Below are 144,179 nucleotides of genomic sequence, written 5' to 3'. Positions count from 1 at the left end.
TACGGGTTTTCATTTATATCTAAAAATTTTCACTCTTCTTATTGTGCGTTTTCAGCAATGCTGCTAATCAAGCCTGCCTTCAAGGTATTCGATGCCTTCATTGCAGAAGTATAGAACGCCCTAGAAAAGAAAATTCCAGAAAGTAAAGTGATGAGCTCACCTGGTAACGACTGGCTACTCCCAAAGGCGGTTGGTAAACTGCGTAATCGCCAAACTCAGCTCCCTGCAGCTCGGTTTAGCGGGAATCCACGTTGGTAACTTGCACCCGCAGTGCACGTACGAGTGAAATCTACACGACGGCTAGCAAAACTTTACCAGAATGAACTCAAACATTTCAGCGTAACAATATCGAGAAAGACACGTCCAACACATATTGTTCCGTGTTGACTTGTTTGGTTTACTGGGTTTTAACGTCCCAAAGCGACTCAGGCTATGAAAGACGCTGTAGTAAAGGGCTCCGGAAATTTCGAATTCCTGGGGTTCTTTAAATGTGCACTGGCATCGCACAGTACACAGGCCTCTAGAATTTCGCCTTCATCGAAATTCAGCCGCCGCAGCCTGGGATCGAACCAGCGTCTTTCGGGTCAGTAGCCGAGCGCCGTAACCACTGAGCCACCGCGGCGGGGCTGACTTGTTTGGTTTCATAACTTCAGAATTAAGATTCGCTGTAAAGAAGGCTTCATGGCAGTTTGATAATGCGCATGGCTTTATTGCCTGCTTATTTCATGTCTAATTTACGTATTTCGCACGTTTGTTTTACTAACCAGTCACTCTTGGTTCGTGTAGCTAGGCAATTATTCACTTATTAAGTATAGGCGTTCACAGTGCGTGAATATTCGCCAGTATCACATGGCTATTGCTTGTGTACATTGATATGGATTTCAAAACTGTGCTTTAATAAGGGCACTAATGCCTTGCAACTTAATGGCAAATATAACTGCTGTGGAGTGGTGACTAGGGGGTAGAGATATTTCAGTGCCATAAGATGGAAATATCATTTTTAACAATAATTAATATTGCGCCTGTGTTATGAACAATACAATGCATAATTATTTGTTTTCTCAGGTGTTTTCGTGAGGACATGTTTAAGACCCAGTTGTATTGTACCTCCTGCCGAATATAAAAGAGGGCCAATTATTGTGTTTTGGCTCGAGTGTTGGAAATGAAAACCATTGCTAAATTTTTTGTGCTTTAAATAGAAATAAAATGTGTATTGTACCCATATGAGTACGCTTAATTGTAGAAAAATATGAAAGTCATTCTCAGGACAAGCTCAATAAAACGATTCTTTAGTTGTGGCTAGAAAACATGGTGTAAATATCCCAATTTGAAAGATAATCTTTCTTGAAACATCGCAAAGAAGACAGGGATGCAGCGAAGAGACGTACACACGAGAACTGACACACGACGAAAGAATGATCTGCCTCCCAAGCTTTTGCGTTCGCAGTAGGTAATTTTAATGTACATTTCAAATCGACGTGAAGGCATGTGGGTAAAGGACTCCTAAAGTGACGGTGCAAAGACTATGTGCTTGCATAGTTGCCCTGCGGGTGCTTTAATGGTCTCCGCTAAGGACAACGGTGGCGCTGGTGACCATTCTCAAGGGCAGGCTGCACGCAAGAAAAATACTCCCGAAAGCACATCAGTGCAAAGCCGCCGCCGTAGCCAAGTTGGAAGATCACTTCACGTGAAATTTGAAAGTTTTGGGTTAGGATCCCACAGGTAGCATGCAGCTCTTTTGTTTCGGATTTTCAATCAATTTATTTCAAGAAATCAAATAGTTACACTATTGTTCAGCTTATGATCATCACCTACAATTTTTAAAAAATTGGAAAAATGCCAACATGTTCCTTCGTTTCGTTCACTGCGGGTTTCGTTGATTACGCCCCAAGATGTATGTTCTAAATGAATACCGATTTGGGCCTGTCAAATTGCCGTCTGCAAAAAATAACCATTTTGTAGATACTTGCACCGTCATGCTAAAAGAAGTTATAAGACCGCAAACTTGCAGAATGCAAGTTTTGTAAAGTTTATAGATTTGAAAATGTTATTGGCCTTTTCGCGTTTTGTGTTGATCTTGGTATTTAAGCCTTCTATCAGAAACACAGGTTTTTTTGCAAATAGATTGATTGTGCTCTGTGAATTAATAGCCCAGTGCTAGTGAGTGGTTGTCCCATATTTCGTTCGAGGTGTCTGTTGTTTGCTATACCTGTTTTTAGCGTCAGAGGGAGCTTGTATTTAATTGAAGGACGAATTTCCCCATCATGCTTATTAGTCGTCCACATGCTTTTATCAATCTTGAAAACACGAATTCCCTCTCAGTGCTCAGTACTTTATAAGCAAGAACCAGGGTCCTTTTCGCGTTCCATTTTAGCACAGACTCGCTTGCCGACTCTCTTTTTAAGGCGGAAGCCTTTAATGCCTCATCGCTGTAAGGAAAAGTTGTCGACAAAAATGTCACTCTTTTCAATTGGTCGACATGGCCGGGACGTCACAGTGCGCGAATTTCAAACGAGGCCAATTGTACTTTGGCTGCAACCATGCAACCAATTAAAGGGATGGTATAGCGGTGCTCCAAGTAAATGAGTCTCAGTTTAGTTAATTGGTTAATTAACTACTTAGCCTGATTAACCTTTCTTGTCAGACCAGATAAATAAATAAAATCCAGTAGGAAATTGGTGGAGGTGGGGAATCGAACCTGTGTCTCCAGAGTGAAAGGCGAGCACGTTACCACTCCGCCATGCAAGCTCGATGGTTCGGAATGAACAAAGGCGCGTCTAGTGAATACGGTGTCTTCTTTCACTGCCATCTTCCTCCCTTTTCTTACGGCGAGGTTCAGGTGTCCAACAATAAATGCGAGGCAGATGAATTTCCTTCCCTCAAAAAACAGTTTACCGACGAGCAACGTGTACAGCCGAACGGGCGATGGCGTTCTGTGGACTCCCTGACAGCGTTGCAAGACGCGGTCGCGTTCCACTCACTGGCGAAGCTTAACATCTTAACCACACATCAGTGACACAAGCGGCAATCCCGCGCCTAAGGCTTCCGCCTCACCGCACTTTAGGTCAACAAAGTGCTCCCTGAATTTTTCTATGCAGCTTATTAGAGCCGTCCCAGTTCAGCTGTTCTAAGACGCGCATCTCTAGAGAATGAATGTGCCTTCCCGTTGCTTTTCCGTCTCTCGTAGGTGAAATCGGTCGTGGCAGGAGCGGCCATCCTTTAGCCACCATTGTGGAGCGATAGCATTAGTCATCGCAGTACAGGTTCCCATTTCGATGTGAATGAGACCATGACCTTCAGTGCCTCACAAAGTCAAAAAGAACTTAACTGCATGGTGATAGGTCCCAAGAAATGGTAGTATGACCACGTGATCATATGACTGTGAACACTGGATACCTCACCTTAACCCTTGACCGACACACTTGATTTTAGACTATGGGCACCACTCGACAATGACCTTAAGTGCCTCACCAGGTAAAGCAGAATTTAACTGCCTGGTGGTATGGCCAACGCTATGTTAGTATGACCACGCGGTGATATGACTATATAGACTTTGGGTACCTGAGCTTGATGTTTTACCTTGAGCTTTAATTTGAGACAGTGCAGACCATCCTTAACATGCTTTCGCTCGTGTGACTAGGTTGTGTCGCTGTGTCATAATTATTATGAAATTAATTTCTTTTTATTTTTATCTTTCAGTGCCCTACACATACACACTTCCCGCAGGTGTGTGCAACGTTCACTGAAATTGTGGTGTTTCATACCTTTCAAGTTATTGATGCCGATAATTGACCATGCTTTATGGCAGCTTGCCGGCTGCGACCGGAATCTCTAATGCCAAACTGCTCGTGTGCCAGTGCTCCTAGTGGCAGCAACTAGTCTCCTATGCTCGATGAGTGCTTCCTTTTGACCAATGCTAAAATAAATCGATGTTCATGAATGCCTACTATTAAGGAACAATTGGTCTGGTTTGTTTGTGCCTTTTTAATTGACTGCCAATTTGCGTCAAATAAACTTTATTTCTATGCACGTACTTTACATCTAGTTGTTTTGAAAGTACAGAGGGCAAAACGCTTGTCAACAACACGTTCTGGGCATGTTTCAGGCTAAACACGCGACATCTAGCCATACCATTTGGTTAAAGATGGTCTGGATGCAATCATGCGCAGTTAAACTCATAAGATGTAATCGTCATTTTTTGCCTTCCTGCTCGCAGCGGCTTTGGTAGCTACGGAACACACAGCTAGGTTGTTCTAGCCATGAGTTTTGCCCTCTGTACACCACCAAGTTTCCACCAAGTTTTCACCAAGTTTCCACTTTTCCTAATATTTATCAATGATTTACCGTATTCCATTTCTTCCCATATCAGACTTTTTGCTGATGATTGTGTAATTTATCGCAAAATTTATTCTAACACCTATTGCCAATCCCTTCAATCTGACCTGGATTCAGTAACAGCATGGTGCTCAACCTGGCTTATGCAACTTAATCATTCAAAAACTAAATTGTTGTCTTTTACTAACCGAATGTCTCGAATTCAAACACCATACTCCTTAAATAATAGCTCACTCGAGCTAGTCACCACGTATAAGTACTGAGGACTTCACCTTCATTCAGACTTAGCATGGAACCACCATATTAACCTTATGCTTGCATCTGCTAATCGGTCATTAGGTCTCTTAAAACATAACCTAAAGCATGCTCCTCCTCACCTCCGTGCTCATGCCTATACCACTCTAATTCGACCTAAAATTGAATATGCCTCGGCTATTTGGGACCCTTACCAATCTTACCTAATAAATAACATTGAATCATTGCAGAACCGCGCCGTTCGTTTTATTTACTCCGATTATTCACGTAACACCAGCATCACAGCCTTAAACAAACGCGCAGGTCTCCAGGATTTATGTCTCCGCCGTAAAATTGCGCGACTATCACTTTTTCATAAACTTTATCATCATCCATCACTTCATAATGACTTTTTTTCTTTGCCTCCTTCGATTTTTGACCGCCGCGTTCATCCCTTTAAAGTTAGACGTTTCACGTGCGGAACATTTAACTATGCGCAATCATTCTTACCACGCACAATATCTGACTGGAACACTCTGCCTTCACATATCGCAACCACCACTGATCCTGATAAATATTTTAAACTTATAGCTTCAATAACTACTGCTTAACTCTTCGCATACATTGTTATTTTATTTGTTCATGGCTTCCTTTTTGGCAGGGTTTGTTACTAAAAAGATTCATTGTATTAGTGTTCTGTTTGCATAATTTTAATACTGCAGTAATCTTCGCTCTTTGCCGCGCTGCCATTCTTTTGATTCTTTTTGCTTACTTATGTCATGCAAAGTGTCTTATTTGTGCTTTTGATTGATTCTCTTGCTTACTTATGTTATCCAAAGTGTCTTATTTGTGCTTTTGTTGTTTGTTTTATATTTGTGGTTTTGTTTTATTCTGTTCAATTGCCTGTGCCCCCCCCCCCCCTATGTAATACCCTCTCGAGGGCCTTTAGGGGTATTCTGTATAAATGAATAAATAAATAAATAAAAGGGACTTCCCAATAACGATCGTCTTTACGTCTTCTGTGCTGTTTTTCTAAATTACTTGCTGGCGTGACGCAAACACTTTGTCCATACGTTTAACTTTTACTTATGCACTGAACAGTCGGAAGTACGCTATAAAGCCAGTCCATGACCCGCCTGAATAGGGCGACGAAACGCAAGCTGCTGTCATGGTAAGCATGATGGCTGTTGCGCTGAGTATAACGTAATATGCCTCCAGTGCATTGCTATTGACTTCGACACCCAAAACAGGTTTATTTTTCAGTCAAGTGAATATGCTCAGTGTCAGATGATTTCAAATAACCGAACTCAAAAATGCTCGCCTATCTGTCACTGAAAATGCTTCCCTACGGATCCGAACACAGGCGCAAAGCATAGAAGAAAAAGCTGAGTTCGGAAAAATTTTAAATGCATGTGAGAGCTTGGTCTGAGTTTTATTGTCTAAGGCTGTCTTGTTTGTGGAAAAAAATGGCCAACTCTACGCAGGGTCCAGAAGCAGGCGGTGCAAAAATTCAGGGGGCACTTTGTTGACCTACAGTGAGGTGAGGCAAAAGCTGTAAGCCCGGTGTTGCTGCTTGTGTCACTGCTGCGTTGTTAAGAGGTTAGGCTTCACCTCTAAGAGTGAAACGCGACAGCGTCTTGCAACGCTGCCAGGCAGTCCATAGAACGCCATCGTCCGTTCGGTTCTACGCCTTGCTCGCCGGTAAATTGTTTTTTGAGGAAAGGAAATGTATATGTCTCGCATATCTCGGTGGACACCTGAACCTCGCCTTAAGGGTAGGCAGGAAGGTGGGAGTGAACGAAGACATCGTATTTACTAGGCGCGCCTTTGCTCATTCCAAACCATCGAGCTGGCATGGCGGAGTGGTTGCGTGCTCGTCTCGCACTCCGGAGACCGGGGTTCGATTCCTGAACTCGACCAATTTGCTACTCATTTTTGTTTAGTTATCTGGTCTGACTAGAAAGGTTAATTAGGCTACTTCATCAATAAATAAATTAATCAACCTCAGTCCCACTTACTTGAAGCATCACTATGCCATGCCTTTATTTGGTCGCATGGTTACTAGCCCCAGTACAGTTGGCCCGTTTGAAATTCGCCCACTGTGACGTCACGACCGTTTCGACCTATTGAAAAACATGACATTTCTGTCGACTTCTGCTTACAACGATGAGGCATTAAAGGCTTCCGCTTTAAAAGCAGCCACCTTCCCTTCAAGTTCTTTCGAGAGCGAAGTGTAAGAAGCCAATTCCTTGAGAGGTTGGGACTGCGTTGGTGCTATAACAACGGCGTCTCCTCGGACGAATGCAAAAAATTAAAGCGCTAAACGAAGTAGGAGAGGCGTGCCGTAGAGAGAGAAAGAAAATTACCAATGCTTAGGCGTTCGTGATCACGGTCTTGAAGCATGACAGCGCCCACCGTTCGGTTGAACTACCCCTTCGTTCACGGCGCGGTTGAAGTAATAGTGGCAATAATACCAATAATTGGTTATTGAGGACAAAAACGGCGCAGTATCTGTCTCACATCTCTTGAACCGCGCCGTAAGGGTAGGGAGGAAGGTGGGAGTGAAAGAGGTGCCATAATGAATGCCTCCGGAATAATTTAGACCACCTGAAGATCTTTAACGTGCTGACATCGCACAGCACACGGGGGGTGGGTGAGTGCGCGACGGGAGCAGACGTGTGTGTTTCGGCTCTGCCGGTTTTCGGCTGGGGCCGTGACTCAAATCATCCCACCCCGGCAAGCAGGCATCTATTCATTCGGAACTTCGAGCTCAACAACTGGATACCACATTCGTCCAGGAGGACCTATTTTCTTCAAATTTACGGCGGATTTTCGACAGACCACGTCGGTACCGTCGTTAAGCCTACCGACAACGCCGACCCTCGGCCGGTAGGTCTCGGCCCTCCGAGTAAAAATGGAGAAATCCGCTCTTCAATTACGCGGCTACGACCCTGAGGCGATGGCGTGGACCTCGGTCCCCACTGTCGGCGACACAAATTTGACGGTTTCTCCCAAAATTCGGAGTGAAGCTTTGCTTCAAGCGGCTGCACGCCACTCCCAGGACAGAGCCCGGATGGTGGTGGTGATGGTGGTGAAAACATTTATTAACAAGGGACAGGAGGTATGTTTAGATCAGCCCGTAAAGGAATGATCCTTACAAGTACTAGGTGGAGGTCCCTGGTATGGGACCCCAGTGGCGGTGGCCGCCGCCCGGGCGCTCCCGACTAAGGCTTGTTGGGCGTGTAAGTCGTGGCAGCCGAGCAGGGACGCCTCCCTGTCCTCCCGGGCTGGGTTGGGGATGGGGGGAACAGCGGGGTTGGAGGGGCCGGCCCACACCATGTGATAGACGTCAGAAGACACGGCACTACATTGTGGGCAGCTGCCGCTAAAGGAGGGGTCAAAATGTTTTAGTGCTGCCGGGCACAGCAATGTATTGGTGAGAAGACGGACAAGGAGCCGCTCATCCGCCTTCTTCATGCCTTTGCATTTGCTAGCGTAAAGGCGATGACTATTTTTATAGTAGGTTGTAATATCTTTGAATGTATACACCGGATTAAAATCGGGTTCCTTATCGGGTGGGAAGGAGAAAACAGCCCGGTGAGACAGCGCGCGGGCGGCTGCGTCTGCTGCCTCGTTTCCTGGCAACCCCTCATGAGGAGAGGCAGGCCCATATAAGGTAACAGTGTCATCATCATCATCAGCCGGACTACACCCACTGCAGGGCAAAGGCCTCTCCCATGTCTCTCCAATTAACCCTGTCCTTTGTCAGTGGCCGCCACTGTATCCCCGACAACTTCTTAATCTCATCGGCCCACCTAACTTTCTGCCGTCCCCTGCTACGTTTGCTTTCTCTTGGAATCCACTCCTTTACCCTTAAGGACCAGCGGTAACCTGCCTTCGCATTATATGCCCTGCCCAAGCCCATTTCTTCATCTTGATTTCAACTAAGATGTCATTAACCCGCGTTTGTTTCCTCACCCACTCCGCCCTCTTCCGATCTCTTAACGTTACACCTATCATTTTCCTTTCCATAGCTCGCTGCGTTGTTCTTAACTTAAGCTGAACCGTCTTTGTTAGCCTCCACCTTTCTGCCCCATAGGTGAGTACCGGTAGGATACAGCTGTTGTATGCATTTCTCTTGAGGGATATTGGTAAGCTGCCATTCATGATCTGAGAGAGCCTGCCATACGCGCTCCACCCCATTCTTATTCTTCTAGTTAATTCCCTCTCATGATCCGGATCTGCGGTCAGTACCTGCCCTAAGTAGACATATTCTTTTACTACTTCCAGCACCTCGCTACCAATTGCGAACTACTGTTCCCTTGCTAGGCTGTTGAACATTACTTTGGTTTTCTGCATGTTAATTCTTAGCCCCACCGTTCTGCTTTGCCTGTCTAACTGATTGATCATGCTTTGCAGTTCTTGTCCTGAGTGGCTTAGCAAGGCAATGTCATCAGCGAATCGCAAATTACTCAAGTATTCTCCATTAACTCTTATCCCCAACTGTTCCCATTCCAGCCCCCGGAATACCTCCTGTAAGCAGGCAGTGAAGAGCATTGGCGAGATCGTGTCTCCCTGCCTGACACCTTTCCGTATTGGAATTTTATTTCTGACTTTATGGAGAACTATAGTAGCTGTGCAATCGTTGTAAATATCTTCCAATATTTTCACATAACTCTTCCACACCCTGATTCCGCAATGCCTGCATGGCAGGTGAGGTTTCCACTGAGTCACATGCTTTCTCCTAATCAATGAACGTTATACGAGGTCTGTTAGAAAGCATCGGACTATTTTTTTTACGAACACCTGATGCATTTCAACCAAGCACGCTTGCACCAGGCTACCTTGAGCTTTCGTGCGCTGCACAAATTTTTTCTCGTCTGCCGATAGCGTCACTCACTGGCACGCAGCGTTTGAGTGAGGCAGTGCGCAGTGCTCTCGTCGGTTTTTTATTGCAAGGAAAATGGCGGAGCGACAGCAGCAGCGCTACTGCATCAAATGTTGCCAGAAACTAGGCCACAGCCAAGTAGAAACCATTCAGAATATTCAGACAGCTTTCTGTGAGAATGGTATGAGCAGCACTCAGGTTAAGCAGTGGTACAATTCGTTTAAAAACGGCGGCACATCGATGCAGAGAGAGCCACGTTCCGGTCAGCCATCAACATGCCGAAATGACCAGGTCATTGCCAAAGTGAACGCTTTGGTGACGCGGGACCATCGTGTGACTATCCGAGAAATTTTGGAAGAGGTGGACATCACCAATTTTTCCGCACATTCCATTATCACCGAAAATTTGGCCATGGAGAAAGATGCGGCGAAATTCGCGCCGAAGCTGCCCACGGTGGAGCAAAAGCAGCTTCGTGTTGAAGTCTCACAGGATATGCTGGATTCCACAAACAGTGACCCCGACTTCATCAACACCATAATCGCTGGTGACGAGTCTTGAGTGTACAGGTACGACCCGGAAACCAAATCCCAGTCGTCACAATGGCAGCATTCCACGTCACCAAGACCAAAGAAGGCCCGCCAAGTGCGCAGCAATGTCAGAGTGATGCTGACTGCTTTCTTTGACTGCCTCTGTGTGGCACACCGCGGGTACGCACCCCACAAAGTAAACATTGACCAAAAGAATACTACAGGGATGTCCTCCGTCGCCTGCGTGGTGCTGTGCGGCGCAAGAGGCCGAAGTTGAGGTCAACAGGAAATTGGCGCATCCATCATGACAATGCTCCTGCACATTCCTCGCACGAAAATCACACTTTTTTCGCGAAAAACCAGACTGCTGTAGTTCAACAGACTCCTTACTCTCCTGATATGGCCTCCTGTGACTTCTGGCTGTTTCCAAAAACCAAGAGGCCATTGAAAGGAGCGCGATTTGAGACAAGAGAGCACATTATCGCTGCAACAACAGCTGAGCTAAACTCCATTCCGAAAGGGGCCTTTTCGGAATACTTCCAACAATGGCAGCACCACTGGGAGAAGTATGTGGAGTCCCAAGAAGACTACTTTGAAGGTGATTAGGTTTCCAACGCTCCAGTTATCCCAGTTTTTTTTCTTCGGCACAAGGTCGGATACTTTTCTAACAGACCTCGTATATAGGGGTTGGTTATATTCTGCGCATTTCTCTATCACCTGATTGATAGTGTGAATGTGGTCTATTCTCGAGTATCCTTTACGGAAGCCTGCCTGATCATTTGGTTCACTGAAGTCCAAGGTTGTCCGGACTCTATTAGCGATTACCTTAGTAAATACCTTAGTAAGGTAACAGTGTGCGGGGTCCGTATCCTGTATGCAATTTCGGTAGATTCGATAGGCTAGAAAGGGAATGCAGCCTTGTTCGACGTTCCGACAGGCGCCTCGCGAGTCGGTGATTATGTATTTTGAATCGGAATGTGAGGCCGCGAGAGCAATCGCGACCTCTTCTGCTCGTGTTGCACTGCTAGCTCTGAAGGTGGGGCCGTTAACTGTGTTGCTGTTGTGAACCACCGCGACCGTGTACCATCCCCCGAGGTGTGGATCGGAGGCGTCCACGTAGTATACACCTGTTTGGTTGCCATAATGTCGGGCTAGCGCTTCCGCTCGTGCCAGGCGCCGACCATTATGGTCTTCGTGTGATATGTTTGCTGGAAGAGGCCGCACGTGGAGGGCACGTCTGCACAGTTCTGGAGAAACCTGCCTTCCATTGGAGGGGTGTGTTGGATGTGGAATCGAGCAAGAAGGAGGCGACCCGATTCCGTTAGCGACAAGCGCGTGTACTGGTTTGTAAGGTGCTCCTCCCGGAGCTCCCGGAAAGTGTTCACCTCCCCAAGAGTCATAAGCCGACTGTTTGAAGTTCTGATGGGAAGGTCAAGGGCACGCTTAATAATTTTGTGAAGCATGACCTCTAGGGCATCCTGATCTTGTTTCCGTAGGTGGAGATAAGGAGCCGAATATAGAATTCGACTGGTTACAAAGGCGTTTGCCAGCCGCAAGACATCCTTGCTTCGTAACCCCCCGCGTTTGTTGGAAACCCGGAGGACCATGCGGCCCACCTGGTCCCCCACCTTACGGAGTTTGGCCAATGTAGTGTCTGGCCGTCTGTGTTTGTGGATTTATAGTCCTAGTACCCGTATCTCGTCACTTTCCCGTATGGGACCACTCTCAATAGAAAGAGAGATTTTAGTTGTGCTCTTCTCTGACGGGCGGAGGTGCACAAATTCTGGTTTTTTAGGGGAATATTGAAGACCGCAGCGGTGGGCGAGCGGTCTACTATCGTCGCCGCTGTTTGCAGGCTGGTTTCAATGTCCCCTGTGCTGCCCTCGTGGCCCACAGAGTGATGTCATCTGAGTACAGGGCGTGCTGCACGCCGGCAACACCATCCACCTGTGCTGGCAGGTGCATCATAGCCAGATTGAAGAGCAGCGGGGAAAGTACCGCCCCTTGGGGTTTCCCCGCGTGCCTAGTAGGTAAGGACCATGCTCTCTATCTTGGATGTGGATGTAGGATTGACGATTCATTAAAAATTGGCAAATGTATCGGAATGCGTTGATCCACAGTCGGTCTGACGCAGGTTAGTGAGTATGATCTCGTGTGTTACATCGCACGGCGCACGGTGTCTTTGCACCGTAACCCCTTGCGTTTATTGGAAATCCGCCGTACCATCCGGCCAACCTGGCCCCCCACCTACCGCAGTTTGGCTAGTGTTGTATCATCCCGTCGATGTTTCGGACAGAGACCATTTTCTGTAACCTCATTGTTTTCGGGTATCGTACCGCTGTCCAGAGATAGTTTCCTTTTGGTTGTGCAAATAGGCAGCAGGCGAATGTGCACAAATTCGGATTTGACGGGGAGCATCGAAAGCCACAGCGTCGAGCGTAAGCGTCCACGATATGCGCCGCTTTTTGCAGGTTGGCTTCAATGTCTCCAACCGATCCGTGTTTGGCCCAGATTGTTATGTCGTCAGGATACAGGGCATGCTGGACGTCTTCGACCTGTGCCAGCTGAGCCGGGAGTTTCATCATGAGCAGATTGAAAAGCAACGGCGAGAGGACCGCGCCCTGTGGGGTTCCTATCGCTTCCAGTTGATAGAGGGTGTGTTATTCGTATTGAATTGAGATGTGAGATTGTCGATCCGAGAGAAATTGCTTGATATACCGAAAGGTGTTATGTCCACAGTTGGTCTGGTAGAGATGTTGCCGAATAATTTCGTCTGTGACGTTGCCGAATGCCCTCTTCGAATTTAGGGCGAGTAGTGCCTCATCGTTGAGGGGATATTCGACAGAGTTCAGTATTTTTCGGCCGAGTTGAAACATAACATCCTCCGCAGGACGATGCAGGAGGAAAGCGAATATGGTGTCTGCGAATGGATTTTGGTTTTCCAGAAACCCAGACAGCCTGTCCCGCACCATAGTCTCCATCAGCTTTCCCACACAAGACGTGAGCGAAATGGGGCGGATGTTGTCTTTGTTTGTGGCTTTTCCGGTTTTCGGAATGAAAGTCACCAGGGCGGTCTTCCAATGCATTGGAAGTTGCGCCTCAACGAGCCTGATTGAGTTCATTAAATCTATGACGGTTTGGTAGGCCGGGTCGGGAAGATTGCAAGCAGTTTCAAAGTTATCTTGTCCCGGCCCAGTGCCGTTCCTCATTTCATTTTACCGAGGGCCGCCGTCAGGTCCTGCAGCAGGAACGGCTGATCCAGTTCCTTGTTCTCTGAACCTGCATACGAGTACGCGGGCTCTCGAGGGTCCTGTTGAGTGCACAGATACTGGTCGCGAAGTTTGCACTGTAGTTTTGAGGTATTTCCACCGAAGCTATGAATAGCTCGTTGCAGATGTTTTTATGTCTCGGCGAGAGTTTGAGTCGGGTCAGTTTGGGCGCAGAAGAGGCATCACGTGCACCGACTAGACATTTGTCTAGCCCCGTTCGACTCAGTCTAGACCCGTTTCGAGTCGGCGAGTTGGGCCGCGTAGTCTGCCGCTCGCTGGGTGAGGTCGGCGATAAGAATCTAAAGCCTTCTGTTATGTTTTTGGTGGCGCCATCTGCGGAAGAGGCTGTGCCTCACCTCCCAGAGGCGTTGCTTCCGAGAGTCGAATTTGAGTTTCTATTCAACGAAGGTCTGTAACCAATCCTTGTGTCTACGCGTGCTATCTTTGTTCGTGGATAGAGGCTGAACTGATGTAGCTTTGCCGGAACTTATTCTAGTCGGGGAGCTCATGTTGTGCATGGGGCCTTACCAATAGTTTAACCCTTCCGGTGGTATTGATATGACAGTGGTCACTACCGAGGGTTTCCTCCATCTTTGCCCACTCTGCGGGAGTAATGTTTTTGGTAAAGGTAAGATCCAGACACGTATCCCGGGTCATGGAGTTACCCACCCGCGTTGGATATGCAGGCTCGGTGTGGAGAGTCAAGCCCAACGTGGACGCAAGTGACGCTAGCTTGCGTACCCGCTTTTCCTCACGCACGTAACCCCAAACGTACTGCGGGCGTTGAAATCGCCTACAATTACAAGGGGGTCCCTGCCCGCAGCCTTTAAAGCGCGGCTAACGAGTGCTGCGAACGCTACAGTTTTGAGCCTGGGGGAACAGCAGGTGTTGGGTGTGTGGAGTGGTGCATCACGTTTCTTCAGCGGACGGAGTGCCACCATCACGTACGAATATTCAGTGTGAAGTTGCAAGTCGACTAGATTTGCCGTATAATTTGTATGCACACAGACACAACAAGAGAGGCCCTGCTGGAAGGTGATGTAATTTGTAGAGCTTGCGCCGCTCCCTGGCTACTGGAGGGCAACCGCCGCCGGAAGCGAGTCGAGGGCTGAAAGGAAAAGACGGAGATCCGACCGCTTTGCGCGGGAGCGGAAGCCTCGACAGTTCCACTGGACAATTTCGACGGGGGTGGCCGAATTGGTTCTTGGGGAACGCCTGATATTAAGGCTACTCGCCATAGCCATTTAGGTTAAGGACGGGTTGTAGTGACGCTGCCCCGAAGCCAGCAGTCGCGGGGAGGGAGGCGTCCTCCATACCGGATAGCGAGCAGCTGTCATCGTTGTCAACCTCAGGGTAGAGTTCCTGTATATGCTCCCGCAGGGAGCAGAGTTGCACGAAGGTCCGCCATCGTGTTCCAAGCTGGGCGGGAAAGCCACTTCTGGTACGTACAGGGGCTGCGTAGATCGCTGTGTAGGGCGCTTGGGCTGTTTTTTTCTCCTTTAAATAGATTGACTAGATGGCAAGTTTCTAAACGTAACGGTGAAAACTAATCTGTGATTTGCCGAGGGTGTGCATACAGCACGAAAAAAAAATCGCCAAAGGTTAACAGCAACTCGTAATCATGACAAACTGACGAAAAAAGACTGGAAACGGCCTGCGAGTTTTTTTTTTTTTCTGGAACCAGTAATTTCAGAAAAACAAGCAGTTTCGTTCCAGATGAGACAGCGTCTGTCCCATCCTGTCTTCCTGCGTGCACGTCTTAAGAACAAAAAGAGTATAGCGATGAATTGTTTTTTTCACAACTAGCACCGCCGAGTGTTCTGTACGAGTTATGCGCGGAAAATACGAACACGCATCTGTCTAGAACCACATTAAAAAAATTGTGCAGCTTGTTGTAGGCAAGCAGACTAAAGCGACGCCAATGCATCGAACGAGGCGAGTCTGACATAACGAAAAAATTATTACTCAATTGCTTGCCCAACACATTTCACAAAATGTACCCCGGTGCTAAATGCAGTGATAGGACGGATCTTTAAAGGACCTTAAAAGTACTCTTACAAGTAGATATTATTTAACTTTCCTCATTTTTTATCAAAAAGCACTATCGTTTCACCGTAGTTATTAAATTACAAAAGTTGTTGTTGATTACTGTGGTAGGTTTTCCTGCCTGCTTGATCCTTATTGTTCGGAAAAACTAATTTAATGTTCCGCTTTGCATTTTCGTACTCATTCGTAGATTCCGGGTAGGTCCCAATATCAAAACATTTCGCGACTCCTGGATTTTTTAAGGCCGAGGTTATAGGCTGATTTGCTGTCTTCTAGCTGAAATTATTCGCGGCATCAAGATTTGCGACACTTGTTTACATGCGATTTTTGCCTATCCTGTCTGGCACTGCGTAAAACGCTTTGCCGTTTCCCGTGTGGTGGCTGCAGTTTTGCGCACTGCACCCAGTCATAACTGACGACCGCGTCCGTCACTACCACTGCAGACTACCAAACCTGACGCCACAGGTGTGCACAAAAAATGTATAAAATGTAGCCGACAGCGCGGGCTCACATGAGGCGTCGAGCTGACAAGGGTTCGCTTGGCGCTGCACCTGTGAAGTCAGCTTCTCCGAAAAGTATTGAGCACACGACGTCACGAAAATCATGTGATCGCCTCTCGGCGAATGGCGTTCGGAGCGGCGAGGGAAAACAGACGCGCAACTGTGCTACCTTTGGTAACATATACAGTAACTCTACCTCAGGGGAGCGCCTCGGCGGTTTTAGACGGCGTCCGGATACGTCCTGGTAGGGACCGCCGGGCCTGCGCGAGGGCCGCGAGGAATGCGCAATTTGTTGGGCGATCATTGCCGGGATTGTCTCTTGAAATTTGGAAATGGCGTTGACCACCACTGAGATTTGGTTTTCTATGGCGGCGAATCGGTCGTCTATTGCCCCGAAGCGGCCCTCGAAATGGGCTTGCAATGCGGTCTCAGCACTTGGTGCCGCCTTCGTCGCCACGAGCTCACTCTCCCTTTCAGCCGCGGCAGTATAAGGGGGAGAAGGTGGCTGGGGCATTTTAGATTCCAATTCTCGAATTTTTTTTAGCAGTATCTCGTTTTAGGGGCCTAGGTGCTGCTATATGATTTTTATTTATTTTTTTATTTTATTTGAACATACTGTTAGTCCCTTCTTGGGACTGTTACAGGAGTGGATTTATAAATAACAAGATGCAAGTTAACAACACAATAAAACAAAAGCCAGCAATCAGGTTTAAAAGACAAGAAATCAGCATTCATATGCGGAATCACATCAAATGAAAAACAGAAAACGGAAGAAAGCCAACTCTGGCCTTCAAAACATGTGTTCAAACACGTATCAAAGTATTCATTAATACAATCATACATTTGGTACATAATCGAGTGAGCAAAAAAAAAAAAGCAACATAAAACCAATACAGACTATGGATGGTCATCAATTCTGGCTTGATGACAAAACTGATGAGACTGCAAGCTCCATGAATTTTTCTAAGGAATGCTGCGCAGTTATAGATTTATCTAGGGCGTTCCATTCCCTTACTGCTCGGGGAAAGAAAGAAAAATAATATGTGTTGTTAGCACAGAAGTATTCATTAATCGTAAAATCATGCTTGTGACGTGTGCCTCTAGAACGGTTAAAACTAATGTAAGTAGCAGGATCCATGTTGAATGCATTATGAGTTAATTGATATAAAAACTTGAGTCTATGAAGTGTTACGCGACTTGATAATGTGTCGAGGCCTGCGCGGGAAAGCAGCTCCGTGGGAGAGTCAGTCCGCCGGTATCTGTGGTAGATAAAGCGAACCGCTTTTCGTTGAACTGATTCGAGCATGTGTACATCTTTTTGCATATACGGAAACCAGACGACGTTTGCATATTCTAAGATTGGGCGGATAAGGACCTTATACGCGAGTAACTTCGTATCTGATGTTGCAAAGCGCAAGGCGCGTTTAAGGAAGTATAAACTACTCATGGCTTTTTTGGTAATATTTTGTACTTGGGCTTTGGAGCTGAGATCGTCAGAAATAATCACACCAAGGTATTTCTTTTCAGTTACTGTTTTAAGAACTTCGTTGCCTGCGCCATAAGGGAAGCTAAGTTTTGTTTTCTTATTTGTGACTGACATCACTACAGTCTTTTCCATGTTGATCACCATTTGCCATGTATTACACCACTGTACGACGTTGCTTAGAGCTGTGTTTAACTTTTCTTGGTCTGCTTGACTGTTTATTTTTTGATATAGCACGCAATCATCAGCAAAGAGACGCACCTTTACATCCACGTGATATGTTATGTCATTTATGTATAGAATAAATAAAAATGGTGCAAGCACAGAGCCCTGCGGCACACCAGAAATAACCGGAACAATGTCAGAGGCATGGTCATTGTATTGCACGTATTGTTGGCGTTCCGATAAGTAGCTGGCTATCCACCTCGTAACGGGACCGTCGCCAAGTATCTTATTTAACTTGAAGTTCAGTTTGGTATGCGTTACACGATCAAAAGCTTTCGAGTAATCAAGGAATATTATGTAGGTTTGGCTTTGGTCGTTGATTCCCTGCGCGAGGTCATGAAAAATTTCTGTGAGCTGGGTAACAGTGGACAAGCCTGCTCTGAAGCCATGCTGGTTATGATGAATGATGTTCTTGGTCTCGGTGTGTTCTTTAAGAAATTTTAATAAAATATGCTCAAGTATTTTGCAACAGGTACATGTGAGGGATATAGGCCGATAATTAGACGGGGACGTTACGTCTCCTGATTTGTGAATGGGAACTACTTTTGCTATCTTCCATTCAGCTGGCAGACAGCTGTCCTCGAGTGACTTGGAAAATATTAGATAGAGGTATTGGCTAATAGGTTCAGCATAACGCCTAAGAAAGCAGTTCGGAATTTTATCAGGACCGCAACTCTTTTTTTCATTAAGGTTCAATAACAAAGAAAGAATCCCATGTACACTTATGACTGGAGCGCCTGAAAGTTGTGTTGACTCATTGCTATGACACGCGAATGTTCCTAAGACATTATTGTCGGCAGTGAAAGTGGATTGGAAGTAACTGTTAAATGAGTCAGCTTGCTGTTTTCCGTGTGTAGGTGAAGAAGCAGTCACATTTTTTCTATTTATATACCTCCAGAACTTTTCCGGAGAATTTTTGATGAATTTTTGATTTTTATCGGCGCTGCGGGGCCCAGGGAGGGGAGTGAGAAGGGGGGAGGAAGCAGCACCACCCGAATCACTCACCAGGTGTCCTGTTCTGACCATATTAGCCCAGGTTGACGGTCGCCTGCCAGCACCTCCGGGAGGTGGCGCCAGCTTCACGGTGTTAGAGGTTGGAGGCCCAAGAGGGCGGCTTTTCTTCTTGGGTGCCGATTTCTTTTTCTTTCCCATATGGCTGGTCATTTTGGGTGTCGGAAATTTTGCCACACAGTCGAGTGAGTTGATGGCATGGGTGGCACCGCACACAATACACCGGGGTGCACAGTTGTGAGGGACCCGCACTACCTCAACTAGCGGAGCTTGGAGTCCGCAGAGTCCACACGTGTCCGGCTGCAGGTTCGGACATGCATCCGCGCGATGCTCGACGGCCCAACACTGGCCGCAGGCCGGGATAGTTTTGTAATAATTTTGCCCAGACCCGACCATGTTGTCATAATGCATGTAATGGGGCGAAGATGATGCGTGCTTTGTTGGATGTTCCAAATTTCTACGATGGTGCCGGCGCGCCAGCACACTCGTTGTTTCCGGGGTGTCCGTGTTATGGTCCACGGTCACTCCGTGACATGTGTTGCCGCCGTCTTGTCTTAGGTAACCTTGAAGCTTGACCGATTCCTTCACAGTATTAACTGCAAAGTCCCCGATGATCCGGTCGACCGCGTCGATGTCCAGGGTATGCACGATGATGATGTTTTCGTCTCGCGAGGGCAGAACTTAGATGGCGTGTGCCCGTTTCGGCCCTAAGTACGCCGAAATAGCGGTAGCGTAGCCGCTTTGCGTGAACGCCGCGTGAAGGGAAACACTTTCTCGGGGCTTTATGACTATAATGTAGTCTTCAAGAGCGGGTTTGGGCACTGGACGCGGTTTCCACTTCGTGAACGCCTTGCCCTTGCTTCCCGTGGCGCGCGTCGCGGGCGCTTTCATGTTTCTGACCGACGCGACAGCGGCCGAGGCGGCGCCGCATGCCGCCATCCGGCAGCTTTATGATCTACGGGCGGCTCTTGCCAAAATGAAACGGGGCACTGCGCCAGGAAGGGACAAGGTCACCGTCAAGCTTTTGACGAACCTGCCCGACTTGGCATACCAGTCCCTCCTCGACTACATCCCTGCAATTTGGCGCGGGGACACCCCCCTGCCAATAGACTGGAAAACAGCTGTTGTCACATTTATTCCTAAACCAGACAAACCATATGGCACAGATAACCTTCGCCCCATCTCTCTCACCTCTTGTGTGGGCAATCTAATGGAGACGATGGTGCGGGATCGGTTATCTGCATATCTTGAACACAAACATGCCTTTTCGAGCACCATGTTCGGATTCCGCCCACACAGATCCGCACAGGATGTCCTCCTGCAACTTAAACGGGAAATCCTTGACTCCCTCGAATGCCCCCGCAATGACCAGGTAGTACTCACCTTGGATCTTAAAGGGGCATTTGACAATGTAACACACGAGATCATACTCACTAACCTAAGCCTGACCGACTGTGGCTCAACACATGTTTGGTGCCTAGTCGAGTACTGTACTCGAATCCTTACCTTCACAGATTTTGACGAGAGAGCCCTCGAGGTGATTCTCAGAAAGATCTACAAGGGTACCGTCGATCTCCCGGCGAACATGTCAAACTAACGCCTCTTGCGCCTGGGCATGGGAAGCACTTTTGCGGAGCTGCGGGAGGCACATTGATCAATCGATAGACAAGACTTTCAAAGACGCCGTCGGGAAGCCGCCTGTTAGCCCAATAAAATGCCGCACTAACGTGTTCAAACACTCTTTCTTCCCGCACGCCATCAATGAATGGAATAAGCTGCCTCATAGCATTGTTCAATACCAGTCCGAAGAAAAGTTCCGAGCACTGTTGTCGGAACTGTGATGTACCCCCATGTTCATCTGCTGTTTTCGTGCTTTTCCTCTTCTTGTTCTTTCCCGACCAATTGACTGATGTGAATGCTCTGTTGACGACCTTTTTCATCCTCTGACATCCATTCTTTCCTATCCTGTACAAACAGTTGGCACATGCTGTACGATTGATTGTTGATGTATGTATTCCCCTCTGCAATTATGCCTTCATGGCGCTGCAGAAATGTAAATAAATAAAAATAAATAAAATACAGATCCACCACACAACACTGAGTAAAGAGAGTGTACGCATCCCCGAAGTCTGGAGATACGCCCTGCACGTGCGTCCTCTTCCGGCCAACATGACACGTGACGACCACAGTGGCAGGCGCCTTGGGCACGTGGAGGCACTAACCCGCCACTATGGGAACAAACGCGGACTTTTCTACGTGGACGCCTCCGCCCCTCACCATGGGGGGTGGTACACGGCCGCCGTCGTCCACCGATACGTCATGGTGAACGGCCTAACGCTCCGAGAGGGGCTGCAGAAATATTCAACAGCGATACAATTCTTTCTTTGAGTGTCGCATCCTTCGAAATAGCGACTACCTCGAGCTCCATATGAGCTCCTGCTCATATGGACCGCAAAGGCAATGAAACGGCACATGCCGCCACCCGCGCGATTACTCTCTGGGCAACGCCTTGACACCCTTGCGAAACGAATCCTGAACCCAATCCGGCCCTCACTTTTCGAAAAATTACTGAATTATACCAGTCCGGCCACGCAATTTATCCTAAGCCCTATAAGGGCCTTACAAAGGCAGAGGAAGGCACAAGCTTCAGTGTTTACACAAAAACGCTGCTGGACCCGGCAATTTTAAAGCACTTGCACCCTGCATGTACACGAAAGTGCACGTACTGTGCGGAGAAGTCTTCAAACATCTTGCACATGGTATGAGCATGGTAGAGAGAGGGTGTGGTAGATGGTCCTTGGCGATCAGAAAATGAACAAGGAAGGGGAAAACCTCAGGTTGCTTAAGCCAACGTTTCGACAAGAGGACTTGTCTTCGTCTATGTCAGTCAAACCCAACCCTTGCCCCAAAACCCAACCCCACCCTGGATGACTGGGAGGCAGCCTTGCTGGGCTGCTCCGACCTGGTGAGCCCTGGTCGAGCGAGCCCGAGCCGCGGCGTTCGCCAATGGGCTACTGTACTTAGGAGCACACGTAGTGATTGTGAGAGGTGGCCCCTTCCGGGACATCTCAAACTTCCTTCCTCTTATGTAAGAGGAATAGTTTTTCAGACAGACAGAGAAGGCCTATGAAGCGTTACAGAGGGTGTTAGGGGGGTGAGTTGGTACAAAGGATAGACGAAAACAAAATTCGCTCCTTCAAAATTCCTTATAGACACAAATTCGCTCAGAAAACTGTTTGATTTTCACTAAATATGGGTGCTTGCGCACTTCATTACCGGCATTGTTATTTTGGCAGACCGTTGTTTCATTTTCTGGGTCACTGCTGACCAGAAGGTGTCAGCGTGCCTTCCGCTCCGGCCAAAATATGACAGCTGTCTTCGTTCATTCGATCACCATAGTTGCAGCTAAATGCCGACCCATATTATTTGTACGTCGTTAAGGCAAATTTGCCCCTGCAACTAAAATATTGCGTTTGATAACATGATCAATATATGGTCGAAACTTTTTCAGCTGGTTTTGAAGGCACGCAGAGAGAATTCCGACGAATTTTGCTAGTACGTGAACATCGGTTGTTTTACTTTTTGTGGATACGTAATGTTTCTTGTGCACTCATAGACTCATTTGCTCCTAAAAAAGAAATTTGATTAAAATACACTGTTTTTTTCCGTCTACGCGCGTCAGACTCCTGACGTCGGGACCAAAAACGAGTCCCTAATCAGCGTCTTGGAAGTGAATGTCTGTGGTTTTTACCCATAAAGAAGATCCGGGTAAAAGCTCCCTTGACGTCACCGCAGCTCGCTTCCTTAACGAGCTGGTAGCGGCGATACCGGCATTTCGATATCTAGAGCCATCTAGTTAATAAAAGATCTCTTTAGAGTGAAATTTCGCTCATTGTCATCACAAAGTCTTGATCTATCGTGGAACACCCACTTGAGTTAGACCTTAGCGTGCTTTTAAGCCATTAACATGATCTTGATGAATAATGACTTCAAGGTGGGGCCAGAAGTTGTAAAAAAAGCACTCTAAATTGAAATATCTCCTACACTTTGGAGAAAACATAACCCTCAGTTCAACGAATAAGGGAATAACCGGCTGAATTTTTCAAGTTCAAGTTAATACCTCATAGTACAACGCCCCTATAAGGCAAACATGACTTCTGCACAGTTTTCTGAAACGTACACATCACCTTACTATAATAAAGCCATTATGGCGAAAAAAAAAGCGCCAGTTCAAATGTAACATTTTTCGTTGATCCAACACGAAATACAATTATGAACTCTTCTCTCTTTGTACTTAACTTCGAGCCAAGTGATGAGAATAATATTTTTTCTGCAGTGCACAGTTACATATACGAACTAAACATATAGGCACTTGTACACTACAGTACTAAGGATTTTATGTGTTGCACTTCACAGTTTTCAAAATATGTCATGTGAAATAGTTTCCCAAATAAAATTTATTGACTGGAAGGGCGATAATGATTTGCAGCAACAGAATTTCGAGGCATCATTACGTGTCTGAATGTGCCTCGCTTCAAGAAAAACGTTAAATTATATGTAATATTTATATGTTTCAACCGTTGGTAGAACAAATGAATGCAGGATTTTGTATGCATGTTTGAATTCCAGCTGGCACTTAATGGCACGATGTACTACACTGGGGACTGTTCTCAAGGGCTGATGGTTGTGAAAGAAAACTGGCATCACGAAGTGAGTTCATATGCGGCAAAAGCCTCAGAGATTTGCATTAGTTGAAGGTGCACTGAAGAAGAATCTAAACTCGTCTTTTTTACTGCTGGAACTCGATCTACACGTTCTGGGCATTCTTATAAACTTCAAACAGTCCTGTGGGGCCGATTTCCCTAATTTAAATCGGATTAACGTCCGGCTCCTGCCTTTTGTTGAAGTTCCCCGCAGACGGTGGTAGGAGTCGACCAACGCATGGAGTGCCTTTCAGGCAGTCGTGTGGCGGCTTTGCTATCGGTTTTATTTTGTTTGTAGGTTTCCGTGAATAAATAGATCTAGTCAGAGACTACATAGCTGAATATTATGCCCACGGATATAAAAATATGAGTGGACTCCTTATTTTCGCCGATCACTACGTATCACTACACCGATGGCAGAGCGGCAAGCCGCCACGGGACTGGGTGAAAGGTTGGCTGACTCCTCCCACCGTCTGCGGGGACATAAGAGAAAAAGGCGGCAGCCGGGACGTTTAATCGGATTTAAGTTAGGGCAATCGACCTCACAGGAGAAAAATACGAACTTTCTAAGAACGTTCGGAACGTGTAGATCGAGTTCCGGCGGTAAAAAAGGAGTTCTGATTCCTCTTCAGTGCACCTTTAAATCTGTACTTCTTTAAGCCTGTCTCCTGCATCTTTGAAACTGTCCGTAAAAGTGTTGAAAAAACCGCTTCTTATATATTTACTCTAGCAGCTAGTCGCGCTGTTTCTGTGTTTCATCGCAATAAAGCTTGTATGTCGCACCAAGGATGCCCGTTATAGTAGCATAAAAATAGCCTTATAATAGCCAATGTAGTCGTTATAATGGCTCTGCGTGTACAAGACAGCTGATGTGTTTCATCAGCTGGCACGTGGCACCTCGGCCACGTGCCAGCTGATGAAACACATGGGTCTACAGCGATTCCACGAGCAGACTGCGGCTGCGGAGTTGTGATAAGCGTCATATTGGTTTTCAACAGATACACTGCAAGATTAATCAAGGGCGTTGCCTGCGCACTCGACCACACCGTGGCGGCGCGATGGGTAACCCTGCTACTGTAGTTGCTAGGTTTCGAGCGTGCTTAACAACATCCGCCATGAAGCCATCTTCGCAACACTAAAATGTGAACAGGTGACAAGGCGTCTCTTGCCTTTTTGGAGGACTATCTTAGCGGGCGCAGCATACGCGTGCGTGGAAATGGGGACAGAGGTCTCTTTGCGACTCGACTGGCAGACTTTACTGTCCAGCAGGAAACGGTGTTATCCCCATTTCCATTAAATGCTGCACTGCCAACGGTGCCGAGCAGCCTTCCCACGGAACACCGGCTCATTAAGTACAGCAAGGCCGAAAGAAATGCAAACAGCGCCTGTAAAGAAGACAAAATATTTTACCTGTGTACTTTCAGCTGCAGTGTACAAATAACCTGATTCATGTTTCTGGGTGAGGGGTCAGCTGATGAACACGTTCATACAATGGTAAAAGAATATCTCGCTGAAAAGTCCACAAGCGCCTCATACGAGGTCTGTTAGAAAAGTATCCGACCTTTGGCCGAAGAAAAAAAAATGGCATAACTGGAGCGTTGGAAACCTAATTACCTTCAAAGTAGTCTCCTTGGGACTCCACACACTTCTCCCAGATGCGCTGCCACTGTTGGAAGTATTCCGAAAAGGCATTTTTCGGAATGGAGTTTAGCTCAGCTGTCGTTGCAGCCATAATGTCCTCTCTTGTCTGATATCGCGCTCCTTTCAATGACCTCTTGATTTTCGGAAACAACCAGAAGTCGCAGGGGGCCATATCAAGAGAGTAAGGAGTGTGCGGAACTAAAGAAGTCTGTCTTTTTTTAAACAAATCTGAATCAAATGAGAGGAATGTGCAGGAGCATTGTCATGATGGATACACCAATTTCCTGTTGACCTCAACTCCGGTCTCTTGCGCCGCACAGCATCGCGTAGGCGACGGAGGACACCTCTGTAATACGCTTTGATCATTGTTTGACCCTGGGGTGTGCGTACTCGTGGTCTGCCACACAGCGAGAGTCCAAGAAAGCAGTCAGCATCACATTGACGTTGCTGAGCATTTGGCAGGCCTTCTTTGGTCGTGGGGATGTGGAATGCTTCTACTGTGACGACTAGGATGTGGTTTCCGGGTCGTACCCGCATACCCAAGACTCGTCACCAGTGATTATGGTGTTGATGAAGTCGCTGTCACTGTTTGTGGAATCCAGCGTGTCCTGTGAGACTTCAACACGAAGCTGCTTTTGCTCCACCGTGAGCAGCTTCGGCGCGAATTTCGCCACAACTCTCTTCATGGCCAAATCTTCGGTGATAATGAAATGTGCAGAAAAACTACTGATGTTCACCTCTTCCGCAATTTCTCGGATAGTCACACGACGGTCCCGCATCACTAGAGCGTTCACTTCAGCAATGACCTGGCCATTTCGGCATGTTGATGGCCGACTGGAGCGTGGCTCGCTCTCCACCGATGTGCGGCCATCTTTAGACCAGTTGTACTATTGCTTAATTTGTGTGCTGCTCTAAGCATCATCACCGAAAACCGTCTGAATATTCCGAATGGTTTCCACTTGGCTGTTGCCCCGTTTCTGGCAAAATTTGATGCATTAGCGCTGCTCCTGCCACACCGCCATTTTGCTTGCACTAAAAAACCGACGAGAGCACTGCGCACTACCTCACTCAAACGCTGCCTCCCAGCGACTGACGCTATTGGCAGGCGGGAAAAAATTCGTGCATGCGCACGACGGTTCAAGGTCTGCTTGTGCAAGCGCGCTTGTTTCATATCCGTCAGGTGTTCGCAAAAAAAAAATAAGGTCGGATACTTTTCTAACAGACCTCGTATCTGTGTTCGCGTTTCATTCCGCCATAAGTTATATCATAATATACGTGGATGACATCGTCCTGTGGTCTGTAAGTCCGGTAGGAGAGGCAGCTCGCGTGAGAGGGTCCACCCAGGAGGTCCTCGGCGCAGTTGTCAGCCGTTTTGTGCGGCCTGGGCTCGCAGCTGCGTGGCACGAAGTCCCCTATATAGCCTACAGAACGCGCTGCGCACCAACCTGGCGTCGCGCATGCTTGCCAAAATCTTTTGTGCTGTTTTAAGGTAAGGAAATAGCACAGTACCTGTCTGAAATCTCTGGGGACACCTGAACCGCACCGTGAGGAAAGGGAGGTATGCGGGAGTGAAAGAGTAAAAAAAATTCGCTGTGGCTTAGCTCGGTTAAGCCGGGTAATTGCGAAAGCAATATCCGTACCTACGCCATGGTTCAGCTGGTAGTGTAGCTGGTGGTGGTGCTTGTGGTTAGACTTGTGGCGATGCATCTGTTATACAACCCAATCCAATCGAATCCAATGCAATGCAATTCAATCCAATGTAATCTAATCTATTCTAAACCATTCCAATCCCATCCAGTCCAGTCAGGCCGCCGTTCATGTACACCGCCGTCGCACACGGACGGCGCGAGATCGCGAACCAATGTTAAGCCGCTGGTGGTTGGCACAGCTACTGCTTTCTAGCGACGTGAGTCGAGCCTAATCTATTCAGCGTAACGCCACAATCGCGCTCCTAGGGGAGAGCGCAGCAGTCAGGTGCCGGTGGTGGCACCGCAGCGGCTTGCGACGGCGCGAGTCGGTCGCCCTTCTCTTCGGCGTGATATCACACATGACGTCACAAAGAGATCAACTAAAGGTCAATGGTGGCACCGCCGCGCCACAGCAAAGGCTGAAAGTGCAAGCAGTAAAGCTTTCGCTTTAAAATAGAGAAAGAGGTGCCTCCCGTGATGACGCTCTCTGCGTTAACTGGGCTTCGCTGTCGACCATCGCCGCGGTCAACAGGCGCGCCTGCACATGATGAGGACTACCTCCAGTTTGCACAATCTGACCCCGCGAGGCCAAGCCGTTCATAGCAAGGCCCTCTGAGGGACCTTGAACTCCGCAGTGCTGGGGGCATCACCCTACGTGTTGCCGCTCGTCAAGGTGCGCCAGCCGCAGTGGAAGGCGCTACTACTGCAGCATCGGAAACCAGTGCGCACCAACTTCCGCTTGCATAACAGTACGCAGTGCTCCGAACCAATGGCCAAGGCAAGGCGCGCAGTCTCTCCAATCGCATGTGACGCACCGGACCCCCCACCAGCGACGACTACGTTCTCTATATTCTTCCTTTTATACGGCTGTGACCCATATTGAACCCTTGACATGATTTTAGCCCACCGCCCTGATCGTTTTGAGTACACAGCTGTCAAACACGTCGCCAAGAAAGCTGAGGAGTGTCCTCAGCTGTTCCGCACCTTTACTTCCGACACCCAAGGCTATCGCAAAGACCTGCAAAATAATGCCAAGCCAGTTTAAAAGTTCTCTGCCCACTCGCTTGTTTGGCTGTGGGTTCCTGCCGAAAACAAAATTTCGACCAAGTACCATGGCACTTATCGAGTCACTCAACACACGTCTCCTGTCATCTACCTCACTGAGTCAGTTACGCCTTCCTCCGACCACCACCGTCGTGGTCGTGAGGTTGTCCAGGTTAGTCGCCTCACGCCGTACTATAACCCTCTGGTCATCTCTTCGCCCTAAATTGCCAGTACGGCTACTGCTTCACGTAAGGGCCATTTTAGGATGATGATGATGTCCTCAGGCTTAGTGGCACATACCATTTTAAAATTAGGACGACTCAGCAATGCCGCACTTCGTCGTCATCGCTGGTGGCTAGAGCGAGAGTCTCTGTCTGAAGCTGCTGCGTCCGGCTGGCTGTCCTGTCCTTCTACAACCTGACTGCTGCCTGCGTCGGCCGCCTTGATCCATTAATGAATTAACATTTCAGGTGATGTTTTCAATTTCTTACACTGTGCCTTCTGCGCGAGAGCCTGCAATTTGTGTTCTTTGCACACACTGCTGTGTTCTGTGATTCAGGCTTATTTTCCATCCCGTTCTGTAATATATACTAATTAGCACAACTGGAACTGATCGTCAGATATGGGCTAGCGCACTTTCATCATCAGCCTGACTATGCCCACTGCAACACAAATGTCGTTTTCGATTACTTGCTATCTACATTGTATGGGACAACCTTTCAGTTCATGGTCAGCAACCTCTGTAGCGTACACTCCTTGTTGTGTTCCATGTCTCAGGCTTATTTTCCATCCTGCTCTGAAATGTATGCTGCCTAGCGCACATGCTAATGATCCTAAAGTATTGGGCTTCTATCTACATTCTATGGGACAAACTTTCAGTTCTTAGTCAGCAACCTCTGTAGCGTACACTCCTTGTTTTGTTCTATGTCTCAGGCTTGTTTTCCATCTTGCTCTAAAATGTATGCTAACTAGCCCACATGCTAATGATCCTAAAGTATTGGGCTTGCGTACTTGCATCAAGAGCCTCACTATGCCCACTGAAATATAAATGGTGACGTTTTCAATTTCTTACACTCTGACTTCTGCGAGGCAAGCGTTCATTTGTTAGACTGGAACCTGTGTTGCTTACAACCTTTGCGTTCAATGTCTAAGGCTTATTTTCCATCCTGTTCTGTAATGAACACTAACTAGCCGAAATGCAAATGATCGTAATCTATTGTGGACGCCCTCTTTAACATCCTTCCAAATTCAAGCTCCTGCGCCTAGAAAACCTTCGGCTGGTGGAAATTAAAGAATGAACCATAAAAAGAACGTTTGCTTTTCTTTAGGCTGGCTGTCGAAAATGAATTACCGCGTCTTGGATTGCTTAGGATTGATGACGATGGGCTCACACTGCAGTGGCCGTTGCTTCTGAAACGTAAATATCCTTAAGCTTCGAATCCTCGTCGCTTTATTTCAACATTCATCTCTGGGCTAAAGATCTAAAATAGGCGCTTGTGTAAAGCGCGACCTTAGCATTAATCATTCGCGAAATGAGTTTACCGCTCAGTTCTCCAGACATCGCAGCTTCAAGAACCAGAGGCTAGAGCAAACAAATGGGATACTTTGAAGCATCATCGCTCTTTCTGCCTTTTTCTCTTTCCGTGTCAATTCTAAAAAAAATAGACAAATATTTTCTTCAAAATATTTACGCTGACAGGTTGCTTTCTGTGAAAATAGACAGGTCCGCATACATTAGAAATATAACATGTCGAATATGTTAAAAATATATTGATAATATGCTTAAGCAAGTGTCATGATAAAATTAACAGTCTCCCCGACCGCCAAGTTATATCTTTTTTGCCAAAAAAATTAAACAGAGTAGAATAACGTTTACATCTAGAAATATGCCTTTTTCAACTAATTAGCCGTACCTGTCACTTTCTGCACTGATTTCTGTATCCCGCTTGCGGGATCACTCCATTTAAGAAAGATCAAAGGACGAATGGGAACGCAGTAGGATTTGTAGGTGCAGTTACCAAAGAACGCATGCTATGTTCTTATAAAAAGGACATTGTTTAAAATGTAAAGCTTAGCGAATATTAGACAAAATATTGCTTTTTTATTATTCTTCGCACCGCTTGATACTCGCATTGAGTTCTGAGTGTGTCTGCGCTCAGTGAGCAACAAAGGAGATTGCTTGATTGTTTAAATGATCGGCATATCTCTGACTGAGATATTATTCACTAATCAAGGTACGCGGGGACGGGTCAATAGCGAAATCGGTTTTGACTGAAGAGGCCCCGAAACAAGTATATGGCTCCGCAGGCTGACACAACAGTCAACCTCTGAGTACAACGCATACAATCTTTAAAAAGTGAAAAACTCAAGCAGAACCACTGAGATGGTCATTTTGGCTGATGCTTGGACAGGAGAGATACAGAACGTAGTCAACGAACTGCCAAATGAGGTGCTGGAAAGTGTGTTTATTTAGTGTATCCTGACATATGCGCTCAGAGGCTGTTATGGTGATCGTGGCAATATATTGGCATCAAAGGACTGGGGAAAGCAGTTTGGCTCAAGCAAGCAGTTTTCGTTTCCAGGGCAGTGGAGGAAATTCTTAGAGAGCTTAAAAATGGGGTTCAGCACAAAGAAGGCAAAAATAATGAAAGGCCGTCTGTGGTCCCATATGCACTCTGCTTGTCACATGGGCTGAAAAAAGCTGCTTATAGGCACGACATTGATGTCGTCTTTTCTGCGCCTAAAAACTTAGAACAATGTGAAAACAGATCAGTTCGAGGCAAGACGGCAAGACGGATGCTTGTCAGGTGCGTCATGTGTCGCCGTCTGTACCCTGCGAGGTGGGGGTAGTATATAAGGTCCCATTCTCATGCGGTGCCATGTAAATTGACCAAACTAGTAAGTGTGTCAGCGAAAGTGTAATGAAGCATGAGAACACAAGAAAAAATGATCCCTATTCCCACACAGACGCTCACTGCAGCAAATTCCAATGCAAGCATGAGAAAGATTACGCAGAAGGGAGAGCAAAAGGGGGCCCTCTTTCCCAGTCTACTTTTCGATGCAAGGGACGCAAATGCGCTCCTGATTACAAGAACACGCGCATCCTGTTCTGACACAGGGATAAATTAACACGCGAGGCAATAGACCCCTTCCATATTCACCACAAAGGTACGATGTGTATCAGCAACCTTTTCATTGCAATATCCGAGAAGGAATTGAGTCATCTGACCTCCCACGTACCTTCCGGACAACTTCTGTTGTCTTGACAAGTCTTTCAATGTCTCTATATGTACGCCTTTCGTTCTTCAGTAAAAAAAAAAAGAACAGTTGACAGTCAGTGCTTGTTTGCGTTAACCTTTCATCTCGTGTAACGTTCTTGTTGTGCTGTGAGGAAAATGATCAACAGTTTATGACAACTTGAGGGAGATGGTGGAGGGGCTGCTCTCCCATTCTGCCGAAGGAAAAAATCAGCGAAAATCATCGCTTTTGCCTGAAGCAACAAAAGCTAATGGAGCAGTATCAAGAATGGCGCGGCCGCACCTAATGTGCAAGTGATGAATATGAGTTGGGGCAGATATCTTCATGCTGCTTACACCGACGACAAAGGCAACAACAGCATGCTGCAGTGCTGAAAGGCTCACACCGACACGTTGCCGTAATTTTCTGTTCTTGCAAAAAACTATTTTACATGCCAGCTACAAGTGCAAGCAGTTAGAGGAGCTTAAGTTGTGCTCGTTATATAATTCAGAAGCACAGGCGCTTCTTGATGTCAGAATCTTTAGATAAAATTTTGTTTTCGCCTAAAACCATGTAGCTTTTTCACTTTTGATTGCATTATCATGCGATAGCAGACGCGTTTTCATTGCTTGTATCCAGGCATATGCGGGATACCGCATGTAAGAAGTTGCATGCACACTTTATGCCCTCACAAATGCACGTAATTCTATAACTGTACGCGAGAGGAAGTCTCTCTGCTAACCAACGTTTCGACAGAGAAAAAGAAGCTAGTAGAAGTCAAGTTATCTAGTCTAAATGTCGGTCAGAAACTTTGTTCAGGCAATGCCTAGCGTCTTAGAATTTGTGCTGTGATTAAAAGATTCTATCTTACGATGATACTGTCACTAGAGAACCGTATATTACTAACGTGTTCCCCACTAACTTTTAACCTCACTTCTGCCAAATCTAAGCTTCTTAATACTCTTAAAAAATCGCTGCGATAGCACTAGAAAGACTGAGCCTCCTTGCTTGACAACTATGATGATTGGTTTTTATATCAAAGAGCTGGAAATGTTCTGTAAATAAATTCAGCGTAGACATTTTTTATACTCCCTGTGTGTTTGGAGTTTGCTATACGTAGCCCCTCATCCGGCGGTCATACTTTTCCTTGTCCTGACATTGTCATAACCTGTCCCCCTCCACTCCTGTACTTCGGGACCTTTGTTGTATAATTTATTCAACTAAATTTTGTAACATATTTTCACAAATGAATGAAATGAAACAAACCAACATATGGTGCAAGTCTAGCACGGGCTCTCCACACGTGCTAACGCCCAGTAAAGACGGTGTTAATAGCGGGGAAAGCACTAACTGTGTTAAATTTGACTTGCGAGTCTGGACTGGGCAGTTTGAGCGAAACATAGATGTTGCAGAAATTGACACGTCTAGGACATAAGATACCAAAATTATAAAGATGTCGCTTCATCTTGTCTTTGCTGGGCAGGATAGGTGTCACAGCATCGTGATGATAGGAGTAGGCTCCGGATGTTAGAACCAAAGACAGCACTGTAACCTAAGTTATAACCCTTGTCAGTAACCGATTCGCGGATAGCTTACATGATCTCTTGCGCTTTCGTGGCGAACCGACTACCAAGCCACAAGTTGCTTGCTCGCGGCGATCAAAACTAATATACTGAAACTGAAATAGGCAGTACTACAATAATTTCGGCAAACTGGGTCGTGATTATGTATTATTGAACGCAATGGGATCTCTTTCGAAAAACTAATGCAAGCAGAAAGCAGAATCCCGAGAATTTAGTGAATTAACGTTGTGACGAGTTTTTTTTCTTTGCTGCGATTCGTGTTGTAATGAGCCTTTGGGGTTACTGACGCCTCAGTTATTTCCGGGCCAGAGCAGGACCAGGGTGTTTTGGGGCCGTGCTGGGCAGGGTAGGCCCGGTTTATTGGGGCTCGGGTCCCTAGATTGAAAAACCGGCCCGGGTAAATAACTACAGTGCTCTAATCTGGTGTGAGGATAGCAGGACCACTTTTATTAAAGCCCTCAGGTGTGGTTTCAGTAACATTGGTGCGTTGTCCTGACATGAGAATACACAAATGCCTGGCTTCCGCGGTTCCGCGGTTGAGAGCTGAGGCTTCAGAGTGGGTTGTATGGTGAGCGGGATATGTTGTCGTTCTAGGGCACGTGGTCGTATCCGCGTTACCAAAAAGTGTTTCTAGCAGCATGGCTCTGTCTGCCCAGCACAGCGGGTGATTTATGAGGCACATTTTGGGCGGAACATCGCTGTGTCGTTTTCTTCGGCACAAGTACTGAACTGTAATATTGTTCATTTTGTGACAGCACAATGTAGCACCGTGTAATTTTAATAGTGTTATGTGCATTTGTAACGTATAGTATTCTTACTTTCACAAACTGTAGGAAGAGAAGAGAAACGTGTTGCTACTAACAGGACAAGTGTAGTTCCCTGTGGGCGTAAGTTCCACCAGGAGTTGCAGGAATTTGTTACGTCAAGTCAAGTGACATTTGCGAGCATGAAACTCGCTGCATATGAGCGCAGCAGCTGGCTGTGCAAGGCGGTTTAGCATTCGTTCAAAGCTATACTTCAACGGCTTTTGATGTGTTTACAGCCATGCGTATATTCCCTTCTTGTGGGCTGGTCCTAAAGCGCAGCTTTCAAAGGGCAAAAATTATCGTTATTGTTGCAAATATTTGGCATCCACGTGTTCGTCTCATCCTTGCATCATTCTAGATTCCTTGATCTCCTTTCAATTGTTGTTTTCCAGGCTGTCTCGCAAACATGTTTTGCTTTTTAAGAAGCGGATTGCTTTTATGCTTATGTGAACTATTTAGAAGGCTTATCCTTAGTGTAGGCTCTGTACATATATTATGGCCTACTTTTTCGCAAGACTGATGGAGGCAACCAGAAGCATCCGTAGCGTCAATAGTTATCAACTTTACGCATGTTGCCTCGTAAGGAGTTCTGGCAATAACAACATCATCACCAATTCTATTTCGTCCATGGCAAGCATAACTGGTCTGCCCGCTACCGGCGAGAGTTTCACTGGCACATACTGAGCATGCTAGACTCATAATCAGGCAGACCTGTCCATTAATCATTCAAAACTTTCTCTCTCTCTCTCTACGCAGCAGACGCTACGCCATGCAAAGTCTCCATGGTGGTCCCAGGAACAATGCGCCTTTCCGTGGTCAACTTTTTTTCATTTAAACCTTAATTCTAGAGACAGAACTGAAAGAGCTGTGCGGCCTCAATACTTGGCTATATGTGCTATACTTAAAGTATGTAAACTAAGGGCGGCTAGGTAAGAACCATCCTGAGGTGCGAAGTCATCTGAGCAAATGACTTGCTACTTCACTTGGGCTAACGGGCCAAGGTGTTTCCCTCTAGCAAATGCCTAGCTTTTCACTTCCTGACTCTTAATCATAACTTGTTCAACAGCCGTTACATTGTGAAACTTCTCGCTTTATCAAAACAAGGCCTTAATGAAATGAACCAACTCGCCCTTCAGGCCATTCTTCTGAAGGCCTTATTAATTTGTTTTTAAAAAAGTCCAAAGATAAATCAATTCTGTTGCCTCCAAATATTTTCTTAATTGAGCTGGAAGTCAGTAAGATGAAGCAGCACTCTTCAGAGGAGCCCTTTAAGGAACAAAGAAAGAACTAATTAAAAGATTACTTGAACATCTGGAGACAGGTACAAGCGCAAAAAAACACGGACAGAGAAAGAGACTTGGACAATTTTTCACGAGCCCTTACTTCCAATTGAAGATTTATTCACACACAAGCACAATTATATAGACCTTGCTGCATGACTGATAGCCCGGCCGACATCACGTGGCCACTCCCAAAAACATTATTTCCTTCTTACTCAGTGTGACAGATCGTGTGCTGACGCAGGATGGACCGGCTTTTCTAATCAAATCTGCTTCTATTATATCTCTAACATCCTGACAACAATGTTTGGCCACAATCTTGCATGGGCTGTAGACAGGTTTACATGGTTTGTTGTTCTTTTCAGCACAATCATGAAAATGCTCAGAAAGATTACCGTCTCTATATTTGCCTACCTTCCTCCTGTGTTCCAGTAATCTTTCATTAAGACATCGGCCAGTTTGACCGATGTGTGTCTGTGCTTTTTTTTTGTGCTTGTACGTGTATGCTAGGAACCAACTAGCCCAAAGGTCTGTGCACCTTAACATCTGGGCTAGGCAGGACTGTAGTAACCATTCTATGCAGCCAAAAATTATGTCGTTTATGCTGACTTTGTGTTGAAGCTGTTTGAATCAAATTGCTGATTGAGGTTAAAGAACGGAACATGCCGCTGGAACTGGGCGCTGCAAAAATTAGTTCTTTTTTGTCCAATGATAAGACGTGGAAGCGCAGGCGCACGTGTTTTTTGTGTTTATTTTTGCGCAAAAAGGGAAGGAACATCATCACGCATATGTTGCAGTGAGACATTGTGCAGTCCAGTGGGCTCATTAGGCAAAAATATTTTATTCGTTAAAAATAACTATTTCCTCTCCAGTTGTCGGTTGAGAGTCCTCAAAATAAAGTGTCGCGCACCCATTTTATGCCGAAGAGGCTTATCGCTGCATCCTCTGTGAAGACCTTGTTCTTCCTTGCACAGTTCTGCAGCGCCAAACATTTCTTGTCATTCCATACAAAAAAGCTGTGAAATACTTTCTCAGTAAGCACTAAAGTGTAAACTCTGAATAATTTCACCTGCGATGGCCCCTTGCGTCTCTTACCAAAATTCTTAATACCGATAGTAACCCCGCTACCCGCATAGGTAGAAATCAGAAGTATGGCACAATGCGCCCACATGAGTCGGAGAAAGCGTGCAGGGCCTGACGCCAGTGGTCTGCGTGGAATTTACAGCGGTTTAATTCCATGTGTCCAAAGCTCCAAACTGAATTTTAAAACCACGAATTTAGAGGAAGACTATGAAAATAACTGCTGTTTTAGTACATTTTCTTGATTTCTGTCTCTGGTAGCTGCAGGTTCTTTCTTCGCGTCGCATGTTCTGGGAAGATAGGTAAAGGACACAAAGCCAAGAGATGAAATTCAATGAACTGGGAATACGATCGGAATCAAGTGAGGAATATTACCACCTATTTTCTAATTAATCAGTTTTTTCAGTTACGGGTTATTAAATTTTGAAATTGCACAGCTTAAGAGCGCGTTATAAAGTACGTTTAGTTGGAATAGAATGAAACGGAATATTTGCTCGAATTATCCGCAGTTTTAATTGGCCTGCATTGAGTGTACCAGATTATCAACCAAGACATGAGTCAATTAACGTAGAATGGAATTTAGATTTAAACACTTTCAAAGCAACGATATTCCTCTGATGTTCATTAATGTGCGCTCAACACCGAATTTATGAAAACACTGCCAGCAGCCGGCAATGAATTTTAGATTGGACACCGTACCTGGCATTCGGCACGCAAAAATCTCCATGCTGTTAAATTATTTTAAAAAACACCCAGTGAACTCTATATCAGCTGTTTTCAGGAATACTACTACGTCCAGTAGATTAGCTCTTAAGTCGTGATCATTTTACAAATAAAATTAATCAGCGGAATGCCGAGTCAGCTCTATGAATTTATTTCGTGCTCTTTTTTGTGAATTTCTTTGATCACCGGTTCACCTCATTCTGCTCGTGTGCATATATGGCTCCTTTAAGTTCAGACATGGACGCAACGCTAGGAAGAGAGCCTATAGTCACACTAGAGATCTCCATTGGCTGAGCAGATATATCATTTAGAGGAGGAAACTTTTCCTCCAAGTTTTTTCTTCTCAGGTTAATTGCGAGATATTCTCTGTAGAGTCCTTCATTTCTTGAATTAACCCCTTGCTCTTCGATAAGTAGATAAGGAAGATTAAGGTGATCCTTTACAGGCGTAAGCAAAAGTATAGTGATCATCAAAACGGAGCTGTTTGGACTTTTACGGTCTGAAAAGCCGAGCCTGACTCAAGTACGTGGGCGAGTGCTGAAGAGGAATAGAGAGGGCAGTTTGTGCGTAAGTTTCTACGCTATCAGGCAGCGCTGGTATGCAGTTCCAACAATATGCGTGGGCTCTGCACTTTTGCTCTTGCTTTACTTTATCTGGAATCTAAAGCAGAGTTAGTGTACAGAGGGCGTTTGACATGAGACGCGGTCAATTTTTCAACATGAGTGCAGTTTATACAGAGCACTCGAACAAAATGAGTGATTAATATGACTCTAAAGATGATGCACTGTGACAGCTGTGATTGGACGTTGCCTAATACTAAGATGCTATTAAATGTCGCACATTGCTACGGTTAGCACTTACCACTCCATCGTAGTACAAACCTGCTGGGTTTTCAATGTTCTTACCATCCACCCAGTCCTTAAAAAGAGAAATTTCAACATATAGTCTTGCCTTCCGGACGTAAGCTATATTTTGTGAATAAAATGATGACACAAATATTGTAGACGAGGTAGACAGTTCGTCGGAGCTTCCTGGCAATGTGCAGGATTTTGCCTCTAAGTTGCAAGGTGCCGCTGATTCGGCAGTTAATAAATTTTGTATAGTGTTTTTTTGCACTGAAACCAGAGTGCAGCCAGATTTCGCTAACTTACAGAAGTGGCTGATTTTGCCGATCTGTACAGATCTGGCAAAGCAGATGTTTGCGTTCCTGTCCCAGAGACGTGGGATGCTGCAGCCGCTCGAAAAAAGTGCGGATCGCCGAAACGGAGGACAACTAATATATCCTCTCGTACTAAACGACAAATATGCTATACAACGAGGGGAGAATCTTACCAACAAATGAACTTTATTCGTGTATCTTCACTGACGCTATTCAGAAAAGAAAAATGTTTTAGTACAGTTGTAAAGCCTTCTTTTATCACTGTGGTGTCATTATCTCATTTCAGGCCCAACGCTCAAGCCCGTCTCTTCTGAGTTTTAATCGATAGATAAGACCAGAATTCTTCGTAACCGTAAAATTAAAAATGTCGAGGATTCGCTCCGGATTATCCGTGTGACGCATACTACGAATGAGAAAGACTGGAACGAACGACCGCGGTTTTGTTTTCTTTCTTATATCTCAAGTGTCGCTACGATAAGACGATAATCGCCATTTCTTGGTCAACTGATAGTCTCGATCCTTAGCACTACTTTGTTTTTTTCCTTGAGATCCACTTAAAACGTCAGTATGCTACGTCATATTTACACGGTGTCTCTCATAGCCTTAGTCGCTTTGGGACGGTAAACCCGATAAAACTAAACTAAACTATATTTACACGGTACGCCCTCTCGTACTCTACACGAATAAGGAAAAAGAAAAGACAATGTGGTCAAGAACGTCTTACTGCTTCCTTGCTGAAATACTAATAAAAAGATGCCGCCAAGAAAATGTAATTATCTTTGTTCTGTGAAGAAGACTTTCCCTCCAGACATTTCGGCCTCACAGTACAGAAAGAGAGTTAACTGGGGTTAGAAATTAGGCGTCACCCACGCTTTTTAGGTTTTTTCACCCGTCGGGAACACGCAGGCCGACTAAGCGGTATGTGAAGAGAACCACCCTTGCATTCTAATAAGTCGGCAGCCTCGCCTAGATTCTTTTCTCGAATTTCAATGGCAGTTGCATGGAAAAACAATCTTTCGCGCAAAAGCAATCAGGCAATCGCTGCTGGCGGCGAAATTCTTGCGAGGTGCTGATAACAGAATGGGAGATAAGCTTCGCTGGATGTCTTTCGCTTTTAAGTACTTCCTTGGCTTACCCAAACTCAAGTCTCGGTGCAGCTGGTAGATACGCTATATCGCCGCAAGTAGCCTGAGCTCGTAGTATCGCTAGAAAAGTAGTACGTTCCTAGTGTCCAGTCGTACGCACGATTGCTAGAATGCACATACACAGTAACAGGATCTTTTCAGGGGGAGGGTGACAATAAATTTCTACTTTTTGAAGAGGAAAAGTCTTAGATAAATATGTGCTTTATTAGCATGGTTTAGCGTAATTAATTAATTCATTCATTCATTATTTATTTATTTCTTGCATATCTTGCGAAATACAAACAACCTTTGATGGACCTATAGCCAATGGCTAGTAACGAGTCGATAATCAGCATAGGATACAAAATAAATGCAGCATGCGAACAAATGACACAAGAAATACAATCCATAACACAACAACTCATAGCATGCACAGTTTATACACGAAATGAATATAAAGTCACTTATCATTAACAATATTTCTGACAAAAAGAACCTCTTTAAAGCAGGAGTAAAATTAAGTGTTTGTTTTGTGTTTAGTGGTAAAGAATTCTAAATAACAGCGCCGTTAAATTCTACGAGCCTTTTTCCATACAGGTTCTGACATGGAGGTAGACTGAAATTTTGGTTTGTAGCAGCTCTTGTCTTTAGTAACGGAATTTTAAACAAAATGACAGGAAGTGGAACATTACTTATTATGATTCTGTGAACGATCTGAGCAATTAGGTGGGTACTTTATATAGATTTCGAACTTTTTATGAAAGCCTGCACAAGAAGGTTTCTTTACGTCTATGCATTTGACATAATGAACACTGAAGTTGGAACAATTAGCTTCCCCTTTTTCTCATCTGCCTACAACCATTATGGGCTCCGATAACATCCTGTTTGGCAGCCTTGAGATGGATGCTACGAACAATTGGCGCTTTTTTTTGACCACTAATGAAGAGTTCGTGCTCCTATTTCAAATCTGAAAATTATTTCTGACGTCCCAAAGCATTGTACTTACCGGATTGAGGCGAACAGTTAAAAGCGAAGCCATTTTGGCGATACAATCGTGTACAGTTTCACGGTATGCATCTGCACCCTGCAGGTGAAATATGTTTGAGGGTGGTAAATGCGAAGCGAAAAGCATTCTCAAGAAAGTCTCTCGCAAAGGCATACACGCGCAGGATTTTCCCAAGTTGCATAGAAAACCATCCTCAAGAAAATTGCTGGTATGACGACAACCTTCAACTGACCATTTTCCTAAAAAAATCACACATTCCATTTTTCTTTATTTTTATTGCCTCTTAACACTTTTTCACCTTTTGCGAAAATATCTTTCGATATATATGTAGTGGCGCTCGAAAGCTACAGAATAAATTGTTCCCAACGCATAGCTTAGCGAAACTGAAACCAAAAGCACAAAGAAAAGACGACTTGCTATACGTGCAAAAAAAAAAAGACCACGGAAAAGCTCAAGGAGAACCTTCTTACAAGTGCATAGCATTTTAGTACTCTAGGACCTAGCTTTCTTGATTATATACATAAACTTGTGGATGATTATTAAGTAATTTTCGATTTTCAGTTTAACAAAGGAAAAATGCTTTTTTTTTGTTATGCTAATGTGGATATGTAATACTCAGTGAAACATTCTTTTTTAAACTTTGAACGTTCATTTCTTATGAATCTGGCTTTGCAAAGAACGTGGGTGATCGATATCAGCTCAAATAGTTTATTTTCTGGCGTCTTATCGAATATTCATGCTTTTAGATAAGCACTTGTTGCTTACGGTATAAGTTTCTTGCTTTAATTGGCTGCGAACTCATCACAGACTCTTTGTTCTAATTCATCGCGCAGATGATAGGCAGACATGCATATGTACTAAAGCGTTTTGATCTGAATTGGTTTTGTGGGTTATAAGTGTTGATGTTAGAGGAAAAGTTGTAAGCACTTTGAAAGAAAGGCGTTGTTTCCAAAATTCGAGATATTTTTCGAATCTTTACACCCACTACCGACATTAACATAGTCAGTCTGACAATTCAAAGCAGTGGAATAAAATTTATTCCATCAGATATCCTGTGTCTCTTCAAGACTGGCTTCATACTTTAAGAAGGCTTTCATTCAACCAGAGGTCGATGCTTCGTAGTAGCATGGTTCAAGTGAATTAGCCAGGAGCTGGGCAGACTCCCGAAATATTAATCCTTATAAAGTAATTATTGGTTGATTTTCAATAATGCGCAACTTTTATATTCGCGCTATCTTTAAGCAGGGCAAGGAAGTTGAGGCATCAACTTCATGGCTAACTTTTCGACCTCTTGTAATAGCGGCAAGTAAATATGAGGAGCGAGGACTGAAAGGGAAAAGAGATGGCGTGAAATGCTTTCACCTGACAGTAGCACGTCACGGACTATATTATCTGCTCGCTCGACTAGAGGACACTAGGAACGCCTCGATAACAATGCACTCAATGGAGTCACGTGATTGTCCGCATGTGTGCTGCGGCGATGCCGCTCGCTGCAACATCCGAGGCTAACCGTTGAACAGCACTCGTTCGCTGATCGTCCCTTGTCAGTTCATCGATATGCTGGAATTCTTGTATGTCCTGACGCGTGCCATTTCCGGAAGTCTTGTTCCATTGAAATACTCCCGATTTTAAAGCAAACTAATCAAAACTACTAAAAAATTGAAAGTTGAACACGCACTTTGTTTTGTTCATTAAATTTTTAAATTCCCTTCTACCGGGAAAGGTTTCAAAAGTCATACGACCAAATATTTATTCGAAAATACTGTGCGCCTACCTTGGATTTCTTGAGTGGCACGTACTTGTGGAAACAGAAGCGGAAGACGACGCAAAATTTAAATGCCCCCTGTGTAAAAACAGAAAACGCGGAATAACCATGTTGGTATATTGATTAGAGGACGGAGGTCTGTTGGTTACTTTTATGTAGACAAATGCATTTTGTTAATCATCCTTCACCTTCGGACGCTATAGACAGTACAGTGGTCGCAATCGCTCTGAGAAGGGCTGGCCATGCAAACTAATATGCCAAATTGTTATAAGTATAGAAGGTATTTTTTTATCATAACGCAACTTTAATGAGTTCTGGACTAAGACGGTACTATTGTCGTAATTAGAAAAGTTTTTCCTGGGGTGCTTAACTACCCCACCCCTTAACTAGCCCTGAAACAATCGCAGTTTCTATTGGAGCTCATCAGAAAGGAAACAATGGGTACAGTGCGTCTAGTCATCGTACTGAAAGACTTTGATTCCTTGTAGTGTGTAGGGCATAATGTTCCGAGCTACAAATGACCTCTGATTGACGCCGTAGTATTACGTTCCGGGTTAATGCAAAGCATGTTGGATGCACAAAATGGACTTAGCACAGCACAAGGACGATTTCATTTTTTTTTGTGTTTCGTCTTTCATGTTTCGCGTCAGCGCCCAAGCCACTGAGCCAGTGCGGCTGGTCATGGTATTTGATTGGGCAGAGCCTTTTTTTGTAAGAAGCACCCTCTAATGAACTGTGCTTTTTTTTCAACCTAGAACACAGAGTATAGTAATTCGAGTTTGTTTTGGCTAAGTCTGAAACTAAAAGATGCTGCAGATATGAAATGTGTGGTGCGCATTGACTGTTTGAACAGAACTTGATCATTTTCTGAGTCTTCATATATTCTGCAGCCCAACAAATTATTTAACCAATATCAAGAATCTTTGGTACATCCACAGTTTGTAGTGATTTTCGTGAATGTGGCCATTTCGCAGTTACAAAAATGCTTTCAATGTATTGGAAAACATTGTAAAGCGCAGCATCTCCAATGATTTTATTAAGGAAAGAATTTGAGCTGAAACGCTCCTCGGTAATAATTATGCCTGCATTTCAGGCGTCAGTGATTCTAACAGCGGTGCTTTTTTTACTATACACCATCTATTACTCTCTGTTACGTATAGTGATTGCCGGCGGGCGGTGCTTTAGCGTCGTAAACCAAATTATCCACAGACCAAAAAAACATAATTAAGGTAGCCGGCAGCAGTATGAGGGACAAAACATAGCAGACATGATACAGCGAGTGGTTTATGTTCAGCCTTTAATTCTTTACCTGCGCTTTGCTCTTTTATCGCGGAAGCTTACGGCGTTATCGCTCTAGGCGTACTTTATCGGGCGGCCGGTGTTCCAGCGACGCTGCTATATTGTTCGTCTGCCGTAATTAGAGGCGCACTCTTGTAATGCTGAAAGCATTCGTCAGCATAAGGCTGATAAGTATACGCTCTGTCTCGTCTTTCTTTCTTCTCCTGTGTGTGTGTGTGCGTATGGTTTGGCGCCTTTGAATTTAATTATGAATAACTACCAACTAGCCCAACAACAAGTTCTTCTATTATAAGTATACAATGTGTTTTTTCACTGAGCAGCGAAATATTTCTAGCCTTAGTCGCTTTGAGACGTTAAACCCCATAAACCAAACCAAACCAAACCAGTTCTTGAAAGATAACGGCAGACTTCAAACGGTGAAACTAAATCCCAATATTTTGTATACAAGCAGCTTTGCGTTATTCGTGTAGTGGCTCAGGAAATACAAAAGAAGCGCTCGATACCTACCCTTTGGATCATCTTCGAAGTGAACTTGTACTTGCTAGCGACAGGCAGGAAGCATTTGTCCATCAGCTTGGCGCCAAGCTGCGTTGCTTTCGCCTTCTGGACGATCCCTGTAAGAAATCGAACAGTGATAAAAAGTCACATTGCGGTAGTTTGTGAACGTACGGTTAGGCATAAATATTCGGCTGAGGTAGGAAAACGTTTAAACTGAGTCGTAATTTTGGTTAATTGCGCACGCTCCCTAAATCGAAATCATGTCATCAAACCAAGATCAGAGTGTATAGCTTTCAACAGAATGAAAAAAGGGCGTAAGGAAGCAGTTCCTCAGAATGGCAAAAAAAAAAGGAAGCGCCTTCTATGCGGAAACCTAATTTCGGCTTTCGCCTAACCTGTTTTTTCCTCGCAAACGTCAAAGTTGTCTGCTCCGTAGACACTCACTGAACGAGAAAGAATCACTGGACTAAAGAGTAACAACCGCATGAACTCCATGCCTCTTGCTCACAGAACTCAAGTGTTCTGACCAGGCAGAAAGAGGCCGGCTTTTATTGCCGCCGATTCAGAGACATTGTAAAGTAAAAATTTTGGAATACAACTCAATCCACTAAAAGCGGTCAGCCGTAAACGGTGTGTGTTATCTTTTTTACCTTTCCGTCAATTCTGCTTCCCCCTGTCATTAATTCCCTCGAAATCCTGCCTTAAAACTTCAGTGATCCATTAAAGAAATGAACACAGCCCTTGAAGGCCCCGTTCATTTTTATATTGTAAATATTCCAAAGGTAAACAGCCTGAATAGCGCGCTTGTGCTCTAAAGTGCCAAATGATAAACGGTGCACAGTGAGGATTTTTCATCCCAAAATCTGCTGCGTATTTTTTTTTGTGAAGAATGGGCTTTTAATGACGGTTTTGAAAACAAGCAACGAGCTCGAAAAAGAAATGTTCGATTTTAGGGAGAATATCATCAAATAACATTCCTTCTCTGACACACTCTGGTGCCTTCCTTTGGCTTAAATTTACACCTATTTTATTTTCTATACCTTTTCGTGCTCTCCTCAATTTACATTCGGTTAATTTCGTTAGCCTCCAAGTTTGCACCCGGCAGGCGAGCACCAGCCCAGAAGTAGACTACTCCTAAGCGATTCCTCCTTCTCGTTACTCTGCCATGGCTCCAAGGCACAGTCCTAGCGCAATTGCATGTTTGCGTTACTGTCGCTGTTCGCCTTTCTTGATCCCGCTTTCCTGTAACGGCCTTTATTGACAGTTGTGAAGGCCGGTTAGAGCGGGCAAGGACAGGTTCAGTTCCAGAACTGTTGACGCTCTCGTCTCGCGCCTCGCGTCGGTTCTGCTGCTCAGACTGCTGATCATCTTTCTCTTTACACTGGACGCAATTTTTCTTCATTGGTGCTTCTTCATATCTTGAATATGCGTTTCTATAAGATGAAAATACTAACTTCCTATTCGTTCACTTGCTGCTTGCTATTTTTCCACATAAAATGACTTTTGTGGTTCTCCATAATTATGTAGCTAAACGTTGAGACTTTTTTTTTTACTGCATTTTACATGTTCGTATAAGAGTCAGTCGGGAATCGCAGGGTCGCAGTGAAGTGCCAGAATTGAACTGACTCAGCAGGCTACTGTAACGGAACTACCAGTGACGTAGAGGGCAAAACGCATGTCTAGAACACGTTCTGAGAGTGTTTCGGGCTTCACACGCGATAACTAGCAGTAAGATTTGGTTAAAAATGGTCTGGATGTAAACATGTGGAGTTAAACTCACAGAATTCGATCGTCATTTTTTGTCTTCTTGGTCGCAGCGGCTTTTGGAGCTCCGGAACACACAGTTTGGTTGTTCTAGGCATGTGTTTTGCCCTCTGTACTAGAGCACACAGCACGCGCCAGTCCTCTCTATTTTTGAGCGATATTTGTACTCTTCGGGGCATAGCTGCCGCTTTCAATGCGTATGAGACAATGACCTTCAACGCCTCCCAAGATGAAACCAAACTTAACTGCGTTGTTGAACGGCGAAGCTATCGTAATATGTCCACGTGAGCAAATGCCTATGGCCGTTGGGCGCCTAACCTTGAACTTTGACCTTGACATGTTATTTGAGACAGTGCAGGCCATTCTGAACCGAGTTTTCGCTCGTGCAACTAGGTTCAAGCCACGTTGCACCTCAGCCATTTTTGAAGCGAGACCTTCACTACGATAGTTAAAGCCACTTACGCGGTCGCCCCAAGTATCACTTTATAAGGACCTTGAGCTTCGAAAGTGAAGAAAAGGCGCTTAACTCGCCTCCTCAGACTGTGGACACCTCAGTCGCGCTTTAAGCTACGAAACCAATAAAGAGCCACTGCCGCGAGCGCCACTGGCCGCCATATACTCTCCTCCTTTCGCATCAACATATCCCCTAACCAGCCAAACCCTATAGCCATCCCTCGACACATCCATGCCCCTCTAGTTGTGAAACCCTTTCCTCTAAACGTCCATCCCAAGTATCATATCCTCTCCGTATAGCTCGCGCTAATGCCCTTCGTACGTATTACGGGTTAGACCACAATTCCATTGCGGTAGGCACCGCATGTACAGCGCATGAAGCGCTAGCATTGGCTACAACCCAACCCTACCCCGCCCCCTAACTCAACGTCCTCCCTCGGACTCTACGCCTGAGGACCCAGAGGAGGCAGCCCTCGCCCTAGCGCTTTTGGCTGCTCAGTACATCTTTAGCATCTCCAAAACGGCTCTGTTCAACTTTGCCAGAGGCAGCATTCACACCCCTGCCTGGCACTTGTTGAACACCCCTGCCTAACATTTACCAGGCAAGGTAGAGCTCCAATGGGGGCCGGCTTACTTTGGGAACTCTGGAAACGGCGGCTGGCGATAAATTGGTCTGAGGTTTGATTTTCTGGCATCAGGACACTCTCGATCCGGGATTCTCGCGGGAGCGGGCGGACACCTGTGCAGAGCTCATGAAAATACCTGTTTTGGACCGTTGGACATACCCCTCTCCTTATCCCTCTCTTACGCACTCCGAACAGGTCATCTTCAGGCGCCTCCAGACTCGCTCTCTGTGATCCCCCGAACTGCTATCCCACTGTTGTGGCACGTCCCCTGCATGCTCCCTATGCGGTGACCCTCACGCCACACTCTCCCACATCCTTTTCGACGGCCCTGATGGTCCTGCCCCGCAGGGACAGCACGCCATCTTGAGCTGGGAGGACTGGGAGGTCCTGCTCACATCTTCAGACCCGACATCGCAGCTTGCTGCGGTGACTCGGGCAGCCAACGCCATGTCCCGATGATTAATCAAGTGCAGTGAGAGACCGCGCAGGGACCCAGGGACACAACGGGGTGTCAAACTCACTTGCAGCCTGTCCAATGCAAAGGAAAAACGCATAACTGGCCCCCTGGGACAAGGAACATCCTAGTCACGCTTTAAGCAACGAAGAACATGGAGCGGCAGCTCCGAAAGCAAAAAAAAGGCGCCTAACTGCCGCCTTGGAACAGAGGACACCTCAGTCGTGCTCTAAGCAACGTGGCGATAGAGACAGACGAGCGCTGCATGCGTTGACATTGACAACGTTGTGGCAGGAATGAGGCGGTGAAGCCATAGGCCGTCGTCTTTCAATGCGTTCACTGTGGTTGGCGTTGACAACGTTTTAGACACAGGTTATCTTAAGGAAAAAAGTGCGCATAACTGCTTTCGTGGGTCAGTGGTGCCTGAATCACGCTTTAAGAAACTACATGGGGTGGTGAGAGATGGTGGATGCATGCGTAAGCGTTGACAACGTAGTGGGAGACATGCGGCACTGCAGCAGTTGGGCCCCGGAATAAGGGCTTCTCTAAGTGTTGAAAGGGGAAAGGGCAAATAAGACCCTAAACCAATTAGGCCTACATCTTAATGCTTTTCACCACCATAGGAACTCCAGCAAAAGTTCCGCGCTGCTAACAGAGACGAGGAAACTGGTGCTTTGGGAACAGTTCTTGCGTTCGAACAAAAAATGCAGCATTATTCTGCTGAGTTCGATGACCCTGATAGTCTACATTAAAGCTATGAAGGAACACTGATAAGAGCGCCCTTTTTCAGTGCAGCCAGTGACAGGGGAACGCACTATTCCGTCCGAACATTCTGATTCCCGTGTAGTTAGAGTGCAATAGGTATAATGCATTTCCAGCTCAGCCGCCGCAGTGGCTCAGTGGTTATGGCGCTCGGCTGCTGACCCGAGTGTAAAGGCCTGAAAAAGGCGGATAAGCGGCTCCTTCTCCGCCTTCTCACCAATACAATGCTGTGTGCGGCAGCACTAAAACTTTCTGACACCTCCTTTAACGGCAGCTGCCCGCACTGTAGAGGGGTGTCTTCGGACACCTACCACATGGTGTGGGCCTGCCCCTCCAACCCGGCTATTCCCCACATCCCCAAACGAACCCGGGAAGACTTGGAGGCAATTCTGCTCGGCTGCCACGACTTACAGGTCCAACAAGCCTTAGTCGGGCGCCCGCGGGGGCTGCGGCCACCGCAACTGGGGTCCCAAACTAGAGACTTTCAGCTAGTGCTTGTAAGGATCGATCCCTTCCGGGCAGATCCAAGCATACCTTCTGTACCTTCCTAAGAAATGTTTTCCCCACCACCACCAACCGAAACGCGCGGGTTCGATCTCGGCTGCTCCGGTCGAGTTGCGATGCCGGCCAAATTCTAGAAGCCCGTGCACTGTGACAGGTCAGTGCACGTTAAAGAGCTCCAAGTGGTCAAAACTTCCGGAGCCCTTCACTACGGCGTCCCCCATAGCCTGAGTCACTTTGGGACGTTAAACCACCATAAAAAAAAATTCTAGTTCAGACGCATTATTTCATCCGCCATGAAACCGCATAAAAATCTCGTCACGCGCGTAGCGCGCTCTTCGCGGCCGGCGCATGAGACCAAACATGCCGCTGAGGAGGGGAAACGGCGGCGCAGGATGTTACAAAGGTTGTCCCCACCATGAAAGCGGAGGTGAGCGCACACCAAGGCATCCTACTACTAATACAAAAGCAGCGCCATGAAACTAAAAGATTTTGCACTAATATGTCAATTTACAGCCACCTATGCTATATCTGGTATATTTACTCGTTATATAAGCTAATAAATTTGCTAAACCTGCACATCACAAGAAGACGAATCGTTTCACATCATCCGAAACCTCTAGCTACAGATGGTTCGGCCGGAATCGTCATTTGTTGGTCCTCAGAATGCATGGTTGGGGCGCGCAAAAGTCGTCGTTGCGAATACCAACACTTGTCGGGCTTCATCTCAATTACTAATTTTATCCTCAAGAACATGCGAAGTTATTTCAAACCACTTGGAACAATTTCGTCAAAAGGTGGCCCACAGAACTTATGCAAATGATCGTCCCAGCGCCTCCCATTTGGACGGGCGCCATACTGGCACATATGCAAGGTGTTTCACCTAAAAGTTTCGTTTAAAAAAAAAGACCTTTTTATGTTAGAATACCGCTTTTTTCGGTATAGCATTGTTAGTGGTGTAGTACATATGAATACAGCTAAGATGTGCTAACTAGCAGGCTGCTTAACTAATATTAAATAATCAACTTTTTAGCCATTACTCTTAGCATGACTGAAAAAGCGCGAAGAAAACACAAGGACGAGAAATGGAAAAACAAGGAGGAGCGCTAACTCGCAATAAAGATTTAATGGAGAACGGAACGCGAAAGAAAATATAAGATGCAAACACGCACACAAGGCCGCAATCTTCGCATGACTGATCTGGCAAAAAACCAACGCATGAGTAGGTTATCTCTGAAACCTAAGAGATGAAAAAAGTTTAACTCTCTATCGGACAAGGATACCGATGTCTGACTGATGCAGTTAGCCAGTTCTCGATTAGTTCTCGATTAGGCAGGCCTCGATTAGTCCACAAACTAATGCCTGAAAAGAATTTTTGCCCTGCCGAACAATAGTCTGCACTGTACTTTTCTCTTTTGTATTTTGCCGCACGTGCGGCAATGCTTCGGCAGGTTGTCAAGGGAGTCCTCCCCCTAGTAAACGTTTATGCTCCCCTAACCTTTAAGTGATACAACAGTCCGGTTTTGCCTATGTATAAGGAACCGCAGGACAAAGGCAGCCTGTAAACAACCCCTACGCTGCACGGAACGAACGGGGCTGTACGACCATGATGCACACCTTTTTGTTTCCTTTTCTTCTTTCATCGTCCTCTTTATGGTCGCGTACCTGAGAACAGATCGCAGACAACTTTCGCGGAGCAGAAAAGACCACAGGGATGTTGTATCGGCCAGCTATATTTTTGAGCCCATGTGGCATTTTGTGAACGTATGATATCAGGGCGGGTCTTTGGTTGGCCGTTTCTTGAGGTTTTGGCCTTGATCCAGCCTTGACGCACTTTGACAACCTGCAGCAGGCCTGTATGATCACATCCTTCGAATAGCCACTTGGTATTATACTGACACCTGTTAATTGACACGTTCTGTTATTTTATGCCAACGCAATTTTGAGATAGCGGTTTTTATACGTGAAGAAACGATTCCATTCTTAATTACTTTGGAATGACCGAACGTGTAATGCAGAAGTGCTTTATTGGACCTAGGATGGTAGGACCAGCAAGCATGACGGGGCCCCAAGAACAATAACAAGTGGAGAAACTGGAGCCTTCCATATTCTGGGATCACCATCGTGAAACTGTGGCCATTCCTGCTTTCCCTGAAGACTTTTAGGACGTCTACTACACTGCAATGCAGTGTAGTATGTTGTTATGAAGGTATGTAGATGACTACCTTGTGTGTTCCTGTCCATCTAATGCACAGCTCAGTGTAGCAGACGTCCTAAAAGTATTCAGCGAAAGCAGCAATGGCCTTACTTTCACGGTCGAGATCCCAAGAATGGAATTCTCGATTAGTTATTGGATTTAGGGCCCCGTCATGTTTGTTAGTCATGCCATCCTAGGGCCAATAAAGCACATCTGCATTATACGCCGAGTCATTCCAAAGTAATTAATAATGGAATCATTTCGTGTACAAAAGCAGGTATCTCAAAATCGTGCTGGCATTCATTAAAAAAAAAGTGTCAATTCACAGATGCCCAGGTGAATTTCAAGTGGCTATCCGAATCATGTGCTCCAGTTTTCTCGCACCCTCGGCCGCATTAAAGACAAGCATTACTCGCCCCTATTAGCTGCCGATGACGCACCTTATGTAAAACCCTGCCAAGATTTTAGGCTGCGAAATACCTCTCCCACCCGACCAGCAAGATATCTGAATCCCATTGAACCCCCCTCAAGGCTCTTTCAGCAGATCGGCATGAGCTTGCTTGGCCCTTTACCGAAATCAACATCTGGAAATAAGTGGATCGATATAGGGACCGACTACCTGACCCGCTACGCCAAAGCAATAGCCCTATCGAACTAAACAGCAACACAAGTCGTCAAATTTTTCGTGGAGTGCATTCTTCTGCGACACGGTGCTCCCGATGCGCCAATCACGGATAGAGGAACAGCATTGACGGCGGAACTGACGTAAGCCATCCTGCGTTACAGCCAAACCAGCCACCGGAGGACAGCTGCATACCACCAGCAGACAAACGGAGTCACCGAGCGCCTGACCAAAACCATCGCCGATGTGCTCACGATCTATGCCGATGCCGAACACGAGACCTGGGACGTCGCCTTGCCTTACATCGTCTCCTTACAGGACGATGGTGGCCTCGGTGCTGGGTGGTATCCTTGTGGTCTCCTGGAAGGAGACCACCCAGATGACGCCTTTTAGGCTCGTCCATGGCAGGGAGGCCACGACCACGCTAGACGCTATGCTGCACAACGCTACCGAGGAAGATAACGTCGACGTCGCCGCCTACCTTCTATGCGCAGAAGAGGCCCGAAGACATGCCCAATTACGAATCAAAGCCCGGCAGCGGACCGGCGCCATACGCTAGAAGCCATGAAGACGCAACGCGGAAAACAATCCAGGAGACCGAGTCTGGGTTTGGACACCCATTCGCTGCCGTGAATTGAGTAAAAAGCTTTTGCGCCGCTATTTCGGCCCGTGAAAAATTCTTCGTCGGATAGGTGATCTGGACTATGAAGTCGTCCTTGTCGAAATGACTGCATTCCAGCGACGCCGCATGCGACCAGAAGTTTTCCATGTCGCCCGTCTGAAGCCCTATTATGCGCGCTGAAGGACGCTATGTTTCAGCACTCGGTGTTTGGTTTTGGCAGAATCCGTATTATTTTGTAGTCTGTTATGTTTTAAAGCATCCGGTCGATGCTTCTTTGATAGGGGAGTAATGTTGTGAATCTGCATAGTGTTTGTTTGTTCATTCTTAAGAACTGCCGGCACGCCGCTCTATCGCCTTGTTTGTGATGCAAGACGCGACCAGGTTTACCTCGACTGACCATATACAGGCGGAGCCGGTTCTACCTTGTTCCAGAATTCCCTAGTAAGGTTGCACGCTTTAGCTCGAAGGTTCGCTATCAGCTATAAATTGAGCACTGCCGAGAGCGGTCCGAATTCGGTTCGACGACCACCGCGCACGCCTGTGTCTATGCCGCCGCTGAGGCATTCAGTTATTTGCGGGCGCAAGTCACCCCAAATAAAGAGTTTCGTTTAGGAACCGCTCTCGCTGTCTTTCTACTCACCAGATTGCAGTCACGCACTCCATGACAATATTGCTATGACCATTAGTTACCTGACCATGACCTGTGACCTTGACATTTGATTTGATACCGTGGGAATCACATCGACAATGATCTTCAACTCCGAAGGTCAAACCAAATTTAACTACGTGGACGCGTTATGGCCCAAGCTCTGGTAGTGTGACCACGCAACCATATGACTATAACCACTGCATACCTTAACTTCACCTTTGACCTTGTCATGGCGCATTTTAGAAAAGACAAAGCAAAATTCAGGGAAAAAAAACCGCGCCGCGCGGAAGCGATCTCGCCAGTGCGTGGCGTTAAAATCGGAGAGAAGGTAACCACGTAGAGCGACTAGCCTTATTTGTGTAGCTACCCTCTCCACCTTTGCTCGCTGGCGCGGCGCCAAGGAATTGGGTCAGCCCATGTCGTCGATTCTTCTAGAATGTCGGAGTAACTTCTACTCGATGCTGACGGAGAGGGCGTAGCCTTGAGTGTGCTAAGTGATGCCTGCTCCCTCTTCACTCGCGCGTCGGTGGCGGCGCCACACAAGAAACACCTCGAAGCACCTCGAAGCCAGTCTCAGCGTCTGACAAATGGGGACGCGCGCCTGGCGCAGGAAAGAGAAGGAAAAGGCGCAGCTGATACTGTGTGTGCGCGACAGCGTTGGCGCGCAGAACGAACACACGAGGAGGGCACCTGTTTATGAAGGGCGTCGACCGCTGTCTGTCATCCCGAGCTGCCGTTTAAGCTAGAGAGACGCGCGCACGCTCGACTCCCAGGGCATTACTACTCCTCTAGCCACGCTCCACCGAGGCAGCGCGCGCCACTCTGGGGGGCGGCACTGTCGTCCAGTTTGTTTGCCTCTCTTTTTTGTTAGCGCACTCTAGGTACAATAATTCGTTTGTGCTCGAGTGTAACTGTGCACTACTTGCATTGCTTTGCTAATCACTCTGTATGTGTCCGTACAAGCGATTGTGAAATCCTCTGTATCGTCTGTTTGCTGTAAAAAAACATTGTTTTGTTTGTGAACCTTTGGCTCCAACCAATTCTCTGTCTTGGGGGCAGGGAAGCTGGGCACAAAACGACAAACTCCCTTGTCACTTCGTAGCTGGTCTCTGCTGAGCTTGCCACCCGGAGTCGAGGGCATCTCCTTTGTGTCCGAGAACGCTACCCCCACACGCTCTAAGGGCGTCTGGGAACGCACGCTAAAGTGCGGGAAGTGGGGACAGGCCTTTACCCTTGACGTTGACATTTGATTCGAGACAGTCGAGACTATGCTTAACAAACCTTTCGCTCGAGTAAATAGGTTCAAGCCACGCTGAACCCGAGCCATTTTTTTCTTGAAGTGTATAATGAATTGGCCCAATATTCTGCAGTGCTCAATTTTCATGTAATAAAACACAAAATATAATACAAATAAACAGTTCTTCCTCTATAAAGTTTGGTCCACTGTGTGCAAAGTACAAGACGTACGAGCAGCGAAACCACGGCGCAAAATGTACCTCTCTACTTCGAGCATTATTGCAGAGAAATATCTGTCGATTTTATTTTCGCGTCTTTGTATTTTCTTTCCTTTGTTTCTTGCTTACTTTCAAACAAGGTATTCTTGCTGCGTGGGCACCGCTAGCCTTATTTAATGCATTTTATTCTTAAAGCGAGTAGGCACCGCGGGGGCTCAGTTGTTACGGCGCTCAGCTGCTGAGCCGAAAAGCGTGGGTGCCACCCGGCCGCGGCCATCGCATTTGGATGGAAGAGATATAGTAGATATCCCTGCACTGTAATGTGCGATGTCAGTGCATGTTAAGAAACACCAGCTTGCCAAAATTCCCGTAGCCCTTCACTACGGCGTCCCTCATAGACTGAGTCGCTTTGGGACGCAAAACCCAGATAAGCCCATGAACAATACTCAAGCGAAAATAGAATTATTCTAAGTGTGATGTGAGACAAAATTGTATAGAAAGGTGTCGCTTGTTTCCTATCTGTTCCTTAATATGAAGTTACTTTATGCCAAGAATTTTTCATTGCTGTCTCTATGTTTCATTGTGATTTTGGCTCAAAACCTGCGGAGCGGCCGTTCTTAAAAGCCGTTTTTTCGAGGCATTGCAAACGTTTCTTTTGACAGCCCACTCTGTTGAAGCCTCGGTAGAGAGCAAAATTTTTAATGCGTTACCGCAGGAAGCGTCTGTGCAAGGGGAAATGGCGGCCATCATTTGTCAGTAGCCAGTGGCAGAGGGACCACTTGCCCACACGGGCAGGTGGTAATTTCCCTGCCGGGCTACCAACTACTATCCTGTACCTATACGAATTGAGTATACCACCTCGCATACAAGAAACCTTAGTGTGTCACATCGGATATAACGAACTTTAGCTCGTCGTCCTCGGATATCACGAACGTTATGCCACCTAGGATATAACGCACTTTGGTCTCTGAACTTCAGTTGGAAAGAAAGTTCGGCTGCTAACACATTCAAAGGATACACCGATGCTTGCGCGTAGGTCTGCTTTACGCCAAAAGCTGTTACAAGAAGTCCAGCCGTAAAGAAGCCAAATATCGCCCCCTTGTTCCCCGCGTAGTCAAGTGAAATTAGCTGATCAGTTCACCGTCACCTCGCCACCAGCATACTCAACTGGTGTACCTAAGTGTAGAACAGAGACGAGGGTTATCCAAGTTTCTATGAATTGTTGAAATGTCGACAGTGCAGAGCTGCCTTCCCTCGGGCAGTCGAAACAGGGGCAGATCACATTATGCGCGGATGACGCCGCCTTGTGCAGTCCGAGTTCGCCTGGCGAGGTTTCTCCCTCGAAGAATTAATCTAGTCGTTGCTCGGCAAAATTCACGCCCGTTTTGCGCGGCCCAAGCCAGGCGCTCTGTTCCAAGAAATCCGCGTTCCTGGACTGCGGCGCGCTCATGTGCCTACCTGGCGCCTCGTGCAGTCGCCGGGACGTCGCTGTCTTTTTTTTCCCGCCCTGCTGTCTGCCGCTAGTTTCTTTTATTGTTTTGATGTAAAATTATTATTTTCCATGAGTCTCATATGTATTTTCATATTACGTACATTCAGTACTATCCTTTTGCGCTCCACTTTCTTATATGTAACCCCCTCCCCTCTGTAATGCCCTCGAGTCTTAATGAAATAAATAAATGATTATGCTGATGACTGCATCCTTTATTCTGATATCTATTGAATTCATAATCAAGATATTTTCAATGTTCTGTGGCTGGTGTAAAAAACTGCAGATGTCAATTAATTTCACGAAAGCAGTTGTCATGACGATAACAAAAAAAAGTACCATTTCTCTTGAGATTACTGTTCATTTTTAAGCGTTATTTGAGAGTACTGTGTACGCCTAACCTGAAATGGCCTTTTGTTTTTTATTAGTTTCTTCTGCTTTCTACTCAGTAGTCATTAAAATAATTACCTTACTAACCTTCGATTGTTGAATGCAAAAAAATATATATAACCCAAGCAGCACACCAACAATGGACCGACGCTGGCATAATGCTGGTCAAAACTGGCTCGAAAGTCGTACCGACGTCGGCATTGGGGCAAAAAGTTACTTTTTCCAACCTTGGCCTGATGTTCGGACCAACACTGAACCGACATTCATGCCACTATCAGACCACTGTTCAGCCGCTCACCAACACTGAACCGACATTCATGCCACTCTCAGACCACTGTTCAGCCGCTCTACCAACACTGAACCGACATTCATGCCACTATCAGACCACTGTTCAGCCGCTCTACCAACACTGAACCGACATTCATGCCACTCTCAGACCACTGTTCAGCCGCTCTACCAACACTGAACCGACATTCACGCCGCTATTGTACCCACTTTCAGCCGCTCTACCAACACTGAACCGACATTCATGCCGCTATTGTACCCACTTTCAGCTGCTCTACCAACACCGGCTTGACATACCACAATTAGGCCACTGTTCAGCCTTTCTGCTAACGCTTGCCCGAAGTTTATGCCATTGCATTTCCAGTTCAGCGAATATTCACATTCCAGTTAATGTTCGCATTGGGAAAGCCATGGGTTTTGGCATTGCAAAGCTGCAATCATCTCTTCTATACACATGCACAACAAAATGAGGCAACGAAAGAATCCAACTGAGAAACAATTTATTAAATAATTAGGCACCGTGGCTGGGGACGCGCAGGAGGCGGGACCTTGGGAAGGAGCCAGGGCCGCGCGGGAGGAGGATTTCTGGGAGGTGGGGGCCGCTTGGGGAAGGGAGGGCACTGTGCTGGGGGCTGAAGCACAGGGGCTCGCATTGGTTGCCAGGCCGGCAGCGGTACTTGGCAGAAACGCTTCGGCAAAACGCCTTTTGCGTCCGCCGCCACGGTCCACCGAACCTGGCAACCTCTTCCTAATAAACCCCTGCGCTTCCACCACATCCGCCCCCGTCTTCTCACAGATGGCATCTGCATAAGATAAGCGTTCATTTTAGGCCAGCAGAAAAAGTTTGCTCGTTAACAGAAATCAAGATTATTTCAGCAACAGAGAAAACAGAAAAGGCCACAAGTACATGTTAACTCAAAGTGCGTGCCAAAATGAAAGGACTACAGTATCCAAATACAACTTGAGGAGAAAATCCACCTGAAAGCTCTTCTAACCAACTGTATAAAGCTGCTGCGACATCACGGTCGACCACTTTGCACTACTAACATATGGGAGCACAAATGGCTGGCAGATACAAGGCACGACTACGATCCATGACAAGAGATGGATGTGACTGATGGGAGGGCTTTCTTTGAAAGGCATCTGCTGACTCATATATCTTCAGATGCACATGGAAGAAAACTGCAGATGACTACCCCCATAAAAACAGTAACAAAATATTCACCTGTAATGAAAAAGAAAACTGGTAAAGTATCAACTGAAAAGAAGAAAAGAAAACAAAGTGCAGCAGAACCTGATGCATGTTCTTCCACTCATCTTTTAAAATTCATTTAAAAGCTACTGCAACAACATACCTGTTGCCACCTTGCAAAACTTCAGGGCAATAAATGACCACTTGCCCTTGCGGCCATGGAGGCTGTACATCCTCTGTACAGCCACCCCCATGATGGCGGTCATTATGTTGGAGCCCACCTCCCTCAGGCCCTTGCCCCCCAGGCGGACCAGCTGCTTTCGCTGAAAAGAAACACCACAGGTGCACAAGCTATTAGGCACAAACATCAATTATAATTTCATTTAGTTTAGCAGAATCGAATAGCTAAGACAATTGTGTGACTACCTGTCAACAGCCCATGCGAGTACCTACAATCATAATGCATAATTTCTGTATGATACAATAGCTTGACTAGTTGCTACCAGCAGAAAGCACCACCACCAATATGGACATTCTTTTTTTTCCCAGTTTACTAAGAGCAGGGAAACTTTAGCGATTAAGCAAAGGTGGCCAACTCCTACCCATTATGCTTTGCATCTTGGACATTATTATATTATAACTATAATGCTTTTTGCAGATATCTATGTGCTGGATGTGTTTTCTCTGCACAGCCGTTACGCTAAAATTGATTTGGTTTGTAGAACTTAAAGTTCCAAAGTGACTCAGGCTATGATGAGGGACACCATAGTGGAGGGCTCCGGAAGTTTCGACCACGTGGGGTCTTTAACATGCGCCACTGACATCACACTGCACACGGGCGCCTTGCTTTTCGCCTCCATGGAAAACTGGCCATCACGGCTGGGTTTGAACCTGAGTCTTTGGGTTCAGCAGTCGAGTGCCCTAACCACTGAGCCACCATGGCGGGGCTCACTACCCTGAAATTGAGCAGACTTAATGCTATACAAAGGGCGCTTATTTAAATCCCCAAGCACCTGAGTAAAGCTGCGTGCTTAGCAACCACATTTAATTAAACGATGTTGCTTGTTTTTGGCAGCAGATTAAGTAATGAAATGTGCATAATGTGAGCAAAAGACAGGGAAGAGGTGGGTTAAAGCTGCCCCATTATTTGGGAAACCTAGCCGAAATTAAAGACGCGCTGAGAGAGGACCAACTTCCAGCTGTGTTCACAGCAGTTCATGCAACAGTATATTAACCGAAAGCTCAGCTTCCTGTAAAACAGACCTTACAACATCCTTAATGTTAGCTACAAAGTCCACTGCTGAACTAAATTAAAACAGCACAACAATAAATGACAAATGTAAGGAAAATGAGGGGCTCGTTATGAGACACATACGAAGAAAGGCAGCCACAGGCAACAAAAGCATAGGGGATTTTTTTTTGCTGTTGATCGATGTAAAACAATAATGTAATCACAGAAATATTTGACTGAGAAAAAAAATTTGTTGGAACCAAGTCTGTTATGCAACGACCGGCCACCGGCAGAGCTCTGGAAAACTACATCGAATGACATTGAGTGACACCATCTGAGAGCAACTGCCCCAAAAAAGCCTGTGACTGCACCGCCAAATACCAAGCTACTACAAGATGTGACAGGTGCAATGCTTCGCACAGAACCAGCATCAGTAGCTTGGTTTGCTGTTTAGCGCTCCTTCTCGCCTAAACGCTCTGATGCGACAGCAGTCTCGCAGGTGGCATTTTCTTTGCATTGCGTGGCTGAAACATGATGTGACAACTGACACTTGCCGTAAGCAATATTGCGAGCGCCACATGTTCAGCACTGCTACTGAGCCCAACAAATTGATAGGAGCCAAAGAGCAGATAAAGAGGGTCCCCTAACAGCTGTCCCAACACGTGATGCAGTTTTTGCAAGCTCTGCTACCGGCTGGGCATTGCGTACCACTTTTGCTTCCAACAGTAAATCTCAGCACACAAGGAATCGACAGGGCGTTCCAGTGAACACTCTCAAAAATTCCTAAAGAAGCGCAAGTTCGATATGGGAAAACAATTTTTTTTTTTGGAGGAACGATCTCTCAGCAGTGGTGGACATAATTTACTGCATAACTGTGCGTGTGTACCTGCAAATATTTCTTCTATTTTGAACTCCCTATTCTTAGGAATTCCTGAAAATGTTCACTGAAACAGCCAGTGTGTATATCAGCAAGCAACTTTCATGAACAAGACATTTACATTAACAAAACACACTGTGACAGCACACTCCAGCACAACAGTAGGAATTATATCTATGAAGAGCATGTTATTCACAGAGCACGGCATGCAAATACTCTTGGAGCTCAAGATTTCTTCACAAACCTCGGAATTACATTATTCATGCAATTCGTTAGCAGGCATTCATTTTTTCCAGACACGAATTATCAGAAACATTAAATCACCAGTCCAGCAGCCACGCTGTCGTCCTGGACGGCAGCTTCCACAGTGTCCAACTCCTCGGGGGAGAATGCGGGCAGTGCAAGGGTGGGAGGCGGTGGCGAGGGGGACACTGGCCGAGTCCTCTGCTCCAGCTGCCGGTCCGACCGCAGCAGCACGTGATCCTCCAGCCTTTGTAACCGCTGCATTAAGTCGCGATGCTGCTGTCGGACCTCCAGCACCAGGCACATCAGCTTCAGCAGGGTAGCTGAAACTGAAGCAATCAACAATTTCAGTGAGAGCAGGGTTAACCTGGGCGCAATAATATCATTTGCGCACTGAGGTACAATAAAGAACAGTATGAGGCTAACAGTAGGCACCAACACACTCTGTACTATGCTCCTAAACTTCCCCCAGTTTTTATCCTCCAGGACACTTCTAATTCATGTTCTATTCCTTGCTAGCCTAATTTAAATGCCATAAATGTCACCATGCACTGACAAACACCTAGGTGAAATGGAGCTGCTCTATGTGTGATAGCTAGCACAGAACCTGCAGCCTTGTTGTGTAAAGGACTTCTCAGTCTATGAGCTTCGCCAATTTTTACATTGCTTCATGGGCATTTCCACTGCTATTGCACCATGGCAGAGATGGCAGCAGTTAGTCGCAAATGGATTCTTCCAGTGTCATGAGAAGCATGTGCTAATAGAAGCGAGAAAGCAGAGCAGGCCTGTGCCCTTAATATAGCATTGCACCATTTGGAAAGTATTGCTCACGGCAAAACCCACATTGGCCAAAATGCTGGAGGTAGACATCTGTTCTAACTGCAAGTGCTGGCAGGGATCAATGCATTAAAACTGCAACAAAGATAGCCCTTATGGAATTACAGCCCTTAGCTGAAAAGCGAAATGCAACAAAGAGGTGGACCAAATGTTTCTTGCTAGGCACAGGAGGTCCCAAACTGTTGAGAAATAAAACAAGGTCACATTTATCTCTTACCACGCATCCATTTTGCTGCAGGCAAGACAAGACTAGGAGCCAGCTGATGTGCTCCACAAGGCAGTTAGGCTGTTCAGTTCTTTCCTAAGCAAGAGGTCCTCCTTCAGAGCATGCCATTATTGGCTGCTTATCTTCTTCAGCACCCTTTATGGGAGCTTTGTGATAGCGCAATTAATTTTTTTTCAGCACATTTCGCTGCATCCAAGGCACTGCATTGACTTCCAACCAGTAAACTTTTAAAATACTTTGAAAGACAATGAAAAATTACAATATGGGCCTTGCTGACCAACTGCGACCAAGCGACCAAATTATGCTGGTAAGGAAACAAATGCACAGAACATGGGACTACTGTGTAGAGTGCAATTCGTAGGAGTGGCTTCCTGGTGGTGATGTAGGCCGAGAGAGGCAACAGAAATGCCAGGATCCAAAAGAACCCAACAAAAGCACAACATACAGCTCTTGGGAAGGGCACACAACCACTCCACTATGAATCACAAGAGGAGAAAGCAATGGAAGTACTAGGTTGTAAATTCCAGTACCACTTCAGTTCAATACAATCGTTTTTGAGAAATACATGTGATGATTTTTAGAGTGACCCCTTTTAAAGCACATAGTTTGAAACTAGAAATGTGCTCCTAGCACCGTTTCAAGAGCCACTGAGGAGAACTCCGTGCAAATATCTTCCTGAATAAGTATATTCTCTAGGTCTTTCTGGGCCTGTTGACTGCTGCTCGGCAGCAGCAGGTACAATGAGAAATTTAAAATTTGCTCTGTTTTTCTTTAAGGCAAAGAAGATCTAGCTTCTATATTTTGTTGTGTCACTTGATACTAGACAAAATAGGAGTGTAATTAAAAGAAAGGAACACAGTGAAAAGACGGGACAAGCAGCATTTGTTCTGTCCTCTCACTGTGTCCCCATGTTTGGCTTGCATTTCTCTTTTTGCACAAAAGTAAACAAAGTGAAAATCTCACCATCAACAGTCCCAGCTGTCGACCCCTCCAGCTTGCTGGGTGGCGCACTGTTTTCGTTCACGCTCTCCCCAGCGTGATTCAGTGGGGCTGGAGATGAACATGCGTCATTGATGGCAATCCAGGAAGTACAGAACACACTACTGTGTACAACCACAATGTCACATTTCTATCCTAATTGAATGCAGAAATGCTACTTCAGGATATTTTTGTAGAAGGGACAGAACAGTTGCATGGCCAGGCTGTTTTTCATACAGGTGATCTTTTTAAAACACAATAGACACAAAATTACGAAGTTCAGAAACAAATTCCTGGTTATACAGAGATGCCCCCCAGGCAATAGTAACACTTCCTTTGGCCGAAAAGATATTTTAATTTGGTTTCAATCACAGGCTGTACAAAGACTTCATAATTCAAAACCCATCAAAACCGACACCTCCATGACAAGTAGGTGACGTGACAAACAATGTCACATCATGCAGATACCTATGACACATAAAAGAACGTTGTGATCCGACTGCGGCGGCGCGTTTCGATGGAGGCGAAACGCAAAAGGTGCCCGTGTGCTGTGCGATGTCAGTGCACGTTAAAGATCCCCAGTCGGCTGAAATTATCCCAGGGCGCTACGGCACCTCCTTCTTCCTTTCTTCTCACACTCCCTCCTTTATCCCTTCTCTTATGAATGTCCACCGAAATGTGAGAGAATTACTGCACCACTTTCTTTCCTGAAAAATCAGTTTTCAATTTTTTAAATATGTGTCTATAGTACTTCAATAATTACATTTCTCATGCACCAGCATGGTGCATTGGTACCGTATTTTCCGGTGTATAAGACGCGGCTTTTTTCAAAAATCTTGCTGTTGCGTCCTATACAAGGGTGCGTCTTATATGCGAATTTTTCGTTTTTTTTTTTAGAGAGTTCAGAAATTACTCAGGTTCATGTTCAAGCCTTTTTTACCGAAAAAATATCACTAGCAATGAAGCGGTTGTAACACGGTTAATACTTCAATACGGGGACCACCGTGCGCAACTTTTTTTAGGTGAACTTTATCATGAAACGACGGGGATGACGACTTCCGGGATCACAAACACACCACCGTTTCGGAGGCCCCAAGCAAAAGTAATGTGAAATGCCAAAAGATGACGACAATCACGCTTCTCGCCATTGTCAAGACAAGCCAGGACAAGCCGGCGTTCTTTTTTCAGCCACCCTTTGCCACTTTGTTTGCTCCATGTACGTAGTGCGAAGAGAATATTTCAGTCGCGTTGCCACCAGAAATGGGCGAACTTTTTGATAGCGCATCCGAAGGTGAAGACTTCCAAGGTTTTAAGTAGAAATAAAATGTTCTTATGGACATGTGGGAGAGTTTTTTCGTTTTTCTTTCTTTTTTTCCAAAACGTGGGCAGGAATGGCGTGAGTGTTGCCTTTTTCGACCACTTAGCGTTGCTTAAGAATTTCTCACAAGTACGGTGAATTTCGTGATGGTCGCGCAAGCGTGTTTAATTGATCCTCACTAGCCCAACTGGGAAAACTGGGGTGCGTCTTATATAGCAACTTTTTCAATTACAGCCTGCATATATGGCGGGTGCGTCTTATACACTGGAAAATACGGTACATTTAAGGACACAAAAGAAACTGTCATGGCGAAACCAAACACAGAGAGCGGAATATATGTCATGTGAATAGAAACCTGTTCGCAGTACTGTTAACGTGGGTAAGAGAGTTTGCCACGAAATGGTTACTGGCAGATTCACTGCTGATCTGAGAGCATGGCAAATGTAAAAAGCTGATGCCAAGTCTGAGCACGCTCCATTTCTCTGCAAGTGCAATTAGCTACGGTGGAGTTTTTTTTCCAGATTTTGCAAGCATACTACCATAAATCCCCAATCAAAACTAACACAATGTCGACCTTACATTAAATAGAAATGAGAAATGGTGTTTTAGTTTTAAGGCGGTTAACATCCAAAGGCGACTCAGGCTATGAGGGACGCCGTAGTGAAGGGCTCCGGAAATTTCGACCACCTGGGGTTCTTCAACGTGCACTGACATCGCACAGCACACGGGCCTCTAGAATTTCGCCTCCATCAAAATTCGACCGCCTTGGCCGGGATCGAACCCGCGTCTTTGGGGTCAGCAGCCGAGCGCCGTAACCACTGAGCCACCGCGGCGGCTTAACAAATGAGAATTCATGTCTTACGTGGTGACGGCAGCTGTACAACATCGTTGTGGCCCTCATTTCCTAAAAAAGAATTGCACATGAACGTCTTGTTGAGTATGCAAAATAATTTCTCATCAATAAAGAAATATGAGAATTTCAATTACCAGAAACTGCCGAGCTTTCTAGGGCTGAAGTGAACTCGTAGCGCCGCACCTTTTTTTCGGCGCTCTTCTAGGATCCTGCAAACATTCTCAATATCTCGACAAAAACCATGTCATCTCCAAGCAACAGTACGGATTTCAAAAAAACAAAACAACTGAGGCCGCCTTACTGGTAATCAAAGAAAAGCTAATTGAAAACATAGAAAATAAACTGCTAACAGCTGGCATATTCCTTGATATGAGGAAAGCGTTTGACTCGGTTAACCATAAGATATTGCTTGAAAAAATGCATTGTTATGGAATACACGGCGTTCCTTTAACCTTATTTGCTAGCTACCTTGACAACCGATCTCAAACAACTATCATTAACGGTATTTCATCTGGGATCGGTCAGATTGTGTCTGGTGTGCCACAGGGCTCCGTTCTAGGACCAACGTTGTTCTTATTATATATTAATGGTATCGTCAACCTTCATCCAGCAGACAACATTATAATCTATGCAGACGATACTAAGGTATTTTTTTCAGGGCAAGATAGTAATATTTTGCAAGCAGCCTCCAATAGTTGGTTATCCCAATTGTCTGTTTGGTTAAAATCAAATAGGTTAGAACTTAATGTCAGGAAAACAAAGTACATACTGTTTAGAGCCAAAAATAAGGAAGTTCCGAACAACTTCCAAATTTACTTCGAGCAAGCTCCTATAACTCGTGTCAGCTCTACAATGTTCCTTGGAGTCATTTTTGAAGAACATTTACTCTGGACAGATCGTGTAAACTACGTTTGCACTAAAATGGCTCGCTTTGTTGGTATCCTAAATAAATTTCGCACAATACTGCCTCGAAAATTCAAACTACAAATTTATTTCTCTCTAGTCTTTTCGCATGTACAATATTGTTTGTTGATCTGGGGAACGATACCTCAACCAATTTTGTGAAAGTACTTACTTTACAAAAAAGAGCTGTACGAGCGATTGATAACTTACATTACAGTGAGAGCACGGGTCCTTCCTTCCTCAACCATAGACTGCTAACCATCACGGCCGCTTACCACAAGAAGCTTGCTGTTTATATCAGAAACCTTATGAAAGGAAACTGGCAGACTTTCGAGAGAACATATTTAATTGCCCAAACAGCATACAGTCTTAGGCACCCTCAATACCATGCACCAAAATCTCGTACAAACTATGGGTTCCAAAAACTAACTCACATAATTCCTCATAATTAAACACGTATCCATACTTAACAGAATTGTCACTACAAAATATGTCCGAGGGCTGCTTTGCTGACTTGATGCCCGTTCAGCTGCCTGTATAACAACACTCAGGCCAACAGACTATCAGTTTGAAAGCCTGTGAAACACTCATGTGGCAGAAGCATTGTTTTATTTACAATTAAAAGTGTGATTCTGGTTCCTAGGATTTAACTGCTTTAAGCTATGAAGAATGACGTAGCGGAAGACTCCAGATTAATTTAGACCACATGGGGTTGTTTAACATGCACTGATATTACAGAGCACAAGCGCATTCTGCACTGCTCCATTTCACCACAGACAGGATGTAACCTGGGCCCTCGGCTCAGCAGCATGGACCACTCAGCCACTGCGACAGGCTAACAATTCAAACTGAACTAAATGTAAACAGCTGGATGAGTTGGTTCTGAATTTGCATTATGAAACACTGTCTCAGTGCACAACAAACATGGATGAGGAAAGAGCACACAACGCAAAGCATCAATTGATGTCTGGCATTTGTATTGTGTGCTCTTTCCTTGTCTGTGCTTTTTGTGTGCCAAAAAATGTTTCATAATGCAAAAAAAAAAAATTACCATACTAAACCTTTCTGTACTAAATATTATTAAGCATACTGAGTGCAGCACTAATTCTGGGAACTACAGGTCTTCAAAAACAAGGCACTAATGAGTTTCAGAAGTAGTTCATCAGCTTACAAGTGCAATAGCTAACAGTTCATTCTGCTCCTCTTTTTGACAGCTGGCTAAGCGGTGGCTATCAACATGACTTCTTAGTCGTAATTTAGCCATGCAGAGGTGCAGACTCACAGAATCTAGCAAAGAGGCCTTTACAATCGCTGATGAAGCTACCATCAATATGTCTGCAATAAGACTACTTATGGCAAGTGGTAACGACGACCACTGGGCAACGCATCCACTCCCCTCCGAGAGCTGGCTCGGCCTCAGCTTTTGCGAGCCGCGTCACCTCCGAGCTCCTGGCCACAGGCCAGTAGCACTCTTCTTTTGTCTCTGTGAGCCATCCGACAGGAATGACTGCAAGGCAGTCGTCCTCAAGAGGAAACTTCACCACAGCGAATGGTTTTGACATGCTGCACAGAGGAAACACAACAAAAGATTAATGGGGAAACAAGGATTTTTACCAGACACTGTCTGTGCCATACTCTACTGGCACTTGCCTGTTTGGGTGCCGAAAACTTCACACTACCATGACAACTGACAGGTACTCTTACAACCATCTCGTTCTACTTCGCAACGCACTTCTGAACTTTCATGAGTTGAGAGTTACAAGTGTCATGAGCGCCTGCAATTTGGGACTTATTTAAAGGGATACTGAGGAGAGCACTATTAATATTTTTTTTATAGTAAAATCCGATAGTTCGGCATGTCATGGCTTTGTTGCCACTTGGCCGGCAGCGAAAGATGCATTTATTTCTAAGAAATTTGGATTCGAAGTTGAAAAAGTTTTTCCCGCCGCTCTGATTCAAACTTGGGATTCGTCTATGACGACAGAGGACTAAGAGACGTGAAACATGACGTGCACATGACGTAACGCAGACTCCGTGATTTCTGGCTGCCAGCAGTGCGGCCTAGCAGCAGCCGAAAAGAAAGCTACCGCCGGCCGCACGTTGAAGGCATCTATCGGCTATTGCGGCCGTCGCTACAGTCGCTTCGATTACGTTTGCACTGGCGTTTTGCCAGCGTTACGATGGATCTCGTTCTCGAAGTCGTCAACGAAGTTCTCGCAAATAGACACCTTTAGCATACCGTGTACCTTGTTACCGCTAGCGGAATACCGGGAGCCCGCCTACCGCCGGAAAACAGGCGCTGATTTGTCCCGATGCTTCAGGAGCGCGCGTAGCAGCCGGGCACGTGTCGCCATCTGGCGACGTCAAGGAGATTTGCGCATGCATTGGCTGCGCCTCAGTGATGCATGGTTTCTCGGTTCCTGGTGTTGCTAGAACCATTCGTTCTAGCAACACTGTTTTGTTCTATGATCTCATTACGCTTGTACTTGCGAGTTTGGCCTGTGGCGGCGATACCTGTATTTTGGTTCTTGCTCTTTTCTACGTTACAAGAGCTTTGTTGTCAGTATGAGTGGCGTTTTTGTAATCAGGAGCTGGTATTCTGTCGATACAAGCCAACTTCAATTTCTCCTCAGTGTCCCTTTAAACAATATTTCTGTGCCTGCTGTCATGTGAACCAAATAACAGCCAGCAATAGTGGCGTGCAACTTCACTGCATTGAACATCAAACTGAGTGCAGTCTACCAGGAGCATAGTGATGAAAAAAGAAACCAGTAAAACGCAAGATTGACCAAATGAGGAAGAGAGAAAACAAGCGCGTTCAATTAGCGAGCTCGAAACTAGCACTCGCTATATGTAGAGTCCCACTGATCTAGACTTTGTAATACAAGGCTCTGAGTAGCGGGAAGGGACACACATAAATAAAAAGTACTCTAAATTTTTTTTCTGTAACCGATCACTGGCAGGAGCAGCATTACTTCTGGCAGTACAGAAGAATTGTGTTCATTCATCCTGTTCTTGTCACATTTCTCTCATCGCTCGGAGACTCGCAACGCAACAATGTCAACACTGCCATGGAAGCATTTGTCAATCAAGCACAAGGCATTCAGGCTGCGACTCTATGACGTCTGACATGCATGCCTGAACCAAGCGATTAGCCTCACAAAAGCAAAAATTGGCGATGAAAAACACTCAACTGCATCGCACTTGGCAACTGGTTGGTCATGGGGGGCGCCGCAGAGAACGGCTCCGGAAATTTCGACCACCTGGGGTTCTTTAGAGTGCACCGATATCGTGCACAATACACGGGCCTCTAAAATTTCGCCTCCATCGAAATTCGACCGCCGCAGCCGGGATCGAACCCGCGTATTTCGAGTCAGCAGCCGAGCGCCGTAACCACGTGATGACTGTCATTGCGATCATGATCATAATATCTATACACGTACATAAATGTACGATGTGCCGTGAGAAACAAACCCTCTCAGAAGCAATGCGCCAACAAGATTTGCCGGGATAGTGCGTTCACCCTGATGAAGGAACACACAAACACACACGACATTTAGAAGCGCTTCCCTTCGTGTACGTGTGTGTTACTTCATATTACCCCAACCCTTACACGCAGTTACACCTTGCAATGCGCCGCTGAGTTAATCAAAAGACAACTGCTGACAGATGCCTACAGACAAGTTAGATAAAGGGGCGACACACGAGGCGTGCTCATTGTCCTCACTCTTGACAAGTTCACAAGTAAATATTAGCTGACAACTAACATGAAAGGGAAAAAGGACAGAATGTATACTTACGCAAGCAGTGCCTCCTGGTTCCCCTCGGTGACTCACGCGTGCCGCCACCAAACTTCAAAAAGCTTGAAGAAATAAAAATTCACAAGCGCGCGCTTTGCTGCCAAACGTCCAAACGAAAAATGACCACAAGCTATGGATTGGGATTGGCTTGGAACGCACGTGGGAGCGAGAGCGGATGCCTACGTTTATGCGTAAAGCGGTGGATAAATACACGTTTAGTTTCGAAAAATTTCTTTGAAGCTTAGTGTTGACAACACCGCCAAGAATAATTTTTATCAATTTTTTTACACTTCAATTTATTAATGAGCAAAACTTCTTATTTTACGCGACAGCTAAGATGGAATGGCATGGCTACTTTTGACTACTTTCAGCTCAAGTTTTGGCTCCTTTTAAAATGTTCCCAACGGCAACCCTTCCCGCGAGTCATGCCGCGAGTGCTCGCGCTTGTTTTTCTTTTGTGGTGTGGAGGTGTTGGTCGTACTGCCTGTCTGCTGTCCCTTTGTGCGGCTGTTGCGGTCCTCGTCTTTCACCGCAAAGCTTCTGCATTTCGCCATGAATGCAAAGCAACGCAAGTACCGTATCGTTGAAAAAGAATACCGTGAGATCTTGCAAGATCTCGGTATTTCACAACGGCCGGTCGCATCTACGTCTTCAAGCTTGGATCAAGGCGGCAGGAAACGATCGCACTCCGAAACATCAGTCGACGTACGCACCCCCCAACTCTTGCTACCGTCCGAAGCAACCACGCGACGCAGAAGCGAAGTGCGCGCTGAAGACGCGTGATTGAAATCTATGACCGTAATCAATATGAAGACGATTAACCGATAGCGATTAATACGTCCCTATCGAAAAATCTCGTATATATGTGTCATATGTGTCTGGTCCATACGAGATTATGGAATATCTCGTATGATTATGGAATATCTCGTATGTGTCATATGATATGTGTCATATGTGTCTGGTTTACAATTTTTGGGAAAGGAAAGGGAAGGGCTGGGGTGGAATTATAAGGCAATTAACAATAAAATAGCTTCCATTGAAGTTAGTAAACTAAAGAAAGTAGAAAAAAAATTCGGACGCGAAAAAAAAACTACGCGCCGTTCCGGATTCGAACCACCGACCTAGAGATCTACAGCTCACTACACTACCCACTACACCACTGCCGGCATGGCAAAAACTGCTTTACATTTCGATGACAAGACTTATGCTATGCTTCCCACTACTTTAGAATTCGACGGTTAGGTGCGAGGACAAATGTTTATTTTTAAGGTATAAGGAGCTGAACTACAGCCGATTGCACTTCCACTGATATTGTGGATCTTGATGTGCTCTGTGATAAACACTGAAAGATCTGATATTTGTATGTATTTTAATTTTCACAGCGCCTGCACCATTGATCGTAGTACTCTCATTGCGCACATATTGTTAACTACAGTCGGAGCTCTTGCATGAAAATACCTGGCGTTATTAGCTCAACTAAGCCCAGAAGGCAACGTTTGCCTTCTGGCTGAACGTTTGTCCAAGCACATTGGAAACACCTAACGTCATACTGTTTGGATAGGCGCGGTTTACAACAGGAGGGCACAAGCAGAGAACCAAGGAGAAAAATATTTGAAACAGGCCAAGAGTTTTTGTTATGCGTTGGTTGGGCACTTGTTAATCGCTTGTTCATCCCTTCTTTTCCGCGTGTTTCAAACAGCAAGGCCCACTCTATGAGAGGCACTCATCAGCGGCTATGTGTTTCGCACGAGATTGATGTAAGCTGATACGGTGCATATCGGAGCTCTTGTGTACGCACGAGTGTCGCGTGTCAGTTAAGGTATGCCACATATGTAATCCATACAAGTCACCTTTCCGTAGCGCGTGAACTACTATATATGCAGCAGATGTGTTCATCTGTGACATTTGTGACGCGTATGAGCTCGTACGCAGCCTATACGCGTTCATACGAGACACATTAATTTGTGACACACATGAACTCGTATGAAGGCGCATTTGCCGACACATGGTTCATATGGTGCCCATATGAGTCAAACGAGGCACATATGAACTCGTATGAAGCCTATATGTGTTCATATGAGGCACATATACTGACACATATAACTCATATGGGCTGCATACGAGGCAAAGGGAGAGAACGAGTACCGTGGAGGCGCAATGCCTTCGCATTCTTCCAATTCGAGTTCCCGCAGACGATGTAACGTTATCTCTTATATAAGCGCATGGTCAGCACTGTCCTATCATGGAGCAAACGCACGTTACTGTTTACCCATTCCTGCTTTAATGGAGTGCCCGACACGTTGCGCCATGCATATATGTTTTGGCGCTGTTCTGCAGGTATATCGCATTAACTGCGACGCCCAAGCACATCAAGGTACAGCGTATTTAACGTTAGAGTCGAGAAGTTATTTTTATAAAATGCTATTTATAGTTTTTGAAATTCAGGCCTGAAAATCGGTGCTGCATGTATGTTTCTCCGACTCGCATTCTTTCATTGCACGACTGGACTTTTTACATTTACACAGAACGAAGACCACAACCTTAAAGGGGGAAATAATCGCATGCATGCATGCAACTTTGCATATTTTAGTTTAAAAAACTGAGATTTAAAAAATCTCGCAGGAGGTTATGCGGGTTTTTACGAAGATATCATTATCTACGCCCCGGACTATATATATGCTTATAAATAATTAACTATGTGCGAGCTATATATATATATATATCGCGCCTATCGCCGCAATTGAGAAAACTAAGAAGTCACAATAGCAACTGCATGATGCTCCATAGCAGTCGGCACTTCAAAGTTGCGTTGCCTATTGCAGGAATTGGCCAGCTTCTAAATATGGCAAAGTCAATGCAGGGGAAACATTCGAGAAAGTGGTCCAATACTGCCAACTTCTAAAAATGGCTGAGCCAAGGCGGGTGAAACGTCCGAGAAATTGGTCCAATACTACCAACTTCTAAAAATGGCTGAGCCAAGGCGGGGAAAACGTCTGAGAAACTGGACCAATACTGCCAACTTCTAAAAATGGCTGAGCCAAGGCTGGGAGAACGTCTGAGAAAGTGGTCCAATGCTGCCAACTTCTAAAAATGGCTGAGCCAAGGCTGGGAGAACAGAGGCAACGCGGGGCCTTCACAGGGCTGTCGTTTGCCAACTCAGATCCTACATTGGACCGATGTCATGTGCTGCTTGGGAAAACATTGTCTATACACTTCGTTTCAGTAACTGTAGGCTACCGTCGTGTAGTCACAACGACCCCGTTTTTTCCCCTTCCCTTGGGTGCTGAATAGCTAAAGAGGGCCTTAATCATGGCAGTCTCGATGCCATAGGCAGCATAACAGGGCTCTCGCAAAGCTTCCCCCCTGACAGTTCGACCATGTTTCAATGTGGCACTCGTGGTTATACAGGACATACTATGCCCGCCGCTATGAATGAAGGTGGCGCTCGTGACACTCTCAATGTTTGGTTTCTCTACACACAGATACGCCCGAAAGCAGAATATTGGTGAACGCCCGCCGTACCTCAGTTGGTGGAACAACGGACGCAATATTCAGAGGTCGTGAGTTCGGATCCTACCGGTGGCATGTGCTTCTTCTTTCTTCTGTTATCTAATAAATTGTGTTTAAAATAGTTGCCCTATTAATCCCCTCTTGATGAAAGCCACTAATTATATATAAAAAGAACTTTCCTTACGCTCCTTGGTTTCGGTGACTCTTGGCTTCCGTCATGAAGTGGCATATGCATGACTTAACTTGCACCAAAGCTAAGCGCAATTGAAAATTGTCCCAAAGGAGTGGATTCTTAACTGTTATTTATTTATTTATACTGTTAGCCAATTTCGGGCCAATACAGCGTGACACTTAAATGCCTTTTGCTTTCCGCGTTTCATCATTAGAACAAGAACATAGGTGCGCAGTACACAGCAGACCCCCAAGCAGCGCGCAAACAGAAGTACACTCCCGAGAAACAGCCTTTTACGACGAACCCTCTGCACCACAACTCAACTCAAGACGAAAAAAAGAAAAAAAAAACAAGCGCATCATAACGCTGCCAACTCCACGGCATGCGCTATAATCACTCTTTTCCCACAGAAATGCTTTATTAAGCCTAGTCTGTTCATAGCATCATGTGCGCGAAGTAAAACAAAATTGCGTTTTAAAAAGCAGAGTTGTGTGTATTTATATGGCCGCTATCACCACAAAATCTCTCCTACTACTCATGCTGCCCTTTTACCTTTTCCTTCTCTCCGACAGACTGATGCAAGACCCCATCATCCTTTACCACACAACTCTCCATGACAACATATCCATACAAGCACCAGTTAAATTACACAACACTTCTGCACTACGCACAAGAAGCAGTAGCCAATTGAGTTAAGTTGCCTCAAGACACCAATATATTCCTATAAACATTCTTTTTCCCCGCACCACTTAACTCTCGATTCCACTGGAAGGTTAACTCCTCGCCCGCTGAGCCGCGCGATGTATTTCTCAATCGATTGCTGAGTCATATGTGTTCATTTTTTTCCCTAATTTATGTTTTCTGCCCATTTTATCCTGTAACTTTTTTTTTTCTCTATGTACCCATAGCTGTTAGGTCTTGGAACACGAGACAATGGTATATGTGAATAAAAATATTTTTACTCCACACTTCCCCCTCCTCTATAATCTGTTCGTCACCTTATCGCCGTTTCCTGTACAAGATCGTGTGGTGACTGGGTGCAAATTAACGGCACAGTTTTCGGACATCCCACTCTGCTAATCTTCAGTCTTCAAGTTGTTATCGTTGTCAAAAGATGGTCTACCAACAGTGTGATGAGCGTTAGCAGAATTCGAATATATACCCTAGAAGAAACCCTCTCAATAACTCTCTGTTCGACCTTTTCGGCCCACTACGAGCATGCGGCCGGCTCCACAACACATTTCACTTTAAAGGGACAGTGAGGAGAGGTCTATTAATATTTTTGTTTAAAGCAAAATTAGATAGTTTGGCATGTCATGGCTTTGTTGCCACTCGGCCGGCAGCGAAAGATGCATTTATTTCTAAGAAATTTGGATTCGAAGTTGAAAAAGTTTTTCCCGCTGCTCTGATTCAAACTTTAAATTCTCCTATGACGACACAGGACTAAGTGACGTGAAATATGACGTACACATGACGTAACACAGACTCCGTGATTTCTGGCGGCCAGCAGTGCGGCCTAGCAGCAGCCGAAAAGAAAGCTGCCGCCGGCCGCACGTTGAAGGCATCTATCGGCTATTGCTGCCGTCGCTACCGTCGCTTCATTCGCGTTTTCACCGGCGTTTTGCCGGCGTTACGATGGATCCCGCTCTCGAAGTGGTCAAAGAAGTTCTCGCAAATAGACACCTTTAGCATACCGTGTACCTTGTTACCGTTAGCGTAATACCGGGAGCCCGCCTACCGCCGGTCCGCCGGTCAGCAGGCGCTGATTGGTCCAGATGCCGCAGGCGCGCTCGTAGCTGCCGTGTACGTGGCGCCATCTGGCGATGTCAAGGAGATTTGCGCATGCATTGGTTGCGCCTCAGTGACTCGTGTAGTCTAGTGTCCTAGTGTTGCTAGAACCATTGGTTCTAGCTACACTGTTTTGTCCTATGACGTCACCACACTTGTACTTGCGAGTTTGGCCTTTGGCGGCGATACCTGTATTTTGGTTCTTGCTCTTTTCTACGTTACAAGAGCTTTTTTGTCAGTATGAGTGGCGTTTTTGTAATCAGGAGCTGGCATTCTGTCGATACAAGCCAACTTCAATTTCTCCTCAGTGTCCCTTTAATCACGCATAATTCTTCCACCTGGCATACCGTATAATGTTCGCACTGCTTCACCACCGCTTCTTCAGCAGTGTGTTTTAGAATTTTCCCATACGCAAAGGTAAACACCCTCAGCAAATGAAATGAATAATGTTCTGTCATTCGTTTGTGCTGCAGGATCTTTTTGCTACATACGTGATCCAGATATCCTTCATCCAACCTGCAGTTGCTTCTAAGAAAGCTGTCTCATTTCTCACTACAAGATATAGTCAATGTTTTATAGTCCATCTTGTGTGGTCATGAAAGCAATAATACATCGCTGATCACTTCTTTCGCCCAAGAAATTGTGAACAGCCGTGTTTCGAGTATGTAATTATAGCGAGGATATTTTAGCAGCACCGTAATGCTCGTTGAGGATGTTCTGCGAGCAGCTTTGGTGATCACAAATTGTTTAATAACGAAGTCCATTCCTTTCACGTTCTTATAGTCATAAATCTCTCTTTATATTCATTTCTCTTTGATTACACTCTCTCTTAATACACCGCCATTGCTATATTTTTACTGCGAAAAGAACTCGAAGTGCAACGCAAATTAAGAAAAACTTTTTAACTTTTTCATATATCACATCTCGGAAGCATTTATGCTCTCCCGCCAATCATTCCGGGTACGCGGTAGTAGCATCGTAGGAAGGCGGATACAACCGCGAAATTATATCTGCAACAGGGCAACCATGCGCGCTAGTTGGTGTGGATCAAGCATAATGGAACCAGCAAGAAAAACGAGAACACAAGGGAGAGAAGTACAGGCAACAGCAGTGGGCTAAAACTGATGTTTTATTCAAAAGATTGCCAACCGGGGTAACCAGGAAAAACACGCGTGTCAGGCGGCCAAAACACCCAGAGGAACGTAACTAAAAACGCGCTGAACCATCAGACCGCTTAATGCATAGACAAAATTTTTCTGTCATTCATACTTACGAACACCTTTTTTTGGTAGCTTAAATTGTTTATTCTTAAGTGACAGAAACAGCGCACTTATGCATGTGTCACTTCTTTGCTGTCTAATGTGAAAGACGTCTGCTTCGTAGCGGTTTTTTTTTTCTAGCGTCGAAATATTGTCAAAAGCCGAGACGCTCATTCTAGGTAGTCTACAGTGACACGGAAGGTCATTCGTATCGGACTAATTTGTAATGCGAAGCATTACTACTCCCATTACGAGAAAAGCCGGTGGCGTGTGTGTTTCTACTCACAGATGGTAGAGAAAATCCCAGCCATGGCAAGCAAAATAGGGTGACATCGTCAAGCTTCCGTATGACACACACAGCAAGCCAAGCACCGCCCCTTCCAGCAACCGTATACATGTATTTTTTTTATACATAATCGCCACTGGCCGACGTTCATGTGGCGCCAGTTTTCCCGATACATTCGTAACCGATGTGGTCAGCAACCCTTTGCCGCACACTGTTCCTGGTGGTGTCATACGATTTCTCGTTGCGTATAGCTTACATGCGCTGAACAAGTTTGGGCTAGCTTCATAGGCATCGTATCAAAATTGTGATGCAGTCATCCGTCGTACACCGTTCCCGGTGGTCTCATACAGGCATGTCTGTGGGGGGCGGGGGAGGGTATCTTGCTTGGAAAAAGATAGACTTATCGCCCGGAATAAAGTGTTGCACACCGCAATCAAACGTCTCCGTCTTGCGTCTTCAACGCCCTTTCTGATTCCGACACGTAAACTGTGTTAAGTGTCTCTGGCTCAGTTTTTCAGTAGATTTCATGGTTGCGCGCCGGATCATTCATGCGACTCTCGTTCTGACCCGTATGCACCTGTCACAGCAGAGGGCGGAGAGGGAAGGCAAGTGTCTAAAGGTTGCGCTGTCAAGCATGCTAACAATTTTGCTGGATGTGCCACATGTGTCGTCTTCAACATACTTCTCTCCTGTGGCAGAGTTGATACGGATCAGACCGATAGATGCATGAATGACCGGGCATGAGAACATGCGTGTTCAAGGTGCGTTCACACGTATCCAAAAATTCGGCGAGGGAAGTGGATTCGGTCGCTTTTGACGCCGACAGGGGCTGAAAGCGGCGCGGCGAGGTCGATCGGTACACGCGCGGCGACAAACATGGCGGCGCCCTTCGGAGCTGGAGCCCTCCCTTCGGACTGAATTCTCGTTGTTGCTGCCTTTCTCAGTGCGTTCACTGGCCGTAAATGGAGCACCAGTCTTTCGCTTCGTCTCACCTTGCCTATAAGGAAACGTATAAGTGATAAATGTGCTTTATTTGTTTTTATTTAGAGTGACAATTCTCTCACTTCTGGGCTTAATAGGAGAGTCGGTTTGTTTACAGTAATGGTTCCTGTCCTGAGAACCCGATGGCGCCACTGTAGGTTGAGTTTATTTTTACGTCTCTGTTAGCATACGCTGAACTAAAAGTGGGAATGCGCCCTGTGTTTAGCGTACGTAAGCATGCGTACGCTTATGGTACGTAGACAGCGTGAATTTGTTTTTTTTTTTCACTGTATCTGTGTACGCCGCAAGCGGAAATGTGGCGTAGAAAATCGATAAACAGCTGCGGCGCGGCGGTTCCGCCCCGCTCGGACGTCGACAGAGGAGAAGAGGTACTAGTTTTTGCGGCGAACGAATCCGCTGCACTCGCCGGATTTTACTCTGCCTACTCTAGCCTACGGTCTGATAAATAAAGAAAATTGATAAAATTGAAGCAAATTTAAATAATAATTTTTTTTCCTTTGCCGCCATCAAATAGACAATGGCTTTAGAGTAACTTTAAAAATCTTTCTTTGTTGCAGTTAACTAAGATTAAGGCCATGCCGTTGTTAGCAGCAAGGAAATCAAGATGGCTGCGGTCTGGCGGCAGTCGCCTGTTTTTCGCCGTACGGGGTGCAGCACGGCGACAGCGCGTAGGCGTTCCGCCGCGCCGCATGAAATTCGCGGCGTCTGTTCGCTCCATGTGGGTCGGCCTTTACTGGAAGGGAGCCAGCGCGTGTAGGAACGAAAGCCACAGAATTTGTGTACGCATTGGCTGAAGGTTGAGCGTGTTTTAGGTTACGTGTCAAGTCGGTGGTTGCTGCGCCTGATACGCATGTGTTGTTTTGTTACCTGGGTAGGCTGTTGTTCAACGGAATATCAGTTGTTAGTCGAGCACTGTTCTGTGTACTCCTTCTTGTGTTCCTGTTTTTATTGCAGGTTACATTTTGTTTTAAATTATGTATCTCTCCCCCGCCAAACGATACTTCGAAGAAAACACACTTCACTCTTTTACTCAGCCCTTCAAACATTCCCCCTGCGCTCATGATCAATTCCATCAGATTTGAGGGATGTCTTCAGGTCATTCCAGGCTTTTTCTTGAGTATAATCAGGTGTCAAGGGCTGTGCGCTCGTCTTCGTCGCCTTGGTGATACTTCGAATTTTTAATGCTGTTCTTCATTTTAAGTTCTTCTATCTGCGTGAAGAGAAGAAAATGAATTTTTATTTTTATTTTTTATCTATTTATTCATTTCTTTATTATTCTATTCATTTTTTAAAGGTGTGCTTCACAGAACACGAAACACCTAATTTCCTCCAGCCAGACAGCATATTGAGAGCCAAATGCGTCTCTTACTTCAGGGGTCTTTACCACGCTCGGCCGCGATAGAAACTGTGGAGCATATCTTGCTTGAGTGCCCTGCATATGCTAACGAGCGTGCGTACTATGAACATTGCATGCAGAAGCTCTGCTCAGTGCCCCTTACAATGGACAAAGTTTTAGGTCCCTTAGCCTGCCTTAGGCAACAGAGACTTGCAATGACTTTTCTATTCACATATTTAAAAGACATTGGACATCTCGATAAGCTTTAAATTCACTTGCACGTCACCTTCATGCATTCTTCATGCAGTGAACTTCGTCAGCCCATTTGACGGACTATGCACTCCATCACTCCATAGGTTACATCAATACTCGCCATTGCATCCTTAGAACCCATTTCGTGGCCGCATTTTATCTTCGTTTTTTTTCTACCTCTTCCACTCTGCTCTCCTTCTGTCTTTTTCTCCCAAATTCCCCTTCCTACGCAGAGTAGCATGCCAGCGATTTTTAAACGCCGGCTAAATTCTCTGCTCTTCATTAAAGAGTCTCTCTCTCTCTCTCTCGGCTGTGCGGACGGATCATCCGCATTGACCGCTTGATCAGCTGACTGTATGCGTGACAGCTTCCGCGCTTCCCGCGAGAAGCTTGTGCGCGGCCTTCGCACGCACCTCGCTATCTAGCCTTCGCCGTGCGTCTTTCGTTGCGGCAGGCACAGCAGTTTCGTACTGAGCGTCGCCGCACAGCACATTCAAACCTAACACTAGTCGCTGTCCCTCGGACGGACGAAGTGACACACGGGTCAATGGATAAGCGGGTGGATGGAACCTAGAAGCGCCCCTTTTGAAACGAGATGGTGACAGTTGCCGCCAAGCCCGGCTTTTAATCTTTAGTTTCTGGTGCTAAACAATGGGCCTCTAAATTAGCAATTTTCTTTAAATGCAATTTTTAATCCCACGCTTATAACCTTACATCACATCCTCCTCTTCGACCATCTGTCTACCAATCGCTTTTGCTAACTTCTACCATAGATTCATTCGCATGAACATTTAAATCTTAGACCCTAGGGCTTCATGGTGATTGACTGTGGCTGCCTCGACATCCGAATGCATACCGCCATGTTTAGTATTCGATGTTCAACTGCATATACTGATTTACCACACTGTACACTTGTGTAATCTGTTGGCTAAGTTTCCTTTTGTAGATTCCACTACATTCTTCACTGGCGGCTCCCCTCCCCCCTCCCCGCGACCGGAGCAACGGTGATAGAGGAGAGCCGCCACTGCCGACGAGCTACACCCGGCCAAATCTTTAGCTGACTCAGGCGTTATATGGCTAAATGCACACTGTAAAAGGTTCTTTTCGGCTACACCGCTGGCATATTCATGCTGTAATTTGACACGTGAGACGGCATTTAGCGGTCCTTTTTTGTTTATTTAATATTTTTGAGAGGAATACTTGCGTGCTTAGATCAAGGTTATCAGAAATAGTCATCGTCTGCCACTACGGACAGCCGAAACAAGCGGAATGCGCAACAGTGGTTCTGATGGCGCATTTGCGCTTACTCTGAGTAAACCACTTGTCCGCCATGAAAGGAGTGGTAGTTTACCCAGAGGAGGAGGCCATATGAACCAGAACCATTGCTGTGTATTCCGCTTGTTTCGGCTCTTCGTAGTGGCAGACGATGAATATTTCTGATAACTTTGATCTAAACACGCAAGTACTCCACTTAAACATTATGTGACCAAAAAGGAACCGCGAAATGCCATTTCAAGCGTCAAATTACAGCATGAATATGCCAGTGGTGTAGCCGAAAAGAACCTATTACAAGGTGCATTTAGCGATGCAACTCCCGAGCCAGCTAAAGATTTGGCCGGCTGTACGGTCTGGCGAGCACTCAAATATAGTGCCACTAGCACTCGCAGTCTCGAAAAGCTGAATACTCCTTTGCTGCACGTGGATAATTTGTGCGCTCCTACACATGCACGCACGGATGATTGTACTTCGGGCGTTTGCTCGCCACGGCGCTGATGATGTCGCCGACCACAATCCTGATTGCAGGATGTCGCTTTCGCTTCTCGCTTGGAGGAAAGGGACGTGATTGTGCATGCTGTCGGAGTAGACTAATTTTATTCTTGACACTGCGGCTACACGTGGCGCTTCAATAGTCGTACCCTATAATTGTGAAATTCTTTTCGAAAGAACCATCATTCCTTGACATGTGTGTTCGTTGTGAGATGAAAAGTACGCAATCAGTGACGCGTAACCACTTCGCTGAACAGGGGAATTCGTTGTACTATTCATTGTAGCAACGTTGTAGTGGTATGCACGCACAGTGTAACATGTTCATCTCTTTGTACTAGACTCGGTGCTTCTTAGTCCGCAATACCCCCTCCCGGCCTGTAATAAGAAAGTTGCTCACCAAGAACTTTTGTCGATATTTTCTTTGCCAATTCCCAGCTTAAAAGTTTTTTACGTTCCCAGTGCCAATTTCGTCTGCATCTCTCTTTTCCACAGACCACACTCTGTTTCTTGCTGATGTTTCCAGTTTAACCCCCTACAACCCCCCCCCCCCCCCCCCCCGCCATGCTATAGAAATATTTGCTTTGCAGTTTTCTAGCCCGATTCCTGCATTTTGTGTCGGCTTTCGTAGCGGACAAGAAACTGAAAATGTTCCTAGTTAGTCCACTGCTTTTTCTATTTCTCTTAATCGCTCCTCATACTCTATCTTACTGCTAGTTTTCTACTCTCGAACGACACTGGCCCAACAATTCCCAACAATGCTGTGCCCAATTAGTCCAACAATCGTCCCTTTTTCAGTTAATTTCTCGAACGACGCCCATCCCTCTACCTCCTGATTTGGTGTGCTGTCATGTGCTCCCAAAGATATCCTAGCCACGTCCGGTCGCCTTATTTCTAACCTTCATTGCACATCTGGTGTCATGAACAGGACCGCATTTCCAAAACTCCGACTAGGAACCATCACTACTTTCCAGATCCCTCTTACTACTTCGTACCTACTGTAATTCCACAATGCCCCATTTTTCATGATAACTGCAGTTCTTCGAAATTTAGTTACACTTTTTTCAAGGTCCGCTATACACTCAGCACTATTATTTATCCAAACCCCAAGATACTAATCTGCTACATCTAACGTGACATCCTGCTCGCTGTCCTCATCATTAAAAATAAGGACTGACAGTTTTCCTTAACTAACCTTCAGACCTAATCTACCTCCCTCTGTACAGCAGGTGTCCATCAATCTCTGTAAATCTTATATGTTATCAGTCATTCGCACTATATCATATCGTCCGCGTATATCAATACTGGTAATCACTGTTCAATCAAATCTACTTGCTTGTGTCTTACACGAGTGTCGCAAGGCGTCAGTTACTTATGAGCGCAGAGATTTTTTATCACCCCAGCTATGGGCGCTGCGTCCTGCTCTTGAATGACGTTATCGCTGAAATGAGTGCCGCCACATGTTGATTGCCCTCGCCCCTTGATAGCTCGTTCCTAGCTTTCTGCTATCTCTTCATCGCTTAGCCGAGGTGCTGGAGGCTTCACTGCACCCTAACAGCGGATCCCCGTGGGGGTTAAGGAGCATTACTTTCGCACTAAAAATTTGGGAACGGAAAGTAAATATTTCCTGGCAACTTTCCCAAATTAAGCTTCAGTAAACTTTCTGAAATACAGGGTGCTGTTGTTTTGGATGCGAATCAAAGCCGTGTTGCAACAAATGTAATTTTCACCATGTCTTCAAAATCAAACAAGCTGTCATAATAGCTATCTGTAAGCCAAATATCCGAATGTAAACTTTATCCCTAACGACGCTTAATGATTCAGGCAGAGTAAGTTTGTTCTCATAGCAGCGAGGAGTGGGGGGTAGGGGGAGGGATTTGTTAACCCGTGTGTGTTGTTTTGAACTCGAGCAGAATTTCCGTGCTCACCTCAAATTTGTGACGCAGAAATCTGAATCGTCTCCAGAAATTCACAAACAGGGGACTCGTGAAACGTAAATTTCGTTTTGTGTCTTCGCCACCACCTGAAAGAAAAAGAGTAGTGTCAAAAGCGCAGGCGCATAAATGCAGTTTTGATTTTGCAGACTGTGCGCGTGTTGGAAGGACAACATGCTTGTACAACGCGCTCAGTTCTCTGCAGTATTGAAAATATTCGCAACATTGAGATGGAGGAAAATGAACTGGATGTGTCATGTCAAGACTACTAAAAATAATCCAAGTCCAACATGACGCTTCCATTCTCTCGATAGTTGCCCTCAAAAAGACAACAGAGTCCCGCGCTGGAAACGTTTTAGTTGCCGATTTCCTCCATATCGCGGAAACACTGTTACATATCGGTTGTGCAAGGTACAAGCTAGCAACCAATATTTTTAAATATACGGAGCGTCCAAGGCGCTCAAACCAATTGAGTGCTGCTAAGAGTCGCATGGCCTAGTCAGAAGTATTTCTTTTCGTTTTAGAGACTTAACCATTACTAATAGAAAACTAACAACTATGATTACTAGTTTTAGGAAAGGAGAGTTGATGAGGATTTGCAGATCGCCTGAAAAAGCCGGCTAAAATTTTTTAGCCAAGGAACAATATATGTAGCTTTCTTTATCGATCTTAAAAAAGACGCCGACGCATAAAAAAGCTACCACGTGACAGTAGTGCCACGTAGCCTCCCGCGACGCGTCCGGGAGAATAAAATCTGATTTTTTCTTGAAGAGCTCTCTCTGACGGGGCATTGCATGTGCGCTCGCGAACGAGATATGTACCAAGCTGTCGCTTTGCCAATTTGTACTTCTAGTACTTCAGTTTAAGGCCGTAAAAAGAGCTGTGAAAACGGTACCTGTCTGAATATAATGCAAAGAGCAGTTCTTTATAGGTAGTCTATGACTTCTGAACTGGTACTTTTATTATTCCTGAGGCAGTTTAGAAACTCCCCTGATTGTTCTTCAGTAATTATTTAAATTTGGTGATATAAATATACGGCAGGAGAACAAACAAGATAGTAACGTGACTTGATCTGAGTTTAGATACTTGACTTTGTATAAGTTTGGATAACTTTAGAAGGTACCTCTGTCATGCGATCAACACCACTTTAGTATATCGTATCCCACTGGACTGATGTCAAGCTAATATGCGATCTCTCGTGGTGGAACTTTCCGCCCTACTCGCTGCATGTGCAGCGCTATTTTCAAGTCTTTTTAGCGAAGTTACTTCAACTGCGCAACTACAACATATATGGACTGCTCACCTGTCGCGAGACTTAGGGCGGTTCCCAAAACCATGGTCAGCACCAAGCCGATCAAGGATATCCAGTAGTACGAGATCTTGTACAGTGGAAACACGTCCGAGCTGCGAATCAGCAGAATGTGATATTCCAACAGATATTCCTGTTATCAAAAACGGAAGAATACTTGCCTGCCCAATGCGAAACACTATTATCTCTAAACATTTAAATAGCAAATAGATAATATCGCGATCAAAATATTACGGGGGGCGCATTCTCGCAAAGAAGTTTCTTGCAACTCAAATTACAATCATGTCTTATGAAATTGTTACCAGCGAATAGAGGCACTTCACCACATACATTGTCAAATTTCACGATATTGTTTTATTTGGTTTGGTTTATTGGGGTTTTGACATCCCAAAGCGACTCAGGCTAGGAGGGACGCCATGGTGAAGGGCTCTGGAAATTTCGGCCACCTGGGGTTCTTTAACGTGCACCGACATCGCACAGTACACGGGCCTCTAGAATTTCGCCTCCATCGAAATTCAGCCGCCGCAGCCGGGATCGAACCCGCGTCTTTCGGGTCAGCAGCCGAGCGCTGTAGCCACTGACCCACCGAGGCGGGTTTTCACGATATTGTATTACGTGACTGGGCCTAAGAGCATTTCTACGGGCACTGGCGCCCCGTAAACTTTTGGTTGCAATAGTAAACAAATAAATCCTTAAATTTACATTTGTTATCATATCTAATAACAGAGAAATTACTCATTCCCCTCCACCCAAGCGCAGAAACCTCGTAGTTAAAGAAAAATTCATCCTGGTGCAGGTTTCTTACCGGGATCGACCACATCACTGGAACAGTCGCCCTATCATCTAAGCTAACCGGGAAGGCTAGCATATGGCAGGACGAAAGGGAATCTATCAATTATTCGAAGCGGGAAACGGTGTTGGTTCAATGTTCACGTGAATGCTCCAAAGTAGAGAAGATTTATAATGAAGGAGAAATCACTCACCGGCGTCCACCCAAGCGCAGTCATACGGCTACAAAGCAAAGATATAGAGCTACTCTCCCCCATACGGGTCAAGTGTTTTATTGTTCATGGGGGTTTAACGTCCAATAGCAACTCAGGCTAAGAGGGACGCCGTAGTTCTGAAGGGCTCCAGAAATTTCCACCACCTTCGGTTCTTTAATGTGCACGGACATCGCACAGTACACGGGCTTCTAGAAATTCGACTTCATCGATATTCGACCGCCGCAGCCGCGATCGAACCTGCGTCTTTCCGGTCAGGAGCCGAGAGCCATAACCACTAAGCTACCACGGCATTGGCGGTTCCAGAGAGTGGTTTTAGGGGGGGGGGAGGGGGGGCAGGGGGGGAGGGGGGCAGACTTCCGTATACCAAGAAAGAAAAAGAACAATGTTTTTATTTATTTTATTTACACAAAAATTTCTGTGCGCTTTGTTGTTGAAAAATAAATGGCGAACGACCTATATGTTGTACCATTCCTTACTCATTCTTTGAATGTTAACGTTTACGCGAGCAATATTCATTTCGATACCAGGAGAAACAAGTCGACGGCTGAGATATCCCGCCCCGGCATGTCCACGAAGGTCAAAGCGCCTGCCCGGACATTTCACCAGTGGGATTAGCGGCCTTCATTACTCAGTTCTGGGAAGTGACTTTGTTCCGCCCTCGGTGCCCTCCTTCAGGGAGGCTTGTCGGCGCTCCTTTTGTCAAGCCAACAGAAGGGATGATCCTCTCGCTGGCGTCGGTGTGTCCCATGGTGGGATGAAGACATGAATGGGTGGCTCCTTTCCGCCTCGACGAGGTTGCTAGCCACCACAACCGCAGGTGAATGGCACCGCTGTCACCGTGGTCGCTGACAACGCCACCACGCCATTTACATGATCCAGTGTAGCCACCAGTAAGCTATTCTTACGTCGACGTGACGACTGGACAGCAATAAGGCGTCCGACTTGAACAATCACTTTGTGAAGAATATCTAGTCTTCAGTTTACAGGACGAACCTGTTTTAACAAAGGAAGCTGGGTAGCTCTGTGGTACCAGTTCTAAGATCTGCGCGTTCAAACTCCTGCAGCATAACATGTGCGAATGTACGTGAACGCCGCCAAACACGCACCGGACTGACAATTTTGCGATCGCTTCGTTATAATTGTGTCATGCCAAAAGGCATGATTTTCAATGCATCTGGAAACTGAATAGGCTATACCCCGCAGCACTTTCAACGTGTCAGGGAACGTCGCAAAACAGGTCGGACGTCAGCGTGGTCTTAGCAAAACCTATTCCTCTCTTCCTCCATGGTGAGCACAATGACATGCTCCCGCGCTGGCAGTAGTGAACAACACTGACAGAGCGAAATAACAGAGACCATAACAATCTTGTGACATTGGGCGGCAAGATTTTCTACCAGTGACCCACACAACCAGCGCTAAGAAGTTTTGCATCATGCGAAGAGCAATAATCAGTTAAGTAAAAAGATGGTGATCCTTCACTATTATCCGCTGCTTTACAACGCCGATTTAATTTCGGCCCCTCATTTCTAGGAGCATTATGTGCGTCGTGGAGTATCGCACATTATGACGCCCACCTTTTCCCCAACGTCTTCTCCATAAGAGTCGCAGTGTGAACACTCACGACAGTGTGCATTGCGCTCTAATGTTACGCAGGAGGTGGTTGGGCTGTGTGGTATGGACACTGTTGCCAAGACATTGCTCAGATACTCAAAATACGGGCTTTCTATTTTACATAGAACTTTAGACTTCGTATTCCTTAACACGTTTGTTACATAGGGCAGTCATCACACTTAATTCTTGTGCCGACCGCAGAACAATGAAAGATCTTGCTCTCCGTCTGACATATCAATGGCAGCGACATTATGCAATGACAGTATGTCTCACCTGCGATCATGGGATTAGGAAATTTCATGCGATTTACACATTTATAGAGCGAAAATATGGCACAACTGCGAGTGCGACAATGCAAAAAAATACCCACTGTTTTGGCGAGAAGTCTCCGACCATAGTAATATTTTCTCCATATGCATCAGTAGCGTTGGACAAAGGAGGGCAGCGGTCAAGACTTTTGGGAAGCAAGGGAACTGGTGCAATATTCGACAGGCTTCTTCCCACCGCATGCCACAACTGAAGCCCGCAAACCAGTAGGGTCGCCCATGCCACGCCCTGAAAAAGAACCCCTCCGGCATTGTAGATACGGTTCACTTACAGCCTATTCTCCAGACAATTCGAGAAACTGAAAGGCATTCACGATATTTTTACAATTTAGCCGTTTATAATTCTCTAAAGGTGCTATAAATGAACAATGCTTCTAGATATTTTAAACAGTTTAAATCCGCATTGTATGCTTTCTGTTCTGACCGCTTTCTTTTTGTGTCAGTTAAGTCCTAAAATAAAAGTATAATGGTGTTTCTTTAGCATAAACTGTGTGATAACTACTCAACTTCCACTGTGGCGAAACATCGATAACGTGGAAAACGCATATGAATGACTCCACTAAAATGGCAACCTTGTTTCAGTTAAATTGAATATTGCTCTCTTCGACAAGGTCTCAAAAAGCCACAACAATATAGCATACCCAACAATAAGGCACAAGAGCATTTATGAGCAGGAACCAGTTTTTAGATGCATTTTTTTTTCATATATTGTAAGAGTTAACTGTACCAATATATATACCTGGAGATCTCCTGTCGGCGTGCTTCGATATTTTTTGCTATTAACATTTCACCTGTCGTCAAATTAGTTCCCAATTGGTGTTCTATGGAAGCCTTAACTGCTCTGTGCAAGTCAAGGAAACATTCTAAAAAAACGAATGACTTTGCTGCCTATCAGAAGAATGGGCCATTACCTTCAATATTTCCGCAAGCATAACTTATAATATTTCCATATTAAAAATTTTTCTCCATGAATATTGGAAATCTCTTAGGATTTTAATTTTTAGCTGTTCACATTCCCATTTACATTCTATGTGAAAATCGATATCATGGTTTCTTTAGCGCATTTTGGTGTTTCTCTGGAAGCAAAATAGGCATTTTGTGCGAAGAAAATTGAAGATGAAAAATTTCCCCGCTCGTCGATTTAAACCAGCGGCCTTTTAAACCCTATAGGACTCTGTGTTCAGCGTTCTGGAACGCATGGAGCGTAGACTGGCCTCTGGAGTCAGTGACGGGAATGTTTACTTGTCAAATGCTTCACTGATTGCCACACATCTATTTAATTTCTGGCCTTTTCCAGCTTCTTAGGGTCCATTTTCTGTACAATCATGCTATTTTCGTTAAAGTGCCATCATCTGCCCATACAGGCCACTTTTATTTTGTCTTGAGTGTTCCTTTGAAGAATCTTTGGGCGCAGCCACGAGACATCGCACTTTTGAGGATTTATTCATGTTTTTTTCTGCCTCTCAGCTCTTTCAATTGACATATGCATCATAAAATTATTTTCGGTGTCATATGCTAATGCACCTGACAGGGAACAGCTACCTTTGAGTTGGTCCACGGTGAAGATATGGCGAGAAGGATGAGTCCAGTGAATGGCCCCGCTGCAGACGTGTAGAATGACATGAAAAGCTATAGGAATAAATATGAAGTTGAAATGCAACCATCCATATCTCGGCGAGAAAGCAACACAGATAAAGGTTAATATGATGAAATGATTATACGTACACTCGCTGCTGTACCCATATAAGGCACTGCTATTGCACACAGGGTCATTATAGTGCCGCTTGCGAAAGCTGAAAAGAGAATTTTGGTTTTGCTCTGTCATAAGTTATACGAATAATCAAGGCGTACTTTAATAGAGCGGGAGCTCTGTTGATGATGGCGGTAAGACCACGAAGGGGTAAATGTTTTTGTCTGCAGCAATTCATTCCTGCAAATCCAGCCTTCCGCTTCTTGTGAATCTTCTGGACGTCGTCATGTATTCAGAGCCAAAGCGTTAATGCATTTTGTTCAGTATCTATCTAATTTTCATTTGTTTAGACATAGTGTTCAGAATTTTAGAGCCAACGGCGAAATTATAACATCCCCCGCAGTAAAAGCTGGAGGCAGACAAAGATTCCCTAAGCAACAGTGCACTTGTTGCCTTCATAAGCAGTGTTATCCATGATATATACACAAAGAAAAAAGTACCAATTAATTTGAGCCTATGCATTAATGAACAAAAAATTTTAGCTAAAAATACCAGCTCAACTGAAGACCTCTACGGCCATCTAGCAAGATGCACGCACGTTTCTTCAGTAAAAAATTATTTTGCCTGATCAATAGACGGACAGAACTCAAAACATTGTACTTTTGCCATATGTGGCGTTCTGGACAGATCCAGTAAGGCAATGAATAAAGAATAAAGTAAGAGATTATGATAACGTGACGGGCTAAGCATTTTACACATCCCAATAGTGCCATATTTTTCCTCGGCTCTTGTTCTCGAGTTTCTAAATTGTCGGGAGGAAGCGAGGAGAGTTTTTCACGCCGTACGCGACTAGCGTACAGACCACTTAGAATCAGCAGGTGCAAAGCAGGGGAAAAGTATTTTAAGGAGACGATGTCTGCTATTAGGCCACTGTGCGCCAGAAGAGACAAGTTGGGTAAAACTGGAGCGAAGGCAAGCCAATTAAACGCAAGGCACAGACACGAAATAAGTGCCGCATTATCCCAACCGAGGCAAAGAAAAAGAGAAAGTTAGTAAGGGATTTTATTTATTGATTTATTGGGGATTTAACGTCTCAAAGCGACTGAGGCTATGAGGGACGCCGTAGTGAAGGGCTCCGGAAATTTCGACCACCTGGGGTTCTTTAACGTGCACTGACATCGCACAGTACACGGGCCTCTAGAGTGTCGCCTCCATCATAATTCAGCCTCCGCGGCCAGGGTCCAACCCGCGTCTTTCGGGTCAGCAGCCGAGAGCCGTAACCGCTGAGCCACAGCGGCGGGTAAGTTTGTACACGAGGGTAGCTATGTGCATAGTAGTAATTCTAACAAGGCACTGCTATTTTGCGCCGTGTACAAAAGATTACTATATGATAAATAATATTAACAATATTTACCCAGTAAACGCATCACGAAAACGGCTCTTCGATCACTTGTTCTGAAGTAGGGCATGACAATGTCGACGTAAAATATCGCAGCATGGGAGTTTACTACTGACGATACCGTGCTGCGGAAGAAAAGAAAATAAACCTTTAGGCGTGTCTCCGATGCCTGGCTCTATAGTGTATAGCAAAACTTCGATGTGGTAATTAGTATAATGAGAGCAATTTCCACATATACTATAGCCACTGATGTAAGATTGGGTGTGAAAGAGACTTGGCTTCTTTTTTTTTTTTTGCTGAACAGACTAACACAAAGGACCTCTAATGTTTCCAAACCAACCTGTGCGTACAATATTTCCTCAGCATCTCAAGGAGTGAGCTGGTGCACTTATGCACATATTCCAGAATGAGCCATGATTAGTTTGAAGTTGGCACGTAAAAAAAATGAACAAATTTTTCAGCGCTTTCCTCCCATGCAAGAGCCATTATTTGGTGCGTTTTTTAAGATGAGTTCTGATTGATGCCCGCATATGATGCCGCCATGTTCTTTACTCTCGCATAATAGTAGAAGGAATGACTCAACAATCTGTGCAGAATGGACAGCGCTGAAAGAGTAACGCACTACTATTTAATGATATCAAGCTAATAGCAGGAATTGAAAACGTCTGTTCTTATGGATTCTTATTCTCACATTTTATTGTTATGGCGCTGTCGCCACGTCAGGCTAATTCTTTCGCTCTGGCCGAATTAAACCTGGATTGCCTAACCCTCGACGGCAGCAGTTCTTCCAGAGTAACTACTCTGCAGCTGATACCCTACTAACGCGACAGAGTTAAAGGTATCCTTCGGCGTAAAACCCCGCGTAGGCGTCACCATGATTGAAAAATCCTGATCTGTTGAGAGGATGGACATGTAGAAAAACTCTTCGATTAAAAAAAAAGCGTTTAGCCGGGCACACCACTTCTGCACCAATGAGGAACATGCGTTCAGTCGGAGAAATGAAAGCCTTCGGCGCCAACGCACAGTATGCGAATTATATTGCAGGAACACTCAGTTAGTTACGATAACTCGTTAGCCTGCCCAAATAATGTCGGCTATGATGTCTAATACAGTGCTATGCGGTGGCCATAAGCCTGTAGTTGTCTGCGAAAGGGTGCGCGAGAGGAGCCCAAAGCTACCATAGGACCCTTTAATCCTATCGAGGCATACTCCTAAGATAAAATTAAGTGTGCCTTAAGCTTTCTTGCTCCTTCTAGTACAGCACTTTGATCACAAAGAAGAGGTATTTAGAACATCAGCGGTAGAGCAAATACTGCTTTTATCATCATCAGCCTGACTACGCCCACTGCAGGCAAAAGACTCTCCTATGTCTTTCCAATTAACCCTCTCTTTTGCCATCTACGGCCACCACCTCCCCGCAAACTTCTCACTCTCATCCATCCACGTAACTTTCTGCCACCCCCTGCTACGTTTGCATTCCCCTGGAATCCACTCAGTTACTCCTAAAGACGAGCGCCCACCTTGCCTTCGCATCATATGTTCTGCCCAAGCCCATTTCTTCCTCTTGATTTCGACCAGGATGTTATTAACACGCGTTTCATCTCTCAATCGCTCTGGGCGCTTTCACTCTCTTAACGCTACCCACTTATTTTTTTCTTTCCGTAGCTCACGGCCTTGTTCTCAAGCTCAACCCTTTTCTTTAGCCTCCACGTTTCTGCCCCTTCGGTGAGTGCCGCCAACATACAACTGTTGTGTACTTTTCTCTTGAGGCATATTGGTAAACTGCGATTCATGATTTGAGAGAACCTGCCATATGCGCTCCACCCCATTCTTATTCTTCTACTTATTTTCCTCTCATGATCCGGAGCATCGGCGACTATCTACCGACAACAATTAAATCCAAAATGGAATGCTTCCGACAGGCTCACCTATACATAGTCTTTCTTTAGACGATTTATTATGTACAACCATACAACGTTTTGTATGCTATCACCGATGGTTCAAAGCAGCAGAATTAGCAAAAATATCTAGGGGGCCTGAATATCATATCTGATGCAGAACTGTCTGACCTTATCTGTGGGCAAACCTTTCTCAGCCGTCTGTTATGTGCCGCCGCTGTTCAATCGCAGTAGAAACCGGTGGCTACGTAAAACAACTGAAATCTTCTAGGTTCCGACGTAGAAGCATTTGCCAATAGCGGCCCTCTCCACAAAAGTAAAACTTGCAACACATGCGTCATAAGAAACTGAGAAAAAGTCACGATGCCGACAGCCACCTTCCTGTAGTGAGAAACACTCCACCTGCCGGTTCATGCAACATCTCATTGAAGACGATGCATTCGTTTCAATTAGTCTACTATTATTTGGCTCAGCTATGACATTCTTCACGCCTTTATTCGTTTGTGTTTTGAATTTTTTCTAGGGATTCAAGGAATTTCTTTGCATTGCGGCTGTGGCTTGAAAGTAGTTTCGTTTAAACCTGCCATTACTTGAACGATATGAAAACTGCTAATTTATTTTTTAATCCTCTAAAAGATTTGGTGCAAGTTTGTGAGAAGTGCGCAATGCGAATAACAATAAAAACTATGATTACAAGCGGTTTTACCCAGGTAATGCATACAGACGCTACTCACCTTGTCGAGGCGCCGACTAGTCCAGCCAAGAAAATACCTCTGAGCACAGGAACGTCAGAGAGGCTGGTCGTCAAGTAGTATGGAACCACCTGGTACAGAGGGAACGGGATGATCAGAGGCCGTTAATAACGTGTTCCTATGTGAGATCCTCAGTATATTGAGCAAAGACAATAATGCGCTAAATTACTTCCTATGATTCCACGATGCAATGCCTGTGATAACGCTATCGAACAAAGTCAGTAGATTCTGACAGCTGTTCAATACTGTTCCTTCTATATAAACTAGCCATTACGTGTAATAAGAGACAAGTTCACTGAAACATTACTGATCAATTTTGTCATCTATTATGCCTTGTCTTCACATCTTCATTACAAATTTTGTCCTGCGCCCTTTTACCGTGCAAAGCGTAAAGAGATGCCAAGATCCATGTGCTAGCCAAGAAACTAAGAGCTGTATTCGCTACACCAAAGCAGCGAGAAGAATTTCTTGACTCTCAGGCACTTTTGGCACTGAGTTTTCTGAGTGCGGCTTGGAAACTTTTAACGAAGTCGCCCATGCTGCAAGCTTCGGGGGCTGAATAACAACTAAGTAGATTAAAAAAAAAGAATATTTATCTCTGCTCCTTTTGCGGACCGTTCTCTCCTTTAAGTAACCACTGGCTCTCTCTGGTTCTTGACAGGCAGCCATTTTACCTCCGAGCTATATAGAATGAGTTGGAGAGGAGATTACAGATTTCACTATTGGCAGCCCAGTCTCCAAAAGTAAAGAACGTAGGAACTTTAATCGCCCGGATACCTGTCCATGTTATAAAGTTTCCCTTTGGCGTATTCACCAGTGTTCTACAAGAAGGCGCCCTACAAGCTTCCTACAACAAGGACAAGCAGGTGCACTATTGGGTCACTAGTGGACCGTGCAGTTCTCTCCGGATCACTGTTCGTGAATTTTTCACGACATGTATTGTTATATGAGCGCAAACAATAGTTCAGCGTGCATTAGCATACTGAATGCGATCGTCGAATCAGCCGTTTGTTGTCGATACATTATCTGATATGTGGTTATATCCTAGACCGGGAGACTGCCTAATATATTACTGCACATGCCTCAGTGTGCAACTGGACGTAATACTGTGGACACAGAAGGTGTTGGCACCGAGCCTCTTTGAGGTGAATTCCTCTCCTGAGTCTTTAGTCGGAGCTTTGCTATCTACGAATTTTCTATGTACTCATAGAGGAAAGTCACCTGATCGTAACTCGTTATGCTTCCACTCAGTACAGGATCGCAGTCTCTGAACCAGTATATGATGGCTATGCCGGTGCAGTCTCCAAGGAAGAAGAAAACAAACACGAATAGAGGACCGGCGATGGCTATTCTGAAAAGAATTTCGCAAAAAGAAATTCTGGTCATAAATATTGTTATAGAATAACACCATTTCTTAAAGTCAGCGGTTTCAGGTACTACACGCACCCTTTCGCTTCCTTCAGTGTTCTGGCAGCCATGAACCTCTGCACTGCCATCTGATCGAAGCCCGTACGGACAAAGCTGAAAGCTAGGGCTCCTGCCATTCCACTCCAGAAGTTCTCGTCATTCGTCGCGTCGAAGCCGGTCCTGCACGTTAGCATGGGTGAATTTAACAAATATACATTGCCTGATATGCATAGGGCAGTCCTAAGCGCCTACATCCAGTCATCATGACCGGACAGTCGAAAGCTTCTTTGAAGACAAGGAATCGACAATTAGTCAAGTAAAAATATAGTACACTCTAGCGATGCGTGACTTCAAAACCAAAGAAGGCAAGCCGCAGAGAAAAGGCCAGACTGTGGTCAACAGCGGCTAAAGTTGGTATGCTATATGCGGTTTAACGTCCCAAAGCGACTCAAGCTATGAGATGCGCCGTAGTCAAGGGCTCCGGAAGTTTGGACCACCTGGGGTTCTTTAACGTGCACTTAAACGCACAATGACTAAAGTCTCTAGGAAAAGCAGTGTGGTGTTATTAGTAGAGTGCAGAGAAATATACATAGTGTATGGCTCATGAATATCCTCCGCAGACTGGAGAACCGTAAATTCTCTTGTTACAGTCCTATAGGCAGGACTGAAAAAAAAACAGATTTTGTATAGTGCTCTCACCCTGGTATCGTGAAAGAAATCAAGGCGCTCGGTGCGGTGAGACTAATTCATGACAGGATGGCAATACCTCAGATTAGCTTTGACTTACAGAACTAGCCTTGATTGGCACGGGAAGGTTTGACCCGAGAGAAAGGGGGCGGCTTATCATAGGTGATGCAACTATCAAGCCGACGTAAGCCACACCCTTGTTCTGGGACCAGTTTGCTGTCCCACCGAAGGCGTCAGTGCGAGAACAGCTTCAAATGTTCCTCAGGTGTCTCGGCAAGCCTCGACCTGCGTAAGAGCTAGCTCTATTTCGGAAGGTCTTCTTGGGGTTAACCGTTGCGAAACTAAAATTGATTACTAAATAGCCACTAACAACAATGTTGCAGCGAGACAGCCTTATTTTAGGCATAAAAGCTTAACTGAAACGGCTGTAAAAATTTTCTGAAATAGCAAAACGAGTCATTGACCACTGCCAATCATTTTTACATACGCGCTCTTTCGCAAAACGTAGCTTCTTTAAAGGGGCCCGACGCATTTCGACTATAAAGCGCCACCTGTCAAATATGTATTGATAACAGAGGCTTTCAGGCAGCTTCATGTGTAAAAGAGTTCTGGGCATATGCTCAGCACGTCGCGAGCCCGCGTAACCCGGCGGGAAGTGGCTAAGAATTGAGCTGTGTTGCTTACCGAAACCAGAATTCAGTGAGCTTGGCGTCGGTCATTGGTCTTAACGGAGGACTCACGTAGTTCGAGTCATAGATGACCTTAGCAATGATCACCAGGGGCGACAGGACCATGACGAAAGCTTGAGCGCAGTCAGCCCACACGACTCCGCGCAGACCACCCTTCGTGGAAACGACGAGCACGGTTGAATGGAGTAGAACTATGTGTGCTTAATGAGCAACAGCTTTGCTTGGTGTATTATGCCGGCTATGCATTAAATATCCTAGTGCCGAAATTACAGCACTAATATACGCAGCATACAGCTCCAAAAATGATGTCGACAACAAGCGCATTTATCCATCAATTCGAGAATTAATGAATAAGCGGACGTGGAATGCCTCAGTCATTATGATGCATATCGGGGATTAAAAATATAGTATAAGTGACCGATGATGGGAGCAGTAGAAAAAGGAAAACAGTGGGATAAATAAAAATGAACAGAAAGGCAGATAGGCTAATCAAGCGACGCCCAGAAAGCTAGCCTGCAATTGGGAAGGGGTACGGAGGGAGGGATATACAGGAGAGAGAGTAAATACAGATCACTTAAACAGGCAAAAGTTTCAAACAAAACATTCCAAGTCGTTATGGTTGCCCAGCCCACTGAATCACCTATTAGAGTAGGGTTTGAAACCGGGCAGAACTGTATCTATCCGCGTTAAAGCCACTGGTTGCCATACCACGGCTTCAGTGATCGCTCACTTGTGCAAAATTTTTTTGTCGCCTCTGTAAATAGGAGCAGAACATTTGCACAAGCCGTATTTTCTTTATTTTATTTTATTTTAATCGGAACATTCTTTCAGACGCAGTTGGTCTGGGATAACAGGGCTAAATGCGGATGCTCTCTGCCTGACCAGGGTCCTGTCACCAAGACACTGGTCGGCAAGTGAAAGTGATGGATTAAATTGTTATACAAATGGGAGCCATTAAACAGTTTAAAAAAACACCAACAACACAAAACGTAAGTTATGAACAATTATACATTTTGGGCATGAAAAAACACAAAAAATACTCGTGATATTAAATAAGACACCTTGCAAGTTTTTAAGGCTTTTTTAAAGTTCCCCGGCGATCTAAAGTGCTGTATGACATCTAGAAAACATAGATGGGTGTTCAGAAACTTAGAGATGAAGTACATCATTGTTTGGTTGTAATCACATAACCACCCAGAAAAGATGAGCAAGGAGGCTTCTATCGTTACTTCAATGCGAGGCAGTAATAAAGCCAAGCACTCGAACCTGTTCTGAGATAGAAAATGAACTAGAAGTGTTATGCCCAATATTCCCTACCATTACCTGTTGAGCCCACTATGATCCACAATGCATCCGCTTAGGTTCTTGTTTAACTCGGTTCTTCGGAAGACTTCGTTCTAGATTTTACTTTATTTTTTAAAGCGGTCTTCTACGTTCTAGCAAAGAAGATATTTCGAGTTCACTCCTTCAACCAAATTGTTTGCTGCGATTAGTAGTTTCATTGGCTGCACTGAGTCGCGGCTGCCAGAGTTTGGCAGCCTTTGTGAAACAAACATCCAGGACGTGCCACATCAAATGGAGTAGGAGATCCTCACCAGAGCCGTGTAAATAGTGCCTGCAAGTCCAATTCCTATGTCAGAGTACACCAGCGGCACTGGAAACACTGGAAAACAAGGAAAGCTTTAAAGACGGTGAGGACACATTACATTTCGGCAAAATGCAATTGTTATTGTCATCTCTTCATACATCAGGGCTGCCTAAATCACCATATCCAGCTAAAATAAAGAAACCTACAATGGAGCCTTGCATCATATAGGTGTGAATATGAACGGAGGGCGTAGCTAGTAACAAACACTTCCGTTTCTCGATGCCTATCAAGCCATATAAAATGCTTGTTAAATATTGGTTGTACTTAAGCGCTGTGCACAGATGACGGCTTCGCGCAAGCAGAATGCGTGCTTTTCGTTCTTTCAGCTCCTCATATATATGCGAAATAGTGAGGCGTCTCTCCTTGTATTTCCAGCCCAATCATCAAAAGTCATGTCTAGTCACAAGACTCAGAAAGTACTGTAGTAGAATGGGAAGTTGGGCGAGTTGGTATACGTTCATTTTGGGTGGAAAAACAGCGCGGAGGGACGGAAGACAAAGATGAAGGAAACCACACGGACGAGCATCTTTGTCTTCTGTCCGTTCGCGCTGTTTTTCCACATAAAACAATACTGAGAAGCATTTTTGAGGCGTAGCAAACTGATTTACCGCCAGAAGGAAACAATGAATCATGCTACGCAGTTTCGCTAATAGTTCAACAATGGTGTGCTAAATTATACACAGTCCCCCGAAAAAGCTTAAAGAACGCTTTTCAGTAAAAGAAATTTATTTGATCGACCCCTTAGGTGAATCGCCTTCGTGTCTGCGCCGAGAAATATGTTTTTCCGCGCTCCTTAATCTCACAAACGTTTATTGATGGCATATGTGTTTATTTTTCCCTAGAGCTTCGGCAAAATCGGCGTCAAATGTGCGACAGAAACAACGGTTTTAAATGCCGAATTCGACTACCCAATTCTGATAAGGAGAGAAACAACCCGGATTTCAAAGTGGGGTTAGATTCAACGCTGATTCAAATGGAGTTGCTTCGTTTTCTCACGTCTCAAGCTATTCCACCATTGCTGTAGCAGCCAGCGCTGTGCGCTCTACCCGATGTACGCGGTTTGGCAGAATTTCTTTAATTGTGCCAGCACTGTGGTTTACCTCTAGAACACTTCCTGTTTGATGAATTTTGATGGGAGCGTTTTTGGAAAGGTGGCACTTACCTGCACCGCCGCCTTATTAAACACTGCGCAGAATTAAACACTGCGGAGAACATCCCCCCTAAAATCAAAAATTAAAACGTTTATTACTCAATTTTTGTTCATTAACGGTATATTCATAGAGTTCCTTGAGGTTCATAATGTAAGCGTTGCTGTACAACCTACCTCCGCAGACAGCACCAACGCATCCCTCAAAGCTAGAAAGGAGAAATCTCCCAAAGTTACAAGAATCACCTGATGTTATCAGGGATTTCGTTATTTCGAGCCAGGGGTCATTTCTGCGATGACAACTTTTTTGCTTAACAGACACGAATAAAGTTTTTCCACATCGTTGCTCAATGAGGCCCTATTTGCAGTTTCGACTTTTGGGCCTCCTGATGTATATATACCCCATAACCATGTACTGTAGTGTAACTATGAAATAAACTTCATTTGATTTGAAAAAAAAACAAAGATTCAAGCCGATGACTTACTCGTTGACAATGCAATGGCAGAACTGAAGATTCCCACAGCACCTACACTTTGCTGCAAGAGGCCACATTTCATGAACGTTATTATAAAGAGTCGTAATGTTTGTTGTATCCCAAAAGCATTTACGTGAAAAGGAATATTATTTGAATAACGTATTAATATATTATAAACCGCCGCGCTATCTGTCTAGGGAGAGTGGGTCAAAACCGTGACTAGATTTTTTTTAGAAATAATAACATCATTATAAACATTTACAGTCCCACCCCACGGACATTTATCTTCTATTTTGGGGAGCCACTAAAGCAGATTTTTTTTTCTTTCCGTTTGATTCGAGATTTCGCTTTCCTAGTATCTTCCTTTATGACATATTGTGTTCTTGGTCTCCATCAGGAATCATTATTGAAATATTAGAATATTTACAAAACTTTTAAATGGTGCTACCTCGGGCCCAATCGTTTTATGCTTTAAAAGTGCTTAGGTAAAGTTGGCATGAGCACAGAAAAAAAAATAAAACCCTGAGCTACCAAATCTTGCTTCGCATCGCATCTGTTTCTGCATAGCTTGCAATTTCAATTCATTTCTGTAATTAATTATTAGCTCTATTTAACGCCATCTGAAGTCACATCTTGCATGGATCACCATTTGAAAGTTGGTATGCCATCGTCTTCGTTAGTGACTGCGACATTGCAACTAGCGTGGCAAGTACAAGGACAGCGACAAAAGGAACCGACGGGACAGCACGCTACACTTCAACTGACGTTTTAATGCACACATAACAGATTTTACACTTGTATTTGGCGCATGCTCAGGAGACTGTACCCCCACCCCATTCTCCTTATCACGAAGCAGGTTGTCATAACCAAAAGTAAACGTTTAAACCAAATTGACGCGCAAGTTTTTCGACAGATAAATTATATCTTTTTTCGTGAGGGCTACTGAGGGTGTGCTCACGCACTTGTCCCCTGCCTTATCAATGCAAAATGCTTCAAATATCTCCCTGCTTCATAGGCAGGGTGATAGGGAGATATTTGAAGCATTTTGCATTGATATGGCAGGGTACAAGTGCGTGAGCACACCCTCAGTAGCCCTCACGAAAAAAGAGATAATCTATCTGTCGAAAAACTTGCGCGTAAATTCGGTTTAAATGTTCACTCTTTGTTGTGACAACATGCTTCGTGATAAAGAGAAGGGGGCGGGGGTACAGTCTCCTGAGCATGCGCCGAATACAACTGTAAAAATCTGTTATGTGTTCATTAAAACGTCAGTTGAAGTCTAGCGTGCTGTCCCGTCGGTTCCTTTTGTCGCTGCCCTTGTACTTGCCACGCTAGTTGCAATGTCGCAGTCACTAACGAATACACACCAACTAGCCCAACTGTCTTCCATGGCCATAGTGTTGTACGGATAGTTACATGTGATCGCTAATTGCAAGCACTTTAAATCTCTGACTTTACTGAATTCAAATAATCTTTAAATTCTTTTTCTCTCTTCCCCCGTGCCTCTCTGTGATGGCTGTAAATAAATTGCATGCAACAGTGACACATACTACAGTGGCACGTAATGAATATGGCACTTATGGTATGCTCTTCTACTTCTTTGCCTGCCTATTAATAATGATATTCATCTTCAGTTCCTTCCGCTGAGAGTGCTGAAATTGTTTTTCTTTTCAAGTTATTTCTATTATAAAGCTTCTTCCTGCACCATTCCGTACGCACCTCATTCTCTCCCTGCCACTGAAAGCGGCTATGAGCTGCTGTTTCAGTGGCCTCAGAGTTTCCCGAATACCTCAGTGCAGGCTAATCCGAAAGATGTTCTCTCAATAATACCCCGTTACGATTGCTGTACATAATGCCATGCGTGAGGTCCACGCTCCTGAGTTTTTCCGTCGTTTCTCATAAATATGCAGCCCTCTTGTCAGTAGCATGGCTTCCGCACTTGCTTCGCAGTTTCCTCACGTATGTGCCAAATGCAGCGGTAATCGCCGCTTGAGACCCACCATATTTCGATGCCATGGTTTTTATTAACGTGTCAGAACTGTTCAGGAAGCGTGAGCCCCGTTGCGAAAGCTACGGTGATCCGCAGACATGGCCACGCACTCCCGCGACCCTTAAGACACGGTCTAATTGAGTCAAATAAGCTTAAGAAAACAGCTGTATTTTATGCCGTACCGATACTAATAAAGAACGCCAACAGCCAACGAAACCAGGGTCAGCATAGGAGAATGTCTTCTGCTTTTTAATTGCTGTGTTTATCAATAGCAAAAGAATAGTTCAATTAGTAACTCTAAAAGTACTGATTAGAAAGTAGAAGAAAACCAATCGCATGGCTGTGGTGCTGTTCGAACCACCGCCGATATGGACGAAGGTGACGCTAGTTAAAACTCTCAACATTAGGTTGGTCGGTTGATGAGGTTTAACCTCCTGAATCGCCTCAGGCTACGAAGGACACCATTAGGTAACACGCAACATAAATATACCTGAAATCAGAAAACTGACAAGCCGCCGCTGCAGCTAGGTTGGTAGATCAGCGTACGTAAAACTCGAAGGTACAAGGTTCGCATCCCACCTAAGGTACAATAAAAAACGTGAAGGAAAACGTTCGCCTATCCCTTCCTTTGGTTGCGGTGGCTGTTGGCGGCATTTCATCTCATGTACAGCCACGCTAATTCCTGTAAAATTTTCAAAACGCTGAATAGAAAACTGTACTCTACAAATGATAAAGTTGTGTAGTGGCACACACGCCATAAGCACTCTCATACTTTAAACGAGTACACTTTCCGGACTGACTGCTTTAAACATTCATTCTTCCCACTAACCATACGCGAATGGAATACCCTTGACCCAATTATCACAAGCTGCTCATCATTAAACACCTTTGTAGCCCTCGTCGAACACCAACTGGGCACGGAATAAATACTTTACGTACTCTTGCGTATGTACCCGCCTTCCAGTCAGGCACCGATCGCGTTCATTGTGTGCGCATTTCTACATGTTCTTCCGTTGCATTACCTTCCATTTTTGCCTATTATTTTTTTAAATATTGATTCATTGGCTTCCAGTGTCTGTTCTTTGTTCCATGATTAGTGTTCTCTGTTCCGTTCATTTGAAAGTTTATACCCCTTTACTTCTATTCTTGAGTTCTTGTTAAACGCCTTGCCCTCACAACGCTGAGTGTTTACCTTTGTGTTATGCTTCCTTCACTTATTGTGCTTACTTATTTAGACTGTTCAACTTATGCCCTTCCTGTTATAATCCCATATGGGATTGACAGTATGTACCAATAAATAAATAAATAAACAAACAAAAAAGAGCCCATTTTAGGTGCTAAATATAGTGGTACGTCGCAGTAGCATACTGTCGTACTATAAGGCTATATATTATTATTCTTTCACAGCGGATGATATATATGACCATCATAGCACTACATTTGAAGGGCCAGAAACACTGTCGAATTAACATGTGAGTGCCCATTGCCTAGAAGTCCACGGTAAAAAAAGAGTGCAAGTGTTGGCCCCTCTGGGAGTACCCAGCTTATCTTCTTGCTGTGATAAGCTAAAAAAAGAAAAATCTCTGGACTTCCAACTTACGCTGAGGATAAAGTAGACGACACACGCGGTGACGCCAACCTTGTTGTCGAAGCGCATGCGTAGGTACTATCATAAAAAAAAAGAATAGAGACTTGGTTTACCACGTATAAAAGTCTTCAGAATGCAACTGTTCTGCAATGATCAAATACAAGTTACTACGGCTGCGTTGTCACTCATGTTCTAATCGCTCCCCTTTTCGGGTCCACATAATGGCCGCCGAAAATTTACTTTTTGCATAAGGGATTACAGTTTGCTGCCTAATAAGGTTGCCATTTTTCTGTCTGAGTAAAGCCATTTAGGATTGTTATAGCCTAAGGAAAGAATTTAGCCAAAAGTTAAAAACCTAAATTACAAAGATATTCCTTCCCAACTTTAGACAGTAGCAAGACACAGAGATAAACCATGGATAACTCGGGTGTTCAAGCGACTGATTAATAAGGGACATTATCTTCTAACTGCCTGCAGGAAGCATCGTAATACTACAATACATGAAATGATGCGGCTTCTTGCAAAATATTTCAAACAAAAACACGGTTGCTAAAGAAAAAGACATCTTTAGCGCTGGCCCTAAGATAAATAGCAGCCCGAAAGAAATGTGGAACTGCCTAACAACAAACTGTAGAGGATAATCTGGCATTCCTAGTGTAAAGAATGAAAATGTGCTCGTTACTGAGGACAATGCATTAATCTTTATTTCTAGTCTGTTTTTAGAACTTCCTCTTATAACGGTCTAATGGTTATCCGTGACGCTGTGTCCGAGCCTGTGCCAGAATTTATTTCGACATAAAGTGGTGTAGTCAAATTACTTACCAATGAAAAGCCTCCTATATTCCTTCATGATATCCATACTAATATCGATGCTAACATACAAACAGATGCCATTTTTTTGGAATTCGCCAAACCATTCAATACGTTACTCATAAACGCCTACTCTTAAAGCTTTCCCGACTTAACTTGCACCCAGACATTATTTTGTGGATAAACCAATTCTACTCATCGCTCGCAGTCCATTATCGTTAATAACTGCTCCTCTAACCGCATATAAGTCACATAATGCGTTCCACAAGGAACGGTTCTTGGCCCCCTATTATTCATAATTTATATTAATGATTTACCACAAACCTATCATGTCGAGCGCATTTAGTCGACTATGATTGCGGTATTTATACAATTTTTACTAATATAAACGAACAACGTTTCCTTCAGGAGGAACTTAACCGCTTTCAAGCCTGTTGTAATCTTTGGTTGATGGTCCTAAACCTCACTAAATGCAAGCCAATGTCTTTTCATCACCATCGCAACCTGTATTTATCGACGTATTCAATTTTTGATCTCTTTACCCCAGTTGTTCTATCATATCCTGCCCCAGTTGTTTCATCAGTTGTTCCATCATCATGCCTAGGCATCACAATCAGGTGTGGTCTGTCATGGAGTGAGCATGTAACAAATCTAATCTCATCTGCGAATACACAACTAGGCTTCCTTAAACGTAACGTTCACCACGCTCTACAAGATGTAAAGCTACTTGCATACAAATCATTCATCCGGCCGAAACTTGAGTACGCATCCGCCATTTGGGACCCACAGCAAGCATACCTCATTGAACCTTTAGAAACCGTACCAAACAGAGCAGTCCGTTTCATTCATCGCTCATACTCATACGATATCAGCGTATAATCTGTAAAACAGCTGTCTCAATTACGAAGCCTTTCGTGCGTCCCCACATTTCTAGCCAGTACCTGTTTCACAAATTTTATTATCCCCATCTCACACAGTAACCATACATCTGTGCACCTACATCACGTACGTCTCACCATATCGTTCATCCGTTTAAAGTCTCACGCCAACGTGCTCGTACAACTACTTTTCGAAGTCATTTTTCCTTGAAGCAGCAAGTAAGTGGAACAACCTTCGCCATGATATTGCAGCCATCGCCGGTCCCTCCACCTTCCTAGACGAAGTCTCATCGCAGTTGGCATCATGAAAATATATTATATGCACTTATGTTAACCTCACCGCTCATGTATTACTCCCACAAGGAGGTCTTTAAGGAAATAAAAATGAAATGAAGTGAACTGAAATGTAATCTCCTCTGCAAATGGGCGTGATGGTATACTTTCCTCTGTGATAAAAATTGTGCAGACACGTTTTCTTACTACCTGAATATCTTCTTTGCAAGATTGCTAACTTCTTTCATTCCCCACGAATGGAGGGTTTCGAACGTACTTCAATTTTTTTTAAAAACGATCCAAAGAATGTTGCATCCAAGTACTGACTAATTTCTCTAATAAGTGTGTATAGCAAAGCCATAGAACAAGTAGTGTACACCGCAATAATAAAGCATCTAAAAACAATAATGTTTCTCTGAATCTCAGCACAATTTTTAGTCTGGCCGTTCATGTTCAACACAAATAACAGAATTAAGTCACAATCTTTTTTTTCATTTGGCGTGCGTGTATAGATTATTCACTGTATATTTTCACTTTAAACAGCTTTTGATTTTGATCCCCATGATTTGCTTTTACATAAATTATCTCTGCTATTTCTTTTTCCTTATTGATTTCAGTATTACCTGCAGGATCGCATGCAAAGCGTTGTAATCAAAGGCTTGCAATTTTACTGCGTTGCCGATACGTCTGGAGTCTTGCAAAGGTCTGTTTCAGGGCTTTTGTTCTTTCTGGTGCATTTCGAGGACATTGTTCAGGGTATCACCAATACATTACGTCTGTATGCGGACTATTCCACTGTTTATCAGACCAATAAATGGTTTTCTGACAATGATTCCCTACAACGGCACTTGGGCAATAAACAGCACTGGAAAGTAAAGTGGCAGGTGCCTAGGAATTTCTCTAAGTGTAATTTTGTTGCCATACATTAGATTCTGTAGCGCTGTCGCTAACGAATGAGAATAAACACATTAAAATTTCTTTTCCATCTAAATTAATTTGGACTTAGTTCATTGAGTATGTTCTAGTAAGAGCATGTGAAATGTTAAATCTTATACAACGTAATATACGCAACAACTTTCCATATTACAGTACGCTTGTACGGTTTGCAGTCTTGTACGCGTTCCAATAAAGTAATCCATTACCACTACAATAATATGAATTGTAACAGATTACATGGGTCAATTACAGCCCCACAAAAGTAACTACAGTTGCAGAAAGTCATCGATTATTACTGTGGTAGTTGGCCTTCTGCTTTTATGGCCGTAACATATATTGCTCAGACTAACAATAACTACTGCGGCCTAAGTGCTTTATTTTCGAAGTAGCTGCTTCTCATTCTTCCGCATTTTCTCGTGAAGAGATCAACAGCTACACCAAACACTCTAAATGCATGCGCCGTAGGGAACGGAGGAGGTATAACGTGTAAACACAGCTCAAATGGCGCTCGCTGCGGCTTTTATGCCCGTTAGCTTGTACCACAAAAGAGAGCGGCTGCTCACGAACAGCTGCGCTAGCATGCTGGGTTCATCTTTTACTTCTTTTTTAGTTCGCTTAACTGCCACTGTCGCCAGTGAGGCTGCAGGGTACGCCGCAGCACCGTGATGCTGCCAGCTAATGTACCTTTTCGCTTGTGTTGACGTGGGTTTGGTTGATTGTGGCAAATTATGGACATCCGCTTCACCTGCTATAATGATCTGGGCTGCGACCAACGAGCTGGGAGCTAGTCATCCAACTCGCAAAATGTTCACAATAGTCGCGCGGAACGCGAGTTTTTGTTGCAAATCGAAACGCCCCTACAGTGAAGTGAGCTTATTTCGCGAGATTCCTCTGACTGTCGTGCCCAACCGGCGATTCAATGGGATATCTTGATAAGTAGAAAGAGCAGTGAATGAAGCATCCATGATGCGCGAGGCTCGGTCAAGGCTCGATCAGAGTGGGGGGATTTTAAGGCGCAGGCTTTTTTCCCCAAGCCATGCAGCCGGGATAGCCAAGCTCATTGCCGGGCCACGGCTTGTACAATATGAACAACACCGCGGATACCTAGATCATGGAGTGCGGACGCGATATTCTTGCCACCAGAGCATCTTATGGCCTCTAGGGGGCCAGCAGCATTTGTGGAGGTGCTGGGTTAGATCGCCAGTGGTACTGGCCACCCACCGGTCCTCCAATAGGTACAATGATTCCCCTGGCGCGGTGGTCGGCCCTTCTGGGGTGAAATGCTTCTTGAAAGGGTCTTGGCCAACACTCGCTAAGAGCTTCTTGTTGGGCGAGTTGGTGCATACTCTTGTAGGCACGAATTGCGCACAAAAGACACACACAGGAAGAAACACAAGGGAGACTGAAACACGAGGGAACTTTCAGCATCCCTCGTGTTTTTCCTGTGTGTGTCTTTTGTGCGCAATTCGTACCTACAACAACACTCGCTCAGTGGATAGATCTAGTAATGTTACCTCTATCCATAGAACAGAGACACGACGGCGAGTACCCCACGCAAAATTAGTCTTAAAAGGAACTCTCGAATTACTAACGTTCACTTCGTTCTGCATATCTATATGTACTGGCGGCAATAAAAGCAGATGCACCGTAGAGGCAAATTAAAATTTGTTTTCCCTGCAACCTGATACTGCAGGGACAGCTTCGCTCTCTCGGTGCACATATGCTTGTTTGGCGAATGGTCATTTCCGTACTCCTTATTTCTTTGTGTCATTGTAAGGCACTTCTAGAAAAGAACTTCGAACGCACAGGAAATTCTTGAAAGAAAAGTGCTAGAAAGGCAAGGACGAAAACGCACTTTCAAAGCATCGTGTCTGTCTCATTTGATCCTCGTCATTTCTGCGATTTTATTTTTTCCACGACAGAAGCCCATGTGGTCTATGCTTCTGGCAATGCAAAGCACCTCAGTAGTAGAGCTGGATTAAACAGGGTCCTGCCTTTACGCGCCTTTTTCAGCTACATCCATTCATCCGTGCTCTGTGCGAAAGCCGCTCTGTTTGGTGAACGGGAACTGCCTGTGGTAGGAAGTACGTTGCGGCGCCATCCGACAGGGCGGAAAGTCCTTACTGTGCGGCCATGTAATATGCCTCGGGACGCAAACAAGCATAGGAAATTGCGGTGATCTGTTTGTGGAGCGGATATGAATGCGCGCGATGCTTCGCAGCTGGTTCGTCCTCGCTCTGCCGCTAAGGAAACATCATTGCTAGCCTCTCTATTTGGCGTCACGCTGAGATTGTCAGAGCTTTACCGTTGGTTATAACCTGTATTTAGAAAGTAACTAGTTACAGCAATCGATAACAGAAAAACTAGCGAACTTACCTCGTTACCGTTTGAAAAAGTAATCAATTAATTACCAGCCCACAAAAAAATGAAATTGATTACAAGGATTCAATTACCTGTAGTACTTTACGTACCACTCTGGTAGTTTGTGCCCCGCGAACTAAACTTCTGTCAGGTATGCCTGAACGGTTACAATACCGCGCCACTCGATTTATTTATAATAATTACAACTTTACTTCCAGTGTTACACTAAGCACTTCTTGAGAATTCAGCCCATTCCAGGGCTCAAATTTCTATAGGCTCTAGGTAAAGCATACCAAGTGTCCTTGCGCTAACATTCAAAGTATTGAAGTATATGACAAATAAATGCTGTCTTCTCCTCAGAGCAGCGGTGGTGTGGGGAAAAGCAGGGTGTGACGTCACGGAAAGCAAGATTTCAAATGTCAGCTATACGTCAACCACACCTTTCCGTACCTCTTTGGGTACAGCAACACGACACTCGGTGGCATTTGCCTTCGATGGGATTAGTTTTTTTTTTCCTTGAAAGCAAGAGTTTATGAAGCAGAAATGTGCCGGTACCATCAATGACGTCATTATGCCATCCCTACCTGGCGCTGTGGGCTGCGGAGAAGTTTGAAGGCCATCGCAATTTTATAAGTGATCATGTCGCTGTTTCAAATTCCAGCCTGAAAGGACTTCGTATGCTTTACCTTCAAATTTCACATTTTGACCCGTTCAATCTGGTCGATTTCTAAAACATATGCGGTTATCCTTGAAGGTAGGGTTGGAATCAGAACTATTAAGCAGACGCAGAAAAAAAACATCCGGTTAGAAAAACCTTTCAGAATTCATTTCGGCATACGTAAAGTAGACCGCGAAACTTACTTTTGCTTATTCATTTTACTCCTAAGAGGCACGATAATCATTTCAAATTAACATAAATTAATTGCTGAACTATATTTGACGACCCATTTTTTCCGATCGCCATCAACTAATGGAATCAACTGCCATAGTAAATATTTTTTGCGAAAATGAAGCGTCAGCTAGGCCTCTGTTTTGGTGTGTATACCGGTTTTCGCGGTTGCCATCTTTGTTGCTATTCGTAAACTTGTTTCATTGAGTTGTTATGCATTTTTTTGCTTGTTTCCAAACGTGGGCGCCATTGACACGTTGTGTACTTTTTCCCCACGTAAAAATAGCTTCAGGCGCTGCAAGAATTTGAAATAAATAGCATAATAACAGTTTCACGGTTCCACACAAGCTTACACGCACATACCCTGTCGTGTCGCGCAGTTTGTAGCGGTCCATGTCATTAGCAAATTTCCGTGTCACACAAGAGCTGTGTTTTTGCCGCAGCGACAGCAGCTGGCTGGCTGGCAGGATGAGTCCGGCGTAGCATGCGGACGGAACCCTTCGTTGGTTGTCAGGTTTACAGCCATTAACTTCATCCTAAGCACTTCTGTATTTTAGTATTGTCAGCGCAGCAGACAGGCATGTGGCGGCCCTTTCTACGCACTATTCCCAGCTCCATTGCTCCGGTTTTTACCATGCTGGGGTGTATAGTGCTCAAGAGGTTCCTTCCGTTTTCATGCCTATATATCGAGTGTCATCAGTGACAAAACATTGTTTAAAAGGCAGCCAATGGCGTTCGCATGCTATTTTACCTCATGCTCATCGCTGAAAATTAAAGTACTGGGCTGAAATTTTTAAAATATTTGCTCTAGAGCACCAATGCGCCTGATGGGCGTTCGTTCAGCCAGAGCTTTTGTCACGGCTCGATCACAACAGCGCTATTTGTCATCGCTAGCTCCGATAAAGAAGCCATGCAAGCTGCGCGCAACTGTGACATATCACCGTCCGACAGGAGGGTTGAACGTCCAGATATGTGTGCCTGGGAACGCCGTTTCCCCAGTAATCTAAACCTTATTGTGTGGACCTGCTTTCTTCGGAGGCTGTTTGAACTATGTGCGCATCGGCTTTTCTGTAAATTTCACTTCCCTTTCTTCAAGTTAAGTGGATATGCCTTATCTCGTTCTGGCATTTTTTGTGGTGTTCTAAGAATTTTCTCTACGGCGTTTTTTGGCAGGCGTGATCGCACTCACAAAAACGACCAAGTGTATGAAGCGCTGCTTCCCTACTGTTCATAACGCCTTAGCTATAATCAGGTTTGCAAGCCGGTATGTGTTCAAAGATAACGAAATTTTCTGGAAGAAGTACACTGGCGCCATTAGTTGAAATATTTGGTGATGTAAAAACACACAGTCGATATTTTTTCATGTCTCAAATGCCCCAAGTTCCCAGAGTACAGTGCTACAGCAGAGGTTTGCGAAGCCATGTCCACCGGAAATATTTTGAATGCCCGTGGAACATCTTACATTGAGGTACACTCCTTGTTCCCCTTAACCTTCGGCAGATCCATGCATCGCTAAACTTAAACGCATCGCTCGGGGGACCTCTCCAGTTGTTGAGAATGACAATTTCCTTAGTGACCCCAGAAAGCAAGAAAAGGCTCCTTCGAAAGTCGCCACATATAATAGACATTCACTTTCATGAAGTCTTCTAATAGGATAGAAACGTTGAAATTCCTTTCAAATCCGAAAATCTTTAAAACCACGGATAACAGACGACGCACTAAGGGCGTGTTGGCCGCTAAGGCAGTTGGCACAGTTGTTAACATCGCACTTCTCTGGAACGTTCTGGCGCTCAGTGTAGTTGCATTTACTCCTTTCAGCAAAACAGAGCCGTGAAAGGGCCTTGCCTGTATTGGCTCGTTGCTACCAAAATTTCAGCCTTGCCTGATGCTAATGTAGACTGCAATATATAAAAAAAGTTAGCGCAGTTATTCCCTCATCGTTTCTTTAATTTAGGGCAATAATAACCACTAGCAAACGGTGCTCTCTGACGCGTGCATACTATTACTTGGTAAATAAGTTTAACGCCCCTCAAAGGGGTCGCGGCATCAGTTTCCAGAACGCCACACTTCAGCTGAATGGTCACAATGAACCACCTCCAAAGTTTCACCATCTGCTAAATTTCGACCCTGGACTTCGAAGTACAATCCTCAGTCAAGGCTCAAACAGTTCGTGCTGCGTGTACAGGTAAGCATCTTCATCAATACACATAACATGTTGTTGCGAAGTTTTTTTTATGCCCAACCAAATCATAGAAATAGGAAGCCAGAGCGATGTACGTACAAGATGCCAGGAGGGAATGTTGACACAGGCCGAGGAGAAATCGGCTTCGAATTCTGAATAAATAATACAGTAGAATCTCGCAGCCTGAAGCCCGTCTGTACAGGCGTATGTCGTGTTGTTCCCAAACCTTATTGGCTATATCCTAAATTACTGCTAGGGAGCCGCGGTGCATGTTGCGCTCACTGTAGGCTGACATGGATCACCGACATTGAGTTCACACCATTCAAAAGTGGGCGATTGACCGCGGCACGCCATGTACACCTAAAATATCGCTATAGTTCGGGAAACGTTTCGGGTAATAAGCCGTACCAGATTCGCGATCTTGTAATGAGCTTTCATCATTTAAAAACAGTGAACGGGTGAGATTTGTGACACAGGTCAGCACACGGCATTTTTATCCTTAGAGAGAGAGAGGGAATTCCTTTAGAGGGAAAATCTTTAGAGAGAAAAAAAAGAGGGATACCCTTTAGAGAAAGCAGCGAGTTTAGCCGGCGTGGCAAAATCACTGACATGCTACACGGCGTGAGGAAGGGAACTTAGGAGAGAAAGGCAGAAGGACAGAGGTGCAGAAAAGGGAAAATAAAAGAAGGTGAGCACAAATACGTAGTGCTCCGTAGATTCATGGAGAGGGTGATTGTACTTAGCGTACGGATTTCTTTCTTTACACTAGAACATAACATGTACTACACATTTGTCTGAGGTGAAACACGACAGCAAGCTGATTTAAAGGCGCATACAAAATGAATTTCCGTTTTTATTTCCCATTCTGTTGTTTTTTACACAGAGGGTAACTTGGGATACGCATAGGCAGTTAATGCATAACCAAAATGCTTTTTTTTCTGCGCGGGAAGTTTTCGCAAGAGAAACTGGGCTTCTAAATGAAAGACAATGACCCCAGCTACTCGTTGGATGGCGAATTCAGGAATGAAATTCTTTAGTCACTAGCTACAACGACTACTGTCATGTATAACACAAACCGCACTAAAGCAAGTCAAACCGGGTACAACGGAATCGATACAGGCATAAGTGAGTTTCGCGATAAAAGTGTTGGTAATACGTTTCAAACCTCGTACGCCTTTTTCGATTTCACATCGAAATTCTAACGAACACTTATTTAGAGGCAGTGTTGCAATAGGGGAAGCTCTTTGCTGAGCAAGCCAAATTCTCAGACTCTCAGCGATGTTATAATTATTTTTGGGTCAATTAGCAACAAATTTATTTCACAGAAGGGCAGTATCAAAGATTTTTACCGCCTGAGACAAGCTAATGTACTTCCTAACGGTGAAAGGCAATTCAAGTGATCTCAATAGAAATTGTACAGAGAGAAACAGGTCCCTCCTTTCATAAACTGCTCATCACCGCCAGATTAATTTATTTTACTGCCCGCTGCAACACGAACAACGATATAAAACGAAAATCACCTATTCAAACAAAGCATAAAGCAAGAGCTCCTCTTAAAGCGCACACAGCTAGCGAACTTGATCGCGGTGCGATAAGGCATCCGCCCTCGTGGACTTCGTTATTCTCACACGCCACAGGGCATGCCCTATGACTTTTTTCCGAGCCGGCCATGCTCCCCTGGCCTAGCCACATAAACGAGGACTGAAAAAATGTTGGGCAATTCCCTTCTTTTGATGTCGGCCTGTTAATGCGCCGCGTACGGACACCCGATACCTCTTGTCAGAAGTTGCGACTCGACGACGCCCTGAACCGAAAGAAAACTTGAAAGCTAGGGTGCGGAATTAATCCTTTGGAGCCGCCAAATCCGCTTTGTATCGCAGGTATTGTTTCTAAAAGGCGACAGCTGCTCAAACGGAATCTAGAGCGAGAGCTGGGGCAGTCTACAACGAGTAAGGTGAGCAGCCGGAAACACTTTCCTGGTGCCTACAACGACAAACAGTAAGGTTGCGGAGGTCATATTATAACAGAAGAAACAACTGTAACGACTCCTGTTTTGCAGGAATTGTCAGGGAAACGTTCTGGGACCATCTTTTTATTCCGCTCCTCTCTACCGCTTCCTTGCCTCACTTTCCAAGGCATGAGCTGAAGGGGATTTTTAACGCCACATCCTCTTTGCGGTTGCTTCAGCTTCACACACACTACCGGACCTTGACGCCGAAGCCTATTTGACAACGGTTCCGCGTTAAGAGCCAAGCGTTGCTTTCACGGGCTCGCCTCTACTTCTTCGGTGTTGAGCTCGCAGTACCGCATGTAAAGGATCAGGGTCTTTAACACTTGCGGCCGACGAGTGCTGAGTAAGGTGCGCCAAAACCGGTCAGTGGAGAACAATAGCTTGAAAAGGCTCATGCCCGCCGGAGCCTGGTGCCGACCAATAAGCAGCTTCTCCTCTCCCTCACCTTAAAAATTGCTCGCTCTCTCCAACTCTAGCCTACCCTCGTGCGCACCTCGTCTCCGCGGTAGCCGACGCTCACAACGAAACATGGTCCCTTTCGAGACGAGGAACCAACACCTATTGCTGCAGCAAACCTTAGTTCATGAACAAATAACATCCACGGGGGTATAGGCGCGTCAATTCTTGAAACCGCAGTGCATACGTCCTTAATTCTGCCGTTTTCTTAGACGTGCCACTCACCTGGAAAATGGACGCCACGCGATGTCCATAGAGCACAGGCACAAGCGCGAACGCCGCCACGAACGCCGCCAGAGGTATTCCGACCAGGACCCAGTCCACGTGGAAGCCGTAGGCATAATAGTGGCCCACGAAGCTCACCACACTCGCGGCAGTCGCCACCGACGCCAAGACGGACACAGCGAGTGCACTGGCTGGCAGTGTTCGCCCGCCCAAGAAGGCCTCGAGCACGGCCGACCCTCCTCCGCTGTCACCGGGCGTCACCTGCTGTCGGTTCCACATTTAGGAATACTTTCACAACCTCGCACACAATCACATCAGCATATCACTGTCATATGTCGTCACTATCACAGGTGCACGCTTCGTGGGAACTTAAGGCCACGGCTGGATGGCACTAGATTGCATTAGGTGGCACAAGATAGCACTACATGGCTAGCTACATTGGGCTACTACAAAGCCATTCAACATTACTGGCTATCTCCTTGTTTACAGCCTCTCAACAGACACTCAGAACACGAGAGAGCCCGCCTAGGCTGTTACAAAATGTGAGGCATATCCTCAGTTCTTACAGCTTCAAAAAAGGTCCATTCATTTCAAGGATACACAGCCCTCCCTCCAAGCGAGGAACACTATCAACGAGCCGTGCGACCTGACAGCAGGCATCAGCAACACCCCTACACCACCTCAACTGCAGAGTAAAGTAAAGGCGCCAAACACCACACACACACACACACAAAAGACAAGAGAACGGGACAGAGCGGTCTGTCCCGTTTTCTTGTCTTGTGTGTGTGTGTGGTTTTTGGCGCCTTTACTTTGCAATGAATTACCAACTAGCCCAGTAAGAAGCTCAACTGCAGAGCTTGCTGACCGACAGAAGGAAGAGGAGGAAAGACGGGGAAGTTAACCAGTAGCTGGAACCAGTTTGTTACCCTGCACTGGGGGAAAGGGATAACGGGATATAAAGGATAGGGAGGAAAGGGAGAGATGAGAAAAAGTATAAGGTGAAAAGGCTTAGGCAAATTCACAGCCTATCGGCTGGCCCGACACTCGCAAGAACCGCAGGAGGGCCCGGCAGGCCCTCACCGCCGATTGTCTCCGGGGCCAGTGCCCCAGACTTTGGAACTCCGTCAGCGGGCATGAAGCGATGGGTTCCAACGCAAGGCGGTGAGAATGTCTTGCAGAACTGTACGCTGGAGATTCACAAAGAATATGCGAAGTGGTCTCATCATGGCCACAGATGTCACAGGCAGTGTTATTAGCCATGCAGATCAGAGTAGAGAAGTTGTTTGTGAATGCGACAGTAAGCCGCAAGCGACGCAGCGATATTGCCTCACGTAGTGGTAGGGTGGATGGAAGCCGTAACTTCAGGACAGGATCCAAGGAGAATAAGCGCTGGTTCTAAGACTGGCCGGAAGTGCACAAGGCAAGCGTGATCTCTCGCGCCACTGCTCGAAGCCTACCCGCTGCGTCGCCTCTCGAAATGGGGATGGACACAAAATCGCCCTCGTGGTGAGCAGTGCGACGAAAATTCCTAGATATCAGTAGCCATCATCTGAGATACTATAAACAACGTATACGCATAGGACAGGCAACGAGCCAGATGAGAATGTGTACTGACGAAGATGACTATTGAAAACATCTCCACTGGGTAAGAAACACCCAATTGATAGGAAAAATCCCCCGAACTCCCTAAGGCGATGTAAACTAAGGCGATGTACCTAAGGAACAAACTAAAGTTAACAGTGAGCGTGCTCCTGCTCTTAAAATGAAATACTAAAGCGCATTTCCGAATGTAAGCAATATTCTTCAGAAACACCACCCTATTTCAACTAGCAACGGTCGTCTCAAGAACATATTTCCCAGTGTACCAAGGGTAACATACAGACGCAACATAAGCCTAGGAGACATGCTAGTACACGCTAAGCTCGATAACAAACGCCCGCCGGCAGTGCTCTAATGTTCTCGTCCTGATGCAACACATGAAGAATTTACAAAGCGGCACTACTGTTAGAAGCACGCCAAGCGACATCATCTTCGATATAAAGACTAGGATTAATGGCACGTCGTTTAATGTTTTATACGTGCTTTACTGCTCCTCTTGTCAGATTAACATATCGGAGAAACCGGGCACTCAATGAGCGCGTGACTAAATAGCCAGGGAGCTGACGCAGCAAAGAACTTACAAAAGGCAGTGTCAGAAGATTTTAACAAACGTGGTCACAAATTTGATTACTTTGTTTGGTTTATGCGGGTTTAACGTTCCAAAGCGACACAGGCTATGAGGGACGCCGTAGAGAAAGGCTCCAGAAATTTCGACGACCTGGGGTTCTTTAACGTGCACTGATATTGCACCGTACACGGCCCTCTAGAATTTCGCCTCCATCAAAATTCGACCCCCGCGGTCTGGATCTAACCCACGTCTTTTAGGCCAGCAGCCGAGCGCCACAACCACTGAGCCACCGCGGCGCCTTACAACTTTGATTAACCTAAGCTATTATTTCTTTAATCAGGTTTCAGATTTGTAAGGCATAGAATATGGAAAACGGCATTCCTGATCTACAAATTTAAAACGTTACAACAAGCAGGGATCAACATATCCAGAGGAAACTTAAAATCCCTCACGTAATGCATTCCCACACTAGCGTAATTCTTTAAAAAGGTCTTGCACATGGTCAGCGAAGAAAAAAATTTTTACACCGACTTTCATAGTACTTCATATCCCCGCTTTGTCAATTATTACACTCTTCCCGTCGCTTGCACTCATCATTTCCACCCTTTTCCCCTCCTTTCTTTTCATTTTTTTTTCTCTTTATACAATTTTTCGGTCTACTTTTACCTTTTGCCCTTCACCTCCGGCTATCACTTCTGAGGAACCCTGTGCTTCCATACTCCTTTCCCTTCTCCCTCCTTTTTTCAATTTCTTCGCACTCGCCCCCATTTTCTCTTTTTCTTTTATTTCATTTTTAATGCGAAATCATTTCTAGGCTATGTCGGCGGGGTCGTGTCACCAAAACGTGTCCCTAAAATGTGTCCGCAGCAGTTGTGACGTTCTCGGAACTGGTAGCATCAAACTATTGATTCTAATCGAAAGAGGATTATGAGAGATTGCTGCGCAAAAAAAAATGTCAATAGTATGAATAGTCAATTAGGAGCCAAAAATGTCGAAAAAAACGTCGAAATAGCGCGGACATCAATACAATGAGTGGACGGGAAAGCAGCCGTTAACGGCAAAATAGTGCAAGAATAGGCTATGGAGCGAAAATAAAGTTTTAAATGAATTGAAATGTATTTGATGAGTGACAATTATACGAACAAAAAGTCTCATTAACATCGACTAATTAGTTAAAAATTATCAGCAAAACCATTGGACGGTTGAATAGGCCGGACGGGGGTATAGTATAAGGACGGGAAAGCAACCATGGCACCAATTTTGAAAAACCAAATTGGTTTATTGAGAAAAAAGAAGGTATAATCACAGTAACTAAATCAATCTTTACTTCAAGCATAAGATAATTACGCTAACTGAGTAGTTAAATTAACAACCAAAAAGAAAATTACAAAGACAGGAAAAGAGAGGCGACGAGTGCCGAGGAGGCGCGACTACTTTCTCATTCTGCAAATGCGGGTCGCCGCAGTGATGTCTAATTTTTTTTTACTCACCGGCATTTCGTTCTGGCATGCTGTTGCTTGTCCCAGTTCTTCAGGCCAGCCCAGCCAGTCATATCGCACTGCCTGTCGCAGCTGGACTCACAGCCCTTCAAGCCCACATTCACTATCTCGCTACGCTCCACACCCACGAATTGCTTTCTGCTCAGCTCGCCTATTTCTTTTTACGGTTTTGCACTGCAGGTAAAGCGGTTAAACATCTTTAGCAGCCACCATGCCCGGACAAGGTTCAGGCTCCCCATCCTAACACCCTTTCCACTTCACGCGTTCCTCATCGGAGTGAAGGAACTTTTTAATCCACGCCAATGATGAATGCTTTGGCCAGACGAAGATACGTCGTCATTCATGGTAAACAAGAGCAAAAAAGACGAAGACGAATAGAAGAGAACCACAACACGACACAAGCGCTCACTCGCAAGTGAACATTTATTGGGAAAAAGACAGCAATATGTACACAAAAACTCGAAAATCCAAAGAAGCCAGAGACCAAGGTTCAATGACGCCGCACCAGCAATCTTAATCAGGAACAGATTATACGCGCATCAACAAGAGAACTAGAGCAATGCAACGAATGTCGGCACCGAAGAAGAAATACGCGAGGAAAAATCAAGTGCCGTCAAGGAAAGCTATTTCATTGCTTGTTAGGGTGACTGAAGGGGCGCTAATGCACGCGTCATTGGTTTTGCGAGGTAATACGCTTCCTTTAGCGGGCGTCTGAGATAAATATGGTATGTAAAAAGAGGAGTAGTGTTCTCAAATCTTGGCGCACAACGCTTACTCTTTCCTAGCTGGTCACATGCCCGGCAGTGGCCAGACAGGTGAGAGAGGTCTTGGTTAAAATAATTTGCATGCTACATAAGGCGTATGTTTAAGAAGCGACCGTTATGACCGATGTAAACATGGCTGCAGGTCATCGGAATTTTGTAGACTACATTTTTACAGCTTTCCAAAACTCCAACGACCTGCGGCCATGCTTACATCAGCCATACCGGGCGCAGCTTTAACATACGTCTTACGCAGCACAATATTTTAACCAAGACGGCTCTAACCTGTCTGACCACAGCCGGGAATGTGAAGCGTAAGCGATGTGCGCCAAGACTTGATGACACCACTGTTCTTTTTATACACCATAATCAACTAACACGCGAGCCAAAGGAAGCGTATTATAATGCAAATTCAATGGACACGTGCATTAGCAACCCTTCAGTCACCCTAACAAGCCATTAAATAGCTCTCCTTGATGACAATTGATTTTGTCTAGCGTATTTCTTCTTTCGTGCCGATATTCGTTGCATTGCTTTGTTTCTCTTGTTGATGCGCGTATAATCTGTCCTTGATTGAGATTCCTGGTGCGGCGTCATTGAACCTTAGTCTTTGGCTTCTTTGTATTTCCGCCTTTTTTCTGTACATATTGCTGGTTTTGTTTTCAATAAACGTTCAGTTGCGAGTGAGCGCTTGTGTAGCGTTGTCCTCTTCCCTTCGTCTTTGACTTTTGGGCTCGATAACTATGAATGCGAACTAACTAGCCCAATTTCTTACGTTAACGATAACAATTCCTCTTGTCGAAACGTTGGAAAGCAATCCGAAGCTTCCAATGTTTCCTTTGTTGCACAAACATTTGGGGCCACTCTTGTCAACCATAGCAAGCGGGAGCATGAAATGCTTCCCCGGAGCAACTACCGTAAAATTCCGGGTAACCACATCCGCGCTAGAGCCACCCACCACCCCCTCAACTACATTGCTAGCCCCTCCCACCCTCACGTTCCGCTTCTTATCACCCACAGCGCCAAGTCCACGCTGACCTGCCACATACAGTCCAAGAATCCAATCTAATCCTGCTTTGCAGCCCGACCATCCCGGTCACCACTCGCCATTTGTCGTTTTATTTTGGCGTTGCCAGGTCGGCTATGCATCCCTACAGGGTGGGGAAAAAAACGAACGCATCCAGTGGCATCGAGAAAAAGGGAAAAATACGCACCAGACATATTGACACGTCTAGCGCTGCCGGAAACGGATACAGGTATGGAACAAGAAATTTGACATAAAAACTACAGGAAAGCCAAACTTGCACAAAAGCTAAGTAAATATGCAGTGCATATTGCAACCGCGCAAAACGACGAGGGACGATGAGAGGAAAGCACAGGACAAGACGAGTTTTGTCCTGTGCTTTCCTGTCTTCGTCCCTCGTCGCTTTGCGCGGTTGCAGCATGCACTCCATTGTCAACCACCAACTAGCCCGCCTTCACCTGTTACATGAGTTAAGTAAAGGCGCGCCGGTGTTTAATGAATACGTGGACGATGCACCGATTTAGTTTTTTGAGCACGAAAGAAGTGCAGTACGCGCAGTTAGCAACCAGCTTTTTCTGAAGAGGCTATAACAAATCTTTGGCCTAATACAGTTCATGTACCCAGAGATAAACAAAATTACATCCATGTGCACTGCAATTTTTTTTTCTGGTGGGAATTTGCTGTCGCCGTCTTGAATTTCAGTGCTTTTCCCTGATAGTGACCCCCTTCACTTTGACCTAATTTCTACTTGCGTTGTGGGGAGAGGAAATGGGGGGGGGGAAAGAGGGTGCCGCGTGCTCGGAAATTTACGGTGGCAGATTTTAGGGCACACCTAAGGGCCGCCATTCGCACCCTTTCCATCGGTGTTTGTGAACTTATACGCGGGCATAGAACGGAGTTCATCTGTTTTTTTTTGTTTTTTCTGAGGCGTTAGTATCATCCTTGACTACCACCTTACGTTCGCGTGCTGTCCTGTATAGTACCGCTTCCAATAATTTGAGTGGCACTGCCCTATCCTGTAAAACATGCGTTCTGTTTAAAATTTTTGGACGCTGCGTGGTTTGCAACTCAGCATGCACAGTCATCTAATGTACAACCACTGCCCCCGAAAGTGTGGATGCTATACTGGTCGTGTCAAACTCAAAAAGTCATCAGTGGCGATATTACTAATATATTCGCCGTCTGGTTTTGCGAGTGCCACTCGCGTCGCCACCTGTTTTACCGCAATTACTACTACCCACTTTAAGGGCACAGTTAGACCCTACACTCCTCATGCATTCAGACACTCCGGAACGTTCTTTTTTTGTAGCTGGGAGGACTTGCTGTTTTGCTGACCTTTATTCCATATTTTACTCTCTTACTCTTTTCCTCGGGAGAGAAAAAAGTCGTCCTTTTTTGGGGTGAAGCCTCCATCTGCCACAGTTGGCAGGTGGCAAAATGGAGGGCGAGAAGTCCTCCTCTCACCTTTTAGAGGAGTCGGAAATATAGATGGGAGGGGGTAGACGGAAAGAGGGTGACAGGCGGCGGTTTGTGTGTTGCAAAGTGTGAAGAGGGAAATCTCCCTTTCTTTTCCATGCTCTAGCCCTAGGTGGGTCACGAGCGAAAAAGCCATTATGTGTCAAGGTGATGCCTTGTGAAGCCATGAACATCTGCTGCAGCCTAGTGGAAAGGAGGCAAACCGGCTTCGCAGGGTGTGAAGCCAAGTACGGCGCAGCAACCGCTTCCTGCCAGCTGCTGCTTATATTGGCTGAAAAACCGTCATCAGTAACCTATGCAAAGGGTACATGCGTATTGTCCTAGCGTGTCTACGTTGCAATCAGTTTAACGGAGTAAATAGGGCGTTATTTTTAGTAAAAAAACTGATAAACGTATTTTTCTGTATATTTTGTAATCCCCATTTTAGAAAGGTGTATTTGTGTTATGCATAAAATTTAAAGTGCGAAGCGTTATAGGGATACACCCACGAGTAGTGATCGACCCCATTAAATATTTGTGCCTTGTTCCTTTATCAGTTAATCATGCTCACGAACATAAGCCAGTCAGTCAATGACTTCTATTAGGACATGATTGGTTTCGGTTACTGAAACGAAGATCCTTAAGACTGTCTACGAAGCGAGCTAGTTCAGCCACATAATTATTTGTATAATAAGGTTCTAATATTGAAGCGTTTTCAATAACCTGATTTGGCGCAAACAGATCGGGTCTAGGAAAGCGCTCCCTTGAAATGCTAGCGAGACGAGCGCTTCATCCCCTCCCCCCGCTCCCCAGGTTACAGAGCCACTGCGTGCATTTGAAGTACTTTTAAGACCCCTTTCTTAAAGAACTAGTCTCCATAGCTGATTGGCGTTTGCTTATTCTTACTGTGTCTCTGCTGCTATTGACGGAACTAGAATTATTAGTTTTGTAATGACGAAGAAGTGCCCGCGCGGCAGCGGGACTGCTCTCGGCGAGCGCGTACCTCCTGTTGGTGCTGTTGGAACCGCTGACTGTCGGTGAACGCCGTTCCGCGCTTATTGCTTTGTGCCGTGCTGTATTTTGTGTTCTGTGCCCGAAAAACCCATTACAAGTGCTAGATGTGTACTCTGATCCCGTCCTGGAGCTGAGAAACGGCACCGTTACCACCCAAATGCCGATAGACACAGCACCGCCGCCACCGCCACCGCCATCGGTACCGCCAGCACCTGTTATCTGCGCTGGCATGCACGGCAGCGGGACCCAGCTATTTTCAGCGGCACAGGCAACAGTGATGTCGAAGATTGGCTGGCTTCCTACGAGTGGGTAATCACTCAAAACCACTGGGACGATACCATGAAGCTTAACAACGTTATCTTCTACCTTGCTGACGTCGCCAACCTCTGGTTCCGCAACCATGAAACAGACATAACCACCTGGTCGGCTTTCAAAACAAGCTTTTCCGAGGTATTTGGCCGTACTGGTGTGCACAAGCTCCGCGCTGAACTGCGCTTGCGTGAGCGGGCGCAGCAGCCGGGTGAGACCTTCACCAGCTACGTGGAAGACGTCGTAGACCTGTGCAAGCGCGTCAATTCTGAGATGTCTGAGGCCGATAAGATGCGGCACATTATGAAAGGCATCGACGAGGACGCCTTTCAAATGCTTCTTGCCAGGCAGCCGGACACCGTTGGCTCCGTCATCAGCTTGCGCCACAGCTACGCGGAGCTCCGCAAGCAACGCGTCCTCGCTCGTCGCCCTATGCGACAGGCCGAGGTACTATCCGCGGATGCCGTGGTCGCTGGAGAGCCCCAGTTCATGCAGGAGGTGAAACGGTTTATCCGTGAAGTGTCACGTCAACTCGAGCTCGTGCGTGCGCCCCCATCTCTGTCACCAGCACTTCCGCCGGCCTTTCAACAGACCATCCAGGCACAGGTCGCAGACGCCCTGCAGATCGCGGATGCCGTGCCACCCGTCCCTCAGCAGGCAGTGGCTGCCCCGCTTACCTACGCCGCCGTCCTGTCCCGCCCGGATCCTCATCCCTCGGGCAATTTCACCGACGCCACAGCAGCTCCGCTGTGACGGAGCTGCTGTGCTGCTTTTCATAAATTGTGGCGGAGCTGCTTTTTCGTAAATTTTTGTCCGAAATTATTTTGTGTTGTCTTTGGAAAACATTTACAGTCTAGATGTGCGCATTACTAAGTCAACAGGTGTGCATCTCTGCACACATCAAGCTGGAAAACGGTTAGCCTTAGACATCTTCATGTGTTTTTCTAATAATAGAAAAACTTGAGAAAGAAAGGTTCTTGGGGTATGAGAATAAATACAGAGCGATATTTACTTCGTTTTTTTTTTTACAGAAACAAAGCGCACTGAAATGGATTTTTTGTAACCACTGCTTATGTCGTGAGCAGCAGCATAAAGGTCACGCTTAGCTGCTTCTTTCTTTAAATCCGTGGCTTCCTTAGTTCTTACTCAGTAAACCACTTCTAACAGTGGTCCATTTCGTGCAACCATGTCCCGATTTATCTCCCCATGAATATCACCAATGTCATGGCATATCATAAGGACTGCCATAGAACATTAACTCAGCCCATGCTTACACTACCGAACGCGAGCGCTGGGCCGAAGATCGTAATTCTGAATTGTGCCTTCGAGCGAAATAACTAATTTGTGCGTGTTCCCAGACGACATCGCTACATCAGTCGGTCGTATATTTCGTTTACTGGAGACACTTTTTCGAATGTTCTGGTTCTGGTGGATGCTGGAAGATAGATTTTCCGGGTGCTATCTCTGCCCGAGAGCAAACAGGCCCAGGTTCCATCCGTCAGAAAGTAAATGCAGAGGAGGGTGAACAGAACACAAGAGCAGGCATCAAGAGAGAGAACGACATGTCATTCTCCTGGTTAAATACTGCACCCCCTACACCAGTTCTCTCTAACCAAAGTGAGGGAATATTTTTTTTCCGAAAAAAGGCCTTTTCACCACGCCCTTCTGCGAGCAACGGTCGCGATATTTCGAGCGCACGCCGTGACCGGCGTCGCTGTCGCTAGCAGACATTTGCGAATTGGTGGTCCTAACAGGCTCACAAATGTTTTATTGGTCTTCAACAGAAACAAAAATAAATAAATTCAATGGAAGCAACTCCGACCAAAAGGTTGTTGTTTAATATGAAGACGAAGACGATTCGGCTTCCATACGGAAGCCTTGATCACTGGGCGGAAAGCCCAAAGCTCATCGCTTACGTACGCTGCAGTAATCGCAACAAGCATCTTGCGTGCGTAGGCGGGAGATTGCCGGCGTTGTGATTAAGTGTTTTTTCTGTTGTTTGGATTATTAGGGATTCCAGATATCGATGTGACAGCCAATTCTTTTCTCTTGCGATGACTGAAGCTTATTCCCAGGTAATTCTGTGCGTCGTGGCTTCCACGTGTTCCGCAAGTGCATTAGATGCAATCCTCTTGTTCCTGACGTCGTTCTTGTGGTCCTTCTATCGTCTTTCGAAATTCCCCCTCTCGCCGATATAGCAGTAGTCGCAATCTGCGAAGGGAAACTTGTAGATGACGCCCGGAAACTTCTCTTTCTTTATCTTGTCTTTTACGGACACCAACTCGTGTCTCAGCTTGCACGCCGGAACGTGAGCGACGTGCACGCCGTAAGTGCGTCTATCTTTCAAAGTTTATAGAAAGGAAACCCACACAGGCCGGCACCTTCATTTTAATTCTGTGCACCCGGTTTGCCACAAACGTGCCGTCGTGGCTTCCGTCGTCCGACGTGCCAAAAACATCTGCCCAAGGCCACAAGATCGGGCGGCTGACCTACGCCAAGTGCGCCGAGAACTGAGTGAATGCGGCTACCCCAAGCACTTCGTAGATTCCGTTCTTCAACGGTCATCACGCCCGTCAGAACCAGTTGGTCCCCCGTGCCGAGCCCGAGCCGCTATCCCATATGCACCGGGCGTGAGCGAGTCTTTGGCTCGCGTTCTACTTTCTATGCATATACGGCGTGCCCATTGCTCACGTTCCTGCGTGCAAGCTGAGGCACGAGCTGGTGTCCGTCAAAGACAAGATAAAGAAAGAGAAGTTTCCGGGCGTCATCTACAAGATTCCATACGCAGATTGCGACTACTGCTATATCGGCGAGAGCGGTAATTTCGAAAGACGATTGAGGGAGCACAAGAACCACGTCAGGAACAAGAGGATTGCATCTAATGCCCTTGCGGAACACGGGGAAGCCGCGACCCACAGAATAACCTGGGAAGAAGCTTCAGTCATCGCAAGAGAAAAAAAATGGCTGTCACGTCGATATCTGGAATCCCTAATAATCCAAACAACAGAAAAAACCCTTAACCACAACACGGGCAATTTCCTACCTACATACACAAGATGCTTGGGGCGATTACTGGAGCGTACTTAAGCGATGTGCTTTGGGCTATCCGCCAACTGATCAAGGCTTCGGTATTGAAACCGAATTGTCTTCGTCTTAATATTAAACAGCAACCTTTTGGTCGGCGTTCCTTCCATTGGATTCATGAATCTTCTACCCGACCAGACGAGTTTTCGACGAACGTTAGATTTCATTTAAACAAAAGTAAAACTTCCAGAATAATTACAAAGAAGTGAAGAATTGGGTGCCACCCACGGTGCACTCAAAATTTACGCTTCTTTACCTCCTAGGCCAGATTTGTACCTTTCTCTGCACCTCTCTTAGTAAAATAATTCACACAGTGGTTCACGTCATGGAACAAAATCAGCATGCCGGACCCGAGGGCTATCCTAAATGCCTGGAGATATTTCAGGCCCGCCGCGACAACGATGGGGCCTCAAGTGCACATGAATGCACCCAGCAAAGTACACTTGAAGGGCACGTAATAAAGGACATGCCTAATCTATCAAACCACACGGGGTACAAAGACTGAAGATCAGGGCGCATCAGCATCCATAAAGCATACTGTCACAGATGGGTCCTTAATCACACAGGCTAGGCACAGGTCGCAAACAAAGAAGCAGAGTCCCAGCTCCGAGAGCACGCGAGTTCCTCACTTCTTCGTCCTTTCGGCGCCGCACGGGGACACCTGGCGGCATTATTCCCCCTCCGCCAAAAAACAAAGCAAGAACGTGGGCGCACATTGAGTGAACGGGAGGAAGTAAGCAAGTGAACAAACCGTCACATGCCGCTCAACGGCTGCAGGTACAAATAAAAAGAACACACGGAAGAGGCTACGTCCCTTACTGTGTACAGTAAGGCTTCATGCGCAGTACGTGCACGACCTCAGGCTGAGGTCGACGGCGCGAACTCGGTAGAGTGCCATCGGGGAGGACTTCATACGTCACATCCGTGATACGGCGCAACACTGTGTACGGTCCAGAGTAGCGGCTCAGGAGCTTCTCCGACAGTTCTGGGCGACGTACTGGGGTCCATACCCACACTTTGTCGTCGGGGTGGTACTCTATATGTCGATGTCGTTGGTTGTAGCGTTGTGCATCCGTGGCCTGCTGCCGGCGGATGTGCATACGGGCCAGTTGCCGGGCTTCCTCTACGTGCCGGGTAAACTCCTCGGCGTCCGACGTGAGCTCCTGGTCGTCAGGGGCGCACGGAAGCATGGCGTCGAGCATTGTCTGTACGTCACGCCCGTAGACGAGGCGAAGCGGCGTAAAGCGAGTCGTTTCCTGGAGCGCGGTGCTATAGGCAAACGTCACGTATGGGAGGATCTCGTCCCAGGTCTTGTGCTGTACATCGACGTACATGGCGAGCATGTCCGCTAAGGTTTTGTTGAGGCGCTCCGTGAGCCCGTTTGACTGCGGGTGGTATGCAGTAGTCTTGCGGTGGGTCGTGTGACTCAGCTGGAACACCTCGTGCATGAGCTGTGCAGTAAACGCAGTGCCTCTGTCGGTGATTACGGAAGACGGGGCGCCGTGTCGTAAAACGATGTGGTGTATGAAGAAATGCGCGATTTCCGAGGATGTACTGCGCGGCAACGCCTTGGTTTCCGCATAGCGCGTCAAATAATCAGTCGCAACTATAATCCACTTATTGCCAGATGCTGATACAGGAAATGGGCCCAGAAGATCAATGCCGACTTGGTCAAAAGGTGTGCGGGGTGGTTCAATTGGATGGAGCAAACCTGCAGGCTTTAGCGGTGGCGACTTACGACGCTGGCACTCACGGCAACCTCTGACGTAGCGATGGATGGTCGCTGCAAGTTTAGGCCAATAATAGGCCTGACGCACTCGGGCGAGCGTGCGTGCAAATCCCAAGTGGCCAGATGTGGGCTCATCATGACACGCTGAAAGGATGTCGTCGCGGAGGTCTGATGGCACGACTAGGAGGTAGGTCCGGTCACCGTTACGTGAGTTTTTCTTGTAGAGTACGCCATTGCGAATACAAAAAGAGGACAGGTAGCGGGAAAAGGGTCGAGGTACGTTGGAAGCATGGCCCTCTAAGTGATCCATGACAGACCGCAGGTCAGCGTCAGCACGCTGGCTTGCCACCAAGTCCGAACTGCTGACCACACCTAGGAAACGATGGTCGTCCTCTGTGCTGTCATCCGCTTGCTCGACGGGTGCGCGCGAGAGCGTGTCGGCATCTTCGTGTTTACGTCCGGACTTATAGACAATTGTATAATCAAATTCCTGAAGGCGAAGGCTCCAGCGTGCCAGGCGGCCTGATGGGTCCCGGAGATTGGTCAGCCAGCACAAGGAATGGTGGTCTGTGACGACTTTGGAAGGGCGACCGTAGATATAAGGCCGAAATTTCATCGTGCCCAGATGACGGCGAGGCACTCCTTTTCTGAGGTGGAATAGTTGATTTCGGTGCGCGAGAGTGTGCGACTCGCATACGCGATCACACGTTCCACGCCTTCTTGATGCTGAACGAGGACGGCAAAAGCCCAATATTGCTAGCGTCGGTGTATATCTCGGTAGCAGCCTCCTCATCAAAGTGAGCAAGCACAGGGGTAGTGTGCAGCCATCTTCGCAGCTCTGTGAAAGCAGCCTCTTGCGCGGCAGTCCAGACAAACGGTGTATCTTCACGCGTTAAGCGGGTCAAGGGTTCAGCGATGTTGGAGAAGTCTGCGATAAAACGACGGTAGTAGGCGCACAAACCCAAGAAGCGCTTGTGCGCTTTCTTTGTAGTAGGACGGGGAAACTCGGCTACGGCGGCAGTTTTCTCGGGGTCGGGTTTTACACCGTCGGCGCTCACAACATGGCCAAGAAACTTGAGCTCTTTGTAGCCAAAGTGGCACTTCTCGGGTTTAAGTGTCAAGTCGGCCAACCGCAGGGCATCCAGCACGGTCCGCAGTCGTTCAAGGTGTTGGTCGAAGGTTTCTGAAAACACCACCACGTCATCTAAATAAACTAAACAGGTTTGCCATTTGAGGCCAGCCAGGACAGTGTCCATCATGCGCTGAAACGTCGCAGGCGCTGAACAACGGCCGAAGGGCAACACCTTAAATTCATATAGGCCGTCGGGTGTGATGAAGGCAGTTTTTTCGCGGTCACGTTCATCAACCTCAATCTGCCAATATCCGCTCTTTAGGTCGATCGATGAAAAATACTTGGCGCGGCGAAGTCTGTCGAGTGAGTCGTCGATGCGAGGCAGCGGGTAGACGTCCTTTTTCGTTATGGCGTTCAGCTTACGGTAATCAACGCAAAAGCGCAAAGTCCCATCCTTCTTCTTTACCAGAACAACAGGCGACGACCACGGGCTCTTAGAAGGCTGAATTATGCCGTCTGTAAGCATCTCCTTCACCTGCGTTTGGATGGCGTCGCGTTCCTTCGGGGAAATGCGGTACGGCTGCTGTCGTATGGGGCGAGCATCATCGGAAGTGATGATTCGATGCTTTGTGACCGCCGTTTGCCGCACTTTCGAGGAGGATGCGAAGCAGGTTTGGTATTGAAGCAGTAGGGCGCGTAGGTCGCGCTGTTGAGTCGCTGATAGCCCGGAGCTAATATCGATGCGATGCAGGGACGTGTCCGGTTGTACCATGCCCTCGGACGCAAAACACTCAGTAACATCTGCCAATTGGTCGGCCCACGCGATGGCAGTAGCTCGGAAAAGGCGACGAGGTTCGTTGGTAAAATTAGTAATCAGGAGCTCCGACCGACCGTTATGGAGGTGGACAAGGCTTCGGGCCGAGCAAATGCCGTGTGTCAGTAGCAATGAAAGGTTGCCCTCGGCGACTGCAGGTCCATCACGTAGCCTATCATCGCATTCAACTCTTGCAAAAACACTGGAGCGCGGTGGGATCAAAACACTCTCAGTGGAAATACGAAGGGCGGAGCTGCGTTGACGAACATCGGAGGTCGTCGGCTTTCGCTCTAGAAAACGTAACGGTTCTGTTCCGCAGGTCAATAACGGCACCATTCTCACGGAGAAAATCTACGCCCAAAATCAGGTCACGAGAACAGTCGCGGAGCACCAGGCAGCTCACTACGAACGTCGAATCGATGATCTGGACCCTAGCCGTGCACTGTCCAAGCGGAGTAATGATATGGCCCCCCGCCGTACGGATCTGCATGCCAGAGCAGGGAGTCGTGACTTTCTTCAGAAGCGCTGCCAATTTGCCACTAATAATTGAAAACTCTGCTCCTGTGTCCACCAACGCGCTAATGCTGTGACCGTCGAGAAGCACGGGTATGTCGAGTGAGAATCGCTCCTTTAGATCACCTGCTGTCGTCGACGGCGACAAAGCTCTATCATCGGATGTCGGCGGTCGTCAGGGCGTCCTTACAGCATCGGTATCCAGCGACCACGCCCCCGGAGGTCGCTGTCTTCAGTTTTCCCGGCGAGGACTGGGCGAGCGGTCCGCTGTCGCTCGCGAAAAGTTCTGCGGATTCGGTGAAAATGATGACCGGCGAGGGGACGGTGATCGGGACTGACGGCGCGCCATGGACCACATAGGTTGCTGCGTCACGTACTCTTCAATCGCAGGGGGCCGTTGACCAAATCGGGGTCCTGGCGAATCGGGGTAAAAACCCTGCAGGCCAAGTTCACGATATGGGCACCGCCAGAACAGGTGACCGGGCTCTCCACAATGGAAACACAAACGTCGTCGGTCTGGGCCACACCAGACGTCCGCTCTGCGCAGGGATCGTCGGTCACTCGGGATGTGTGCACTGGCTGCACGGAGGGTAGCGGGACGTCGTGATGGGCTTGAACAAACGCCGTTGCATTTGGGGCAGGGCGTCGTAAAGCGTCGGCATACGTCGGGCGGCAGTAGTCCGTCTGGATAGTTAATTAAAAGACTAGCGCATAAAACTAGGACAAAGACAGAGAAGGAGACAGGACGAGCGCTAAACATCAACTAAAGGTTTACTACACCAAACATGTACTTAAAACACTTCAGTGGCACATGCGCACACTGCGTTACAAAAAACTAATCAAGAAGTGGCAAACTGTTTCGCAGATACATGGTTTCTTTCCTGGTCAGGGCAAGTGACGTCGTGCTTACACACTTGTCACCTTCCCTCATAATGTGATAAGCCTCACAAATCTCGCGACCTAACCTTGTGCCTCCCCTACCAAGCACACACGTGGTATCAAACGCCGGCACGCACCCGCACCGCTTACAATGCGTAGCCAAATGGCTGCCCCCCGCCAATGAATCCACCAGCGTGCGATGCTCTCGTAACCGTTCATTTATGCAGCGTCCAGACTGTCCCACGTAGCATCTACCGCATGAGAGGGGTATGCGGTATACAATGCCAGCAGTGCACGGAACGAACTTGCACACGTGTTTTATGGTGCATACCGGTTTCCTCTTCTCATTGACGGCTTTGCACATGCGCACCAGCTTTTCGGGGGCGGTGAACATGACGTCCACACCGCACTTCCCTCCAACTTTCCTCAGCTGGTGCGAAAGCTGGTGCACGTACGGTATAGCCGTACGCCTGAGCCTTTTGGCACTTTCTCCGGCGGCCACGCCAGGGCGGCCACCTGCTCTGACTTCCTTCAAGAGGCATTCCGCCACAGCCATCACTGTGTCGTTAGGGAAACCGGCCTTCTTCAACCGGTGCACTTGCGCTTGCAAGCTGTCCTCAATCTTATGCTGGCAGGACTTCTCGAGAGCACCCCGCAGGCAATTTTTTGCAATCCCCCGTTTTACCAATTTAGAATGGGCCGAATTATACGCTAAAATTTCTTTTTTTGTGCGAGGCTGGTACGACCAACAGATGTGCCCAGTGCCAAAGAACAAACTTAGCTCGAGGAACTGGAGGCACCCGTCCACTGGAACTTCATGCGTGAACCTCAGCTTGCCAGAACAATCACCGAAAGTCTCTAAAACACTTTTTACAACCTGTGGTTTGTCGCTCTCGTTGTTAACATGCATAAACACAATAAAGTCATCCACGTACCTAAAACACTTAACAACACGCTTTTCGTCTTCAATGCACGCTGCAACGCGCTTGTCAAACTGTCCTAAAAAGATTTCACTAAGAATCGGGGCTATGCAAGACCCTATGCAAATGCCATCTTTTTGCACAAACAATCGGTCATCAAAACAAATGTAAGTGGATGAGAGGTAACACTTAACTAAGGCTATAAAGTCATTTACCGAAACCCCGCTACTATTCTGAAACTTCACAGCCCCCCAGCTTTCAATCCGCTCTCTTACTGCATCTAACAACTCTTTCTGTGGTATGGAATAGAATAGCTCCTCAACATCAACTGAAAACGCGAAATTAGCTCCTGAAGCACCACCTTGCGCTGCCAAAAATTCTATCACATCTTTTGAGTTGCGCACTCGAAAAGGGTCTTCTACGTCTAGTTGGCTAAGGTGCTCTAGTAGGTATTTTGACACCAGGCCTTGCCAGGCTTCTTTCTCTGATACAATAGCTCTGAGAGGCATGCCCTCTTTGTGTGTCTTCGCAGAAAAGAAAACGTTCAGCCCCTGCTCATTCGCTGCTTTAACTGACTTATGAAGTCCTGTCAAATTGATCTGTTCGCAAACCTTTAATGCCTCAGCCTTTACTTTCCTGCCAGATCTTTTTAGGAGAACAAAGTTCTTGTCAATAGCCTGCATAGCCTTTTCATGATACATTGTTTTCGGCAACACGACGAATCCCCCCTCTTTATCTGCAGTCAATAAAGAAAGATTATTCCTTTTGAGGTAATGAACTGTATTGCTCACTGCTAGCGTTTCCACACGTGGACATGGTTTTTTACTTAACAAGCAGTCGACACCTTCGGAAATACATCTAGCTTTCTCTTCCACGTCTGCACATTGCCCTACTTTCCTAACCATGGTAAGGAGACCGAGCGGGGTCTCATTAACTTCATTACAAAATTTAGGCCCGCAGCTCAAAACCCTTCGAACTTTATCAGGGAGACCACATTCTGCTAAACACAACACTTCCTTCTTAGGAACATTTTGAGAGTCCTCTTCCGCTTTTTTCCAAGCACACAGAGATGGCAGCCCACAAGACCACAGGAACTCGGTAACATTAGCTGCCTCCCTAGCCCAAGTCCTGATCATTGCATCACAGGTTACCTTGCAGCTTGTCCTGGTCGCGGCATGCACACGCAAGCACAGCTGGAAATACCGGATGTGTCTCCAAAGTTCGGCACGGAAGATCTTGGTGATTCTTCTAGTATGTCGCACGGACGCTTGGCAGGGATGGAACAAGGCTTGCACCTCAGGCGGTACCAGTCCATTCTTGAGGGCGAAGGAAAGCACTCTTGCCCGATAAGTAGTTATTGCTATTAGGTTCACATAGGTAACTGAAGGATCACTACACATAAAAGAAGGAAGAACAGGGCCCGATGTACGAGAAATCAATGCAATCAAGGCATAGGGTCTTGCATAGCCCCGATTCTTAGTGAAATCTTTTTAGGACAGTTTGACAAGCGCGTTGCAGCGTGCATTGAAGACGAAAAGCGTGTTGTTAAGTGTTTTAGGTACGTGGATGACTTTATTGTGTTTATGCATGTTAACAACGAGAGCGACAAACCACAGGTTGTAAAAAGTGTTTTAGAGACTTTCGGTGATTGTTCTGGCAAGCTGAGGTTCACGCATGAAGTTCCAGTGGACGGGTGCCTCCAGTTCCTCGAGCTAAGTTTGTTCTTTGGCACTGGGCACATCTGTTGGTCGTACCAGCCTCGCACAAAAAAAGAAATTTTAGCGTATAATTCGGCCCATTCTAAATTGGTAAAACGGGGGATTGCAAAAAATTGCCTGCGGGGTGCTCTCGAGAAGTCCTGCCAGCATAAGATTGAGGACAGCTTGCAAGCGCAAGTGCACCGGTTGAAGAAGGCCGGTTTCCCTAACGACACAGTGATGGCTGTGGCGGAATGCCTCTTGAAGGAAGTCAGAGCAGGTGGCCGCCCTGGCGTGGCCGCCGGAGAAAGTGCCAAAAGGCTCAGGCGTACGGCTATACCGTACGTGCACCAGCTTTCGCACCGGCTGAGGAAAGTTGGAGGGAAGTGCGGTGTGGACGTCATGTTCACCGCCCCCGAAAAGCTGGTGCGCATGTGCAAAGCCGTCAATGAGAAGAGGAAACCGGTATGCACCATAAAACACGTGTGCAAGTTCGTTCCGTGCACTGCTGGCATTGTATACCGCATACCCCTCTCATGCGGTAGATGCTACGTGGGACAGTCTGGACGCTGCATAAATGAACGGTTACGAGAGCATCGCACGCTGGTGGATTCATTGGCGGGGGGCAGCCATTTGGCTACGCATTGTAAGCGGTGCGGGTGCGTGCCGGCGTTTGATGCCACGTGTGTGCTTGGTAGGGGAGGCACAAGGTTAGGTCGCGAGATTTGTGAGGCTTATCACATTATGAGGGAAGGTGACAAGTGTGTAAGCACGACGTCACTTGCCCTGACCAGGAAAGAAACCATGTATCTGCGAAACAGTTTGCCACTTCTTGATTAGTTTTTTGTAACGCAGTGTGCGCATGTGCCACTGAAGTGTTTTAAGTACATGTTTGGTGTAGTAAACCTTTAGTTGATGTTTAGCGCTCGTCCTGTCTCCTTCTCTGTCTTTGTCCTAGTTTTATGCGCTAGTCTTTTAATTAACTATGTCAAACCAACTAGCCCAGCTTTCCGCCTTGACCGTCTGGATAGTCTGTGTAAATGCCGCTGGATTCGGAGCAGGGCGTCGCAGAGCTTCAGCGTACGTCGGGCGGTAGTAATCTGGCTGTACTGGCTGTGGTTCGCCGCGTAGTAACTGTGGCCTGACAGCCTGCTGCACCTCGTCGCGGATAACGCCCATAAAGGAGCTGGCCGTGGTCTGCGACGTACCACAGATCTTCTGCAGCTCCTCACGGACGACAGTGCGGATCATGTCACGGAGGAAGTCGGTATTGGTGTTGAACGCCGGGAGAGGCTCCGTAACAGATGCAGCAAGGACTGGCCGGTCGTACGCGGTGGAACGCTGCCGGAGAACCTGCTCCATCGTGACAGCCTCTGCTAGAAACTCGGCAACAGTGCTTGGGGGGCTGCGCACGAGGCCGGCGAAAAGCTGTTCTTTCACACCACGCATTAGGTGGCGCAGCTTTTTGGCTTCCGACATGGCTGGGTCAGCCCGCCGGAAGAGACGCGTCATGTCTTCGACGTACATGGTAACTGTTTCATTGGGCATCTGCATGCGGGACTGCAGGGCGCGTTCAGTTCGCTCCCGACGATCAGCGCTGACATACGCGGCGAGCAATTGACGTCGGAACTCATGCCATGACAAAAGAGCGTCCTCACGGTTTTCGTACCACGTCCGAGCACCGTCCTCCAAGCTGAAGAAAACGTTCCTGAATTTGGCGGCGTCATCCCACTGGTTAAATGTGGCGACACGTTCAAACTGGAGGAGCCAATCTTCCACCTCCTCCAGCTGAGTCCCGTGAAATGATTTTGGTAGCCGTGGGTTTTGGAGGGTGTAGTACGCGGCGCCTTGCATGACTGGTTGAGGGGCAGGCGCCGAGGTAGTGTCAAATGGCCTGAGCTCAGGAGGCAGCCGGCCAGGTACCGAGGTAGTCTCCAACAGCCCATGCTCAGGGGGCAGTCCTAGATTGCCGCGACTGACCCGATGCACTGGCGTGTCGATAGGGAGAGGTCTGGGGTCCTCGGTGTTAGGAGGGGTGTGCGACATATTCCAGGGCGATGTACCCCGCACCTCCACCACAAATGTCACAGATGGGTCCTTAATCACACAGGCTAGGCACAGGCCGCAAACAGAGAAGCAGAGTCCCAGCTCCGAGAGCACGCGAGTTCCTCACTTCTTCGTCCTTTCGGCGCCGCACGGGGACACCTGGCGGCAATACCAAGCACCTTTCTATTCTTACCTAACTGCTCTTGGGGAACCATCTCAGCTTAGGAAACTTCAAAGCTTTGCTTTTGACATCGGGCCTTTGAGCAGGTAGGCATGTGTCTTCAAGTCGCACAGAAATCGGGCCTGCTAACTGGCGACTTGATTTCAAAAAGCACTCTGTTTGGGGTCTGATAAAATGCTAGAAACATATGAGTCACTGAAAAATATTTAAGAGGGTTTCTAAAAACGACATCGGTATGAAGCATTTATGGATATTTTTACAGATTAGCACATTCAGTTTTCCATTAGGACCGAACCGTTCTAAAAGTGCGACGACCTGCACTCTCGCAAATAGAGCTATCAATCAAACGCCATTCAGTCTGTCGACCCATGTTGTTATGATGTTATGATGATAGAGCTTCATGTTGTTATGTGACAGAGCAGTCCAACGTATCAGTCGAGCGTACGACGAGGTTTACGCAACAAAATATAGGGATCCATTGCAGCCTGCTTATCAAATTTTTTTTTCTTCGAATATGTCTACGTTTCGGTCGGAAGTACTCGGAGCTGAAAGCATTCGCAGCTAGATCAGTTTGATGTGGTCCCCAAGCAAAAATTCCCGAATATTAACTTAAAGTAGGTGCGTCAGAACCAGCCTTATAGCGATTTCTGCTACGGCACTGCTTAATTGGAAGCACTTGCACATATATGACGGCCTCTACTTGGGTATGAATAGTGTGATAAAAAAATGCCTCAGATAGTCCAATGTGCTTTGTTACACCAGAAGGTTGCACAGAAATAGTATTGGTAACTCAATTCCAACGTCCAGCTAAGGGTCAACTCAGCTAGACTGCTTTTTTCTGACAGTCTTCTATATTACGAATACCCGCCCACAAGCTTTCCTTCCAGAAATCTAATAGGTTTGCTGATGAAAGAGAAAAGTGCTTTATTGAAGGCCACTAATAAAGCGCCCAGTAGAATACCTCCGAGTAAAATCCCGTCCCCATGTGCTGGACATAGGTTGCTGCGAGAAAATAAAAAGGTGTTTTCTAACACAGAGGCGAAGTTTTCTTACCTCATCATGAAATTAAGAGAAGCATTTTTCATTAATAAATTTTCAGTTTTCTGGTGTCATCAGCATTTTTGACACTCGTTATTTAGCAATTCCAAAATTATGCCTGCAGACCCAGTAGACAGGCTGTACGCGAGCCTTTGTTTTCAACAGAAATGTAAGTAAGAATTACTTGTAAACAGCACCCGAGTTCCGTACCTGTTCCTCTTTGCCATAGTAGCATTGTTTGATCAACAATGATACACCTGCATTGAGCATAACGCAAGATATGCGATGCACTGCAAATACTGGGCCTTTGCGGTTTCATTCAAAGTGTACGGACTCGACCGATGACAACTAAAAAATGATACAAACACACGCTCGCGCTTTGTGTGAAACAATGACGCGCAACCGGTGACATGTTCTCGTGCATTTACAGCTGCCCACCTAATACACTGTTAAATAAAGCATACCTGACGCCCCCTCCGAGCGAAGGAAAAGTAGAGGCCGACCAGGTATCCCACAGCCGTGAGCACACAGAAGACGACCACGTCGACGACATCGAGGCTGGCCCCTGAAGACACGCTCCCTGACATTGTTCCTCTAGCGGCTCTCTCTTCAGTCTAGGCTTAACGGGAACTTTCTTCGCTTCTGTGCTAATGTTTTTCCTAGACTAGAACCCCTCCAATTTTTATCCCAATCAGCTAAATATGGTACCACGACCCAATTGGCTACATTCTGTGCATCGCTATTACGCGCTCTACACATGCCTCGCCAGATGCGTGGCAATTACAGAACTCCGAGTACCAAAGTCGTCCATTAAACGTGTACTGCGTACTCAGCCATATGTCGCTGTAGGTGTTATTCAAGCTACGCTCTATGCAGTACACTGGAGGCACTGGAAGCCCTCAAAGACTGGATTTCACAATTCGTTTCCGGTGACGCCAGTTGTTCGAAAAACCATTCAGGTAAACGGTTCTTGCCTATGGAACATAATGGCCTTAATTGGCTGTGCATCATAAAATGCAACACTATGCAGCAAATGGTCCTTCCTGCCCAGTGTTTGTCCGTTGGGCACAACGGACAAATCGTGCGGCCGGTGCAACACAAGCGCGATACCTGATTTTCTGACTAAAACAAAACACAAACAAACCAGCTGTCGCAGATTCGTTCCAACACATTCCAACTGTCAGTTAAAGCCGCTTTGCGGACAAGTAACCGGAGCAGAAAAATGTCACCCATGCTCAATTTTTCAATTTTATTCTTTTGTTTGCTTCATTTTTCGTCTTTTGCACAACATTTTCTACTGAACGCGTTACGTTCATTGTATTCTATTTTTAAAGGAAAATTCCCATGGGTCCGTCGCCAATCAGCGCTGAAATGCATCAGGGCAGTTTTCATGTTATGCTCAGCAAAATAACTACAGGCTGTAGTGCCGGAGCCCACATTTCGCTGGCGGGCCCGTCTAAACCAGCGCTGCGCGCCCGCCGGCGCTCAAAGCAGGCCCAGACTTTCTAGGACAAGTCGCGACAAGCAGCGTGACTCATCCCGCCGCCGCGGCGCCGACACGGACCCTTCCTCCTCTCCTCCTCTCCGTCGGTGCGAACTCCTCCGACGCTGGCCGGCTCTCGACCATTGGTCTAATTTGAACGGTGGCCAGTGATTGGAGGATTTGAACGGCTGGCTGCCGTAACCGTTACCAGCGGCTATAAAAACGGAGCCGCGCTGAACCCGAGCAGCAGACGGGCAGCAGAAGAGCCATCACGCCGGAGCTACGCTCGCCACCGGGGCCGCCCTTCTTCTTTGTGCTCGCCCGTGGTGCTCTTGGCCCGTGTATCATGTAAAAGCCCTTGTACATACTGTACATAAACGTCCTTTTTCTCACCGTCGCCTCGACCGTTTCCTGGCTCGGACCCCCAGTCCCAACAGTGGATGGCAGCTGCGGGATCGACCGGCGTCAGCTACCTCGGCGCGGTGAGTGCCTGATGTTTTCCCCTCAATTCGCAGACTGCTCTAGCACACGTGATTGTAGTCTAGAGTAGGGCTGTGTGTGTAGCACTGTAGAAAGCTTTGCTGTTTCGAGCCAAGTCGGAGCGCTTTGAAACGAAAGCTGGTGCAGAGGGAGTTAACGAGGCGTTTTTGGAAAGAATTACTTGCGTGTGTTATGCTAGTAGCGCTATAGTAGTGAACGGCAAGGGAATTCTAAGAAAAGGGCAAACTACAAGAGGGTATTGTGAGCGATGGAGAACTTCAAAGTGAAGGAACTCATCGAAATTTGTGAAGAGTTGGGCATTGATTTGGGCCCCGCAAAACGAAAGCAGGCTATTCTTGAGATCATGCGGGCAGAGGAGGTAACGGCTGAGGAAGCCAATGAGGCCTGGGATGAGATCACAGAACGCCGTGAGCGCGAGGCCGAAGAGGCAGAAAAACGGAGGCAGCTTGAGCGGGAAGAGGAAGAAAAACAGAGGCAGCTTCAGATAAAACGGCGTGCTCGCGCTAAGAAACTGATGGACCTGGAGCTTGAAGCGCATCAGATCGATTTCGAGAGATATAAAACATTGTCCGCTCTGCATGAGACTAACGGTCAGCAGCTGAGAGACAGGCCGCAGCCCTTCGTGATCGCCGAAGATATGGCGAAATATTTGGCGGAGTTCGAGCGCGTCTGCGAGAGAAAGCGCGTTGAGCGGAACGGTTGGGCACAGAAGTTGGTAGCCCTGCTTTCCAGCGAAGCGTATGACGTTGTCAAGCGCCTGTTGGACGGCGGCTTGGCGGACTACGATGAGCTTAAAAGCTTCTTACTGACGAGATATAACGTGTCACCGCTGGACCTTCGTCAAAGGTACCTGCGAGAGAATAGCACCCCATCGTTTAACGATTTTCCCTACCAGTTTAAAGCCGACATTTTAGAATGGCTCGAAAATGCGGAAGGTTGGGAAGATCGTGACACAGAGGTAGTGTGCGCAGCTGTAGAGCAGACCTGCCAGTGCGGCACAGAGGAAGGTAGTCCGTACGTGGCAGATGTAACTGCTGCCGTAACAGTGGGAATTGCCCCGCATTCGCCAACCGAGAAAACCTCTATACCATCGGAGAAGGTAGTCACAGCATCGGACGATGCACTTACAGAGGTCTCGCCCATTGAGATTGTGGCGGAGTTACCGGAAAGCGGATCTCCTAGCGTGTCGAAAGCAGAAGAAGTTGCCGAACAGGGCAGAGAGGAGGTCCGTCTAGACCTTAATGAAAGCGCCAGTGCCAACGCAAGCGAAGTAAACGAGGACGGCACACCGTGTTGTGCATCGCATTCAACAGAAATGCAGAAACCTGAGACTTCCGATCAACGGATGCGGACGCGTACAGAGTTTGCGGACGCTGAGTTTGCGGACGCTGAGTTGTGCGCTAGTGTTTGCAGCGAGCGATGCGAAACGAGTCCTGTGCTTTCGCACTGCTCTGAGCTTTGTGACTTTCCAGAAAGCAGCTGCAGTGGCGAGAACATCGCGACTGAGTGCAGAGCCGACCCTCATCCGCAATCGCCTAAAACCCGTCAGGAACACGACGAGAGCTGTATGCCAGCACTCATGTCAGGAGAAAGCACTGGTTCGTCAGTGCCTGAAGAAGCTAAGGCGCTGGACGACAGTGGACAACAGAACGTTCCAGACTACATAGCGACGGTAGACGTCAACCCGTCCGAGAAAGATGAGGACGAATGCGCACTCAGAGACGCTGAGCAGGAAGAGCGCAGCTTTGAGGAACTTGGTAAAGGCGCCAAAGACAGGTCAGATCTAGGTAGCGCACGTGAATCGGCTGAGAATCACAGTGACATTGTCAGAGGACAGGAACAGGAACCTAGGCGACGAAAGCAGCATGTGCTTCCTCAGGAGAAAATGATAGGAAAGCACGAGAAAGAAAGCTGCAACCGGAAAGAAAGTAACAGCCAGTTCCGAAAAGTGAGCTATCACCACAAGGTGACCGACAAAGAGTGCTGCCGCCGAAAGGACAGTAAAGTCAAGCTCGAGAGGGAGAGCTGTCACCGAAAGACGATGAAAGGCAGGCAAAAGAAAGAGTGGTGCCGCCGAAAGATGAAAGGCAGGCAGAAGAAAGACGGGCGCAGCCGAAAAGAGAGAAAGGGCAAACGCGCGAAAACGGGTTTTCACCATCGGAAGCGCCAGCGTCGCCGGCAAAATGACTTCAGTAAAGTCAGTCACGTTGTCAGCCCTTTAACTAGCGTCAGAACCAGAGCTAAAGAAATGTGCGAGGCATCACTATCGCGCAGAGCGAAGCGCATAAGTGTGTCGCGGCACATAGGTCTGGGCAGTAGAATAAACTGCAAAAAGAAATCGTACAAACATTGGCGCGGTAAAGTGCACCAAGGCAGCAAACCGAGATTTAAGAGAGCGCTGCCCGGGAGGCGAAAAATTAAGGAGCGGGACAAGTGTGAATCTTGCCGCCAGCACAGAGAGAGCGAGACGCGCAAAGGCACGTGCTCTCATGCGGGCTCTCGTTTTCCGCTGTATTCACGGGAGAAACCGCGCTCCCATAGAAAGCGGCACGCGCGCGGAAGGAAAGCGCGTGTACGGCTCAAAGAGCGAAAGATTGTACGAGGCCGCAGTGACCGGGCCAAGAAAATTGCCAAGAAGAAACCGTCTAAGCGCTCGGCCAAGCACGGTTATCGCGATAGAAAGCCGCGGTTCGAAATGACGCCACTTAGTAGGCGTAAAATCAAAAGGCCGTGCAGAGGCGAACTACACACCGAGCGGAAAGGCAAACGGATGCGCGAGAAAGTCAAGACTCGTGCAAGGTCTGACTTGCCCCCACGAACAGAGAGAAAGAAAGAACGGTCCCATCGGAAGCGTTGCGCACTCGCTATGGGACGTCGCGACTGGCGCGCGAAGCGCAAAGAAAGGGACAAGTTGCCAGTCTATGAAAGCGAATCGCTCTCGTACTGTAGCTCCCGTAGAAACTGGAAAGACAAGTACAGAGAGAAAGAAAAGCGCGTATACCGCGAAAGAGGCAGAGACATTAGCTACCACGGTAGTAGAGAGAGAGAGAGAAAAGCGCAGCACAGCGAAAGAGGCAGAGTCACTAGTTTCCGCTGTAGCGGGTGTCGGTTACCGTCCGTTAGAAGCGAGGAAAACGCGAACGTAGACGCACTAAGCCGTGTGTTCAAAGCAAGGCTGGCTTCGCCTCCTCGTGACCTACATTTTGTCTCTTCGCGAACCGCTGTTCAGTTCGCTCGTAGATCGGGGAAAAATTAATGTCCTCATTTGTGGCCTCAGCTGAGTGTTCTTCTGGCCGAGTGAACTCAAGAGAGCGAATTTATTTTGCATTCATTTCATTCCGAGAATTTCATGTGTTTGACACTTTGTCTGAGTTAATTACTTCGGAGTTCTTCTATCCCACATGTGTCTCTTGTAGAAGAGGGAACAAAAAGGGGACAGAAATAGATAGCCAGCAGAGTTTTTTGACTTTGAAGTCTGGTGTTTTGACGGGTGACGGAGGGCACTTGCTCGTGTTGGGTGTTGCCTGTTGTCGGTCGGTTCTTGGCAGCATGCAGAACGATCAACGACCGATGCTGAGAAGCAAGCTCTTCCGAAGGACCGAGCGAAGCTGATCCAGTCACCTGGGCGACAAAGCTGCGGAGCAGTGATCCTGTCCTGACGAGCGGGACCCGTTCTCGGAAAGGAGCCTGGAGCTACCTGCGGCTGAACACCGGACGACAACTTGGAGGAGCCTGGCGTACGAGCGCGCCCCGCATCCGAGCCACGCGGAAGTAGCTCGTCTTCGTGGCGCATTGTCTGGCGGCGGTGGTGCTGTAGTGCCGGAGCCCACATTTCGCTGGCGGGCCTGTCTAAACCAGCGCTGCGCGCCCGCCGGCGCTCAAAGCAGGCCCAGACTTTCTCGGACAAGTCGCGACATGCAGCGTGACTCATCCCGCCGCCGCGGCGCCGACACGGACCCTTCCTCCTCTCCGTCGGTGCGAACTCCTCCGACGCTGGCCGGCTCTCGACCATTGGTCTAATTTGAACGGTGGCCAGTGATTGGAGGATTTGAACGGCTGGCTGCCATAACCGTTACCAGCGGCTATAAAAACGGAGCCGCGCTGAACCCGAGCAGCAGACGGGCAGCAGAAGAGCCATCACGCCGTAGCTACGCTCGCCGCCGGGGCCGCCCTTCTTCTTTGTGCTCGCCCGTGGGCCGTGGTGCTCTTGGCCCTTGTATCATGTAAAAGCCCTTGTACATACTGTACATAAACGTCCTTTTTCTCACCGTCGCCTCGACCGTTTCCTGGCTCGGACCCCCAGTCCCAACAAGGCGCACTTGTATGTACAGTCTTTGTCAAAAGTAACCAGGCTGCATGGTTTGCTTCTAGCTCGTACATTGGAGCCCTTACAGCTTCCCTGAAGCTGAAATGGTCGTTAAAGGTAAGGACTGGCGGTCTTGTTACCTTCCAACACCTTTTGGTCTCTAGGAAAGCCACAAGGGCTCCACTATAGAAGCTAGAAGCAAACCATGCAGCCTGGTTACTTTTGACAAAGACTGTACATCTGTATATGTAGCGCGACCTGCTGACGCCTGCTGCGAGCAGGAATGTTTCATTAGAGACATGCAATGCAACTCTCCCTTCAAGCGCGGCTAACAAGTCGTGAATGAAGTTTTTACTATTTAGCAATCTTTGGCGAAGTTAGAAAAGAACTGCCTGCGAATTGATGTAAGTAGCCCCCTTGGAAAAGTTTTGCCACACTAAAGGGCCTTTGTAAAGCGAGATGCCATTGCGATCCTGCTATTTCCGCCCTGAACTCGGCTTCGCGTAATCTGATCTTCAGTGATCAAACCGCACTTATTTGGATTCTGTAACAATATTGACCATAGTTGAGCAAATGATGAGCAAAGTCAAGGCTGCTTCGAGGCCCTCCCTGCCATTAGTATTAAAACATCGAGAATTTAGTAGCCCGAACGGTAACTGCAGGGAAACGGACGGACAGGGAGACGCAGGGCACAAGCGCGGACCGATGGCTTCGTCTTCGTTTTTCCATGTGTGTGCGTTGCGTGTGGGTGCCTGTCTTGTTTTTTTCTTCAAATATTACAGCTCGCAAACGTTTAGGTATTTCCAAAAACCAGTTCAATGTTGAATGCTGTGGTTTAAGGTAAGCGCAGAGAGACAAAGATGAAGATGACAACAGAACACAAGCGCTCACTCGCAGCTGAATGTCTATTGGGAAGTAACAGCAATACATTCGCACAAAAGGCAAAAATACAGAGAAGACGAAACATCAGTGCAGCAGCACAAGCGGTCACTAATCGCACTAAATTACACAAGCAGCAAAGGAAAACAAAACGAGATGAGGTCGAGGCAAAGTTAAGTACCTTCAGGAAAAGCAATTTCAACTAGTCGAAACGGGCATACGGAGCAATATGTAATCCCTCCCTCACACAATACTCCATGCTTGGAGCCTGTGAGGCAACGTGAATAAATAAATAAATAAATAAACAATACACATATCAATAGATTTACCGCCGAGTTCACGAACGCGCCTTAACTCAATGCGCTCCACTCCATGGAGTGAAGACCACAGCTGCTACTCTGCTGGAGGGATGGTTGGGAGTCGAGAGCGCCACTCGCTGTTTCCTCCGACGAGGAGCTCCTCGATCAAACTTCCTTCAACCCAGGTCCCTCGGGGAAGCGCGAATGGCGTATGGGGACGAGATTAAGGGCGAAAAGCTGGCCGTCAAACGGCATGTCACTGTCTAATGAAACCGTATTTTGTGACATTGTGCCATCTGTAGGTATATTACAAACAACCTTGGCGTTGAAAGCCTAGTGAAACAACTTTTTCGAGCTGCATGACCAGAGCAGCAGTGAAAAACGGCTTGAGGCGCATGCGCGCATGGTAGCATTCGCAGCCGGTGAGGTAGTGATTCTGTAGGCTATGCAGCTACTGGAAATTTGTGTGAACTCTGTTTAGCGAAATCGACTGCCCAGCTGGGAACCGTAATTGTAAACGCGCTTGAAAAGCCATGCTCTTCCGCCGATCGTGACAATACCTTCGGAGGTGTGAAATTACCCTCTTCCTTGACAACACCGGGTCACGTTTGAAGGCACACCTACCCAGGTGCATTGAGCAAACCACTGATGCATGCAGCACAGAAGTTTCGAAACCGCGCCTCCGGAGCCTTCTGCTTCCGCTATGCGATCCGCCGTTCCCTATAAGTTCACCGTCACCCGCAGAAACTTCAAAACGCGGGTGAAGAGCGGCGCGCTCTGCAGCTTGGCAGACTCTGGGCTATAAAATGGTGCTTAGGTTGCCGGTCACGCCCAAGACTGGAGGCAGCAGCTAAACATGGTTATTCGTGCTCGGCGTCAGAGGCAGGCACACACGTCAGGAGGCTAGCCATGGTCGTGATCGCAGAACGAAAACTTCTCAGAAATTCTAGATCCAATGGACGGAGACTATCACAGAGTTGACGCTTCGGCGCATGGTTACCTGCGCCTCGTATCATGTTCGTGAAGCGCTGTGTTTACGAGTCAAAAGAAATCCACGCAGCCAGCAAACGATGCGACGTCCTCCACGCGTACCAGTAGACTTGCGGTCGAGGAGCGTTCGTGACAGGGACGGTTCTACCTCGAGATTCTCGACGAAAGCCTCGAATTCTTTCTCCACTCGAGGAGAGATTTTAGTGGAGTTTGGTTTTTGAAACCCGAAACACGCCTCGAGTGCCGCTTGGATTGGAAGTTAGAGTCGAGGCATGATTATGAATTTGGAGCTCAGGTTGTGAAACGCTTCCTTTAAGTCGCGCATGAATTCAAAATAATTGGAAAAAAGAATAAAAGAGTTGTCGTAATATGGCTCACATCACTTTCGCTTGCCAAGCACTAGGTCTAGCACGGTTCTGTACCGGGCTAGACGGTATTTTGAATGGCAATACATAAATACTGGCATGGAAACCATGAGCTAAGTCCGAGAAAAGCCACGCGGCAAACTCTATTTTTGCCATTTTATAGCTTTATTACTTCTATGTCGCTTTATTACTGCTTGCCGGTTTAATGATTTCTTCACTGAACTGCTTTCATTAGAAAATAGCGAGCCTATGGTGCCATGCCAGCAATAGAGAGTTAAGGTAAGCTGGACATCGGTCTGTTAGCAGGGGACGTAGATTGATAGTTAAGAGCGTTTTTCGTCTGCTGAGAACGTTCCCTGTTGTTGTTTTTTTTTTAATTTGCGAAGCGCTAGGAGGAGGCAAAACTGTGAGGAAATACTCAGTGATCAGTAGTAGTTTCGGAATGATCTCGGTGGCCTGCTCGATGGCCCGACTTTGGAAACCCAGGTCCGAACTGAGCAGGGCGGCTTGGAAAGAAAGTATTTATATCTGAGTGGTTGCGTACATATGGCTAAAACTTCTCCTTTATATTTTCGACAGCGCTTTTCGTCACCAATTATTCAACGGCCGCCGTTGTACCCTTCCCTGCGCCTCTCGTAGTAAAATACTTTACACAGTGGTTCACGTCATCAAACCAAATCACCATGCAGTACCCGGAGGCTATCCCGAATGCCTTGATATAACAGAGCCACCGCTACAACGATGAGGGCCTCACGCCCAGATGAATGCATCCAGAAAAGTACACTTCAAGGGCAAGTAATAAAGGACATGCTGAATCGATCAAATCACATGACGTAAAAAGATTGTAGAGTAAAGCACATTAGCGTCAATAAAGCATACCATGCACCTTTCCAGCCTTTTCTAACTGTCCTTGGAGAGCCAGCTCAGCTTAGGAAGCTTTAGAGTTTTGCATTTGAGATCAGGTATTTGAGCAGATAAGCGTGTGACTGCAAGCTGCATACAAGTCGGGCCTGCCAACTCATGACTTCATTTTAAAAATAACGCTGTTCGCGTTCTGGTAAAAGAGTATAAGAATGTGAGTCACTGAAAAATATTTAAGAGGGTTTCGAAAAAAGACACCGGTAGGAAGCAGTTGTGAAGGTTTTTATAGTTTAGCCCATTCTGTGTTCCCACAGGGCCATCCGGTTCTAACAGTGCGAAAGCCAGCACTCCCTCAAGTGCCCGTCAGTGAAACGTTATTTTGTCTGGCCACCCAGCCGGTTCAACAATGGAGTAGCTCCAAAACCCTACCCTTCTTCTGATGATAGAGCGGTCCAACGTATCAGTCGA

At 46.2% G+C, this 144,179-nt stretch overlaps 3 protein-coding genes, 1 non-coding gene and 1 pseudogene across 4 annotated transcripts; all 5 read right to left on the bottom strand.

Annotated features, from left to right (window-relative positions):
- Positions 1 to 549: 549 nt before the first annotated feature.
- Positions 550 to 622, bottom strand: TRNAS-ACU (transfer RNA serine (anticodon ACU)). The gene has a single exon. It is a non-coding gene; the product is annotated as a tRNA-Ser (tRNA).
- Positions 623 to 13,189: 12,567 nt separating this feature from the next.
- LOC149328371 (uncharacterized) lies at positions 13,190 to 19,457 on the bottom strand (annotated as a pseudogene).
- A 15,932-nt stretch (positions 19,458 to 35,389) lies between these two features.
- On the bottom strand, positions 35,390 to 43,649 carry LOC149328370 (uncharacterized). The gene is made up of 6 exons (XM_089558975.1): positions 43,550 to 43,649; positions 43,164 to 43,270; positions 41,367 to 41,435; positions 39,593 to 39,670; positions 37,165 to 37,221; positions 35,390 to 35,476 (listed from the first exon to the last, which is right to left on the bottom strand). The coding sequence occupies exons 1-6, from the start codon at positions 43,647 to 43,649 to the stop codon at positions 35,390 to 35,392; spliced, it is 498 nt and encodes a 165-aa protein (XP_089415101.1).
- An 11,919-nt stretch (positions 43,650 to 55,568) lies between these two features.
- On the bottom strand, positions 55,569 to 63,317 carry LOC149328369 (uncharacterized). Its single transcript, XM_089561696.1, has 7 exons — positions 63,312 to 63,317; positions 63,187 to 63,228; positions 60,992 to 61,078; positions 59,047 to 59,294; positions 56,778 to 56,937; positions 56,648 to 56,680; positions 55,569 to 56,225 (listed from the first exon to the last, which is right to left on the bottom strand). The coding sequence occupies exons 4-7, from the start codon at positions 59,269 to 59,271 to the stop codon at positions 55,810 to 55,812; spliced, it is 834 nt and encodes a 277-aa protein (XP_089417822.1). The 5' UTR covers positions 59,272 to 59,294; positions 60,992 to 61,078; positions 63,187 to 63,228; positions 63,312 to 63,317; the 3' UTR covers positions 55,569 to 55,809.
- Positions 63,318 to 76,953: 13,636 nt separating this feature from the next.
- Positions 76,954 to 134,614, bottom strand: LOC149328368 (sodium-coupled monocarboxylate transporter 1-like). The gene is made up of 16 exons (XM_089560032.1): positions 134,492 to 134,614; positions 111,826 to 112,089; positions 100,817 to 100,882; positions 97,236 to 97,287; positions 95,551 to 95,618; positions 93,951 to 94,108; positions 92,619 to 92,759; positions 92,394 to 92,523; positions 91,155 to 91,243; positions 88,538 to 88,647; positions 87,159 to 87,226; positions 86,976 to 87,062; positions 85,478 to 85,662; positions 82,487 to 82,587; positions 81,178 to 81,272; positions 76,954 to 77,107 (listed from the first exon to the last, which is right to left on the bottom strand). The coding sequence occupies exons 1-16, from the start codon at positions 134,612 to 134,614 to the stop codon at positions 77,021 to 77,023; spliced, it is 1,824 nt and encodes a 607-aa protein (XP_089416158.1). The 3' UTR covers positions 76,954 to 77,020.
- Positions 134,615 to 144,179: the final 9,565 nt, after the last annotated feature.

This window comes from Amblyomma mixtum, chromosome 9 (assembly GCF_055824585.1).
Source record: "Amblyomma mixtum isolate Tamu chromosome 9, ASM5582458v1, whole genome shotgun sequence".
NCBI classification, from domain to species: domain Eukaryota; kingdom Metazoa; phylum Arthropoda; class Arachnida; order Ixodida; family Ixodidae; genus Amblyomma; species Amblyomma mixtum.
Note: the sequence above shows the minus strand (reverse complement) of the source record. Positions and strands in the feature narration are given on the sequence as shown.

Coding starts and splice junctions, on each gene's coding strand:
- LOC149328370 (XM_089558975.1), bottom strand. CDS start 43,649: ATGGAGTTCATGCGGTTGTTACTCTTTAGTCCAGTGATTCTTTCTCGT. Junction 41,436..43,163: donor CTTCGAAGATGATCCAAAGG/GTAGGTATCGAG, acceptor GTTTTTACACAG/GGGGCATTTAAATTTTGCGT. Junction 39,671..41,366: donor TGCCACTCAAGAAATCCAAG/GTAGGCGCACAG, acceptor TTTCACCTGCAG/GGTGCAGATGCATACCGTGA.
- LOC149328369 (XM_089561696.1), bottom strand. CDS start 59,271: ATGTGCCTGGTGCTGGAGGTCCGACAGCAGCATCGCGACTTAATGCAG. Junction 56,938..59,046: donor ACAGCGTGGCTGCTGGACTG/GTGATTTAATGT, acceptor GTTTCTTTTCAG/CGAAAGCAGCTGGTCCGCCT. Junction 56,226..56,647: donor AGTTTTCTTTTTCATTACAG/GTGAATATTTTG, acceptor TATCTTATGCAG/ATGCCATCTGTGAGAAGACG.
- LOC149328368 (XM_089560032.1), bottom strand. CDS start 134,614: ATGTCAGGGAGCGTGTCTTCAGGGGCCAGCCTCGATGTCGTCGACGTG. Junction 97,288..100,816: donor TCGTCTACTTTATCCTCAGC/GTAAGTTGGAAG, acceptor GGCCTCTTGCAG/CAAAGTGTAGGTGCTGTGGG. Junction 88,648..91,154: donor CTAGTCGGCGCCTCGACAAG/GTGAGTAGCGTC, acceptor TTTCTTCCGCAG/CACGGTATCGTCAGTAGTAA.